The sequence below is a fragment of the Cavia porcellus genome, unplaced genomic scaffold (assembly GCF_034190915.1).
Source record: "Cavia porcellus strain 051 isolate PalLab524CR breed Dunkin Hartley unplaced genomic scaffold, mCavPor4.1 scaffold_5, whole genome shotgun sequence".
Taxonomy (NCBI): Eukaryota; Metazoa; Chordata; class Mammalia; order Rodentia; family Caviidae; genus Cavia; species Cavia porcellus.
In genome coordinates, this window is record NW_026947488.1 from 47,995,313 (window position 1) to 48,130,803 (window position 135,491).

The 135,491-nt window shown below is 46.5% G+C and overlaps 1 protein-coding gene across 5 annotated transcripts; it reads left to right on the forward strand.

Moving 5' to 3' along the window:
- Positions 1–2,250: 2,250 nt before the first annotated feature.
- Positions 2,251–110,458, forward strand: Slc23a2 (solute carrier family 23 member 2). Of its 5 annotated transcripts, none has more exons than XM_063248736.1 (16): positions 2,251–2,270; positions 50,916–51,179; positions 61,746–61,844; positions 64,488–64,604; positions 68,042–68,199; positions 76,963–77,051; positions 78,051–78,121; positions 79,223–79,404; positions 92,277–92,397; positions 92,774–92,930; positions 95,884–96,031; positions 97,323–97,428; positions 102,174–102,303; positions 102,885–103,022; positions 104,608–104,703; positions 106,133–110,458. In XM_063248736.1, the coding sequence occupies exons 2-16, from the start codon at positions 51,072–51,074 to the stop codon at positions 106,363–106,365; spliced, it is 1,953 nt and encodes a 650-aa protein (XP_063104806.1). In that variant the 5' UTR covers positions 2,251–2,270; positions 50,916–51,071; the 3' UTR covers positions 106,366–110,458. The 5 variants fall into 5 exon arrangements, with proteins under 5 accessions (XP_063104806.1, XP_063104805.1, XP_003476648.1 ...); XM_063248735.1 differs by lacking the exon at positions 2,251–2,270 and adding an exon at positions 2,391–2,521; XM_003476600.5 differs by lacking the exon at positions 2,251–2,270 and adding an exon at positions 2,960–3,603.
- The last annotated feature ends 25,033 nt before the right edge of the window (positions 110,459–135,491 follow it).

Sequence of the window (135,491 nt, forward strand, 5' to 3'; positions counted from 1 at the left end):
CTGTGAGTAGCGCCCACTCTCCGTACAACCCCAGCGGTCATCCAGGCAGAGCAGACAGGTTTGTGCATCTGGTTTGGAGAGAGAAGTGTGGAAAGCATGAAAGTCACCAGAGTGGACTCTTAGGGTGAAAGTCCCAGCCCCAGGGGTCCCAGAAGATGGCCATCAATAAATGGAGCTGGGGCCTAGGGCAGGATGGCAGCTCTGATCAGTGAGGCTTTGTGAGGGGATCGGGTGTTTCGTCTGTCTTCGTAGGATGACAAAACCTCTGAGGTTTTATGGAAAAAGAAAACAAGGCAAGGGCAGATGTGGCGGGTCCAGCCTGGGGAGGCTGTGTCTGTGACCGGCACAGGTAACTGTTCCTACTTGGGGGTGTCCTGTGACTTTCTGCTTTTCTTGGAAACTGAGGTGGCTACAGGTTTAGAACCATGGGTCAAGAATTGTAAGCATCACTCCAGGGGACCTGGAACCAGACAACTTGCAGATGCTCTGTAAATTCTGTAAATGGCTTAGTTATTCCTTTCTCGGAGACCTGGATCTTGAGAGGACGGAGGCAGAGTAGGTAAACTTCAGGCTCATAAACCCTGTGACACAGATATTCCTCGAGAGTCACACACCTACATGCACAACTGAGCAGGGACACGTCACAGTTTTAAGATAATGAAGGAGAGAGAGCCCAGCATGGTGGTGCGCACTTATAATTCCAGCATTAGGGAGCCTGAGGCAGGAGGATCCAGGAGAGATCAAGTCAGCCTGGGCTACGTAGCAAGCCCTGTCTTAACAATGAAAAAGGAGATGCATAAAATATAGGCAAAGAGTGCAGCAAGCTTTCTCCTATTTTTAGTTACTCATTGGGCATCCTCAGTCCCAACCTCTAGGACCCTGTCACAAGAGGCAATGACTGAGTTTTGGAGAGGGTAGGGGAAAGATGGGGAAGAGGAGGCATCAGGGAAAACCAGCCTTCTAGAGGGGAGCCAGAGCTAGAACACTCAAGGGACTCAGTGATATTATCACAAGAAAAGAATTTCTAGGAGCCACAGGTCAATGGAATGTTACTGAACCATTGAGAAAGAAAAGAACTGTAAACAGACAAAGGGATGTGGCAATTGAAAGGTCACAGATGACATTGGAGGGGGCCTGGGTCACCCTGTTTGAGGATCAGTGTGAAGGGGTGGCAGAGACAGAGGCTGGAGAGTCTGGGAAAGGTTTTATTTTAGAGAAAAATAGGACATGCCTGGGAAGGCAAAGGGAGGCAATGAACAGGCCAGGGTTAATGCCACTCACGGGGAAGGGGTAGGCTGAACAGCTCAGGGAGTCTGCCTTAGCCCTGCCCTTCTAATCTGGAAGATCCACAGTTGTGCTGAACATAGTATTTTTTTTTTTTGTTTGTTTTGTTTTTTTAAACTGGCTAGAAAATGTTCTCACTGGAGTAGCAAAGGATGGTTATTGAGTGGTATGTGAGTTTTTCTCCACTTAGCGGTCACAGACTCATAGTTTCTTATTTTCTCCATCTGCAGTGAAGGCCAAACACTTGGCCTGCCAGTGTATCCAGGTACTTGTTCTTATTTTATAGTTTTGGTTTTTGAGACAAGGTCTCACTATGTAGCCACGGCTGGCCTTGAACTCATGGCCACCCTGCTGCCACCTCTGCCTCCACCGGAGGGCTAGGATCATAGGTGTGCACCACCATATGCCGCTTTTTTTCACCCTTGTGTCCTTTATAACATTCCCCCTAGGTGCTGGTTATCTCCCCATCCACCCCACTGATAAGCCTGACAGCCCCAGTTCCAAGGGTAAAATCTGTTTCCTGTCGCTTGATGGAGTCCACAATTCTTTATGGCTCTTAAGAGTTGCGGGGAAGCCAGTGATGTGTCACTAGGTCTGTAAAGCAATTATGATAATGTCAGGTTGGAAGGTGCAAGGCTGAGGACCAGCCTCGCAGGCCTCCAGCCTCAGCACCTCTCGGTGGGGTCCGTCTCTGAGTTCCACCGAAGCCCTTCAAGGCTGGGCTTGCCCCGCGCCAGCCGCGAGTGAGTCCGCCGAGCTCGTGGACAGCCCCGGGGGACGCTTTGGAAACGCACGAATCCTTCTTCCCCGGGATGCCCCAAGCCCAGGGGACCCGAGTCTGAGCAGCGTGACTTCTGCAGCGGCGTGCGTACCGAGGACCCCTTCTCTCCGAGGAAGGAAACTCGGCGTCAGTGGGGACGCGGCGGGATCAAGCCGCGACAGCCCCGCTCCCGGCGCAGCGGCAGCGGCGGACGAGCGCGGCCCAGGTGGGTCCGGCAGGTGAGGTGGGGCGGCCCCTCCCGCGCGCGGGCGGGGGTCGCGGCGCGGCGGGGCGGGGCCGGGGTGGGCCGGGCGGTGCGGGGGCGGGCGGCTCGGCGGCTCCCCGCCCCAGGCCCGCCCCTCCGCGGCGCCATTTTGCAGGCGGCTGTCGCGGGGACAGGAGGCGGCGGCGGCAGCGGCCTTGGGGACGGCAGGGCCGCTGTGCGGCGCAGGACGGAGCCCCGCGAGCCGCAGCCAGGTGAGAGCCGAGGCCGCCGCGCCCCGCGCCCACCCCGCACCTGCCGCCCCCGCGCCGGACTCGCGCTGCCGCCGCGCCCACGAGGCCGGCCTGGCACGGCCCCGCGCGCTGTCACCGGCCCGCGCCGCGGCCTGCGCGCTCCCGCCGTGCCCGGCCCCGCGGCCCCGGGATGCGCGGCGGCCTCGGCCGCTCCGCTAAGCGCCGCCTCGAGCCGGGCCCGGCGCCCGCCGCGCGCTCCAGCCCCAGCCACGGGGTCGGGCGGACAGGGCTCCCCGGAGCGGGGCCGCGTCCGCCCCACGTCCGCGCGCCCCGGGTCGCGCCCGCCGGCCCTCTCGGCCCCACGGGTGGTGCGCGCCGCGTCGGAGTCGGGGGCCGTGTTCGGGGCGCCGGCGGCGAGGGTGCCCTAAGACCCGCGTTATTCCCTCCCACAGAGCCTGCGCCGAGTAATTTTAGAAGCGGCTTCCGCGACCTCAAGGCCTTTCTTTCGGGCTTGGACCCCTTTGGGGGGGTCCGGATCCCCACTGTGGCCGCCTTTACAGAGGAGAGGAATTGTGACTACTTAAAGGGCGCAGCGCTTTCTCCTCGGCTTGGCCCTGGCTGTCCCGGATGGATAGGTGGTGGGAACTCTGTCCGCAGGTTGGGGCGTTCTGAGTGTGACTGATGGAAATTATCTGCTGTCACGCGAACGCTCTCAGTGAGGGCAACTGCAGGTGGAAGAAAGTTCCCCACGGGGCTTCTGGGGCCGGCGCCTTTGCAGTGGCTGTTTTATTTTTGCAAGGCTGGGAGACGGGAGATGGAAGATGCTGTCCCCGCTGACGTTTGGGTTCTCCTTGCGCAGTGGAGACCGGGGATGCGCGGGGACACGCGACCAGAGTCCTAAGACAGTCTGGTTTGAGCTGTCATGAAGGGGCCATGTGACCTCCCGCCGCTAGCTTCCTCCTCGCCACGGCGAAAGGCTAGCACTAGGGCTGGCGGAACGTTTTCTTTTTATGCTTTGTGTGTTGAGTGCTGTGGAGCTGCTGTCTATGTCTGCCTCTTCCTAGGACTCTGCCACCTGGCCCCCGGAGGTGTGTGCTGATCTGGTGAGCTATGCAAAGGTTCCTTTCAATTCAGAAATTGAGTATTTTGCACAGAGTTATGGCTGACCTGCCAGCGGCCCTAATGAATGCAGGATGACTGTTCACTCCTCATTCGTCCGAAATTTAATAGCTTTTGGGCACCCGTGTATCTGAACGCCACACCTACTAGTTGAAAGGGTGGCAGGTGTGCCTAGCAGCCGCCCATTCCACCTGACCTCCTCTGGTGAGGTATCTAGTCTATTGCCTTTGCCCGAGTGGCAACTGTCTGCTTTTGATATCAGGGCAGGTGTTTTTTTTTTGTTTTGTTCTTTTCTCTCTCCTCCTTCCTTTCCTTGCTTCCTTCCTTCTTTTTCCCTCCTTCTCTCCATGCATATCCTGGGAATTGAACCCAGGACTTTGGCACTGAGGTATGCCCTCAGCTCCTTTAATTTTGTAAATTTTGAAATAGTGTTTCCCTAAATTGTGATCCTCCTGCTCCAGCCTTCCTGAGGACTGGAATTACAGATGTGCACTACCACACTCTACCGATTTCTTCACATGGAGTAGGGACTAATTTTTTTGAGAAAACATGTATTTCAGGAAGTTTTTGTGTCTGCAGTTTCAAATGGTTGCATGGCATTGTGTTTTCTGACTGGCCCATTAGGCCGAGAATAAACAGCTGTTGAAATGTTTGAAAGATGCTTATGAAAATACCTGGCTAGAATTTGGTAGGAGTTGCCAGATTTCTTGCTACACTGCATGCTGCATTTGTGGAACAAAATGTGGTAGGCTTCACCTTGCAGCAATGAGATGCGTGTCACAGGGACAGTCTCAAGCAGCCTGCCGCCATCCCTGTCACCATCCATGTGTCTCCATCCATTTACTTGTGCATCCCTCATTAACTTAGTGCCAGGTGGTTATTGTGAACCCTGAGTTACCCACTGCAACTTGGCAGTCTCTGAACAGAAGCCCAGGCTCAGTGGGGGACCCATATCTGGTACCACTGGCAGCTTAAGGAATTTTCTCATTTTAGCTAAGGAAATTAAAAGGCAGCAGTAACAATTTGCAATTATGTGGTGCTTTGTACCTGTAAAGGGAAGCTTTCTAAAAACTTCATTTTATTTAATCTTCTTAGGCTTTTAAAATGTAAACATATTATAGCCCCCCCTGACCTCTTTCCAGGCCTTGCCCATAAAAACGTCCACATGCCAGTCAGTTGCTTTTCTGAGCTGATAACCACATTAATTCATTTTCACATCCTGCTGTTCCTGCAGTTGTTCTCTGCTCCGGGGCGATGCCCCAGTGGGCTTGCTTTTGCTCTTTTATTCTCTCATTTCTGCTCCAGGTTAAGCTATGCATTGTGGCCTCTGGGTTGAAAGGATCCCTTTGTGCACAAAGTGGCACTCTGTTCGTTTGTTTTCGGGTTTGCTATTTCTGACCTATTTGGTCACAGGTTTTAGGTTGTCGACTCTCCTGTAATTGAGGTCTGCTCTTGATTTGTACCTTTCATAGACATTTCAGTTTATTTTTCTCATTTATCTTTTGAGATGAGGTCTTGCTGTGTTGTCCAGACTGCCTTCATTAGTCCTGGCCTCAAGCCATCCTCCTGCCTCAGCTTTCTTGCCTTTTCTTCAGTGTATTTAATGCGTTTTTCAGTGCCTATTTTGAACAGGAACGTATTGCTGGTGGGCAGAGGCTGCATGGAGATAAATGGAGCTCCCGAGGGAGGAACTTGAGTTGGGAGGCAGATAAATCTCCTGAATGGGGCAGGCTCCAGGGATGGTAGGTGTTGGGGTGGGAGCTGAAACTCCTCAAGACTGCTCACGCTGCCGCAACCCTACCAAGGGCAGAGGGGCTTAAACAAGAGAAGTTAGTTTTTACAGTTCTTTTTTTTTTTGGTACCAGGGATTGAAATCATGACCTCCCACTTGCCAAGCAGGCATTTATGCTGCTGAGCTAAATCCTCAATCCCTAGTTTTTACAGTTCTGGAGGGAAGTTGGGCAATCCAGGATCTAGGTTCTGACCTATTTAGTGTCTGTCCGTCGTCTTTTGTGGTTTTTGGAGACAGTCTGGTTGCGTAGTTCAGGTTGACCTCAAACTCATGTGGCCCAGAATGGTGTCAATTCACAGCAATTCTCCTGCCTCAGCCTTCCGAGCCCTGGGATTACAGAGGTAGATAACACGCCCTGCTAGAAGTCACCAACTCTGTCAGATTATGGCCTCTTCCCACCCAAAATCTTACTTAACCTTAATTACTCTCTCAAGGCTCTGTCTTTAAATATAGTCATAAGACAGGTGTGATGGTGCATACCTATGATACAGCACTAGGGAGGCTGAGGGAGGAGGAGCTACATAATGAGTTCAGGGCAGCCTAAACTACGGCCCTGCCTCCAAAAACCAAGGGAAGAAGGTCATGTTGTAGGGGGTATGAATTTTGGGTGGGGCGGGTACAATTCACAGCAGAGTTGTCTGACTGAAGATGGGAGGGTATGAGGCCTGTAGACACAGTGGAGGAGCCTTGGGAGTGGAGGAAACAGCAGTTGCAAAGGTCCAAGGCTGAGGTCTGCCCCAAAGGCCATGTGGATGTCTCTTACCAGGCCTACAGGTCTCATGCTGAGGAGGTGGAAGCCAGCCGACTGTTTTGAGTAAAGGAGGGGTGAAGACAGATTTAACCTATTTGCTGAGTGTGTTCTGGCGGTTGACACAAGGGCCCTGGCGTGCTAAGCATAGACTGTGCCACTGAGCTCTTTCACCAGTTCTGACTTAGCTTTTTCTGGGTTTTTCCTCCATTTGGGGTTGTACCCAGGGCTTCACACTGAGTTACACCCCCACTCTTATTTTTTATTCTGAGACAGGGTCTCTCTAAATTGCCTACGTTGACCTTCATCTTGTGACTGACCTGCCCCAGCTTCTCAGGTATTGGGACTCCAGGTGTGCACCACCAGAGCTGACTGAGCGGGTGGGCGCTGAGGTTGGGCTGAGGAGTTACGCTGATGGACAAGTGCTTGGACAGAATGTGACCATGGCCAAGGTGCCTGAGTAGGCTCTGGGTGCAGGAGCTGGTGATAGCAGCCTGATACTGGCGACAAGGTTCTTCCTTGTCAAGGAGGCAGTCTCCCTGGGAGCCCCTTCTGGCCCTTGTCTAGATTCTGTCGCAGCAGCTCTGAGTGGGCTCTAATGCCCTTCGTGGGGGTCACTCCCGGGAGGACAGTGGGTTTCTGTGGTCCAGGAAAGCTATCTCCGCTCGGCTCCTTCTGGTGCTTTGATGCAGGGTGGTCTCCCAGGTCAGTCACTCTCCTCGTTACACAGATGTACTGCTCCATAGCAGCCTCTCCGAGCAGGATGGGGAGCCCTGTGAAAAGGCCAGCAGGGTACTGGGGTGCTGCTTGTGCATGTGGGATTGTGTCGTGATGGTCCCGATGTGAACAGGCAGGGACTTCTGATCCTTGTCTCCTCCGTGAAGGAACTGGAGCTTGGTGACTTCTCAAACTCTGCTGCTGGGTCCGAAGTCTTTTTTTTTTTTTTTTGTCTTTTTTCGTTTTTATCGGTACCAGGGATCGAACTCACGACTGCCTGCTTGCAAGGCAGGCGCCTATGCCGCTGAGCTAAATCCCCAGCCCCCGGGTCCGAAGTCTTAAGTGAGCCCTCTAGGAGAGCCCCTGCTTCCCAGTCTGCCAAGCTTGGGTTCCACAGTCCCACTGGCAGAGACACAGTCCCACTGACTGGGGTCAGCTGGGTGTGCCTGCTCTGCCGAGCTGTCCCTGAGTTTGCATCATGGCAGCCAGCGGATGGGTGTGAGTGAAGCCCACTCACAGGGAGGCCGAGACATGGGTTAGGCAGCTCCCAGGAGGTCAGAGTGCAGGTGATGCAGAGGGATTGGACTCTGCCTGGTGAATGGTGAGCTCCAGCTTGGCTCCGAGTCATAGTGAGCCACAAGGATGCTTTTAAGGCCTTCGTGGAAGCCAGGACATTCCAGGTGGAGGGCACCTTTGGCCGGGCACAAGGCCAGGGTGAAAGAGTGGACGAACACAGCGAGTAATCAGCATGAGTGGAGGGATGTGGGCTTGTACATGTGTGTGATGGGCTGTGCTGATGGAGGAGAGCCCGGAGATTGTCAGGGGCCCAGGGCAATGGGATGCTATAGGGACCACATGCCCTGCTCCTGTCTTCTTTGGCCTGGGGCTCATTCCTGAGTGCAATGTTTTCCTTTATGCATGCCACCTTGGACTCTCTTGTGATTGCTCCTGCAGAACTCCTAGGAACACAATTTTATTATTAAATTCTGGCTTCACTTTGCTCAACTAAATATATAGATATCAGCAGCTTACCCTGCTCCGTGTTTATTTGAATAAACTAGGAGGGATGGTGTACACCTGTGTTCCCAGTCTGTGTGTAATCCCTGTGTTCTAAGGCTGGGGTGGAGGATTTTGAGGTCAAGGCCAACTTGGATTCCTTAGCAAGACCTTGTTTCAAAAAACAACAAAAAACCCCAAGTTATTTTATTCCCTGGGCCTTCATTCCTCATGGACATCTTGGTTTTGTGACTCCGAGCGCAGGCTCCACCTTGCCTTGAACTTGAAAGCGCAGCTGCATCCTTGGCCTGCTGTGCTCTGCATTAGCTGGCATTTCAGCTTCCAGCTCCTTTGTCCTCATCACCTTTCTGCTGCCCCGGTTCTGGTCCTTTGCTGTCTGCAAAGGCCAATCCTCCGGCTGGATACAGTGCCCTCGGCGGGCTGTAGCATCTGCCTTCCTAGGGTCCCTGTTCTCCTGAGGCGGCTCTGATACAGCGCACTCACTTGGGAGGCTGCCCTTCCAGGGTCTCCTGCTGCAGTTACTGTGTGGTCCACAGGTGCCGTCCATGCTGACACTCGGCTCCATGTCACATACTTTTCTTCAGTGGCTCTTCATTATTTAAGACATCACTTCACATAATCTTCAAGCGATGTGTGGTGTGGGGTCTGTGAATACTGCAGTGTTCAGGACTGTAACCAGCATGACAGCACTTATAAGTCTTGTGTTTTATCTGAAATTAATGTGAAATTTTTATGCTACTCCAGGGCTTGTTTTAATATGGACATTTTCTTCCTTAATCTTTTTTTTTTTCTCTCTTAATCTGTGAGCAAAGTTGATGCTACTAGGCATGTTATATTTGGCTCTGATCTCAATGCAGTTTGAAAAATATACTGTTAAAGATTTATGGAAAGCTGGGTATGGTGGCACATGGCTATACGCAGGAGGCCGAGGCGGGAGGATTGCTTCAAGTTCTAGGCCGAGCTGTGCTATGGAGTGAGTTGAAGGCCATCCTGAACTACATCGAGAGAAGAGACCTTATCTCAAAAAACAAAAGGTTTGTGGATTTTTTTTGCCTTAAGTGGCATATTTTTTTAGACTTTTAATTAAAATCACATTTGTTTCTTTTTCATACTTTCTGTACCCCAGGATTTTATATATACATTGTAATCACAAAATGCAGTAAATGTATAAATATTTAAAAATTTATTACAGTAAGATACATTGCCATTAATCTCCTTGTACTTTCCTTGCTTCAAACATGCTTATCCCATCATTCTTGCCCTTCCTCCCCTCCCCTCCCCTCCCCTCCCCTCCTCTTCTTTTTCTTCTTCTTCTTCTCTCTCTCTCTCTCTCTCTCTCTTCACAAGGTCTCTCTCTGTAGCCCAGGCTGGCCTTGAATTCCTGGTAATCCTCCTACCTCAGCCTCCTAGTGCTGGAATTACAGGTGTGTGCCACCACACCTGATCTAATTTTTATTTTTATTAATACATGCTTGCTTTACGTAGTGGTCACATTCATGTTGGGAATTGGCAGAAGTGTAAAACACATCTTAATTACTCCCCCAATCTCTTGGTCCTCTTTCTATTTGCAAAAGTTCCAGATCCTTACACGGATTTTGTGATCTGGGTATGAAATACCTGGCTCTGAAGTATGGCATTTGAGTTGGAAGGGTTTATTTCTGCTATCCTGTGGGAAAGAAACCACATGAGATTCTATGGGAACAGCAGAGTAGGGAGAGGTGGTTCTGGCATTCAGGATAAACTAAAAAAAGGCTTCATTGAGATGACTCATTTACCATAAAATTCGCTTTTTTAGAAAGACATTTCAGGAGCTGGATGTGGTGGCGCACACCTATAATTCCAGCAGTGGGAGTCTGAGGCAGGAGGATCACTTTGAGTTCCAAGCTTGGGCTACGAAGTGAGTGCGAGGCCAACCTGAACTGCATAGCAAAAATGCTAAGACAACAAAACAAAACAAACTATCCATTGAGTTTTAAAGCCAGGAGTTCCTAATTTCAGGGTGTTTTTGTCACTCCAAGGAGAAACTGGTGCCCACTGATGGTCTCGTTCTGCCTCTTCCCACCCTGGCAGTCTCTCCTGTATGTCTGTTCTGGATGCAGAAGTAAGAGTCACTGATACTCTACTGCATTTTGTTTGTGCATTACTCAGTAGGTGGACATTGGATAATTTTCACATTTTGGCTAGTATAAATAATGCTCCCACGAACATTTGTAGACAAGTGTTTGTGTGATCAAGTCATCTGGTAATTTTATGTCTTAACATTTTAAAGCAGACCATGGCAGTGCATGCCTGTAATCTCAGCACTCTGGAGGCTGAGGCAGGAGGGTTGCATGAGTTTAGGGCCAGCCTGGACTACAAAACAACAACAACAACAACAAAAAACCCAGAACTAGGAGAAAATAAATTTCCTTGGTAAAACACCAAAGCATTTTGAAGAACTACCAAATTATCTTCCAGCGTAGGTACATCAGCGAATATGAGGTCTCCAGTTTTCCCAGCGCTTGTTACTGTCTGATTTTTCATTCTTACCATCCTGAGGGTGCAGAGGGGCTTGATTTATGTCCCTTAATGACTGATGATATTCTGTACCTGATTTTCATGTGCTTTTGGCCATTTGTATACAGTCTTTGGAGAAATATCTCTTCAAATCCTGTGCCCATTTTAAACCTGGTTTTATCTTTTTATTGCTGAGTCATTAGAGCTCTTAGTAGAATGAAGAACTCAGTGTTTTGCTTATGAGTCTCTTACGTGACATGTGGTTATAAATATTTTCTGTCATTCTGGGAGTTGTCTTTTCTGTTTCTTTCTGGTGTCCTTTGAAACAGAAATATTTTTAAATTTTGATAAACTCACATTTGTCTATTTCTTCTTTGTGGCTTGTGCCTTTGGTGTCATGTATAAGAAGCCAAACTTCGCCCAACATCTACAAGACTTAGCTCCTGTTTTCTTCTGAGAGTTTTGTACTTTTTAGCTCTTAGATTGCTGTAATCCATTTTGAATTACTTCGTATTGTGAGGTGGAGGTCCAGCTTCTCTGTTTTATAATTATCTCAGCACCACTTGTTGCAAAGACTTTTCTTTTTCCTATGTAATTGTTCTTACCCTTTTGTTGAAATCTGATTCAGGATTATTTCAGGATGCTCAGTTGCATTCCAGATTAATCTACCTGTCTCTCCTTAGGCCAGTGTATACATTTTATCTTTATACTACAGTCTTAAATACCATAGCTGTGATTTAAAGTTTTGAAACTCAGATAAACGAGTCCTCCAGTTCTATTTTTTCAGGATCATTTGGGTCCTATTTCCGTATTAATTTCTGGGTCAGTTTGTCAATTTTTGCCAAAAAGGCAGATGGGATTTTGATAATGATTGCATTGAATTGGTAGATCACTTTGGGTAATACAGTATTGCCAAGCATTACATTGTTTGTGTTTTGTTTTTTGCGACAGGGTCTTGGTAAGTAGTTTAGGCTGGCCCTGAGCTCATGGCAATCCTCCTGCCTCAGCTTTTCCTTAGTGCTGAGACTGTCAATGCATGCCTCCATGCCTCCCTTTATGTTTGCTGTGCATGCTGGAAACCGAGCCTAAGGTCTTGGGCATACTAGGCAGATGCTCTACCACTGAGCTATACCATCAGTCCCAAGAATCACCATTTTGTTTGTTTTTTAAGCCCAGATCTTGCTGGTAGCCCAGGGTGGCGTTAAACTCACAGCAATCCTTAGCCTCAGCCTCCAGAGTGCTGGGAATGCAGGTGGGGGGCATCATGTCCAGTTTACCAGCTGTTGTTTGGATTTGGTGGTCCTCAGTCTTGATGGCAAATTGGAATCATCTGGGGAACTACAGATGCCAGACTTCATCCCTGAGAGTGATGTGAGATTGATGAAGAGTTTGACCTCATGTTGGAGTTTTAAAAAATTTTGAGGGGAATTGAGCGTTCAGCTGGTGTTGGGAACTCTTAAGTGAGCTAAAGTTGAGCTACTTACCACCTTTAAGCTTGCGCATAGTTGGCTGAACATCTATCTGATCTGATGGGGTGGAAATGTCTGGATTGCTGTGCAGCGCCTCACTGGTGACTGTGATAGTGGTTGTCAGTGTCGGTGCAGTCTGTCTGTCAGCCTCTTGATTTCACTGGACTGCTGTCTCCTGAGAAACTAAGCTATCTTACAGTTGACCTCCTGTGGCTGTGTATGTGTCCCTGGTCCTGCTGGTAGAGATGAGAGTACCTAGACAGTGTCATCTCTCAGGAAGTTTTGTCCTTTTGCTTTTTTTTTTTGCAGTTTGAAATGGATTGAGAAAAGCATACAGGAAACTCCCAGCTTGCGGGGAGGAGAGCACTGAACGTGCTGATTGGAATGACTGTAGAAGTGCAGGAAGCTATGGGCCAGAATTCAGATCAGAATTACCAGAAAAATATCTGGAAGTGGGACTGATACCCTGCTTGGAGATACCAAGAAATAATTAAGATTTTGGTGGTACGTTTCACATAAAGTAACCTATTTTACTCAGTGAATATTTTCTTTTTCTTTTCTTTTTGAGACAGAGTCTCTCACTATGCATTCAGGCCGGCCTTGGGTTCACTTTATAGCCAGGGGGTCTTGAACTTGCAATGATCCTCCTGCCTCAGCCTCCTGAGTGCTGGGGTTACAGGTATATGCCACCATGCCTGGCTAAGTTTAACATTTTAAATGTACAATTCAGTGCCATTTAGTACATTCACAGTATTGCACAGTGACTGCCACTAAGTTTCTGAATGTTTTCACCACCTCAAAAGCAAACCTGTACAGAACTCTGTGTTCCTCTCTGCGCCCCAGCCCCAGTCGGCTGTCTCTGTCAACTCACCTGTCACGGAGATGGAATCAGAATGTGCAGCTCTCTAGTCTGGCTCCTTTCACAGAGGTCTCCAGAGCTCCTCCTGGTTAGCCTGTGATAGCCATGTGTCTCTGGATGGTGGGCTGACAGTGCAATGTGCATACTGGTGTGTCCCACCTTTCAGCTGTGGCGAGAAGCCCTGTTTGGACACTTAACAAACTATAGGTGAACATACATTTTCAGTTGTTCTGAATGTATACCTAGCAGTATAGTTCTAGGCCATTTATTCAATCTTTTTGTTCTCTTTTTAATTATGCACATAAAGTGGTATCTTCTCTTGCTTTTGCTTTGCATGTCTGTAATAACTAATGATCTTGAGCGTCTTGGCATGCCTCTAGGTCCATTTGTAATCATCTTGTAGAAACGTTTGCTCAAGGGCTTTGCCTATTTGTGTTTTGTCTTGCTTGTAGCCCGGGATGGTCTCAGACTTGCAGTCCTCCTGCCTCTGCCTCCCATGTGTGGAGGTTCCAGGCATACCTGGCATACCTGTTTTATAATTGAGATATCCTTTTATTGTTGAGCCATGAGAGAGCTCCTATGTGTCCTGGACATTAGATACTTATCAGATACGATTTGAGGCCGTTTTCTCTCACTGTGCATGTTGTCTTTTCACTTCCTGATAGTGCCTTTGAGGTATACCACATTTTAGATTTTGGTGAAGTCGAATTCATCTTTTTCTCCAATAAGCTTTCGCTAACAAGCTTGTGCTTTTGGTGTCATATGTAAGAATCCATTGCCAATTAAAAGTCATTTATTCGGCTGGGGATATAGCTCAGTGGCACAGTGTCTACCTGGTGTGTAGTGAGTTCAATCCCTGGTCTCCCAAACCCCCCCAAAAGTAATTTACTCATGTCTTCTAAGAGTTCTATATAGTATCTTTTTTTTTTTTAACCAGGAATCAAACTCAGGACCTCACACTTGCCAGGCAGGGCCTTATGCCACTATGCCATATCCCTGGCCCTTCTGTCGTCTTAATAGTTTTTGCATTTAGGGATTTGAACCATTTTGAATTATTTTTGTATTTGCTATATATAATAAGCACCTTCATTCTTTTGCCTGTGGTTGTTAAAGAGTCTTTCCTGCGTGAGTGGTTTTGCTGGCCACAGATGCACATCTCCACTTACAGTATTCACGACGGCATAAACTGGTGGCTTTGTAGTAAACTTCTTACAGTGTTTTGGAATCTGGAAGTCTGAAATGTCAAAGTCTGTTCTTTTCTCTCCAGATCATTCTGGCTATTTGGCATCCCTATAGTTTTGAAAGAATTTGAGGATCAGTGTTTCTGCTTCTTGAAATATATATATAATGTATATATTCACTAAAATAATGTATATGCACTTCAGCAGTTCACCATACTAATAAATATCTGGAAGTTAATGGTCACCACTTAGAATAGCTCTTGTAATTATAGAGGCCAAAGGTAACCTGTATTAATCTCATGGTGTCTCAGTACATTTAGTACTAACATATTTATTTATTTATTTTTGAGGTAGGGTCTAACTATGTAGTTCAGGTTGGCCTTCAGTTCATTTATTTAGCCCAGGTGGTCTCCACCTCATGGTGATCCTCCTGCCTCTGCCTCTCAAGAGCTGGGATTATAGGCATGTGCCGTCACTACTCCCAGCTATGCAAGTTTATCTTTTCCTGATGTGGACATTTTTTTGGTGGACTCTGTGTGCATGTGCTACTCTGCCTGGCAACTTCTTGAAATGCTTAGATGTGTGCTCACAGTGTTTTTTTTTGAAGAGAATAAAACCAAATGAGAGAAAACAAAACAAAAGGATGGACAAAAAAAGTACCTAACTTAAAATCAAAATACAAAGTGATCAACAGTGGGTTACCTTCTTGTTTTCTTCAATAGAATTGCCCATATCATCAGGCATAATAAAATTGAACGTAACAGTATAGAACAAAATCAATAAAAACAAAACATTGAGGACATTATAGGACTTCAAAAGAAGATAATAAACCAGAATGGGTATCATAATAATGAATCTTATTGTCTTGAAAATAGTTGCCTATACCCTATCAAACTCAGTACCTTGTACTTGCCAGGCAGGGCCTGTGCCACTGAACTGTAGCCCCAGGTCCGCTCACAGTCTTTTTACCACTCCACAAAAAAAGTAGGCTTTAGAAAAATGTAGTCCTTTCTAATCAAATTCACTTAGTTCTGAGTATTCTTTGGGCTCCATTATTATGCTGAGGTCATAGTCCGTATTTCTAGAATCTGAAATTCAAGTTCAAATGTAATATGTGACAACTTCCTGATAATGTGTCTTTGTAGAATTTCCTTTATACTATTTTCTGTCATCTCAGTGCTTGTTAGACCCTCACTTATCTTGGAGGAGTCTGATGTGTGTCTCTGTGTGTGTTTTGCTTTTTGAGACAGGGCGTGCAGGCTGGCCTTGAACTCAGTGGCAATCCTCCTGCTTCAGCTCCCCAAGTGTTGGGACTCCAGGCTTTGCATTGCCATGCCCAGCTAGGAATCTGTTTTATTGAGGCCAGTAAGCATACTTGGGAATGAAAGTTCTGCATCTAAATGTCCAGGCTGACCCCTTAGGTCTTTGGAGGACTCCCCTTCCCTGAAACACCCCCCGGCGCTATAGTTTCCTCATTGTGTGTTGTGGTCATTAGATCTTTAAACCATGTTTTGAGCAACTCATGCTGAGTAAGTTGTGTTTCACTTGACAAATCTATTCTCTGTTGCTTGTGAGTACCCCGTTTTGCCGTGGGTATAATACGTGGTCATCAGCCTTGCTTTGTGCTCTTTTTCTGATTATTTCTTTAAATTTTGAGAGGGACCTCACTTGCATGTTAAAGTCTTTGACATGAAAGGGGCATGCCAGGTACCTCCAGCATTTAGGTTAATACACTGAGAACCACTGCTATCCTTAAATTTTTTTCCCATTTTTTGTTCCTCTACATAAAGAATAGGATCATCATATTTTGTTTTTCTTTCAGAACTAGAGATTGGAACACCTCACTGATTTTCTTTTTGTCCATTTGCATGTTTTATTTGGTTTATTCTTTTCCTTTATAGGTTTTCCTAGTCTTCTTGTCTTTTCTGGTAATGATGGCAGCTTTTTTTTTTTCCTCTTGAAACAGGGTGTTTAGGCTGTGTTAGGCTGTCTTGAACTCATGAATTCCCTAGACTGGCCTCAAACTCATGATAATCTTCCTGCCTCAGCCTTCTGACTGCTGATGTGTGCTGCCACGCCCAGCCTATAACTGCTTTTTATGTGAAAGCTCTTATCACTTTAATAAACACTATAAATATTTTTCCCATTTAGTCTTACAAGTTTTTAATGTTACATTGGAGAACTTAGTTATACTCAAATAGTTTTAGGTTTAGCTTTCTGTTAGAAATTTTGCTTTTCGAACTTTAAAGTTTTGAAGGAAGCATTTTTCTTAAGGATGACTAGAAGTCTTTGGGAGTGTGATTTTATTTAAAGACGTTTTGGGGCTGGGGATTTAGCTTAGCAGCATAAGCACCTGCCTTGCAAGCAGGCGGTCGTGAGTTCGATCCCCAGTACCGATTAAAAAAAAAAAGAAAAAGTTTTTAGATTTCGTTATTTGCTTGTCTACTCAGATTTGTTTGGAATAACCAGCAGCCCTCCTAGATTGGGGAGGGGACAAAAGCCAAAAATGAAGATTTTTCAGAGTCTACTTAATGTGAACTCCAGCCACGCAGTTTGGAGGATAAAGCTGTTACTCTAGATAACTAGAAAGGACCACTAGGTTGTATTTGCAGGCTTTTTATTTTAAAACGAACTTCCTTTTGTATTTATCTCCCTGGAAACATGTCCTGACGAGGTTTTAGGGCACATCAGTCTTTCTGACTCTTTGGGTTGGAGACAGGAAGCTACTGTTTGCAGCTGTCATCTCTCAGGGTTCAGCACCCCCTACTGGTTTCCACCTCAAAGAGAATGAAGGCTTTAGGCTCTGTGTCTCCAACTGCCCTGAGAGGCCAGGCCCAAGATTCCTAAGCCCCCTCTCCCTGTTCGTTAGGTCCCCACACTTTGGCGCTGTGCTGGGCAGGGTGCTAGGACCTGCAGTTGGGAGAGCAGTGTGCCCAGGACCTGGGCAAGACTATTTCCAGGTCTTGCTGGCTTTAAGTTCAAAATTCTGACCCTGAGTCAGTTTAATTTGGCTATTATCTAATCATGGTCACTCCAAGACCTTTTGGGAGAGGTTTTGTAAGTATTGGAGTTAGTCAGCAGTGTATTTAAATAGCCTTTTAGTGTAGTTGAAGGTTGATAGTGCTTATTCACATGCAGAGGCCCCTTTACATTAACAGAAGAGCAACCATGTGTCATCGAGTTTGATTTATTGTCCCAGATTATTATTGGACTGTGTGTGTGTGTACGCGGATGTGTGCATATGGCTGTGTTTGAGTTAGGGTCTTGCTGTACAGTTCCGACTGGCCTTGAACTTGCTGTAGCCCATGCTAACCTTGGACTTGTGGCAGGTCTCTTGCCTCAGCCTCCCCAGTGCAGAGATTACAGGCATGCACTGGTTTTATCATTTTCTTAGGAATATAAGTCAAAGCATTACTGCCATACTTAGATCTTCACAAAATTAAGACTGACAGCCTCCTTTCCGTCCCCCAGCTCTGTTTTTCTGGAATTGAATTTATCCCATTTGTAATGTGGGATTAACCCTTGCAAGGGAAAAGTGTCTTTAGTTTTTTTGAAGATAGTTATGACAGCATTGACAGTGTTTCTTAGTTACTCGTTTTACATTCATGTTTATGGATTTTAAATGTTTAAAAACATCACAAACCCAGTGTGTGTTCTTCAGTGACATCAGGCAGCAGTGCAGAGGCAGGGCAGCATTCAAACTGTGACGCAGCATTGGGACGACTGCAGTTAGGGCTTGTGGGGGCTGCGCCAGTCTGCTGGGCTCTGCAGGCCAGAGTGGTTCTATAAAAGCGGGCTGTTCCCTGTCTCATCAGATAGTATACTGCAGGGTGGCTTTATGTTATTTACTATAGAATAATTTACTGTCATTCAAGCAGTGCTAAAATACAATATTGTACATTTATTTGTCCGACAGCTAAAGTGAGCACAATTAAACTTATCTAATTATTTTCCTAAAACTGATTTTGTTGAATATGATTTTTAAGGGATAGGTATTAAACTTTTTTTTTTTTTTTTTTTTTTAACCAGAAACATCTGGCTGGAAATACTAACAAATATATTTCTCAGATTTTTTATTATTATTATTTTTTTTCCAGTACTGGGAATTGAACTTACAACCTCATGCTTGCCAAGTAGGCGCTTATGCTGTCAAGCGAAACCCCCAGCCCTATTTCTCAGATTTTGGAATGGACAGGAACTTTTGGTGGGGTGGACTTCTGGGGTTGAATGCCTGTGTGCTGTGTATCCCCATCCCATCTTTTATTTTGAGATCTAGTGTCACTGAATCTTGAACTTGCTTGCCTCCTGTCTCAGTCTCCCTGAGTGCTAGGCTTACAGGTGTGCCCCACCGTGTGCATCTTATTTTTTAATGTAAATTGGGAATGGCAAGCAAGGTTGACTCAAATGTTCTTTTGTGCTTTGTCAGTGTGTTAATTTTCTCAGGGGGGGAGTTGGGATGCCTTCACCTTTACCCTGTCGTACTTACTGGAAAAATTGGGAAATACCCAGTTTGTGAATTTGCCTGGGCTTGTATGTTTGTGGAACATTTTATCAAGATTTCCAACTAGTCATTTGCGCTACTTTTGTAAGTCCTTTAGAAAATGCAGTCTCAATGTAATAACAATATTTTGAGTTTGTATTCAGAAGATTTACTTTGATGTATGAGGAAATACTTTTTTTTTTGTCTTTTTCATTTTTACCAGTACCAGGGATCGAACTCGATGACCGCCTGCTTACAAGGCAGGTGTTTATGCCGCTGAGCTAAATCCCCAGCCCCTGAGGAAATACTTTTAATTTGCACTTAATAGGGTGTTTTGGATTTTTTTTTGGTTTTTTTTGGGGGGGGGGTGTTTTTGAGATATGGTCTTGCTGTGCATGGTCTCGAGCTCATATTGTAACCAGGATGGTCTTGAACTTGCATTGATCCTTCTGTGTCAGCCTCCTGAGTGGTGGGATTATGGACGGATATGTGCCACCCCGCCCAGCTAGGTTTTAATGTTTATTTTTTAAAATTAGAAAGTGGTGTTGGTAAGCATTTTTGGCCTCTCCTGAATCAATACAGCGATCAGATAGGTCAGAGACGCTGGCCTGTGGAGGGTACTGGCCCTGAGGTTTTTTCCTATCTTTGCTGTTTTTAATAGCTAATTTTCTTTACTTTATACATTTTGAAATAATTTTGTATGTTAAACAAAGTTTCTTGATGTAGATTTTTCCACTCATAGCATCATGTTGTTGTTCAAAAGGTGTCAGATTTCTGGTTTTTTTTTTTTTCCTGGTACTGGGTATTGGGCCCTGGCCCGCGGCCATTAGACCGGGCTATATCTTTGGCTCTTTTTCCACTTCTTATTTTGAGATAGGGTCCTCCTAACTTGCTAGTCCAGGCTAGGCTCCAGCTTGAGATCTTTCTGTTTCAGCTTCCTAGGCTGTTAGGATTACAGACATCTACCACCATGTTTGGCCAGGGTTTTGGTTAGAGATGCTTAGTTTTATGGTTACTTTTGCAAAATACCTATTGAGAAGCAACAGGAACCCTGAACTATTTCCTGTGAGTTCAGCGTGGCTTTTCTGGGGTAAAGTTGGTGGCTGACCCTCGTTCTCTCAGTCATGTTCCCCTGCTGTCTCAGGGGCCTGGCACTGCTGTCTTAGCCCAAGGCTTCTGTGTGAAGGGCAGGTCTCTGTGATTTTGTGATGTTCAGTGCTGGCTAGGAGAGGGCATTCGCTTGCTGAAGGATGCTAGCTGAAGGTGTGTTCTGGTGTGTGTTTGTAGAGTGGCTCCTCTTGCTTGCTTACTTTCTCAAGGGTGCATTTATATTTTCCAGTAATAGAGCTTCTGGCCCAGTTCTGTAGCTGGTCCTGGATACTTGTCCAGTGCAGCAGAAAGCCAGGTCCTCTAAGTGCTCTTCTGGCCGAATGGCGCAGGAAGACGTTTTCCAAAAATAAATCTGTCGAGAGCCACAGAATTCACAGCTTGCCCTTAGAACAGCAGACTTCACCTGAGGTGAGCGATTCCTCTCACATGTTTCTTTTATGTGTTTTTCATGTTCATTTCTTTATTCTTCTCTCTTTTTTTTTTGTACCAGGGGTCGAACTCATGACCTCACACTTACAGGAAGGGACTTAGGCTGCTGAGCTAAACCCCCAGCCCTATTCTTCTTGACTAATCATCAATGATCTCACCTTGGTGCCTCCCTTTTCTGAATGTACATTTTTAGTTAACACAGTGAAAATAGGCTCATGGTTATGAAGATTTTATTTTGAGAGGCTATCAGTTACCCGTTTTTCTTTTTTCTTCCTCTTTTCTGCCTTACATGCAAAATGTGTTTAGAAGGGGAAAAAACATCACTTTCTTCATTTATATTCTGATCACTTAAAATGAGTAGATATTTTTGGTTCCAAATAGTAAAGGGCTGGCCAGAATTTCTGAAATTAGAAAATGGAAAGCAACAAAAAATGAGGCTCATTGTCTGCTCCTGCGGGGCCAGAGTAGGATTGGTCCCTGGCATTGTGTGCTTAGCGGTCACTGGGCCTGGCGATGCCTGCCATGTGCTCAGCAGCACATTAGGGTTGGAGAGGTCTTGTGAGTGCCATTTCCTCAGGACTTGGCTGACTTGTTGGTGGCCTCATGTCTACCTCTTTCCTTTTGAGGACCAGGCTCGTGGTTGAGTGGCTGAGACAGTACTTGCATACTGTGTTGGGTGGTTTTGTTGGGAAATGATGGATGCACCAGGGTGTGTAAGATGTGTTCATTATGGACCTACTGACACCCGGTTTTCAGGAATAGGATGTGACTAGCTTTTTGAGAAGCTCTGTCCTACCTGTATTTTAAATCTTTCTCACCTGTAATTGCAGTACTCAGGAAGCAGAGGCAGGAGAATTGTGGCAAGTTAGTGGCCAGCCTGAACCCCCTAACTACATAGCCAGACTTTGTCTCAAAAAACCCTGTGTCAATCAGGGTTTACCAGAGAATCAGATGCAATATTAAGATGTATAGATGTATGAGAAATTACAAGTCGGATGAGGAAGTGTGCAGAGAGTGTGTGCACGCTGGAGGCTGAGGGGTGCAGCCTAAGGTCTAGAGCTCACTGCAGTGTTCTGTGCAAGTCCATATCAGGAGGCCAATAGGTCTGTGATGCAACACTGAAGAGTCTGTGATGGAAGACCAAGGATCTGTGCTGGAAATGTTTCCGATGAGTCCCAAGTGGAAGCCAGAGGGTCTGTGCCAGAAGCCAGGAGATGACTCTTAAGATGAAGGTGAAGACTGGAGCTCCTCTGAAGAAGCAGCAAGCTGGTCCTCCTCCTTTGCCTTGGATTGTGTGCAGACTGCTCCCCTGGGGTGGGTGCAGCACTCAGGCCGTCAGCCTGTCCTCTGCTTGCATAGGCTGAGGATGTTACAACTAAGGCCCCTGGCACCCTGCTAAGTCACTTCAGCTTCTGACCACCTCAAGCTGACACAGTGTAACCAGCCATTACTACAGTTTTCCTGCCAGTACAGTACTTTGGTTTTATTTTGGTTGGCTGATTGTACTGGGGATCAAACTCAGGTCCCAACTCTTTTTAATTTTTGATACAAGGTCTCCCTAAGTACTAAATTGCCCAGGCTGTGCTTGAACTCACCATTTTCCTGCCTCTGAAGCCCAGACTCATGGGATCACAGGTGTGTGTCTCCTCACTTTGCCTCTGCGGTTTATTGTTGTGATATTTAAGGCTCCACAGTTGTCAGAGTCAGAGGCAAAGGTTTTGACTCCTGTGTGTCCCTGCTAGGCTCTGTGACCCTGCCTGGGAAACCGAGCCCCCTTGGGTTTTCTTACCTGTCAGGTGTGAACATGAGGCACCTGTGATACACAGCACCAAGTTTGGCCCTCAGGACTAGGAGCAGCTGTTTTTCCTTTAAGTCGGAACCCTGTGGTAGAGAATATGAAGTAAAGAAATTATCCACAGAGGAAGCCCCATTGAGTGTGAAATCGCATTTTTATAGGTGTAAAATACTTGTTGCAAAGGAGGAGTTATATTTTAAGGACAGGAGAGTGCAGCTTATCAGCTGACCCAGAAGGTGTCCTGTGAGCACAGAAGGGCTGGGCATGGCTGGGCATGGCTCAGTAGGCAGAGCCTTTCTCACAGAGCCTCCTGCGAAGCTTAAGCTGGTTGCTTGCTTTTTGCTTTCCTCTAGCTAGGACTCGGCCCCATTAACCAGGGCTTCAGAGTACTTTGAGCCTGGACAAGGAAGTGTAGCTCAGCAGCTCCTCAGCAGGCGTACGTGGGCACCGGCAGGACAGGCCTCTGTACTGGGGCCCTGAGGCGCCAGAGACAGCGCAGCCAGCTCTGCCTCTTGGGACATGAATTGCTGACAGCCCTTTATCCTCACCACCCTTTTGTACTTGACCTCACCCTTTGTGCATGCCCAGAATGGTCTAGCAGCTCAGCAGCTAGGAATAATGAATTGTTAGGTTAACGCTAATGACAAGGTAATGGGCTTCTTTAGGCCAATTTCTGTGTAAGTAGATTAAACTAGGGAGGGGACAGGCACAGTCTTGCCACTTACATTAGTTATATTAATTAGCAGGTAGGAGGTAAATATTTTCCTTTTTCTTTCCATGCTTTGACTTTCTTTTAAATCTCCAGCCAGTGTTTGTGGAGTGCCTGTTGTATTGGCTGGCGATCGGGGTCACACGTGAGCACCCCAGAGTAGGCACGTTCTGCAGGTTAATTAATGAGCCTGAGCACCCTCCAGAACCCAGAAGCTTCCCCATGCCCATGCCCCTGCCCCTGCCCCGGATTGCTGAACAGTCTCCATCACTCCTTAATTCTGTGCTGTTGTAAACTGTGTTGCAGTGTCAATTCTTGGTTAGAATAACCTGGTGGTTAGATTGTTAGGCACAGGATATAGAAGTCTTTTTATTTTTTATTTTTTTTTGGTACCAGGATTCAAACTCAGGACTTTCTGCTTGCCAGGCAGGTGCTCGTGCTGCTGAGCTGTATCTCTGGCCCTATTGAAGTTTTTGAAATTTTTGAATTTTGATATTGGTGAGTTGTTCTGTAGAGAACCTATGAGAAATGACAGTCCTTTCAATACAGTCTCTGATACTTTGTCTTGTTAAAACCAATCTATGCAGTATGCTACATTCAGCATAATGCTGTGTCAAGATTATTTTTACTTGTTTACTTTTATTATGCAATGAAATTTACTAATTCACTGTACAGTTAAAGTGCTTTCATAAGTAGGTAGAGTCAGCACCCCTATCAAGCCAGTTTTCTCACTTCTCTTTCTGACCACAGGCCAAACATCAAACAAGAGCTCCACCACTGAGTTACGTCCCCAGGCCTCACTTTCTTAAAGGTTGTCTTTTTTCTTTTCTCTCTTTTTCTTGGCTTTGCTTGTTTTTTCATTTGTTACATTATTGTTTTGAGTTTTTTGAAGTAGGGTCTTACATAGCACAGGCTGGCCTTGAACTTGCTGTGATCTTCCTGCCTCAGTTTCCCACATGTTTGGATTACAGGTGTGAACCCTTTGCTAGACCTTATGATTTTTTTAGTCATCTTTGAACACCAGGTCTTCAGTTATTTTCTTTGCAATTATTCCCTTTGCTCATCTTCTTTTAGTGCTTCCGATACCCCAGTGGCCAGATGGTCACACCAGTTCCACTAGGTCATGTGTCTGTAGCTTTACCAGCAAAGCTATCTGTCCATTCAGTATGGGGTGAGGTGCATAGACCTGACCTGACTTTTCCTTTCCCCTTCCTTCCCCCTTCTCCCTTTCTCCATGTCTCTATCTCTGTTCCCTGCTCCCCCATGCTGGTGGGGCTTTTACACTGATCTACATCCCCAGCCCTTTTCATTTTTTTTAAAAGACAGACTCTTCTTAAGTTGCCCAGGGTGGGCTTAAATTTCTGATCCTCCTGCCTCAGCCTCCCAGAGTGCTGAGATTACAGGTAGGTACCACCACAAATGACTTTTTGTCATTATTTCTTTTTTTGTTTTGTTTTGGTTTTTTGGTACCAGGAATCAAACTCAGGACTTTGAGCTTGCCAGGCAGGTGCTATGCTGCTGAGCTGTATACTCCTGGCCAGTCATAATTTCTTTCCTTTCTTTTTTTTTTTTAATTGGTACTGGGGATTGAACTCACGACCGCCTGCTTGCAAGGCAGGTGCTTATGCCACTGAGCTAAATCCCCAGCCCCGAGTCATTATTTCTTGAGCAATACAGTATAACTGTTAACATTCAGCATGTATGTTGTATTAGGTAAGTAATTAGAGATGTAAGTAAACTAGATATGATTTAAAATTATATGGGCAAGGTGCACAGGTTGTGCAAATCCTGCACCACTGCAGGCCCTTGTCCCTCAGGTGTGTTGTGCAGGGTCCTGGAAGCCATCCCATGCAGAGGTGAAGGGCTTACTGTGCTTGGGTCAATGCAATTGCTTCTTGGCCTTCTACCTTGACAGGACCTTACAGTTGATTGTCTGCTGCCACCGCCGGCCCTGGACCCCAGTGTCCTAAAGCTGATTCAGATCTAACTTTGGAGGCGCTTTTGACCCTTTGAGGGGTTTTCTTCCTCCTCTTCTGCTGGGCACTGTGGTGAGGCTGGTGTTTTTCATGACTTACGGGATGCCTGCTTCTACCTTCATGGTGAGGTTCCCACTGAGGACTCCCTGTCACTTTCCAAAATAATCTCTGATGAGTTTGAGCCTGGAGTTTTAATCCCCAGAGCCCTGACACGCAGTTCCCTAGTTCCTGTTTCTTCTGGGTTCTCTGGGCGTAGCTGTCTGATTGGATGGCAGATTGCGCCTGGTGTGGTCCACGTGCATCTTGTGCTTAGACTATTGTCAGGAAGCTCATGGGGTGGTTGGTTTCACTTCCAGATGTCACTACAGATCTTAGAATATCCAGCTCTTACTAACTGGGAGGAGAGAAGCTCTTTTTTATCTTTGTCATCAAGAACATATCTGTGACAGTGGGGGCCTGGCTCTCCTGACTGAGGACTCCTGTTCTCTTCCATGTCTGTCTGACCGAGGTACAGTTTAGAAGTTGCTGCAGCTGCTAGATAAGTGGAGGGACTTGGATGGAAATGTGATTGAAACTGTTGAACAGTGAGGAGAAAGGCTTATGTTTCTTATCGCCTGACCTCCAAGAGGCTTCACATTTTCTGTAATTCTGATGTTTTTGGTTTACAGACTCTGCATGCTATTGACGTCAACATCTTACTTTCTCATTACCAAATACGTTATATAAAATTGTTGGATTGTTTATAGTTTGATTTGTAGTAACAAGAGAATTAAATATTTACCCGAGAAACTAAGCAGTTTCAAAAACCCGTGTAAACATGGTTGGTGACTACAGAGCTTACACAAGAGGAAAGGAAAGAAGATGAGGTGGTTGTATAATGGTTACCACGAAGAGATTCCAAGCAGATTAGAAAAACTTTTCAGTTGGATATTTTTTAAATCAGCAAGTTACTGTTAGACTAAGACCAACTAAATTATTTAAGTTTTTGCTGTCTTTCTGCATGATACTGAAAATGCCACCAATGCATTTGTCTCCTTCTTTCTAATGATAACCCCCTCCCCTTTTTTGTACTGGGAATCGAACTCAGGATCTCATGCTTGCCAGGCAGGTGCTGAGCTGTGGTGCTAAATCCCGGGCTGGATAATCCTTTTTAAATACAGGTGTTACTGTGTTTCAGGGTTACCATGCAAAACTGGAACCTGTAATCTGGTAGTTACAAAGCCCTTCTGGATTTGAGTACTCTGTGAGTCTGTTGTTTATTCAGTTTTCTTATGTTATTTCCAGGCTTCTAGCAGAGACCCCCTGTCTCCAGCCCTTTTGTCTTTTCAGCTTAAAGCCTGTTAGCACATGGATTTCTGCCTTGGCCTCTCTCGGATTCATCTCCTTCTCTCCTCCTCTCTGTTCTGTGTGGCAAACTTAGGTTATGACACCGGTTCCCAGTACACAGCTGCCGAGCTGCTCGGCTTAGCATTTCAGTTGGGGGGTTTTTGTTTTGATAACTGCTGTATTTTTCACACTATATATGTGTGATCTGAGTTTGTACACGACTACTGTGCTTGTGTGCTCTGAAATAGCATTTTCTTTTCTCATTTCATGGTACCCACTTTGTTGAGACCAGTGCTGTCCAGTAGAATTATGATGGGAGTCACACTTGTAATTTTTTAGTAAGTGACATTAACTATAGTAGAAAGAAGCAGATAAAATTAATTGTAGTAACAGTGACAAACTTTCCACCAAGTAATGTTTTCCACCTCTTGGACTTGGAATTTTAAGTATTTTGTGATGCACACCACTTCTGTTTCAGGAGCTACGTAATTCTGCATTGGTCGTAGTCATTTGTTGCCTTTGCTTCTCTCCTTTCCTTGCTTTTTTCCTGTCACATTCTTTCCTGTGACCTGGGAAATGCAAACCAGTTCAATAAATAATTGATTCATCCCCTTTCCCTCTTCCTGTCTCCCCTCAAGAAGAAGAAAAACTCTTAACATATTGTAAATTAATGTATGTGTATGTCTTGGTAAATTTCTTCCTCTTTTCTTTTTTGTCACCTTGAGTCAGGGTCTCGTGGGGGTCAGGGATATAGCTCAGTGGCACAGAGCTTGTCTAGCAAGCGGGAGGTCCTGAGTTCAATTTCTGGTACTCCCCTACCCTACCCCTCCAAAAAAAAAAAAAAAAAAAAAAAAAGAAAATAAAAAAGAAAAAGAAGAGACAGGGTCTCACTATGTAGTTCAGGCTGACCTTGAGCTCACTTTGTAGCCCAGGCTGGTCTTGAACTTGCAACAATCCTCTTGTGTCAGCCTCCCCTGTGCTAGGACTATAGGTGTGTACCACCATGACTGCAGCTTTGGTAATTTTCTATAATTAAGACTCACAGATACGTTCTGTATCTTAAAATGTTCGACATGTTAATGCTTCGGGTCCAGCGAATAGGTTGCATTTCTTTTCAGATAACAAGATTGCAAAGAGCTAGGGACCATGAAGTAATGCTGAAGGAAACGGCCTCTAGAAGACTTGAGATCTGAGACTGAAAGGATTTAAGGAAGTGGAGGAAAATCAGGACTACTTTGGTTTCCTTAGCTGGCCAAGGTGCTGTCACCAGGCCCAGAGAGGAAGAATCTGTGTAGCATCTTGTTCCTGGGAGACACAGTCCACGCACTGCCTGCTGTCGTGGGGAGCATGTCACCCAGTTGGCAGGGTGTGTTCCTCAGCACTGGTCTTCAGTGCCTCAGTGTCTTGACTCGTTTCCTCCCTGAGCACTTCAGTTTTGTCCTTAGAGAGTGACTTGGGGTTCTAAAAATTGTGAAAGATTATGCATACGCATTGTAGAAAGATAACATAGGAATGAAACACTCCAGTCCTGTCATCTGGTGATAAGCTGTGTTGTTTGGTGCTCTTCCTGTTCTCTGTGGGTGTGTTTACAGTGGTGCCTTGGTTCACAAGCTCATTTCTTCCCACTATCCTGGTCACAAACTGAGTTAGATGAGAAGTAAATCCAGTTCAAAGGTTAGGTTCAGTGTTGATCTTTATGGAGAAATTTGATTCGGTACTCATCCAGTTGGGTTTGTGACCAGAATTGTGGAAAGAATTTGAGTTTGTGAACTGAGGCACCACTGTATAGATACAAGGTCATTAAAACATACAGTGAATGTTTAAAGCATTTATTGTAATACAAGACACATGGCATTAATTCCCTCACTCAAAATTCCCTCCCTCACTTCAGACACACTTACCCATTCTTCTTGCTGCCTCCTGAAGCAGTTCTGGAACTCCTCTTTTCTGAGTGTCTTTAGTCTGTGCTGTCCCGGCTGCCTTGATGTCCAGAGTAGATTCAAAGTGCTGGCTTGTCATGGTCATTTTGACTTTGGGGAAGTGCCAGAAGTCAGATGGTGCCAAATCCAATGAATAAGGTGGATGAGGCCATACCATCATGTTTTAAATTACCATACAGAAGTGCTACATGACATGGAAGGTTGTCTTGATGGAGGGTGGGACTGTCTCAGGCCATTTTCTGCAGGCTTCATTTCTTGTTTTTTTTTGGGTCTTTTTCCTTTTTATCGGTACCAGGAATTGAACTCACGACTGCCTGCTTGCAAGGCAGACGCTTATGCCGCTGAGCTAAATCCCCAGGCCCCAGGCTTCAATTCTTTGACAGTCAAATAAGCTCTAATATGCAGAGTCCTCTTTGGTGCTCCTGAACTCCCATAGTTCATTCAGGGCCAAGAAATACAGTCAACGTCAGCTTGACGTTGGGTTTTGATTGAAGCCTTGTTTGTATGAGGAGAACCAAGTGATTTCCATTGAGAACTCTGAAACTTGGTCTCAGGGTCATAGCCATAGACCCACATTTCATCTTCCAGGATGACATTTCCTAAAAGTTCGGAATCACCATAGGATTATACAGCTCCAGTGACACTTACAGTTTCGTGTCAGTACATGGTTCATGATCAACATGGCACACTCTAAAGCACACCTCTTAACTGCAGCTCGTGGCCCACTCATGCACCTAACAAGTTGGGACTTGTCACACACAAAGTTCAGTGTATCACTTCTTGTACTGAAGACCCCTGCCTTTCCATTGGATGTAGCCACAGCATTTGCTTTAATTTTTGATCATGCGTGTATAATTGAACAGAAATAGGATTACTGTATCTGGTGTTTCTGGGAAGGGTGGTGATTTTTTGAGACAGGGTTTCCACTGTAGTTCAGGCTTCCTTGAACTCATAGCAGCCCTCCTGCCGTAGCCTTCTAAGTACTGGGATTACAGGCCTGTACCAACATGCCCAGTGTTTTATAACCTGCCTTTTGCTACACTCAGTGACCCATAACTTGTTGCCATGAGTTCCTATGATGTGTGAATCTAAGGGCTGGGGATATAGTTTAGTGATAGAGCACTCGCCTAGTGTCAAGAGAGTATAGGCTTCATCTTTAGCACTGAAAAGAATACAACCTTGATTTAACCAATAGTTCTCTATCTTAAGGCATTAATGTTTTCCTGTCTAGTTTTCTTTGAGACACGGTCATTTTGTGTAGCTCAGGCTGGCCTTGAAATCACAGCAGTTCTCTTGCCTCAGCCTCTCCCAAGTGCTGGGATTGCAGGTGTCTGCTACCACGTTCCACAGCCCGTCTGGTTTTGTATTACTCTCAGCAGTATTTTAGTGAACACACTCAAAATGAAAGATTTGAGTGTTTTGTAATTATTTTATTAGGATAAATTTCTTTAAAGTTGTTGGGTTAACGCCCCTGTATTTTTAGAGCTTTTGATTAAAGGACCATCTAGGAATGTAATGCCAGTTATTCCTCCCACTGGCTAATACTGTTTCCAAATACTTCTTTGCTACAGTGATTTGTTGAGCGAATTATAAATGATAGTTTAATCTTTTGCTTTATTTATTTATTTATTTTTTGGTACCAGGGATCAAACTCACAGCCTCATGTTTGCCAGACAGGCATTTGTGCTCCTGAGCTGTGTCCCTGGCTCCTCTTTTGCTCTTTCTATGATTTTCTTCTTCTTCTTTTTTTTTTTTTTTTTTTATCAGAAGCCTCTCATATCAGGTTCCACTAGCAATTCAGTGAGAATCCCATTAAAATGAATTAAGCACCTTGATGGACTTAGCAGTTCTTCTAGCCAAGTGGACTTCTGGGTACTCGAGGCCCAGGCAGGCATCCTTGTCAGGTACTGAAAGCCTCCACTAGCCTTGACTGACAAATAAGGTCTTTTTAGCTGTGGCGCAGGCACCATGTGGACTCAGATTCCACCCTCCATGAGCTCCAGACGAGCAGAGCTTTGGACAGAGAAGCACAGTTTGTATGAATCACACTCACTGCTGAGGGGGAACCGCAGAGGGTGCCATGAGTGATTTGGATTTTAAGGAGGCTGGAAAGCAATTGCAGAGGATGCAGTACTAAAAAGGTAGACTATAGGACCAGGAATTCCCAAGGCTTGCTACGTTTCCAAATAGAGCGGCCAGATGGTTGAGTCCCCAAGCCTCTCTTCAGCCACCACTCCTCTGTAACCTGGGAGCCCACACCACCAGCCTGTTGACCTGTGTTGTCCTCATCTGCTTACTTCCTGGCCATTCTTTCCAGCTCATCTGGCTGACACTGGGATCCGAAACTTCCCCCAGGTTCACTCCAGCTCTCCCTCCTGGTCTCTCCCAGGCTGCACTTGGGGGTTTGGGCCTGGAGGCGCCCATCTGCACACTTGCTGCTCGCCTTCAGCGCTTCTACTCCCGTGGCCTTACGTGGCCTCTGGCTGTCTTCCTCTCTGGCCCCTTTGACCTGCTGTCAGCCTAGGTGGTGATGTGACTGTCCTCCTACCCGCCTCGGACTTTCTTTACTCTGGGCCATCCTGTAATTGTTAGCTCTCAGGCATTCAGGTCTGCTTGGGTTTTTTTTTTTTTTTAATTGATGTGCTTCTTGTTGGTTGAACTCTGTAACATGACAAGTTTCTCTATTAAACATTCATGAGTCCCGGGCTCACCTAAACCTTGATTTCTTCTTTTTTTTAGTATCCTTTTACTCCTCTCACAGATGCTCCCACCCAGCCCATTCTCAACCTCCTTGTTCTCATATGTGACCTCCACTTCTTAGTTCATTGAGAAAAGAAGTCATCAGATAAGAGCTCCCCACTTCCTGCCCTCCCACTGCTGGTGACCCGTCTGTCTGTCTGTGCCACTGCAGCTTAGTGCTCTGAGGACCATGTGAGGCAATCACTGTGGAGCTGTTGTAACAATTTCTGGAAGTTGCTTATCTCAACATGCGGTATAATGAGAGCTCTTGACCTCAGGCTTTTGGGGACATGCTTGTGTTTTCATTGAGGATGGGATTATAGAGGTGGTGATGTTAGGGGAGGTTAATTCACCCCAGGGTAGGTGGGACCCTGTGCTATTGCCAGTGGCCCTTTCTTATCTTAAATGAGAATACTTCGGGGCCTGAGGGTAAAGAGGACATCACATTTATGTAAAACTAAGATAACAAAAGAATACCCAGGGAGCAGTGTTCAGATTCCTGGAGAGTAGCCTTCCTCCCCTGTGATCCCAGCTCCCTCCCCTGCAGGGGCCACTCTGCGAGTTTTGTGGATCCTTAGAGCCTGGGGTTAAACGTGTTGTTTTTGATTGTGATGTTTCAAATAAAAACAACCTGAAAGACTGATCATACCAGATACCCAGTTCTAGGAAGCCTAAGCATGCTGTCAATTTTGCCTCAAGTGTTCTTTTCTTTTTAACGAAAACATTTCAGGTACTTTATATCCTTTGCTAATAGTTTGTGTATGCGTGTGTTACTAGGGATTGAACCCAAGGGTGCTGTGACACTGAGCTGCAATCCTTAGCCCTGTTTTTCTTTCATTTTGAGACAGGATATTGCTAAGCTGTCCAGACTGGGCTTGAGCTTTCAATTCTCCTTCCTCAGACAGAGAAGGTGGGATGCTGCTGGGCCAGCATGCCCTGCTCCCTTTGCTCATCTTATCTCTCTTCCTTTCTCCTCTCAGAGGTAACTTTGTAGTCTGTTATTCCTTGTATGTATGTGTTTATTATTTATTTTTGGAGAAAATGTTTATTCCGCTCCCACTCTGTAGAGGTTTTAGTCCATCCATAATTGACTGGCTCAAAGGCAGGGCGGCACATGGCAGAGGGACAATAGTTACGTCAGCAGAAGGGAGTAAATCAACAAGAGTGAGAAGGGGTGTCTTACTCCTTTTATGTTACATGTTTATTCATAAACCAATGGACAGTATTTTAATTAATTCATTTTTTGCAACACTGTGAATTGAAGCTAAGACCTTCATACTGAGTTACACCCTCAGCTCTTTTTTTTTTTTTTTTTTTAAACTTGAGACAAGCCCTAAATCCCAAATTTTGCTAAATTGCCTGTGCTCCCCAAGTGCTGAGATTATGGGCGGGTGCCACCCTGCCCAGTGCAGTGTACAGGGTGCAGTGCACTGCACAGTAAAGCCATAAATACAGACAGGACCTCACAGGATGTGTGCTCTGCAGCCTACCTAACCTGTGAAATAGGTTCACAGGACAGTCCGCCCAGGTGGCTGGAGCTGCTCACTGTAACTGCTTCCCGATCTTCAGCTGTTTCAGTGTCTGGTGACTTGGGGCTTCTCTTGGGGTGCTGGTTGTGTCCCATTAGAGTGTGAATGTGGCGACTGTCCTTAATTGAGGGCACTCACAGAGGGCAGAGCAGACCTAAACCAGGCCTTGCTGGGTCACAGCACACACCTTGCTGCCCTATTGTGCGTTAGCACATCTTTCTCTCAGGTACTGAGCCAGTTTACACTCTGGCAAGCAGCAAGAACTCCTGTCTACCCACAGCCCTCGGGATGTTGAACTTTTACGCTACCTTTATCTCGTAAACGTGAACTAGTACCCTGTTTCAGGGATGTGTTTGTTTATCCATTCACTAGCTGCAGGTAGATGTGTTTCAAGTTTTGGCTGTTGTAAACAGAGCGACCATAAGCATTTGTAGGATTTTGTTTGAATATGTTTTCATTTTGCTAAGTAGATAGCCACAAGTCATATTACTGGGTCTTACATATATTTAACTACATAAGAACCAAATCAGGGGACCCCGTGTGGTGGTGCATGCCTCTAACCCCTGACCAGAGAGAGTGAGAATGTTTTGCACCAACAAAACACCAGGTTAAGGCAAAGGTGTGTTTTAGGTAAGAAACAACCAGTTTTTGGAGAGTTTTGCACCATTTTATATGCCCACATGGAGTGATTTAGAGTCCATAATGTGTGTTCTTATCAGCACCTGGCCTTGTGTTAGCAGTTGTTCTTAAAAAACTGTTCTATGATTTCTTTAATTCAAAGAATGGAATTTATTGACTTAGATTTTTAAATGATCTAAGGTAACTGATTTTTGCCCTCCTTCCTCCTGAAGATGTATAGTATTGCATAATCTCTGCAGGCTAGAAAATTTCATCAGTGTACTTTCTCACTGAGAGTAAGTTCAAGAATCACTGAGTGTTTGATTTTCCAGTTGAGCCTTTTGATTTTATTTCTGGAAAGTACCGGTGAATTAATATTTTACAACGAAGATATAAAGTCATTTTAATGACACCATCCCCCTACCTGTGGTTACCTCCTTCCAGGCTTCCTGGATTCAGTTCAGGGTGCTCTGTCCACTCCTGAGTGAACCCCTAGGCAGAGGATGTGCTTCATCTCTGAGGAGCAGGAGCCCAGCCATCTGTGGGTGCGAGCTTTGCTGTGACCCGCCCTGTGAGGGGCCCAGAGCCTGCCGTGTGCAGCCAGTCTTGAGGTGTCTGCCAGGAGCCCTGTGGGAGTCTGATCGAAAGCTGGGGGACAGTGGCTCTGTCTGGCCCAGCTGCTTGTCCTGCCGTGGGAACCTTCCCCTGGGTCCCTGGGCGGGAGAATCCTCCTGCCGCCCTGCGCCCGCAGCCTCTGCTTCCTCCCACAGGTTGGAACCAGGCTTCTTCCAAACCGGCTGCTTCTCTGCCTGCGAGGCTGTGCTCACCTGTGCTTACACCGCTTTTGAAAAGGTCACATTTATTTTTGAAATGTGCACATTATAATTACTTAAATACAAAGTGTTTTCGTTTTGTTCAGATACCAGACTTCTCCCTTCCGCTTTTCTGCCTGCTCCTCTCTTGCCCCTCATTGTCTTTCCTTTCTCTTCTCTTCTTCCCTTTCCTCTCTCCTCACTCGCCTCACTCTTCTCTCCTATCTGGGCTTTCTTTTCTCTATTCTCCCTCTGCCTTTCCTCTCTCCCTGGCTGCATCTGTGGTTCTGGAGACCAAACCCAGGGTCTCAAAGGTACCAGACACATGCTCTGCTCTTGGCTACAGCACCTGTCAAGTTTCCTTATTTTTAATATGTGTGTGTGTGTGTATGTGGGTGTGGTTCTGGCTGCTTTAACAACCCTAATTAGTGGCGCTGAAACCTCTTTCTCATCTGCATGTTCTGGGCCCTTTTTTTAACCCCCGGCGTATTTTATTCTTCGTCTGGGTCCAGTGTGGCTCCTGCAGCCTGCGGGATGAGGGACACAGGCTGGGAGGCATGCTTGCTGCCTCTCACCCCGTCCGCTGGTCTGACCTGACTGCCCAGCTTTAGGGCTGAGAAATATTGCTGTGTTTAGTTTTGAAAAAGCAAGGGTTTCATTAGCTGAGTAATAAATAAAAGAGAAGGGCTCATCTCTATTAATGCTGGTACACACCTGTAATCCCAGCACCTGAGAGACTGAGGCAGGAGGATTTCCAGTGTAAGACCACCCTGTGTTGTTACATGATGAGTTTAAAGCCAGCCTGGACAAAATATCAAGACCCTATTTAAAAAAAAAAAAGTTGTCATACAAGCCACAGTAAATTGGATGTAAACTGAAAATGTGTTTTAATTTTGTCCACTTTTCTGTATGTTTGAAATTTTCTAAAATAGATTTTAACTTTTGTTGTATTTTGGCTTACCAAGAGCCCATTAAATATTATAACACTAGAGGGCACTGTTAATATAGGCCTTTCCTTGTCTTGTTACAGACTCAGTAGTTTTTGTTTAACTTTGAATCTAAATTCAATTACATGTTTTATTCAGGTTTAAGAATAGCAGGAACACTGAGATGTGAGCATGTAACATTTGTTTGGAAAAGTAATCACCAAATGTGTGAGGATTTTTGTTTTTGCCATTTTTCTTTTTCGAGGCAAAGTCTTCTGTGTTCAGGCTGGTCTCAGACCTGCTATGTGGTACAGGCTGGCTTTGAGTTTGTGGCCCAATCCTCAGTACTGGGATTATAGACATGTGCCACCATACCTGGTTTAAAATTTATTCTTAAAAAGAGAAAATAAATCAGAGATTACATTAATAACATTAGATATTTTTCAGTGCAGTTATACCTGAAGAACTAAATTCCTTTTTTCTATCTTTACAAATGTGAGCCTTTTTGTCGTTTTAACTTATGTCCTGATTTATTAACGCTCATGTTACCTCCTGATTTATTAAGCATGCTCACGTCACCTAATAAAGTGCTTGACTAGAATTTAGAACATGTAGATGAACACATAGCCCCCATCCAGAGACACGCACCTGGGCAGCTTGGTGCAGAGCTCCTGACTCCTTCACAGCGGTGCATTCAAGCCATACCACCCTTTGCAGAGGGGGACTGGGCAGATCACGCAGTGTTTAGTGTTTCTGCGTTCATTTTGTCACCTTCTGCCTTTTTGAACTACCTTCCTCTAGTGTTGCTTTTTTAAGTAAACTCATTTTCTCGGTAATTGTTGTCTTAGATAGGTGCTGTCCATTTTCCTTGTATTGTCTGATTCTGTTTATTTTTAATATCAACTTTAAAAAATACTTTTCCTCATCCAGTTGGGGCGTGTGTGCACCCACGCAAGTGTACAATGCTGGACTCAAACTTGGCCTTGTGCACACACAAGCACACTACTGCCGAGTCACACCCCCCAGTCCATCAGAAACTTCTGGTGCATCTGTAGTATGTCCCCAAGGTCAGGGTCTTCATGGAGCACCTTGAATGCAGCCCCCAGCTCCCTAGGGGTGCTGATCTAGGGTTGGGTGGTCGCTGGGAACCTTTGGGCACTTGTGGTGGGTCTCCCAGAGTGTGGGGCTCCCAGCTCTCCAGTGTCTCTGACAGCTTCTCCAGTCAGAGCCATCTTCTCCCGTGTTCCCAAGGCTGCCATGAAGGAACCACACCTGCAGCTGCCCTAGATTCTCTTCAGCTTTATCCCAGGGGCCCCATCTCCTAGGATGTGCAGAACCTCGTGGTCCCTGTCTGGACTGGGAATCCAAGGCAGAATCCTGTACAAGAGTACAGGGGTACAGGTGAGGTGGGGGTACAGGGTGTCCTTTGCCCAGGCTCCTGGCAGGCTGTGGCTTGGTGCCAGGACTCAGAAGGACCTCCATGTACAGGGACAGGCTCGCTCTGTTACTGATGTCAGTGCAGCATGGCCTTCTTAGTGACTTTGAGAGTCTTTCTCTGTTCAGAGGGACCATCTGGCTGGGAACCTGCATGGCAGATACCAGGTGTATCTGGGCTTCGTTACTTGTTGGCTTTGTCTATCTTTAATGAGAAGCTCCTACTCTGAGATCTCTGAAACTCTGAGCTTTGAAAACAATTGTCACTCGACTCTTGATTGGGGAAATAAAAAATTACCAAGGAGTAAATTAATCTTTTTTTCCATTGAGCTGACAGCTGCGTGGGTGGACTTGTTCATCTGAAACCACAGGGCTGGAAAGATGGCTTTGAGTTTCCCTTCTTTGTGTGGGTTTTGAGACGTGTAATTCCCAGCTCCTGGGCTTGTACAATAGACTGCAGACTGCCGTGCAGAAACCTGCTACTGGCTGGTGTGGAGACCGAAATAGATAGAGGCTTGCAGTAACCATTTGTAACCAGGCGGTGGCTGTTGTGAAATATGAATAGCATTTCTGATGAGGTGGTGCCGTTATACAATTTTGGCCAGCCCATATGGGTTATAAAAGCCGGAATTGCCTCAGCACCTGAGGGCCTCTCCTGCTGAGCAACTGGACAGTCAGAGTGTTGCTAGACAGGGTGGGGAGGCACTGGTGAAGGACACCTTTGTAACTGCAAAGGTAAGGCTGCTTCTTAGTGCAGAAGCCCTGCTTTGGGAGATGAGTGCTGAGGTTGCTGCAATAGACTCGGGTCTGTGCGTCTGTCTGCCTGCCTCTGTGTCCATGTGTGTTCGTATCTGTGACCTCATCTGATTTTCTGATATGTGTGTCTGTTTCTGCCTTGCGTGTCTGGGGGAGAAGAATCTGAGTCAAGTTTGCCCAGCTGGATTAGTAGAAAATCGAAAGACCTTCTTAGAGCTGTCAGGTGCTAAATATTAATAACTCAATGCTAACATTTATGCAGCTCTTACAAGGTAGTGCCCTTCATTAAACATGTGAGAAAGAGTAACAATAAAATCCTTACCTGGAACAACAAAAATGTCAGATTGCATGATTTTCAAATGCTTATTTGTTTTCATTTTCTTAGGTCCAGTCTTGGGACTGCTACTGCTCTCTGTTCTGTTTTTCTGTGTTTCCTTTTATGTAGAATTTCAGAAGTACACAGCAAAAAATGAAAACAGCTGAGATAAACTTAATGGAAAGCTGGGGTCTCATATAAAGCTGAGTACATATCTTTAATGCATTTAAGGTTTTTGGGATGATAAGAATGTTAGGTTGATATAGAAGAGAAAAGCAGTGCATGGTGGGGTACAATTATAAATGATTGCTATCTCTGTACAGTAGTTAGTATACATGCTTTTTATGGATTTCTTTGCAGGAACAAAACACACTCACTTTCATAAAAAGAAAATGAGTGATACAGATGCGGAATGTTTGGAGGCTCCCGGAAAACCATTCCCTTCGATCTCTGTGTACTTAGCTTGAGCCTGGGGATAATTACAGTGACCCTGCCCAGGTCCTTGTTACAGTACAGGCTGGGGGGACTGCTCAGCGCCAGACTGCCTGTGAGTGGGTGCTCTGTTCCTTATCTTTGGAGAGTTGGTCTGACTGCAGGGAGGAGGAGTAACTGCTGGCGCCAAAGGGCTTTAGAGTGGTGGGCAGAAAAAGGGTTTTGTAAGACGTGCAAAGAGAAGTAGAACAAAGCCAAGCAAAACTGAGTGGATATAATGGATAATTAGGAACCAGGGGAAGGTGGAGCTAGGCTTCTTTGCAGGTGTGGGAGGGAGAGTTGGCTTTGGCACCTGAAGTACAAGGAAAGGGCAAAGATGTTCCCAAGTGGAATAGTGGGGGGAGGGGGGAGAGAGCACGAGCGGTGAGCTGGTTATTAACTAGTACATTGAGCTTGAGGCAGAGAGTGGATGGTTTATTGAAACGTTTCTCCAGCACTTGTATCTTCTTCCAGTAGGGCAGCAGCAGCTGGAGGTGACCTGGTTACCCTGCCCCTGGCCTCCTCTTCAGGAGGGGTATCAGTCCTTGGCAGTACTGGAAAGGGAGGAAGGGCCAAGAGCCCAGGTCCCTGCAGCAGGGCTGAGTGAGCTCCTTGCAGGTACCGTGTCTTCCAAGGCCCTCTTCAAGGGAGGCGGGTGGTGGGGTGACAGAGGGTGTTAGGAGAGGTGGAAGAGAAGCTTTTTGGTAACTGGGTTGTCCTTGGCTTCTTCCAAAATGACCTTCAGATGTAATCTCTCAGTCCTTGTCACAATTGTCTGCAGCCACTTTCACCTCCAGCTTCTATCCAAGGGTGAACTCCTGTGCCTCATTTGCTCAGCTGTGAGTGGGCATAGCAATTCCCCAGAACTCCCAGAGTTTTTGTTAAGAGTTAAGAGCAAAATGATGTTTGTCCCTGGGTCAAAAGAAGCAGTGAAGGAGAGATGTGCATGTGACTGGAATAACCTTGATAGTCTATTATGAACTTGTTTTTACCTTGTTAGTTTCAGCTAGAATTAGTTTTCTAGTGGCTCGCATGATGACTGGTTATTACTAAATTTTATTTATTTATGTAACTTTTTGGATGTTGGATATAAAATCTAGGGCCTTGCATATGCCAGGCAAGTACTCTACCACTCAACTGCATTTCTAGTCCTATGAATACATGCTAAATAGTGTTTAATTTTAAAAAAGCCCATTTGTATGACACTGATATGTTAAATCATACAATAGAAATGCATGCAGTAAAATCCATCTTAATTCAGTTTTCATGTATCTATGTTCATATAAATATATGAAATATGTATGTATAATTATTACTTCTGGTGCTAGGATTGAGCCTAGGGAGTGGTGGTAAATCTGCAGGATGCATATGGTTTCCTTTTAAGACAAAAGATGATAATGAGAGTCATTTTTTTCTAGTAAAAGCTCGGTATTCAGGTTTCATTGCCATGTTAGCACTTTTGTGATAAATAACTGGGCTTTGGGTTGTAGTTTGGGCATTCAGTCTCTTAGGTTCACTGTCACTGGCCTAAGTATACATGCTAGCCAACTTCACTACCACTGAGCTGTGTCCCATACATTTATATTTTGTTTGCTTGTTTTTGGGGGGCAGAATCTCACTGTACCCCAGGCTGGCCTTGAATTCTCTAACTTAGGGTCTCCTCAAGTTTGTGGCAATCCCTCTGCCTCAGCCTTCTAACGGCTGGCATTACAGATACATACCATGGTGCTTGGCTCTGTATTTACATTTTAACCTGCCCTGAAGGCCACTTCTTTTGCTACCTTAGCTCTCCCTCTCCCATTTAGTGCTCCAGCCGGAAGATTTCCCTGAATGAGTCTAGAGTATCTCTCTGGATGTATGATCAACAGGACGTGGAAAAATGCCTATGTTTTCCTCAAGGGTGTGAGTGCCTTTTACATACAAGACACTGTCTCTGCCCCTGTACCTACCTCTGCCTGATATAGAAACTGTGCCAGCAGCCCTATGTGAAGAGAGACAGCTGATGCTTTTTGGAAGAGGAGACCTTATGAGCCCAGACTAGAGATGCAAGATGAGTGTGGGCAGCACGGCGGGCATCTGGGCCTGGGGAGGAGTGATCAGGACTGTGAGGCTCAACATGGTCTTGCTACAGTTTTGTTTAAGTAGCACCTGGGGAAGGCATTGCTGTAGGTCTGTCCCAGGCAAGGCCAGTGTCTCATTCTTAATGGTCAGGAAAATGGAGGCTGCTGCTTAACTTTTAGGTTAAAGCTCCCAGTGAGCAAAACATGCCTGCTTAGATATTTTACTGTACATAGATTCCACCTTTCCCCTCACCGATGATCAGCATGGCCATCACTTGTCATAGCTCAGGTGTGCATGTAAACGGATGTCAGCAAAACCACACACCTCAGGCTAGACTGGAACTTAAATTTAAGACTTCGGTTTGGGACTGGAGTTTGTTCTCTTTCCGCAGGCAGAGTCTCTGAGACAGATGGAGGGGTTTCCTGGAGGCAGCACCTGTTTTCTTGTTTCCTAAGCCAGTTGCCCACTTTGGGTTACGTGCTGTAAATGAATGGTCTCTCCACCTCCCGCACCCTTGGATGCTCCAGGAGCATCCCCATGTTAGCAGTGTCTTGTCTGGCTCACTGCTAAGGACCCACAACTGTATCTCAAGGGGTTCCCCAGTGAGCCCTACTGAGAAAGGGGCTCTTTGCAGGTGGAACCGGGGTTCTGAAATGGAACCTGGGTTCCCTTTCACAGGTCCAGGTTGTGTCCTGTCCCTGGGTTTTGAAATTACCCCTGCCACCCCCAAGAATAAGTCCACAAACCAAGACAGTGACAAAGGCTGAGGCACTTGGGGCACAAAGGAGATCTTCTATTTGCAGCCATGGGGTGTTTCCCATAAACTTCATAGATTATTGTCCTTAATTGTGGAAAGGAAGCCACCCTGATGCTGTGATCACAGGTCCGTCCATCTGGGTAGAGGGAGGTAGTATTTTGTTATCAGTGTTGTCACTTGGACCTATCATGCACGTTATTCCTACCAGAATATTGGTGTAAGCACAGCTTAGGACCCTGTTTGAACTATGGATGTGGATCATGCCTGTGCCACCATGCAGAAGTTCAGTCACTTCAATGATTTTTAGACTCATTTTAACTAACCCACAGCACAGGTTTCTATCTGGTAACTGGATATTTTGGTCAGTTTGCCTTTGCTATAATGAGATGCCTGAGGCAGGGTAGTTTATAAAGAAAAGAGTTCTATTTGTCTTACAGTTTTGGGGTCTGAAAGTCTAGACAGTATGGTGCCGGCTCTGCCCAGAACTCTGGCAAGGGCTCGGCTGACTGCATCACCACACATTATGAACAAGAGGAAGAGATCTCAGTCAACAAGAGACAGAAAGTGAGGGTAGGGCTCACGGTTCAGCTCACTCCTCTATACAGCCCCCATTTAGGTAACTAACTAGGGTCCTGTGAGAGCTACTTAATCCTTTCCAAAGTCACCCTAAGGGCTTTTCCAGTAGGCTTCACCTCTTCCCCACACTGAAGGACCAAGCTTCCAGTGCCAGAACCCCCAAGGAACCCGGTCTAACCATATCCAAATTGAAGCCCTGGGTCACCCTTATCTGTGAAACAAAGCTCTCTTTGTTCTGCTCAATTTCATTGTTTTCTTTTCCTTTTAAAAACGTTTTTTTAGTAGTGAACTACATTCCCAGCTCTGAATTTCACTGTTTTAAAAAATTCTCTTCAAGATTCACCAGTGGGGTTCTGACCTGCAGCATGAAAAATAAGAACAAAAGTTCTGGCAGTGCTTTGAGATTTTTTTTTTTTTTTTGTATCCGGGATGGAACTCATGACCATGTGCTTGCCAGGCAGGCGCTTGCACCACTGAGCTAAATCCTGGGCTCTTCTTGCAGTGCTTTGGAGGAGGCGGTGGTAGACAGATTTTTAGTCACACCCTGTGAGCATAGCTGTCATCACAGGACCTAATAACAACCATTACTTGCAGGTTCATTTGTAGCTGCTCAGAGCTTTATAAGGAACTAGGTAATTATAGCTAGGATTAGCACCAGAGAAGTCCTAAAGCAGGACTCTGTATTAGGTAATATTTAAAGGCAGTAGATCTTACATAAGTTGAGAATATTTGTTTTAATAATCCTTTTTTAAAAACTTGGATTAAGAGTGTTTAGGTCAAATGTTTAGCATCTACAGAATTTAGTGGAGAAGGCACAGTTCAGCTATAATCCCTTAATGATGGGATTTAAGCAGAGAACCACAGGTCGGCTTTAAACATGCATCATCATTAAAGTTGGCAGCTCCAAAACACTTAATTTCTGGCTTGGTAAGGACAAAAGGTCCAGCTGGCAGGTTGAGATTTGATGTCCTCACCCCCAAAGTTGCCCTTCTTAGCCATGCTCCTCTTCCTTGTCTGCCTAAGTTTGTCCAGGTGCAGAACATACCTTGCCCGAGCCTGGGGGGGTGGGGGTGGTGATCTGAGGATTGCCCAGGACCCAGGGCAGCACTCAATGGAGTCAGAATTGAGATTATAAGAGTTTTCAAATGACAGTAGTTTTTCTTCTAAAATCAACTTTATTGGCCTCTGGTAAGTTCTATCCTCAGCAAAGAGAGCCCCTAGAATCACCATCACAATATAGTGTTCCTCTCACTTCTGAGACTCCCCCTTTTGGGCTCCCTCGACGCAGCAGCCTTGGGTTCCTGGTCCTGTGCATCACTTTATGTTTTTACTGCACTGTCTGTGTCTGGCTTCTTTCTCTCAAAATGCATCTCCGGGGAGTGCTTGGCTCCTTTCCACTGCTGAGAAGTATTCCTTTGGTTTGTTTGTTTATTCACCTGTCTGGATCTTTGAGTATTTGGAATTTGGGACTAGAACAGGTTTGCACTTTTGCTTACATTCACAGAAGACCTTTGCATTTTAAATACGCCTCCCAGGAGGTCTTAAGCACTGATTCTTCTTCCCTCCAGTCCCCCTGTTCTCCCAGTCTTCCTCTCTTTCGCCTTCCTTCCCTCTGCATGTTTTGCAGTGCTAGGGATTGAACCTAGGGCCTCATACATCCTAGGCAAGCACTTTACCACTGAGTGACGTCTTCTACCCTTTTAATTTTTTTGAGACAGCTCTTGCTAAGTTGCCCAGGTTGGCTTTGTTTTCCTGCTTCAGCCTCCTGAGTAGCTGGTATTGCATGCATACACCACCACCCTCAGGCAATCTTTCTCTTAATTTTTCTTGTATTTGAGGGAGCTGTAGGTTTGTGTGTCTAGGTCACATGGTGGATTTGCAGTATATTTATGAAGCAGTATTCAGTCAGCACCCTTAATCTAGGGGTAAATGTATATTTTGTTGGCATTCGTTGGGCACGTTTTGTGTGCTGAGAGGTGGGAATGTAAATCAGAACTGCACATAGGGTTCTGCCCTTGGGCACAACCCTCAGTGACAGATTCAGCCATTAGGGGCTTTGTATGTTATGGACTGTTAAGGTTGGTACATTGTGTCAACTTAAGTTTAGAAGTTTAAGGGAGAGACTCAGGAAGGAGCCAGGGTTCTTACTTCGTAAACATCCTAGTCCTGTGCAAAGGAGGGCAAGGAGATTTTGTGAGTGCTACATCACTGTGGAAGGGGTGGGTGGCTCCTGTACAATATTAGCCAGGAGAAAAAGTTCATTCTTTCCCTTTGCCTCTGGCTGCTGTTGCTGGCTGCTGCCTTGAAGTGTTGCCCCAGTGCCATGCCATCCTGCCTTGGAGCCAGCTGATCACAACTAAAACTTCCATAAACTGTTGAAATAAACCTTTTCTTCCTTTATTTTGGGTGTGAGGTGTTTTGTCCCAGCAATGAGAGAAAACTAACCAAGGCATGGATTCTGGTAGGTGCTGACCATAGAGGAAACATTCTTCTTCCAAGAAGCACCAGGCTTTGGTGTTGGGAGTGGCTCCAGGTCTCTCTTTGGATGATCCTGTCAGACCTCTAACCCTAACCCTAACCCTAACCCTGCTGAGCCTCAGTGAAGGGGTCAACGTTGATTCTTGGGTGGGTGAGAAGTGACCAGGTGACAGACATGGCGCTCCAAAGAAACCATTGCCTGGCTTAGCTGATAAACTAAGCACACATTAAAAAGTTCTTGCTCTTCTGCATTTGTGCATAATACAGGTTGCTGGAGAGTGAATGACTTGGTCCTTAAGGAACTGAAAGATATGGTAAAGATACAAATATTTCATTTTTCTTCCTCATAACTGAGTTTCCCCTGCTTCTATTCTAGTTGGTCAGTCTCATTTCTGTTTCTTTTGGGATGACTTTTACTTTGAGACTGATTTCCTGGTTGCTGAATGATAGTGGTTTTTAACCCTGGCTGTCAGGATGTTAGCAGTCTGTGGAGGAGCTGTTGCTGCTTTGTACTGATGTTCCCTGAGCTCTGGATACAAGGCTCTGGCTAGTCTGTGGCACTGGGGAGAGGATGTTGAGAGCGATGGGACGAACACTGGCTGGCCCTTCATGGAGGGGGTGACTTGCATTTGTGTTCCTGTTGTTCAGCAGCTTGTGTCACTTTTTGCCATGTACACATCTGTACACTTTACACAGACACAGCCAGTTGGTGTAATACATACTGTTCTTAAATTCACATTGGAGAGCCCTCCCCTTCCCCAGAACTGGTGATTGAATGCAGGGCCTTCACACTGGGCCACATTCCCACCCCTTTTAAATACATTCTTTTTCTTTTTTTCCTCTTTGAGACAGGATCTTACTAAGTTGCTCAGGCTAGGCTCTACCTTGTGACCTGCCTTGGTCTCCCAGATTTTGGAATTGCAGGCATAACCATCACACCCAGCTGTAATGTTATCTTTAAATCCAGTTAGTCATGGCCTATTAAAAAAAAATCAGTACTTTCTACTCTTCTTTTTTCTTTTTCCCTTTCTGTTTTTTGGTACTGGGCATTGAACTCATGACCTCAGGCTTGCCAGGCAGGCACTTGTGCCGAGCTAAATCCCCAGCCCTGTACTTTTCTTTTTATGGGGTGAGAAAAGTCAACACGAGATACAACTTTGAAACAGATTTCTAAATGCATAGTGTAGTATTGCTCACCATGTGCAGTGTTTTACAGCAGATCTCTGAAATATCTGTGAAATAGTGGCCCTGAATTTCCTGATCCCCAGCCTCTGGCAGCACCACCCTCCTTAGGCTCCTAAGCCTCCCTCAGTACGGAGATCATTGGTGTGCACTGCTTCACCCAGCCACTTTGTGGATTTGTTGGCCTTTTTAATTTTTGTCTGTTTTTATGCCTCTGTTAAACTCTTTCTGCTTATTGTAGCCTGGTATTTGAGTTTCTAGCTGAGAGATCTGATCCTTTCTCTTATTTTTTTTCAAATACTTGTGACTTTATAACTTCAACTCTCGGAGACTTTTTTGGTCTTCTTGAGACAGGGTCTCACTATGTGGTTCAGGCTGGCCTTGAGTTCACTTGGTAGTCCAGGCTGGTCTCAAACTTGCAACAATCCTCCTGCCTCAGGCTCTAGGATTACAGGTCAGAGCCATCATGTCTGGCTATTCATAGAGGCATTTTTAGCAGCCTTTCCTGTCCACTTTTGGGGTACTTGATATTTATTAAATCTTTACAGGTTACAGTTATTGGAATGAATGCCCTGGCAGTTATTTTCCTATGCAGGAGTATTGATGATTTCTCTGGTTACTCAAATCTCTTTTATGACTCCCAGTAGTGTTTAATAGTTTTCTTCCTGAAGGCCACAGACACATTTTTGAAATTTTATTTGTAAGCATTTAGCATTATTGCCACTTTGAACAGAATTTCTTCCCCCCATTGTCACCTGAGTTGGTGGACTTCTCTGTAAACTCCTTAGAGCCTTTCTGTGGGCCCAGCGGTCCCTATCATGTTTCTCCCCGTCACAGATTCTTTTTGTCATTCACCATCCTTTAAAAATGTAAACTTTTTTTAATTGTTGAAAATTCTATAATTATTAAATACAATTGGTAATAGTTTACAATTATATATATATCATTTTATATTTTCCAAAGCCATTAAATATACATTTACGTTGATGCCCTGGAAAAAAACAGACTTCACTTTTTTTGCCCTTCCATCTCTCCTCTGTCACACAGTGCTCAGGAACACCTAACCAGGAGAGGTACTGTAAGTGCATAGACCTGTACAGGACCGCAGGGTCGAGGGGAGCGAGGCAGGCCTCTTTGAAGGAAGGAGAAAAGCCCGTTGTGGCACCAGGAATTTCGCTCAGTGGCACAAGCATCTGCCTGGCAAGCATAAGGTCATGAGTTCAATCTCTAGTGCGGAAAAGAAAGAAAAGCCTTGTAAAACCTCAGGAAAGCCCAAAGGTCTCAGGAGAGCCAGGCCACACCCAGACAGGTCCCACTCACTGCAGAAGAGGGCATGCAGCAGTGGGCTGCATTCTAATATGAGACCGCATGTAAAGAGATGGAGTTGAACTTTTGAATTCAGGTTTCTCAGAACATAAGCATCTGACTGTTAGGCGTGGTTTCTGAATGAGCTGGGTTCAAAATGCAGCTGGGTGCCAGGCAAGACTCCTAAATCCCTCCTATTGGAAGTTTCACAAAGATCATTGAGAAGCTGCAGTTTTTTTACACAGTGGTGCTATCCCAGGGAGCATCTATTCCATCAACCTAGTTTAATGCCCTACAACTGTGGAAAGGAGTTTTCGAACAGGGACAGGCACTAGTGAAGGGAAGCCGATGCTTGGACCATCGTGGAGAGTCCTGCTAAAGTACTGCAGATACCCTTGAGAAAGTGTGTGTGCAGTGTGACTCAGCGCGGGGCAGGAGTTCACACAGTGGGTCTGGGTGGCAGGAGGGAGGAGAAGTGTGCCCTGTGAGACCACGTTCCCGTGATTCTTGGACATCACTTCTCTGTAGAGGGCCCTCTACACAGGGTCCAGGCATCCCCACTCTTGGGTAAGGTACAGCCACATCCTCCAATGTCACAAACTCCCCCAGTGTCCTTCCTTCCCATCAGTGTCCTGCATGAACCAAGGTTCTGGGGAAGACACTCAGACAGTCTCTGTAAAGACAGAGACTGGACCTGCATGATCCTGAGACCCACAGCTCTGCTCTCCCTGTTCTGGCTGCGGAGCCCACAATCCATGGGCTTTGGGTGAACCAGGGCTGAAGACAGACAGGCTCCGGAGTCCAGAGCTCTGCGCTTTCCAGAAGACAAAAGGCTTCAGCTAAGGCTGGGTGCCTCTCCATGGGGAGATGAAACAGAATCCCTCCCATAGTGACTCTTGAACCATAAACTCCTCTTCAGCAGGAGACCTTGTATTCAAAAGGGGCTGGGTTGTCATTTGCCAACTTGTAATGTGGGCGCTGTTTGATCCACTTATGTTGAGAATGTCTCTTGTCATTTGAAACCGGGTGTCTAATTGTAGGATTTTCATATCTCTTGATACACTTAGGATTTCTTTCTTTCGTTATTTATTTATTTATTTATTTATTTTGTCATTTTGAGATAAGGTTTCACTATGCAGTTCAGGTTGGCCTTGACCTCACCTTGTATCCCAAGCTGGCCTCCAACTCACAGTGATCTTCCTGCCTCGGCCTCTCCAGTGCTGGGATTACAGACATGCACCACCATGCTCAGTTTACAGTTAGTATTTGATCTTTTCAAATTTTCTGTTTTCTTCCATAATTGTCCAGTGACTGTGGTAATCTTGCTGTGTGCCCAATCATGGGTAGGTTAGGTAAAGGTATTTGATAAAATTATTAAACAAGAGTGATCGTTACAAGACAGCTGTGGTAGCACATGTGTGTAATTTCAGCACTCAGGAGGCTGAGACATGTGGATCACTGCAAGTAGGCCACCTGGACTACATAGCAGGACTATCTCAAAAAAATATTCCATATTAGGGATATATCATTCTATAAATTGTATAAATGGTGTTGGGGTGGGTCCTCTGGTCCCTGCAGCTGTTTGGCTGGGTCACAGGTGGGTTTGCTGTGTTGTGGCCATCTTCACGGTGCTCAGATACCGCGGTGAGGTATCGGGCCAGAGGAAATGTAGATGTGGTGAGGTGGCACAGGGTGGACAGCATGTGCAAGATGCAGAGCTAGTAGGGGCCAGGTGAGACAGGGCAGGAGACTGAGGAGGGTGTGACAGGGTTGCCCTTCAGCCAGGGGGGATGGGATCTGGGCTGCTTAGGATGCCATCCAGGAGCACATAGAATGCCTGGACAAATGTTTAGTGCTGTCAGGGTGGAACAAGAAGCCATGGCAGTACCTGCAGTCTGGGAGGCTTGAGACAGGAGAATTGGGAATTTGAGCCTGGTCCGGACAACCTAGCAACCTCAAAATTAAAGAAGAACTGGGATATAGAGTGAAGGCCCTGGGTTCAAACCCTGGCACTGCTAAAAACAAAAGAATTTCAGTGGCCATCAGAATAGTGCCTCGGTGGCACATGCTGCAGAAAGGCTGTGCTGGGGAGACACCAGCCAGGGGTTCTTGGTGCCTGGAGGGCCAGTACCCCCTCATCTCACCTGTCCCATTGTGACAGCCCCATCAGTGCTCATCACAGGGTCTGAGGACTATGACAGCTACTGTCTAGCAGGGGACAGGGGATAGCCACCTGATGTCCAGTAGGCAGCTGCTGGGGACAGAGCAGCACCCCTGGAAAAGACCCTCAGCCGTGTACACTGCGCCTTGCATCTCCAGCCTCGCTGTGGCCATGCTCAGGGGCCAGCCAGAGTGGGTGGCCGAAGCCAAGCTTTATGTCTCACTGCATGAGCAGTTAGGGGGGATCAGGAATACTCATTAGGGTTTGAATCCTGTTCACTGCTGATGGCTGTGTGTCTTTTGTTGAGATACTTTTTTGAGGCTCAGTTTGTAGAGTTAATGGCACATCGAGTGGTATTTCAGTCATTGGCCAGAAATAATTACGATTTCTATGATGAGTTCCTGCCACAGGCAGACACTTGGCAGGAGAAAACTGCTGTTATTACTGATGTTGTCATCATTGTGCTCTTTCATCCTTTACTGCCTCCTTCCCTTCTCTTTCTCAGGAGGTCTATGTGGCTTGCTCGTGGTTTCCTGTGTGTTTTTTGTTTTTACAGTTTTTTTGAGGCAGGGTCTCCCTGTGTAGTCCAGGCTGGCCTCAGCTTGCCAAGTGCTGGGATTCCAGCGCTTTCTGTTTCTGCAGGCAGAAGGAAGAGGGCAGGGCAGAGGAGGGAGGGAGTCCCTCTGGTTGGAGGCCCTGGGAGATTTTCCTTCTTTAACACAAATTCAAATGCAGACCCTCAACTCTGCTCTGCCCTGGCTGCCTTCCTTTCATCTTTTGCATTCTGCCTCAGGACCTTGGCATTTACCCCCCCTGACTTCATGCAGTGTGGACAAACCCTCTGATCTCAGGCTTGTGCGAGGTTCCTGGCCTTGAGGCCCGCTGCCTCAGCCTTGGTACTTGGGGTGGCCTGCTCTGTGTCCTGGGGACTTAGCCTGTAACAGTTCAAGGATATATTTCTGTATCAGCATTTGCTGTCCTCTTCTTTCTCTCCCTGTTTGCTGCCCTGCTGTCCTTGCCTGAGCCTCTGTCTTCTGCACAAGGGGAGGTGCAGTGGCCCCACCCCCACCGTCTGTGCTGCTGGCTCACCGCCAGCTGTGAGGCCCTGGGGAGGCCTCCAGACCTTGCCATTCCTCCCCTGGAGATTGGAGGGATCCCTCTGGCTTGAGAACAGCTGGTTTAAACAGCTGTGATGGAAACATAACCCAGCATGCCGCTTCAAGAGTGTGCCAGGTACACCCAGCTCTCTCTCTTTCTCTGATGCAGCTTGATGTCTGGGCAGCTATTTATTTCCTTTCCTCCCTTCAACTACAGGAATCAACTTTTGCATAATCCTCTCTCTTATTTGTGTACATTTCACTGTTCACCAGCTCATTCAAAGTATTTGTGAGCAGAGTCTGTGGCAGTTCTTGATCAGTATTTCCTGTCAGCATTCCCACCCTCTCCATAGCTGGCTGCAGGGCAGCGGGCTAGGTAATTCTCCAGGTAATTCTCTGGGTAATTTGCTCTCAGTGGGAAACTAACTTGTGATTAAGATCTGCTGTCACTGGAATCAGGCCAGCAAACTTGCTGCGCCCTCCCCACCTTGGCTGCTTGCGGGACACCTTTCTTTTTAGAAATCCAGGCATTTTGAGGCATGTTGTGTGGTGTGTGTGTACTGGTAGTTGTAGGGATCCCGTGCACCCTCAGCTTTGAAGCCAAATTCAGCAAATGCTTGTTTATTTTGGTGCTTTTATTGTTCAGCTTCACCAAAATCTGAACTGCCTAGATGTTCCAGAAACTTCCTGACTTTGACTTTCTCTTAGATTTTTTTCTTTTTTTGAGACAGGGTTTCCGTCTGTCTTTAAACTTGTACTCCTCCTGCCTCAGCCTCTAGAGTATTGAGTTATAGTCTTGTACCAGGCCAGGCTTAGATTTTTCTCTTGTTCTGGAACGTTAGGATGGTGGATTAATTAATGAGCATCTTGTAACGCCTAGCTGAACTCAATCAGCATGGTGCTGGGTGGGGAGGGCCCACTTGAGGAACAGCATAAAAGCAGAACTGGCAGGAAAGATGATGTGCTGTTGATTCTCCTGGAGAAGCTTGTTGCACTGGTTTTCCTGACATGAACTCAGCTGTTGTCATTATCAGAGAAGTTTGGGTCCTTACTCTCACTGAGGATGGCTGCGGTTCTGTTCGGGGAACCCTGGTCACTTCCTAGCTCCAGTGTAGAGCCCTCAGCTTACTGGCCCAGATCCTTTCCCCCACTGGCGCAGACTTTCCAGTTTCCACCATGATCTCTGGGCCTTCCTGGGGCAGATCCTTGACACAGAATTGCACGAGATGTTGCTGTGGGCTCACGTTCCCCAGGTAGACCCATGGGGGACATTGTCATGGGCACTAGGTCTTCAGATTGACTCATGAAGGACATTACCTTGGGATCCAGGCCCTCGGCTGGGTTCTTCATGTCTCCACTGTGTGGACGGATCTTCCACACTCTTTTGCATTTGACTGTTTTAATGAATATTATACAATAATTGTATAAATGGTGTGTCCTGTATTAAATCTTTTCCCTTGTAAGCCCTAACTACAACAGTTAGGTTATTTCTTTCTTGAATGGTGTTAGAGTTGGTGAGATTTTTCTAGGTTGGTCAGGTCTATCTTGGATCTAGTGGTACCAACTCCTCTTCTAGCTCTCTTCTTGTTTCCTTTTGAGGGGCTTGGGGAAGGGTACGAATTTCTTTTTAGTTTGTGTTGTCATTCAATCGATAATGTTTTGGCCTCTTTTAAGTCAACACTCCATTTCTCTCTTCATTTGCACCAGCCGTGTTTCAAGCACATTGTAGCCACACGTGATCAGGGGTGACTGTTGGACTGAGCATTTCCATCATGGCAGACAGTTGTTAGATTGTGAGGTGTGTACGCCACATTGCACATCACAGGCATACTAGTGCAGTGCTTTCTCCCTACTATCGTGATACTTGAGGCAATCCACTTTATGGCATTCAGGGACAATGGCTTAAAGGGTAGATCCTTGAAAATTGTAGGTGTTTAGGCATAATGTACACTGGCTTTGTTCTGTGCAGGGAACTTAGTGCCCCCTGGTCCTATGCTGTGCTTTGATGTCATTTGGCTTTTCTGTCTCTTGTAGGTGCTGAGAGATGGCGCTCACAGGTTTCATCTCCATCTGAGCATTGGGTGCTCCAGACACCGGAAGCCAGGTCTCATCCTGTGCTCCTGGCTTGAATAAGCCTTCACTCCACCCACTCCAGGCCAGCAGCAGCACAACACTGCCTGACTTCTCTTAATGATGGGTATTGGCAAGAACACCACTTCTAAGTCAATGGAGGCCGGGAGCTCCACGGAAGGCAAATACGAAGATGAAGCAAAACACCCTGCCTTCTTCACTCTGCCGGTAATAGCATGGCACTTTGCCATTCTTATGTCCCTTTCAGGGTTTTTGTATGGGCTTGTTGTGGGATGGGCTCTAACACTTTTGTTTCCAGTGGTGGGTACCGAGATTGCAGCTCTGAGCCGAGCTCCCCTGAGTACTGGGTTATCTGCGGGAAGGGAGCCCACATAGCTGGTGACTTGGTAAATCAGCCCAGTGTTCACTGTGCACTGGAAGACACTGAAGGCTTATAATTTTCTCTCCAAAAATATGCCTTTATGTAGTGAACTGCTCCAGCTTCTGCTCATGCTACCATCACAACACCAAGCACAGACACGGGTTCCAAACGTGCATGTGCTGTGTCTGTGCTTGGTGTTGTGATGGTAGCTTATGGGGTAGAGCAGGCATTTCTCAGGCAGCCGAGGAGGCTGATTGCACCCGTCCGTGACGTTCAGCACCAGTATTTCTCCCCAAATGTAGGATTATGCTTTATATCTATCAAATTATCAATGGAGTGTTGATTTAAAAAGGGAAAAAAAGTCTTTAGAGAGAGCATACTTCAAAGTGCTTTTCTCTTAGGATTGGAAATGTGACTAGTGGCAAGAATACCATTCTAGGGCTGCCTGAGTTGTGTTTCTGGAATTTGCCTCTTTAAGACAACGTAACTTAGTGAAAAAGACATGCACGTGGCATGTTTAAGTACTTTGGTTGATGATTTGCATTCACATTTTGACTTTTACCTTTAGCTCACAGAAGAGTTCTGATGTTACAGCTGGCATTAGTATTGTCTTTGCCTGTAAAGCAAAAGCTTTGAAGCTGGAGTTTGTGTCCTGTTTATGGCTTAGGTTGACGCATGTTTTCTAGGGGAGAAGCAGCGCAGTTTATTCATTAGTTGTTGTTAGGGTGAAGTAGACCAGCTTTGAAGAGCAAGCAGGAACTCCCTGTGTAGGGATTGATGTGTATAGAGAGCTCCTCCCAGTCTTCGTTGTAGTCCGGAAGTTTATATTTGTAATCCCATGGAAGAGTTATTGGCATTCTAATCAGTTAATTCCCAGTGCAATCCACATGAGAATCAAGACACTAAGACATATTTATAGTTATAGAGAACCAAAGGAGTCCTAAGTCCAGCCAAGATGGTGGTTCACTGGAACAAAGGCCTCTCCCCAGGGCCCGGCCTGGATTTTATTAATCTGTGAAGAGGGGAGCAACTTGAGGGTGAGTGACTGTGAGAAAGGCGAGAAGTGCATGAGTGCTGTGAGCTGAGCTAGAAGAGAGGCTGGAGTTCACCTCTGTGATGTGCAGAGAAGAGTATGTAGAAAGAGTAATCTGCATAACACAGCTGAGGTGACATCTGATGTCTTAAGGGTGGAGCTTCAGTCCAGATTCGGAAACTTTTCTGCCCTGGGAAGTGTTAGCCTCTTATCTCATGGCTCATTACAGTTGACAGAGTGAAGTGGAGCATGGCGTGGCCCTTCATCCTGCCCCAAGGGCCGAGAAAGGCAGCAGTGCCTCCCCGCCAGCTCTATTTACATTCTTTAAAGCCACTTGTTGGAATGAAGAAGTAACCTAGCCAGCTCTGTATGTATCAGTATGTGGAGAGAGGGCCAGGTTTAGCGAAGTGGGGATAATTGCTCCTCATTCAAGGAGAGTCGTCCACGTGAGTCACTCAGTACTGCCACCTCCCTTCAATTTGAAAGAGCTTGATTGTGTTTTAACTGCCCACTTGCCTTGCCATAGTTTTATTTTTATTTAACTCGTTTTGTCTTCTTTTTCTTTCCCTCTCTGTCTCTGTCTCTCTGTCGCCCTATAGTTCAGGCTGGCCTTGAGCTCACCGTGTAAGCCCAGGTGGCTGGCAGTCCTGCTTCAGCCTTTCCAGCTGGGATTACAGTTGTGTGCCACTGTGCCCAGCCAAGGTTTCCTTACTTTAGCAGTGAAGCTGTGATGTTTGCGGTTGGCACTGAATCCACTGGTGCATGTGCACATCAGCAGCTTCACTGTCCCTGTTGATTCGCATATCCTTCTCCTGCCAGTCTGTCCCCTGTTCTGTAAAATGCACTGTGGCTCTGCAAAAAGTCTTTGTGCTCTGAAAATTGTTGTGCTTTGCTCTGGTCTCTTTCTTTCGTTGCTTCCTTCTGGTTTGAGTAACCTTCCCCAGTGCTTCCTCAGGATTTCCAGTTCCTCTGCTTGCGTACAGCCCTGTCTTTCCATGGACCCCACCCCATCCCGCCTCCACTCTGGTACTGAGTTTAAACCTAGGACCTCCACACTGAGTTCCATCCTGTCATTTTTCTGTTTTTTTATTTTGAGGCAACATCTCACTTATGTATCCATTTCTCAGACTGAGCTAAAACTCCTGATGTTCCTCTCAGAGTAATGTGATTATATGTGTGCACCACCATACCAGCTTTTATTGAATTTTTATTGTTGTAATTGTACATTGTATTTCTATAATTTCTGTTTATTTTTATTTCTTAACTTCTCATACACATGTGTTTTTATTTTATTCTTTGTTGCATGTGTTTTTATTTTATTCTTTGTTGCATGTGTTTTTATTTTTGAGACAGGGTCTCACTATGTAGTTCAGGCTACCCTTGAACTTACTACGTAGCCCAAGCTGGCCTCAAACACACAGCGATCCTCCTGCCCCAATCTCCCAAGTGTTGAGATTACAGGTGTGCACTACCATACCCCCTGTTGCGTGTGTTTTTCATTTAAACCACAAAGACATTAACATCCTTATTTTAAAGTCTCTTCTGCAGTTCTTCTCTTTCCCTCTGCAGTGTTTGGAATTTTCTTGTTTCTCTGTGCACCTACAGGGTCACATTTTCCTGGCCTGGCCAGTCTAGAACCAGGTCTCAAAGGGAGACCTGGTTGTCACCACCTGAGATTTCAGCCCGGCAGGAATGGGGGAGGGAGGGACCTGCCTGGCTCCGGCCCCACCAGGGCAGGCCGAGTCTCTGGTGTTCCTGTCTCCTGCCAGAGAAAACAGTGTTGTATGGCTGTGGCCTCCCAAGGCCTTCTCTGTGAGGCTTCGAGAAGGCTCTAATTACTGCTTTCTATTTCTTGTATGAGGAAATGTTTGTCTTTTCAACCTGCTGAATTGTGAGTTTTTCCTCTTGTTATGTTTTCTAAAGATGGTGGCAGGATGAAACAGATTTTAAATAAATATGTAAATGTGTCAATTTTAGAGCTGATTCTATCAAGAGAAATAAATCTGGGAATTGAGGGGGAATAGCAAGGAATAAAATATGAGGCCAGGCGGGGATCATACAGTACCTGCAGGCCACTCGTTAATTTTTTTTAATGCATTAGAGTTTCATTGGTTCTAGGCTTTAGAAAATTCTGTGGCCATAAATAGGCAGACACAATTCCCTGTCTCCTACCTCACAGTACTTAGCTTCTATACAGATAAGTTACATGTGCAGACGATGTTAGATCTCAATAAGTACCAAGGAAAAGCCACAGAATGCGGTCACTTCAGCAGCATCTACACTGAAACAGGAAAAACTGGGAAGGTTAGAGGAGTTCAGGAAAAACTGCAATACAGGCTGATTTGATAAGGACAGGCCTAGAGGAAGCTGGGCATGACTCTGGGGAGTAGGTGCAAAGGCCCAGTGGCAGGCAGCAGGATGTATGGTATGGGATCCTGAAGGTGGAGTGGGGCCAACTGGAGAATTTGTAGGCCCCAGGGTCTGGTCAGGATTTTGGTTCTTCTAAGTTGTGGAAAAGAATTGGAAGGCTTTGATCAAAGCAGATAGGGACATACTCTACCTAGTTTTGAAAAGGTCCCTCTGGCTGCAGAGTGAGAAACGACCACAGGCCAGGCAGGGGCAGCCCTGCTGAGCGAGGGGTGTGGCTGGTGCCAGAGGAGAACTGGCTGCTAGGCCAGGTAGAAGCAGGGAGGAGGCAGGGCAACTTCCTACTGCTTCCTTGAGGGTCTAGAAGGCCAGCTGGCCCACATATATGGAGATAAGGGTTGATACCAGGGTGGGTATGGGGGTTGTCAAGAATGTGTGTTGATTCTGAGAATCAGTCGGGGTAGAACATAGAGTTAGAGACTGTGATGCTCAGAGCAGAAGGGGATGGGGCTTCTCCCTGGGAGAGAGCAGTGTGGTCCTGGTATTTAATTAGGCCAGGGTACTGGAGGGCGAGGTGCCACAGAGTAGATAGGTAAGGGGGGTGTGAGGTCAGAGGGACCCAGGAAGGCCGTGTCCTGGAAGCTGGGGGAGGAAGCCGGCTGCTGGAATGGCCTAGTTTGGGGAGCTGTGGGTGTTTACTGAAGCAGCAGTGGGGACCCGGGCCCTCGAGAGGCGGAGGAGAGAAGTGAGGGCAGTGGCAGGGCTCAGGGCCTTGACATGCATTAGGTTCCTTTCTGGTGCTACAGCTTACTTTAAATGTGTGTAGAGGTGTGTGATAGCTGTAAATGAAATGAGGGATGTGAGGTGCGGATTGGGATAGCAGTCTCTGTCACTCTGCTTTTTTCCCCTACTAATATGTTGTAGATACATTCTGCATGAATGAACCCATGTCAGTATACAGAGCGACTCATTCTTTTTTATAACTGCAGAGCAGTCTGTGGGATGGATATACTGTGACCTGACTTTGTTGCTGGATGTCCAGGTCGTTTCTAATTTGCTGTTACAAAGGGCCCTGGACTGAATAGTCCTTCACATTAGTAATTTCACTCAGATGTTGTCAAAGAATAAATCTCCCAGAGTGGGTTGTGGGCTCAAGGGGAGAGCCCTGGGAAGCGGAAGGGGAGGCTCCCACCTGTTTGGGGGCAGTGCCTATTTCCCGCAACTGTGGTCTCAGCCAGTGTGGCATCTCAGTCACTGTGGCAGGTGGGAAAAGTTTCTCTGCATGGTTTTAATTTGCATCTTACGATAGAGGTGGGACCTCTTTTTGAATGTTGAGGGGCTATTTATATTTCCCTGGTGGTTTTCCTGTTGGGATGTTGACTTCTTAGTGGTTTCTGTCACTTCTGCATTCTTTACATATTGGAGTCTGTAGTTTGCTGCCTGCAGTGTGTCCCTTCCTGGTGGGTGCTGATACCAGCTGGGCACGCTTAGGATCTGTGCAGTACCTGAGAAGTAGGCCCACAGGGTCATTGTCTTAGCTTGTTTTCTGTTGCTGGTATTTCCATACCACAGACTGGTTCATTTAAGAAGGAAACAAGTTCATTTTTTGTTTTGTTTTGTGTTTTGAGACAAGGTCTTATGTAGCCCAGGCTACCCTCGAACTTGCGGCAGTCCTCCTGCCTCAGCCTCCAGAGTGCTAGGATCACAGATGTGCACTACCAGGCTCAGCGGTGAGGTCATTCTGGCTCACACAGATCCTCACTTGACAGGGACCAGGAATGTGTTAGAGCCTGGCTTTTCTAGCATACCACTGCAAGACAGTTCTTAATCTGCTAATCCCATGATTGGATTATCCTTTCACAAGACTGGGTCTCTAATCCCTGCTTAAAGGGCCCGCCTGATCTTGTGCCTTAATAGTTCATAATGTGGATTATGTTTCTGCGGGTTTTGGGGCAAACAGACTGTACTCACACTGTCGCAGATGTCCCTAGTTCCCTGCCTAGTGCCTCACCTTGGAGAGATGTTGGTGAGGTGCTGGACCCAGTGCCTGGCTTGAGTATGTTCCAGGCAAACATTCGCTGCCCACCCCAGGTCGGACATGGGAGCAGGAACACGACATATACAGGTTTCAGTGTGGGCTAGGATCACGGAAGTGAGGCATCTTCCCGGGTCCTCTTGAAGGACAGGTGGTCTGTGGACACACCTGAACCCTGAGGCTGCCCTGGGTACTGCATTTCCGGAGCTCCCGGAGAAGACCAGGGCTGAGCCCTGGGGGTCTTCCTGCTTTGGCTGCAGTGTCAGTTGCTGCAGATGGGCATCACAGGCCATCCTGTCTGCAGAGGCAGCGAGAGCAAGATGAGAGGCTTTCTGTACCCACAGCGACAGTGTAGCCTGGTGCGCTAGATCTGTGTGCTGCGTGTTCCAGTTTGGGACTGACAAACTGCAGCTTTAGCATATGCTGTCTTATAATCACTTTCTGATTTATTATTCTAGTGGGAGGTTTTATGTTCCATTTAAAAAAGGTTGGGGGCCGGCTTGGCATATATTTTGGGGAAACTCCCATCTTGATATCTTTTTTCATTCAGAACACCTTTTAATTGTAGATTTGGATGCCAGAGGAAATGATCTTTTGCGTGTGTCTGTTGAGAATTGTGTTATCTTTTATTCAGAGAACTGAAAGCAGTTAATGTGGACCACCTTGTTACTGCTCTCCAAGTGCCTGATTTAGTGTGCAGTGGTGTACCAGGCTGCCAGACTCGTTAGCTTGGTGGATGAGTGTAACAGGCCCTGAAAGATGAAGAACTGACTTTTGGACCTTTAGGTGCCTGTGTCCTTGCCTCACAGTGTCACCTGTGATGGACTGGTGTGACTGCTGTTGGAGATGTCAGTTTAAACCCAGCACTACATCGGTGTGACACTCAGACACCAGGCTGTGGCTCCAGCCCCACCCCTCTGCTTGATCAGAGGTGAAGCAGGTCTTGGAAAAGCTTTGAGTTGCGTGGGGACAGGTGGGACAGATCTTTGGGTGCTCCAGCAGCATCAGGAGTCCGCCTGCGTCTGCTGTCATCCTCCCCCTGTGCTTAGGAGCTGACTGTGGCACTGTTGGCTTGGCTTGGTAGAAATGAGGCTCATGAATACAAGACACACTTTTTGATCTGTAGACACACCCCCACATGCAGTCAGAATAGCCTTGCATTGTGGGACAGACAGAGTCACCAGATGCATTTAAACAGAGGAACCTGACTTACATACAGCAACAGTGCGGGAGACAAAATGTAAAACCACAAGCTTGGTTTCAAATAGTGGAGTGAGGTGGGGTGGAGAAAGGACATCTTATTCCCAAAGTGATTATAAATAAAGTGATATTTTTATAAAAACTCAATCAATTTCCTGAGGTCCCGGGAAGATGCCAAGATTCTACTCTGTTATCAGTGGTGCTATTAATAGCACAAAAGAAAACCAGGGTTTATTATAAGCTTTCCAAAACATGTTTTATTTCCCAATAAAAATAAGTCAAGGTTCAGAAATGTGAAGCTTTGATATTATCAGCAATATTTTTATCCTTTTCCCTTAAAAAACAAAGCTTCATTGCCTTTTCTGAAAAAAACTGATCTGTGTTTTCAATGCTGGGGATCAAACCCAGAGCCTGAAGTATGCTAAGTGTGTGCTTTGTCACTGAGCTGTACCCGCAGCTCCAGCATTTGAATTTTAAAATTAAAATTTGTGTGCTCTTAAAAAAAAGTGGACCCTCAGTGTAGCTAATTTAATCAGCCAAAAGAAACAGCGCTGTGAAATAGATCAGTGCTTAGGGTAGAACTCTTTGTTTCTGAGCACTTCTCTCTGCACAGAAACACACCTGAAAGGGGGGTCAGATGACCAGCCTGCATGTGCCCACTCCTCACAGACTCAGCCCCTACCCGTGCCCAGTCTCGCTCTCTTTGGGAAGATCTTGCTTTATTTCCTCCTCCTCTTCAGAATCTCCCACCTTCCCAGTTTGTCCCCCACCCTTCCTTCCCCCACTGGAGCCATGATGGAGTATGAGGTTGTAGAGTAGCAGAGCAGGGCTGGAGCGAGTGGGTGGCTGCAGCTCAGCTTGGCCCAGAGGTCCACAGGGTGAAGTGGGCCCTTGAGAGCCCTGGCCAGCTTGACCTTGCTGTTAGAAATCACATTACTTAGGTCAGGAAGGTTTAGGGTTCAGGAAACATCTGGACCAGCCTAGGAACATGAAGCCCCTTCCAGGGCTGTGCCTGTGCTCCTTGGGACCTGCCCAGCTCCTCATATTCTGGCCTGCCTTCCTTTCCTCCCTCTGGGCCGTGCTCCGTGCTCCTGCAGCAGGGGCATCTGATCTCAGACCCTGCTAGGTGTCGCCACATGGCCTCTCCACAGTCTTCTGCATGAAGTCTGAATTCCTTAGTCCGAGTCCTGCTCAGGACAGCTCCTGGGAGCTGTAACCTGTATCCTCTTTTGCTGGAACACAGCCAGGATAGTTGGTTTTATTTGGCCACGAGACAGAACCACGTGTGGCAGGCAGGGTGGCCTAGGCACTGTTGGACATGGTCCTGTGGGCCTACCCCTCGGGGAGCAAGGCTTTTGCCAGCAAGACGTCTGACAGCGGCTGTCCAGCCCCATGAGGCTGGAGATGACTCCATCACCTCATCTATCTTGGGTAGCCAGGCCATATTCTGGCCTCAGTGTGGCCACCCTGGATAGTTGTTAAATGAGTGTGTGAGCCTTTATCTGGGCTGAGGCATGTGTGTGAGTGTGAGAGAGGAGACTCAGGAGAGCAGAGGGAATTGCTTGCTGCCTTTTGGCTGAATCTGTTGTCTTTGCTGCTACATTAATTAAAAAATTATTAAATTAAAAAATTACTGAGGCAAGGTTTTCATAACAAAATTAACCATTTGAAAATGAACAATTCATTGACATTTAACACATTCACAATGTTCTGCAGTCACCAACTCCATCTGGTTCGAAAACATTTGAATCACCCCCAAAGGTGTCATATACCCGGGAAGCAGTTGTTGCTGCAGCAACTGAGACCGTGGAGGGGAGGGCAGTGTGAGCCGGGTAGCTCTGTGCCAGACCTGTGTGCACCGAGCGCCATTCCGGGGATTCATCCTGAGCATGTGCTGCCCTTGGCCTCGCAGTGGTTTGAGTGCTGCTATGAGAGGGTGTGGAGTATACCACCCATTATAGGAATTTTACTTAGCTGGAAATAGGTAGCATCTAGTTTTACGAAGTGCTGTCACAAACCAATCGGTTTGTGTAAAAAGTAGAAAGCCCACAGCTTAGCTGGGTGTAGTGGCATTATCACAGCAATGGGAAGACTGAGGCAGGAGAACCACTGGGGGTTCTAGGCCAGCCTGGCTACATAGTAAGAATCCTGTCTCAAACCCTCTGCTGCCACCAATAAAAAAGCAGAATGTTACTCTCTGAATGGGGTACTATAATATAACGGTCTCTGTCTCTTTTTCCATTTGGCAGCCTGGAGATAAAGCTAGGACCTCATGCACGCCAGGCCAGCACCTTGTCACTGGGCCACGTTCCCATCCTTTTGATGAACATTTAGGTTGTCCCTAGGTAATCAGGGTTTCATGTAGCACTGGCGATCACTGGCTGAGTGTGTATGCAGTGGGCACGCGTGGGTGTGGAGGACACAGCTCTGTGCAGAGTGCTGTGGGGCCCAGGAAGACTCAACCCCACACCGTGCTCCCTGTGGCTCCTTCACCAGGGATGGCCCCATGTGCTGGTCCCCGCCAGACCCATCTTCTAAAGCCCCCGTCTCTGCCAAAAAATGTTTGTATTTTAATTGTTATGTCGGTAATTTTAAATGATGTGAGGCAGCATTTCACGTGTTCATTGTGTATTTTCATTTTTCTTTTGTGAATTGCCTATTCTTGGCCTGGGTACATTTCCTTGAGCTTCTTTATCTTTATTATTGATTTGCGGTGCACTTTGTGAATTATTGGTACAGACCTTTTTTCTGTATTTTTCTAATTTTTAGTGTATCTCACAGTGCTGGAATTTAAACCTTTTCAGTATGCTTTGTTTTTGCCTGTGTTTTTGACACGTAGCTGTGTTGCCATTGTGTACGGTTAACTAAATATTACATATGCAATTTTTACATTACAAATTCCCTGTAAAAAACATTCTTCTTACAGTATTTTGGGCATAAGTAGTCTGTAGTTAGGTACTTGTGGTTATACTTAATCAGTGATGACTTTATTTGGGTTAAAGTCCTTCCCATTCTTGAGGACAGATTCCTGGGAATGGAAGCATTTGGTGAGAGTAAAAATATTTTGAAGTTCTTGCTCTAACCTTGTGGAAGCCAAGACGATTCTGCTGTCCCTTGCTAAGGACAGGCGTGGAAAGCAAAGGACCAAGACTGCTGCTGGGTGTCATGTGTTTCCTTTGAATCTGTCTCTAGATCAGTTCTGGGATACCTGGTGGACACAGAAGCTAGATTTTATGGGTGTGGACACCTGTGCCCCACCATCACCTCCCCCCTCCCCCCCCATGCTTGCACACGCCTCCTAGTGCCCTGAGCAGGTACACACAGTGATGGTCTGGTCTGCTTCGCTGTAGTGAGAAACGGACAGCTACTAACAAGGGAGGTGAGCCACAGCAGTGCTGCAGCTCCCAGCATGTCCCCCTGCTAGGTGCCGTGGTAGGAGTTCCAGTCGAGTTTTGCGGGAGAGATCTTGCCTGCCCAGCACTGCCCCCTGAGCACCCTGGAGGGTCCTGGGGTCCTGTAGTCTGAGGTTCCAGTTCCTGTCTCCCCCAAGGAGCTCACTCTGGCTCACTGTTCCCTTCCTCCAGTGGGATACGGTGTGTTCCTCCCTCCATCAGAAGTCACACTCGTGTCCCTGTGCAGCAACACCCGTCGGGTGTCACGTAGGGCCGTGATAGTCAGTGCAGATCTAAGCTCCCGTGGGAACCTTGGAAGAAGCATGTTCTCTCCAGCAGAGTGGTCAGTGCTGAAGCAGCCTCTTCATGGAGCGTTTCTCTTCAGGTGGTGATCAACGGAGGAGCTACGTCCAGTGGGGAGCAGGACAACGAAGACACAGAGCTCATGGCCATCTACACCACGGAAAACGGCATTGCGGAAAAGGTATTCAGCCAGTCCCAGGCCACTGGGGCATGGTGTCTGTGCCCTGGGATGTGCGAGGGGTGTGCCTGTGGTGTGTTCCCTTTGCAGTGGAGGTCAGAGTCGTTGTTCCTACTCCATTTGTCTGAATGACAAGATGTGACCCTGATCAGGGATAGTCTAGACTTATTTTTGTCTTTTTCTTTTTTTATCGGTACCGGGGATCGAACTCGCAACTGCCTGCTTGCAAGGCAGGCACTTATGCCGCTGAGCTAAATCCCCAGCCCCGGTCTAGACTTATTTTTAAGGCAGGCTCTCAACATGTAGTCCAGAACTTGAAGGTAAGAGTCAGGCCTGGGTAGGCTTGACTGAGAGACCCTAAGGGGATTGCTACAGCTTGGTGGGCACCAGCTTCTTGTTCTTTAAAGTGGAGTACGAGTACAAGCTGAGCATGCTTAATCTGGCAATCCAAAACTTTTTAGTACCAGTGAGAGTTTCAGGGTTTGGAGCCATTTTGATTTCAGATTTTCAGGTGTCCAACTGGTCAACACTTAAAAAATCTGAAAACCCCTGACGTGTGAAAGACTTTTGGTCATTTGGTATTAACATCTATCATGGCTCATTATAAAGACTGAGTGAAATGATTTATAATGTTTATGTTAAAAGAAAGGTATTAGCACTATGCTTGCTGTTATTCTAACACTGTAGCAAGTAAGAAAGACCAGAAAATGAATTTGATGAAGCTGTTCAGCCAGAGCAATGAAAGCTGCATTGCATTATCTAGCACTGTAGCATGTAGTGAAATACCTGACACAGATCAGAGGTCTGGAGGTTCGAGACCAGGCAGCCTTGATGGATCGGGCTGCTGTTGGACAGGGTTCATCATGATAGGAAAGTGTGGGAGTGAGTGCTTTAGGTGTGTGTGCATGTGTCCCAGGGTCTTGGGACTTCCCACTAGATCCTCTCTCTTAAAAGCCCCTTTCAATAGTGCCGCCTTGGCGACCAAGCCTTTAAGCAAAATTCTAGCATGTACTGCGTTGGGGAAATGTTTCTTTGCTCATACTTTGTTATTAGTGGTGCTGTCCTGCAGGGCTGTGGGTAGTGGGCTGGTGTTGAGTGGACCTTTATGTGATGAGCCTAGTACCATGACTGCATCAAGGTAGCAGGCTGGCTGGCTCAGTGTGGGCTTCCTCGTTAGGGTCAGTGATGTTCTAGGATTCACAGGACTCAGCCACCTTGTAATCCTCGTGGTTCATTGTTGTCTTGTTTTCAAACAAAGAAAGCATAGAGATTAAAGTGATGGGAAAAGGTACATGAGCAAGTCTGGGAGTCACCAAGTGCTGGCTCCCAGTTACTGTTTCCCATCAAGCTTTCAGTTTCCCAGCAGTAAATGTGGTTAGTGCTCATCCCAACCTGGTGTGTGGGGCGCACACTGGGGGACAGTCACATAGGCCTGCACTGCCAACTTCAGTTGTCTCCAGGGGTCCTGAAATAACTCAACACAAAACCTGCAGCTTCCTGTCATATACCAACTTTAAGGAGGCAGGGTGTCAGAGGTGGCTCCCAGGCACAGCACAGGATTTAGACAGCGGCAGTCTATGGAGCTGATCTTTCTGCATGCAGATCTTCTCTTTCTCTCTGTCTGTCTGTCTCTCTCTCTCTTTTGTTCTTGCTTGCTCTATTGCGCGCGCGCGCACACACACACACACACACACACACACACACACACACACGAGTTTTTCTGCCATTTCTACCAGGCTTTCAAAAGACGCACCCCAATCAAACCTGTTCAACAGTGCAAATCTGTTAGAAGGAAATATTCTCCCTGAAAGGGCATGTTCGATTACGGTTAGATTAGATCAAATGTCAGCTTACTTCAGACATTTACCTTTAGGCAGAGGTGCGTCACTTCTTGTATTTAAAGGATTTGGCTCCCAGCCTGCAGTTCTCCTCTTCTTGGATCTGCAGTTTGGAGACTCCCTGGGGAAGACAGGGTTACTTTGAGTGTCCTGTGTGGTCCAATGCTGAGTGAGCTTGGAACTGTGGCCCAAGCTGACTGAAAATGCTTTGTCTGTAACCTTGAGTGTCACAACATTGTGGTGATTTGGGCTTCAAAAGCATTCAGCACTTTATTTCTTTTAAAAGTTCTTACTATTGGTGATTAGGAGAGAAGAAAATTTGTCATCCAAACTATAAATGCATTTTTAGTGCCTTTGAGTTTTTAAATTGATAGACTTGGGAGTTTTGCATGTCAGCATCTTTGCGTAACTGTTTTGGTAGGGCGAGTTAGGCTTTATTTTTAGGTACAAAAATGGACAGGAGTGGTTAGAGTTGGAGGGATATCAGTTGGAAAGTGACTAAAGGTTTTACAACATGTCTTCCTTTGGATCTCACTCAAGCTGCCACTTTGTGTTCTTCATGATCTCCGTCCTCGTGGGAGGGTTGAGGTTAGGGGAGCAACTCTGAACAAGCTGGGTGCTCTTGGAGGTGATTTAATGCCAAGGGACACACAGGGTCCTGAATTCTGAGGATGGTCCATCTCACTGAGCAAGTGCACTTGGCTGCCTTGGAGCAGCAGGAGGGGCGCTTGTCCTCAGCAGTGGGCTGTGCTGGGCTGACGGTTTTCTGGCATTCACTAAGTCCCACCTTGTTCTCACTTGCCCGCAGAGCTCTCTCGCAGAGACCCTGGACAGTACTGGCAGTCTGGACCCTCAGCGGTCAGATATGATCTACACCATCGAAGATGTTCCTCCCTGGTACCTGTGCATATTTCTGGGACTGCAGGTAAGATGCTCCCTGTGGGATGTGTAACTGCTGGCAGCTTGCATTGCCTACCATCTGGAGTTTCAGAAAATTCAAGTTTGGTTTTTATTTATTAATGATTTTCTTATAAAATCACTCTTTTAAGAATAATTAGGAGTAATAATGTGCAGATGTGCAGTAGTGTGCAGTAATAATGTGGTAGCACATGCCTGTAATCCTATCCCTCTTTTTGGAGGCTGAGGCAGGAGGATTGCCACAGGGGAAGGTCAGGGCTGCATAGTGAGACTTTCTTAAAACATAAAAATAAAAAATAGAATTTTTAACATCAATTTCATAGTAGGATAAAGAAAACTAGGAAAAGAAAGAAGGAAAAATCTTCAGAGAAAAGCAAGAGAAATGACATAGATGAGGAAAGAAGATGATAGAAACAGAAAAAAAAAAAGGAGTTAGAGGGAAGGATGCAGAGAGTGAAAAGGAATTAATTTCCATCTCCCATACTTGGCCACACGAACCTGGCCACACGCATGGCAGGGTGTGTTGTGAAACACGGGCAACCTCCTAAGTGTCCCTGCAGCAGACATGTAGAGGATGGGAACCTGGCCATGGAGCAGCTGTTCCACCCATTATGTCTTCCGGGGTGCATGAATGGGTTGGGGCCAGTGGGGAGACACAAGCCAGCGGTGGCCGCTTGTGCCCTTGGGACATCCCCTCCTGGCTGGCAGCACCATTTCCCTGCTCGTAGGGTTATAGTAGCTTTTTCTGGAGTAGGAGGATGAGTGAGGACACTCGCTTGCTGGCTTGCTTGCTTTCTTCACATCCAGAGATTTATTTACCTTTATGAAATATAAAGTGATATTACTATGAACAAAGAACCCTGCTGATTTGAGAAGTCTAAAGCTTACTATTATTATTGCCTGTTTTGGAAAGGGTTTCACAGTGCAGTTCAGGCTAGCTTTGAATTCACTTTGTAGTCCAGACTAGCCTTGAATTCAGTGATCCTTGGCCTCCGCCACCAGCGTGCTGGGATTGCAGGTGTGCACCACACCTGGCTAGTTAATACACTTTTATTTCTTTCTTTCTTTTTTTTTTTTTCACGGTACTGGGGATTGAACTCAGGACCTTGCACTTGCCAGGCAGGCGCTTACGCCACTGAGCTAAATCCCCAGCCCTATACTTTTATTTTTATCTGTCTGTCTGTCTGTCTATTGGGTATTTATTTATTTTGGTACTAGGAATCAAGCTCGTGACCTTGTCATGCTTGCCAGGAAGTTGCTATACTGCTGAACTGTATCTTCAACACATTTACATACTTTTAAGAACCTGTTGAATACTATAAATATCAGCAAACAGAAATGCACTGTGGAAATCAGTGTGGAGGTTCCTCAAAAAGCTAGGATTAGAGGTCCCATTTGACCCAGCTATTCCACTTCTGGGCATATTCCCAGAAGAACTGAAAACATACCACAGTGATGTATGTGCACCCATGTTTATAGCAGCGCAATTTGTAATAGCCAGATCTTGGAAATGATCCAAATGCCCAGCAACTGAGGAATGAATAAAAAAGATAGAGTATTTTTATACAATGGAGTACTACTCACCTATAAAGAAAGATTGCATTGATGCTTTTTATAGGTAAATGGATGAGACTTGATTCCATACTCATAAGTGGAATAAATTTGACTTAAATGTGTAGATACTGTATTGTCTCCTTAGTGTAAGAAACTTAGAGTAAATATGGTCCAAAACTTATAGTAGATGTTGTGAAAAGGTAAGAAAAACTGCTTAAAGGGAAAAAGTAACTAGGATTGGGGAAAGGAGAAAAGAAAGGGCAAAGAAAAAGACATAAAACAGCTAAGATGACTATTCTACTAAATGTATTAATTCTTGGAAAAGAGCACTTAATAGTCATGATTAGATCATATGATTCTACATGTCTATATCTGGTAATCTAACCAACTTTTTTGAATATAGCAATGTGCAATATTACAACCACTGTTAAATTCCTGTCTTATTTTGAAAGCTTATATTGTTACTGTTTTGAGTTTGTTGTTTTGGTAGTTGTTTTTTTGTCGCTTATTTTTTGTTTTTCTTTCCTGCGGTTTTTTCTCTTTAAAAAAACTGCAGACATAAAATTACACTGGCTTAATAAACCAAGAACTCCTCTAGGAAGCATTTTTTTTTCCTATTGCCTATCTTACTTTGTTCCTTCCTTACATTTGTGTTTCTGACATAAGACCCAAGCTCTCCTCCTGGTAGCTCGGTGGCACTCTGTGGTATAAACATCACCCTTTCTGTAGCCGCTCCTGATCTGACTGGGCACAGAGGCTGCTCCTAAGGTTTCCCTGCACCACTGTAGTACAATGTCTTTCACTCTTTTGGGAAGACTCCCCAAAGGGGAGTACCTGGGTCTAATGTTATTTCTAGTTTTAGTTTTTTTTTTTTTTTTTTGTAGTTTTAGTTTTAGTTTTTTGAGGTGCCAGTGCACCTCTGTGGGTGTCTTTCCTCAGTGCTACCTCCTGGCTGGCACTGCTCTGTGTTTCAGCTTTGACTTTTAAGTCTGACTTTCTACTCTTGCTTCTTGGAGCATGTGCAGTGGGTTCTTCTGAGCTTTCTCAGAAGCCGTAAAGATGGTCTCAGGGGCCAAGCTGTTGTCAGCTTGGGAGTGGGGCCACTTGTGCTTCCCTCCACGCCATGGCTGGGTTTGTAGAGCTCAGGCCCCCTGGAGGCAGGGCAGGGGGTAGTCCTGGGAAGGATGGCTGGGGCCACAGAAGCTGTGTGCCTTGGCAAACAACTTACCCTGGCTGACAGTTCCAAAATAGGTGCAAGGGAAGTGCTTTCTGCTGTTGATGGCTGTGGAAGTCTCCATTAGTTTAATTAGAGTGAGAGCCCCATCTGCGTCCCATTTCTCTTGGCACACATACTCGTGCACGCTGAGCAGTCCAGTCTGTGCCCAGAAGCACCTGGGCTCTGAGCTGCAAGCAGTGCGTGTGAGAAACGTGGGCAGGAGTAGAGGAAATGCAGGATGTTTGCAGGACAGAAATAACCCCAGAGCCCCAGGGAAGGAGTGTGCTCTGCCAGGGCCACAGGGAGTGGGGAGGAGTCCCCAAAGGAGGAGCTGAGCATGGTTTCTCCTGGATGAGTCCTACACTCACTGCGCCCTGAACCTCTCCTGACCTCAAAACACCCTGCCAGACCACAGGAAAGATGGAAAGCACTGTGCCCACAAACAGAAAAACCACAGAATATTGATCCTGAAGATGTAGTTATAAAATACTAGTAAATCAGAAATACAGTGTGGGTAACTTCAGTTTATTTCCATAATATAAGAGTACTTGCGTGCGTTCATAGGGCAGAGGAGAAAAGGCCTTGTGGGTGCCATAGGAAGCTTTGGAGAAGGTGAAGGTGGGAGAAGCAGGAGGCCTCACCCTGTCCCTCTCTGTCTCTCCTCCCTCCCGCAGCACTATCTGACCTGCTTCAGTGGCACCATCGCGGTGCCCTTTCTGCTGGCGGATGCCATGTGTGTGGGGTATGACCAGTGGGCCACCAGCCAGCTCATTGGGACCATTTTCTTCTGCGTGGGAATCACGACTTTGCTACAGACCACGTTTGGATGCAGGTGAGACTGGGATGCTGACACGCCGTGAGCCTTCAGCTCAGGGCGGCTGGCATGGGAGTGTCCTGGTGGCCATTGGTGTCTTCCCCACCCCACAGGGCTCCTCTCATATTTCTTTTCTTGCTGAAAGGCACCGCCCACTCCCAGTTACACAATGTGGAAACTCAGCCTCTCTCTGACCCCTGTCCCCTGCTGGTCCTCCTTGCCCCCTCCCGGGCTGTCCCCCCAGGTCCACAGCCTCCAGGACTCCTCTCTGTCCCACGCTGCACTCCACCCTGCTGCCCACATCTTCCTGGGCTGGCCAGGCTGTGTAGTTCCATTCCTGGTTCAAACCAAGATGGGCCTGGTGTTCAGTCTGTCCTTTGTTTGCTCTCTGTCCCTCCACAATTCCAGCTGCACTGCTGAGCCCTGTTCCCACTGCTCTGCACGTCCTGCCATCTCAGCTTCCTACCCAGCAGTCCTCATGCATCCTCCATTCCTGGCCTGTGCTCCCTCCTGTGGCACATGCCCAGTTGCCCCCTGCATTCCCATGAGTACATCTTGTGTTCATTCTTGAACCATGGCTTACTCCCATGCGCCCTTCTCTGAGTTTGCATCTTTTCTCTCTGCTGGCTGGGGCAGCCTCCTTGATGTTGGGCTCTGGCTTGTTTCCCTGTGCGTCCCTGTGAGAGTGGAGCAGCCAGGAAGGGCTAGGGGATCCTCCCCTGCCTCCCTCGAGCTTGCCCTCTCCGCTGTCCCTTAGCTTTTGCCTTCTTCCTATCCTGCAGCTGTGCTGTGCTAGGGTGGAGTGGGGACCTGCACTGGCAGAACTATCCTAGCATGAGCTCTCTTGTTTTCTCTCTTGCTTGTTAAGAGACCATGCGAGTCAGGCTTCAGCGTCCTTGCTGGGGAGGTGGCAGTGAGAGGCACACAGCTCTTAGCCTTGGAGCCATGGCCTCCGTTTTCATCAGCTGGAGTCCCACCCTTGTGGGTGGTAGTGAGTGGTGCTGGGGTTTCCTCTTACAGTGTAGGTGATGTCCCGAGAGGGCTTCCCACAGCCCCTGTACATGCCACTGATGGAGAGCCATAGGGCTTACAAGTCCTTGGGCTTCTCAGGCTCTCAGCCCTGCTAGGCTGCTGACCATCACGATGCTGGGCAGAGGGGCTGTCATTTACCTGCTGGTGACTGAGGAGGTCCAAGCCTTCCGTGGAGTACTTTAGCCAAGCAATTAAATGTGTGGTAGCATCTCTGTGCTTTACTATATTCAAGGCTCTCCATTGCAAGGCCAGCATGAGAGCTTCACTTTGAGCACAGGGCACTGGCCTCTGGGGAAGTGGTTCTTTCCCTGAACCGCCAGTTTGCCAGTGAACTGGGAGTTTAGTCCATGTGGCAGTGCAGACAGTGCCTCTGGCTGGGAGTAGCTGCTGACCTAAAGAGCAGCCTGGAGATACCTCAGCTGCAGTGATGTCTGGCCTGTGCACAGCTCTGCACTGACACCATGCCCATGCCTGGGCCCACCCATACTGGAGCCTCTTGGACAAAGTTGTCCAAGGTTACATAGCAGAGGGACCTAAGAGGACTCTGGGTATGTCCTTTGGGTCCTGGCAGGACAGTCCCTTTTCCATTCTCAAGGCAGTAAGCTGACGTAGCAAAGGTCAAGGAGCTAGCACCCTGCCGGTTGGTTTGGGACCAGAAATGTGGAGCCTGGGGGTGAGGGGGTGCACCCTGTGCCAGCAAGGCATGACTGTGTCCCCTGTGGCACAGAGAGCAGCAGGGCCTCTGCTTCCCCTCACTGCAGCCATGGGCTTGGTCATGCAGCAGGCAGTGGCTGACCATGCATGCACAGGGGAGGGCGTCTGTGGTAGGTCCATGAAATGCTGGTCTGGGGATGTTGGGATTTCTGTGGCTGTTGGACCATGGTGTCCTCACCCAGGTAACCTCACTCTTGGCCTAGGAAGAGAGAGAATTCTGACTTGGTGCCACGGATACCTAGTCTGTCTGTGCCGCAGGTAGTGAGCAGAAGTATCAGTGTGTGTGGTGAAGTGCGTGGCCCGTACTGTATCGGAGCAGCACTGTCATGAAGGCCTTGTTGCCCTGCTGGAGACTAACAGGTCACAAGCAGGTGGCGGTAGAGACAGGCCCTGAAGACTTAGCGGGTGCTCAGCCTCAAAGGGCCGAGGGAGCATTTTCCACCCTGGCATAGTGGCAGGAAGTGACAGTGAGTCATGGGACTTCTCCATTGGACAGATGGGCTGGAATTTGGCGGGGACCCGCTAGCTAAGCCTGCGCCTCAAAGACTTTGGTTTCAGCAGTGGCAGAGGAGAAGCGAGGAGACCCAGCTACTCAGCATTGAGGGGAGCAGGTGACCTCGTCATCTCGGCCGGAGGCATCCCTATTATTTTAACAACCTGCTGTATTATTGTAGGTTATTATAATCTTCCCCAAATAGCCTAAGAGGTTGTAGGCTTTCATTCAACTTCCATTTGTTCCACTAAATGTGTGTAGCATGGGCTGTCATAAGGCGTGAATTTTGACAGGCCTGTGGATTTATTTTCTGCTCAAAACAGGATCAGTGGGGGCTGAGGATTTAGCTCAGTGGCATAAGTGCCTGCCTTGCAAGCGCGTGGTCGTGAGTTCAATCCCGGTAAAAAAAAGAAACAGGATCAAGTGAACAGAGAGTGAGGGGTGCAAGGGTGGCTCCCTGTAGGAGGCGAGGGCAGAGGGAGCCGAGAGGGGATTCATCCCCAGTGTCCCCACTGAGGTTGACAGGCGAACTGTGTGGGTTTGCTGGGGTTTCTCAGGCTCAGAGCAGCAGCAGGAGTTGTTTCAGCTTTCATGATTTCTGGGCAGGTTCACAGATGACACGGTTCCTGCTGTGAGTAAATTCTGTGTGTTTGTGTATCTCTCTGCTGCTTGCTGTCATCACAGTCATTGCGCTGGGTGCCTTGGGTAAGTGGGCCCCGAGCACCGACTGTCACCCCTGCTTCTGAGGGAGCCTGAGAACTCTGAGCTGGGAGAACCTTGTGCTGGACCAGGTCTTCCTGTCCCATGGGCTCTGGGCTGGCCTGGAAACTGTTGTGCCATGAAGGCAGCCAGAATCGGTGGGGGAACTGCAGCAAGGTCGCAGACGTGTGACTTTGCAGACGTCACCCTGTGTGCTGCCCTCCGCCCTCCCCTCTTTGCTCCGGAGTCACCGCCATCTTTTTATAAGTGGTGTTCATGAATCTCAGCACCGTTTGTGGGACTTGGGTGGCGTGATTACTCACTTCCCAGAGCCCCTGTCTGCTGGGCTGGGGCCTTCTCAGGTAGTTGCTTTTCCTTCTCTCTGCCTCCTCACTCCTGCTTCTTCCTTCTCCTTTGACCTTGCTTCCTTGCACTTTGCCTGCAGCACCTTCCCTGCCGAGCTCACTTGTAGGAGGTTGGGAGAGTTGTCCTCGTCCTTGTTGATGCGTGCTGTCCCTCCCAGCAGTCATTTGGCTTGTTCTGGAAATTAGTGCAAAACTTTCCAACACTTTGCAGTCAGGGCAGGGTCGTTCAGAGACCCCCTTCCCCAGGCTCAGTCAGCCTGCAACCGTCCTGCCCAGGAGAGACACGGTTACCTTCTTCAATCTTAGCAGGTCCTAAATCTGGTCCTAAATTGAGCTCCTGTCTGGTGAAGGAAGGAGGTAGACACACGTATCTGTGTGGGGCCCATACACACTTACCTTGGAATGAGGGCCCCCTGCATCACCAGGATGCTGTCGTTGGTATCTGAGAAGCTGTTCTCTGCTAGTGTCTCCTGTGCATTCTACGCTTAGCTACCACTTGTCCTAAGGTGTGTTGGTAGCTGTCCCTGTGGGCTCTCCAGGCCAGCATTCAGTTGGGCTCCTGTGGAGCCTTAGCTTACAGTGTCTCTTCAGTCTTGAAGCAGTCACAGGGAGGCTGGTCACAGAGCGTCCCACCCTCTGGGTTTGTCCCAGTGAGTCCTCATAGTGTTTGATCTGCTTCTAGTTTCCCTTATGTGTTGGAACCTGGAAAGGGAGCGAGGCCTATAGATGACTCAGGGTGAGCGTTTTTGCCAGAGTCCCTGAGTAGATGGTATCAAGCAGGCACATAATAGCAGGTTGCCTGGTATTTTTTTCCCCATCAAATAAAAAATTTACCAGCTACTTCCCTAAGAAAGAATGCTTAAGTAGTACATTACAGTGAGAGGCCAGGGAGCTCCCAGGGAGAATGACCTTGAACAGCAGCACTGCCCTAGCCAGCCACATCAGACCTTTGCGCTCAGGTCTGCCTTACCTGCCCTGGGACTTTGGCATTGGCCGAGCTGCCTCTCTCTCATAGCTCTTTTCCTGCTGGTGTAAAGTGATGACGGTGTATTGAGTGTCAGTGCACCCTGCAGACTGTTGGCCCTCATCGACACTCAAGCCCTCCAGAAGGAAGGAGGCAGGTGAGGTGGCGGGGTTCAGCCTGGTGGAACTGTTTGACCCTTACCTGTGTGGCAGGGAGTGGGTGTGAGCCGTGGCCACACAGCTAGCACCCTGACCCCTGAACCTGTCGCAGAGCCCATCAGACGCTGATAGTGGCATTTGATGCAGCTCCTTTGAGTCCCTAGTGCCTCCTAGATCACCCACTTGTTATCTAGGGGTGCTGGGCTCCCCGAGGCTACTGTCCACCCTCCCTTCTGGGCTGTCTCCTTTCATGTCACACTGTGAGCAGTCCTGGTGTTCGTGGGACTAGGAGAGTGACTGGGTTCTTTTGAAAGATACAGATACAGATATGTATGATCTTGACTCTCATGTCCCACTGCCTGGCACATCCCATGCTCTGAACTACTCGTCCTCCTTGCACCCCGTCATCGCCTCTGCACTCTCCTCTTTAGGCAGGCAGCTGGCAGAAGCAGCACAAAACAGGAGTGGAGGACAGAGTAGTCCCCAGTACGAGGAGAGAGGAAGTGCTTTTCCTTTCTTTCTGTTAAGTATTGGGACTGTCAGGCACACCTGACATCTTCAGGAATATGTCATTTCTTCCTCTGCACATGCTGAAGATTCTTAGCAGCCAGGATTTTGTAAAGTGCTTTCTACATTAAAATGTACCCTTGCCAACATGTACAGTCTGGTGAATTTCCATCCATGTGGGCAGTCACTTGCACCTGCTGTGATCAACACATGACCTTGTCATACTCCGGACTCTCGTGCCCTTTGTACCTGGTCAGATCTTAAAGTAGGAAAGGTCTGGTATGCTAAGAAACCCTCAGCCTGGAGTAGTTACTACCGTGTTTAACAAGGAGATTACCCAAAGGAAAGAGAGAGAAAATACAGAAAGGAAGGAAGGACCAGTGATATTAGGTTGAATCATTAATGTCATTATGATCCCCATTTTTTTTAAAAAAAAGGCATTGTTAAGAAACAGTGGTTCCAGGGCTGGGGACTTAGCTCAGCAGCATAAGCACCTGCCTTGCAAGCAGGCAGTTGTGAGTTTGATCCCTGGTACCGGAAAAAAGAAAGAAAGAAACAGTGGTTCCTCCGTGGCAGCAGATCTACCTGGAGCCCAGGACTTGGTTGCTAACCACCGCTGTCCGTTGTAACGAACCAAGGTTCCCTGGTGGAGCAGTCTGTCACGGTATGGATTGAGGAGAGGCCACACTGGACCTGGACCATCTCAGGCTAGAAAGCTAGAGACTTGCCTAAAGAATGAGGGATAGAGGAAGGAAGAGGGTGGGGACAGCAGTTACCACCCGAAGCAAGCATCCCCACCTAGGGAGACATTCAGAGTGTCCAGATGTGTCACAGTAACGGCGTGAAACACCTATGCCTGATACATTGTGTAGGCCATCAAATTGCATTGGTTAAAATGAGAGAAATTCCAGTGTGCTTGGATATTAGATTATATTATTAGCCTTCTTTTCTTAGATGTGGTAAGGGAGAAGATGCAGAAGCATGTGCCTATCCTTTTTTTTTTTTTTTTTTTTTTTTAAGGTCAGAGTCTCATTGTGTAGCCCACGCTGGCCTTGAACTCATGGAGATCCTCCTGCCTCAGTCTCCTGAGTGCTGGGATTACAGGCATGTGCCACCATGCCTGGCTAGGATGTGCTTATTCTTAAGAGAGGCCTGCTAAAGTGTGACATGCACTTCAGGTGTGCAAGCTACTTTCAGACAGTCCAGCTGAGAGTTGGGCAGAGGAATGGATAGATACACCATAAATAACAGGAAAATGCTACCAATTAAGAAAGGTTTCTTTGACATATGGTGCTTTGCTTTTTTTAAAAAGCACTAAGAACACACACTCCTTGTGGTTGTTGATAGAATGGTAAAAACTACATTTCCTCAAAGCTAGACATACTTACATTTCTTAGCACTTACTGTTTGGTCCAGGCTCAAGTGTGCATTTGCAAAGAAGGCTGTGTGCTGGCTTTGGTAGCTCATGACAGATTGAGGAGGCCAGATGCAGAGGGCTGTCTGTGACGAGTTTTGTTCCTGTCTTCCATTAAACAGTTTAGTTTCTGGACAGATATGTGTTGTACCTGCTCATTGCTTCCTGTAGCACTTACGACCTTTTCAGTTTCTTTGACTTCTCTCTGATGGTACCAGAGGAGGCTTTGCATCTGGATTGGCTGTGAAATTCACATGCATATCGTCTGATCTCTGTATGAAGTGCTTTCATTTAAATGGTGTCCTCTCCCGGATTTGCACTTACAAATCAGCAGATCAGATCGGGAAGGCTTTGCCCTCTTATTTCTAGTTGACAAAATTCCTTTCTAGGTGCGTTTGTGACAGTGCCTTCGGTTCATTGTTGTTTGGTTCTGAATGTGCAGCGGTAGTAAACAAGTCTCCCTGCCCGTGTGGAACCCCAGCCTCAAGGGCACCAGGCTAGCCTTGGACAGTGGCCAAGTCAGTGGGTGCAGAGGAGGAGCTGAGGACTGACGGGCTTCTGGATGCTGTGCGTCCACCGGAAAAGAGCGCTCCTGCCTGTGATGTAGGAAAGCGCCACTGAACGCTCATGTGATCTGGCCATAACTTATCTGGGATCACTTCATTCAGGCTGCCTGAAAGGCATTGCCACAGCCTGTGCAGGCCCAGCAGTGAGTGTGTGATGCAAGCCAGGCAACTCCTGCCCAGCTCATCCTAGGAGTCTTTTCCTGGTGCCACCCACTCTTAGCAGCTCAGGATCTCCAGCCAGCGTGGGAGGCTCTTTGAGCAGTGTTCTCCTGGCATTTTGTCCTGGATAAGCCATAAAATACTTGCCCTGAAAGGTGCTGAGATCAGCTTCAGATTGAAGTTGACTGAGGCGTGCAACTCAGAGCCAGTCCTGACTTCTTCCACTTCCAGGGACTCACTGGTACAGTGTGATGGTGGTGTCTCTAAGTACAAGCTCTCCAAATGTGGCTCACTGCTCACATGTTCCCCAAGGACACCTTGCTTGCAGTCTGAAACTGATGAAACAGGTGTGCTTTGGACCATGTCTAAGGATGTGCCACCCCCTTCACCCCTGCAGTGTGTTCCTAAAGATTTGTGCCTGCGGGATTGCATAAGGCACAAGCTGTTTCCCCTTTGACCTGTTTCACTCTGATAGCTCTATGCTGGGGCTCCTAGGCAGGTAATTATAACTGGATGGTTGGTGGCAGCCCTGTGAATGGCTGCCCCCAGTGAGTCTGGTTTGTGTTGTGTGGCTCACCTCTGTCCTAAAGCCCATCCTGCCTGCTCAGTTCATTTCATTGCATGACTGAATCTGCCAAGAGGGCATCGTGACAAAGGAGTCTTGACTCATCGGGCTCAGGAGGGGTTGTGGGCTCTGGCCTTGCAAAAACAGCCACTGTCCTTTGGCCAGAGCCACTTCTGCTTTTCCATCCAGGTCTGTTTTGCTGGCGGCAGGTCTTGCTGGCCCAGCCGAGGGAAGGAGGCTGGGTCTCTGTCACTGGTGAGGTCTCGGGGCAGTTAAAGAACTGGGCACCTTGCAGTTCCTTTCCCTGCAAATAGCAGGAACCAGTTTGATACCTTCCCACCAAGCAGTATGAAGAAAGTAAGTGAGTTCTTATGCTAAGCAACAAAGCCACTCCAGTACAGCTTAGCTGAAGTGATGTGTATATTTCCAATAAAAAATGGCAAAGTCTTTGGGGGCTAAGTTATTCATAAAGTCAATATAAATTACCTAAAATGTAACTGAATGGTGGCGTTTGAGGGTCTCAGCTTTTAACTTGAGGATACAGATAGGAAGTTTAATGGAGTCTGCCTGTTTTGTCAGCCCTCTGAAATACGTTAGGAAACTTAAGTGTTTTTATGATACTAGCGTATTTATGATACATACTGTCACTTTGTAACTTACAGCTTTCCTTCTTGATACTTCTCAATCACTAACATGATTTTATTACTTAAATGACTTTAATACTTTTATGACGAGAGTGGTTTTTGACCCATAAAATGACACACCAGAAGGAGATAGTCATTTTCCGGTGTAACTGATAAGAGCTTGAAGCGGGGAGGGAGACACAGCAGATGTGCACTGATGTTTCCTAGGGATGGCCCCCATCCTCAAGGGGAAAGGTGGCGATGGCAGGGACTGGCCACGGCAGGGGCTGGTGTTGGGGTGCTGGCACTGATCACAGGGTTCCCCTGAGCTGCTTGGGGGCAGAGTGGCCGGAGGGGAGGATGGAGCAAGCGCCCGTAGATCGGTGCAGAGTGGGGCTCTCTTCCAGGTGTGCCTGCATTACGATGTGCTGTGTGTCTATGGAAGACTGTTAAGCTGCAAATAGTGAACTACCTCGGTAGTTCCTGATGCTGTGATCATGGTTTTGGTCTCGTTTCTTTTAGGTTACCCCTGTTTCAGGCCAGTGCTTTTGCATTTTTGGCCCCTGCTCGAGCCATCCTGTCTTTAGATAAATGGAAATGTAACACCACAGGTAATTGCAGTTATTTCCACATATGTCATTGGGGTCCTTTAATGCAGGTGACAAAAGGGAAGCCTGGACACACTGCCCTGAGCGGTGTTTGCTCATTCTGAGGTTAGGCAGAGCACACCAACCCATAAACAGCTTAGAATGCTCCAATCTGTGGACCGTGTCTGTCTCTCTCTTTCTATCCACTCGTTCATCCCTAACCCTAGAGCAAGTGAGGGCCAGAAATGACCTCATTCCTCTATGCTAATGAAAGGGATAAGTATGGGAAAGGGGTAGAAAAACATTTGTGCTATTTTCCTGCCTCTCTCTTTCAGTGGATTTTATGACCCCCGTAATCACTCTCTTGGCTGCGTCAGCATCCCTTCTGTGAATCATCTTTGCCTTTTAAGATCTGGCTACTGTGGTTTTCTGCAAATGACTTTCATTCCCCTTCCTTAGGGATTGCAGAGATCCTTAAGGAATCTGATAAGGTCAGGAAAAGATAAGAAATTTGGGACAATCAGAGTCAGACCTGTCGTACTCTGAAAACACAGTTATATTTTGAGGTTCTAGGAGCCAAACTTTCCAGCCTTCATTTCCTTCCTTGCTCCTAGGAGTTACTTTGTGACCATTAATTTGATTTAGGAATTGCAAAGAACCCTCTGTTTTATCTAAGGTTTTACACCTCAGCCCAGCAACCTTGCTGTCGGACATTGCAGTTAGCTGCTTGCAGAGGTTGGTTCCTGTGTGAAGCTGGTACTAGTAAAGGGCAGCACCACTTCCGTCAGCTTTTGCCACGTTGGGGAGCACTAGTGGATGAGGACATTTGGTTAAATTAGTGCTGGGGACCCACCTTGCAGTACAACAAGCCCAACTGTTGCAGATTCCATTTTACGGATAGGTACTGACACCAATGTACTTGTAACAGGGGGGAAATCAGTTCTTCTAAAAGAGTAAAAGATGAGTGTGTCCTGAAACAGCAGCATCACTCCAAGGAAACCTTTGTCTGTTTTTGTTTTCAAGATGTTTCAGTTGCCAATGGAACAGCAGAGCTGTTGCACACAGAACACATCTGGTATCCACGGATCCGAGAGGTAAAGGACAATTGCTGTCCATCTGCAGCTTCTTTGTGTTTTTTCTCTGCTTCAAGTCTGTTGTGCCTGAGGAATTGCAGTTGTTTTTACTACGGCCTTCACATTTCCAGCCATGAAATGTGTATTTTCATTATGAAACGAAACATATTGTGGCTGTGTAGCTGCAGCCTGCCTTGCCCCCTTCTTCCTGCAGACCCCGAGCTCTGCCGGCCCAGGCCCTCGTTCAGGAGCTGTCTGTGCTGTCGAGGGACAACAGAACAGGTCCTGCTGGCCCCAACAGTAGCCTGTATTTGTTGAAACACCACAGATACTTGTCTGCCAAAGCGCACATAAACAAGAGCAGTGCCTGGCAGCCGCCAGCCACAAAGAAAAACTAACTGTATGCTTGTATTTTCCGGGCCCCTGAGATTGGTAGAGGTTAGCACAGGTTCTGTACGGCAGAGACATTCCTTCAGAAATTTTATCTATATTTATTTTTAGACTGTCTTGCTACATAGCTCAGGCTGACTTTGAACTCACTGTGTAGCTCAAACTGAACTTGTGGCAATCCTTTTACCTCAGTCTTCCAAGTGCTGGCTACAGGTATGTGCCACACACCTGGCAAAATTTTATCTTTTTTTTTTTTATTTTGTCTTTTTCCTTTTTATCGATACCAGGAATCAAACTCACGACCGCCTGCTTGCAAGGCAGGCGCTTATGCCGCTGAGCTAAATCCCCAACCCCAAAATTTTATCTTTTAAATGTGCTCTAGGAGCTCACTCTTTAAAGCCAAGAGTCCAAGTACTGTCATTTTCCTGGAAGACTGGTTTTGAACTGTGTTTCAAATGGGAATTTTTCTGTCTCACTTATCAGTGGAAAAAGGCCTTGTGTCCAGTGCCCCTTTCTGTCATTCTTCCCTCACGGATGTCACAAACAAGTTTGCTTGGGCTCCTTTATTCCACTGAAACTTCAGTGTGGTCCCAGTGGACTTGCCAGCTGTCATGCCTGACCTGTGGTGGACTAATTTGCTGGCCTGAAGAATCGTTAGTCATGGTTGCAGATGATGTGCGGAGTGTTTCACATCCACATAGCTCACTCCTGTGTCTGTTTCATCTCTTTCAGATCCAGGGTGCCATCATCATGTCTTCATTGATAGAAGTGGTCATCGGGCTCCTTGGCCTACCTGGGGCTCTGCTGCGATACATAGGGCCACTGACCATAACGCCCACTGTGGCCCTCATCGGCCTTTCCGGTTTCCAGGCAGCTGGAGAGAGGGCAGGGAAGCACTGGGGCATCGCCATGCTGTGAGTGTTCTCAGACTCCTGGCAGAATCTGGAGGAGCCTGGTCTCCCCACCACTGCCGAGCGACAGACTGCTTGCTTTTCAGCAGTACTGGGAATTGAATCCAGGGCTAGGCAAGTGCTATACCACTGAGTCACGTCCCCTGCCTGGAACAGTCATGTTAGAAAGAAAAGGAATCTTTCTCTCTCTGAATGTTGTGATGCTTTAAACTTTATTCAGTTCATATTAGGGAATAGCTCAAGGGTTTTTTTAGACCCAGAGGCTGGACAGTGATGTGCAGTTTGAGCAGATTTAGGGAGACTTAAATAGTTTTAAGCTTTGGTAAGGAAGTAAGATGGTGGTGGTGCAAATAAAATACATGAAGAAGTTGTCACCAGTAACTAGAAAAATAAGATTAAAAATTAGCCTGCTGAAAGTGGGGGAAGGAATTAGGAAAACATGTAAGACATTTGAAGCAAATAGAAATGATAAACGCCAAAGCTGGTCCTTTGAGGTCACATCAGCAGAGCGCAGCTTCTGGCAAGGCTATTTAGGATGAGAAGAAGAAAATGGGGGCGTAGAGAGAGGCTGCACCTGCCGTCCAGAGAGCACCACCTCGCCTCACCCAGATTGAGAACAGCACACAACCCAAAAGCATAGGTAATCTTCCCAAGAAACCTAAACAGCCAACACAGACTTCCCCCCGGCCTCCCCTTGGGGCCGACCTGTCAGAGCTGAACCCTCAGTGTTCTTCTTCCTCACTGCCTTCGCCTTGGCTGGCCTCCTCTCACGGTGCCCTGGGCAGACAGCTGATGCCGCGGCCTCTGCCGCTCGCTCAGACCTGGGAGTTCCAGGCCTGCCCTTTCCACATGCTGTTCCACAGATTTTAAATAAAGGACTCCATGCTTTGGATTCCCTCCCCACTTCCCCAAACCCATTTCCTTCTCTTGTCCACCTCCTTTTACAGGTGACCCACTGCACTCAGCTGCATAAGCCAAAAACCCAAGTCAGTCACCCTCTGTGCCAGCCTTGCCTCACTCCCCACTCACAGCTTCTAGCTCCAGAGCAAGCCCTGGAGCTTTTTTCCTCTGAGTCTTTGCTGCCCATCCTCAGCCAGCAGCTCACCAGGGTCTCCCAGTTACCTCCTCTTCCAACCTGACTGTTGCTGGTTCTGTGATGTGTGCAGCCTTCTCCTTGTGAGGCTCCAGTTAGACACAAGCTAGACTTCCCGGAAGCCTTTACGCTGTGTAACGGTTGTGACACTCCAAGTCTCCCCTGCTGGCTCTTGGTGCGGTGAGGCTGTTCGCATCTCTTGGCCTTACACTTGAGCTCTTTCCATCTGGACTCCGAGGCAGGTGAGGTGGGGAATGAGTCACTTTGCAGCTGCCTCCCTTCCCTCCATTCCTGCCTGGACTTTCTGAACTCTTCCCTTCTTTCCTGTCTTGGCATCTCTTTGCACCAGTTTCCTCAGCTTTATTTGTTAATCTTTCTGTGGAGCTTTTCCATTTCTGCTCTTGTGAGTTTCGGTTTCTGAAGCTTTTTGTGCCATGTAACCGCTGTGAGGGCAGGCACTTGGCCCCTAAATTGCTTACCATACTGGCCCCAGCTCCTGGTACGTCTTCTGTTGCATTGTGGATAAGCGAGGAAAGCCCAGAGAATGGTCACCCGAGGACCATGAAACAGTCAAGAACCTTGTCAGAGGCCATTGTGCTCTCCCCCAGATGGTTAGACAATGAGTGCATTGAAACTTCAGTGCTGAGTGTGGTGATGCATGCAAGCTCTGCTCTCTGGGATGTGGAAGAGAGACAAGTTCAAATCCAGCCTGGACAATTTACTGACTTAGTGAGAACCTGTCTCACGATAAAAAAAGGCTGGGAGTGTAGCTCAGCGTGAAGACTTTGGGTTTAATCCTTAGCACCACCAAAACAGCGACTTTTTATGGGGGTAGGTGTTACTGTTTTGTCTTAGCACATGTTTGTAGCACATGATGATCACATTCCTCATGAGGAGCTGGCACCTACATAGAACATGGTTTAAATTCTTTTTTTAAGTCCTTTCCTCTCCTTCCTTTTCCCCCTCCCTCCATCTCAATATTTTCTGTTGTCTCTTACTTTGCTCTTTATTTCTATTTTGAGTTTCACATAAAAGAAACAATGCAGTATTTGTTTGTATGTCTGACTTATTTCACTTAACATTATGGTCTCAATGTGCATCCATTTTCCTGCAGATAATTCAAGTTTATCCCTGTTTATATTAGAGTTGTACTCCATTGTTTGTATATCATTGGCTGCTCAGGATTTAGCTATTGTGAATTGCGCTGCTATTTGGTATGCGTGAATCATTGTAAAATGATGTCTTGAATTCTTTTGGGAAAATTGCTAGAAGGGGAATAGCTGGGTCAAATGGAATTTCTAGTTTTAGCCTTTGGAGGAATCTCCATTCAGATTTTCATAGTGGTGCTGTTAGTTTATATTCCTACCCATAATATAGAAGGGTTCTTTTTCTCTTGTACTGTGCCATCTTTCATTTGATTATCTTAATCAGATTCATTCTTTTCTGGAGTTACAATATCACACTTTTTAATATGCGTTTCTGTAATGGCCAGAGATATTGAACATTTTTTTTAATGTTTTTTTTGGCCATTTGTATTTCTTCTGAGAAGCCTGTTCATCTCAGTTGCCCATTTTTTGATTGGGTCTTTCATTTTAGAAAGAATCTAATTTTTCTAGAATTTTCATATATTCTTGATTCTAGTCTTCTAGAATGAGTCCTTTAGAATAGTTGACAAGTTTCTTTAGGTTGTCTCTTCACTCTATTGGTTGTTTCCTTTGCGGTACAGAAGCTTTTTAACTTTACTATGATTGCATTGTTGATTCTTGGTATTATTTCTTATACAACTGTTTATAAAATCCTTACCTATTTATACATATATCTTCAAGAGTTTTTCCTATTCTGTCTTCTAGCATAGTGTTTATTTTAATATTTAGCTTTTTAATCCATTTTGATTTTAAATTAGTAGATGATGAGATATCTTCTAAAAAGACAAAAAAAAAAAAAAAAAAAGAGAGAGATATCTTCTGCAGCTGGATATTGAACTTTCCCCACCAGCAATATTTGTTAGAAGGCCATCTTTCTTGCAGCATATGTTTTTGGCTCAGATCAGGCAGCTGAATGTGCATCCTCTATTCTCTTTCATCGGTCTACAAGTCTGTTTTTGTTTTGTTTTGCCTGCCATACTGATTTTGTCAGTGTTGCTTTATAGTATAACTCAAAGCTCAGGATTCTGATGCCTTCTGCCTTAGTCTTGTTGCTCAAGATTACTTTTGCTATTCTAGGTCTCATCTGGTTCTGTATGAATGTTAGGATGATTTTTCTGTAGTTTGGTGGGGAATGCTATTGGTATTTTGATTGGGATTGTATTACAAATCTGTATGTCAGTTTTCAAAGTACGACCATTTGGGCTATATTCATTATGCTTATCCAAAAGGGAATCTCTTTCTCTCTGTGTTTGTCTGTTGGTCTGTCTCTCTCTTTTTGAGACAGAGTCTCACTATGTATTGCAGGCTGGCCTTAAACTCATGGAGATCCTCCTGCCTCAACTTCCCCAAGTGCTGGGATTACAGACAGTCCCCACTGCACCTGGCACTCTCATTTTCTGATTTTCTCTTTTATCTCCTTTTTTAGAGTACTATAGTTTTTGTGGTACAAGTCTTTTACTGCCTTGGCTAGTTTAATTCCTCAGTATTTAACCTTTCTTAATGTTATTTTGAAAATTATTGTTTCCCTAATTTCTCAGAGAATTTATTATTGCTGTATAGAAATATATACTAATATATATAGATTTTTGTGGGTTGATTATGTGTTCTGTTATGTTACTGAATTTGAGCATTAATTCTAGGACTCTTAGTGGAATTTTTTGGGTTTTCTATGTAGAGGATCATGTCATCTGCAAATAATGATCATTTGACTTCTTACATTCCTGTACATATCCCTTTTATTTCTTTCTCTTGCCTGATTGCTCTGGCTAATGTTTCAAGACTTGTATTGAACTGTAGTAGCGAGAGCACACACCCTTGTCTTGTTCCTGATTATAGAGGGAAAGCTTTCAGCCTCTCCCCATGTCATATGCTGTTGGCTGTTAGTTTATTGTAAATGATTTATATCGGATTAAGATATAAAGTCCTTCTATATCTATTTTCTTGAAAGATTTTGTTCTTTTTTTTTTCTTTTTTGAGACAGTCTTGGTGTACAGTTCAGGCTGGTCTTAAGCTCACGGCAGTCCTCCTGCCTTAGCCTCTCAAGTGCTGGTGTTACAGGCGTGTGCTACCACACTCAACTTTCTGAAAGTTTTTAGTGTGAATGAATGTTGGATTTTGTCAGAGGCTTTTTCTGCATTAATTGAAGTAATCATGTGATTTTTGTCTTTGCTTCTGTTGATGTACTTTTATTGACTTGTCATATAGTCTTAGTTTTTTTGGATCTTGTTGCTGCTAAGAAAATACCCAACACTCAAAGGAGTAAGGGTTTAATATAGCTCACAGTTTATAGAGATTTCCGTTCAGAATTGGCGGTTCCAAGGTGAAGGGGGCGTGGCAGAGGAGAAACAGTTCATGACCGGCAGAAGGCAGGCAGCAAAGCAGTGAGGTAGTGCAGCAGCAAGTGACTGCAGAAGCCTTCTTTCTGCCTCTGTTATTCCATCCAGGATGCAGGATTCTCAGCCCAGGTGGGGCTTCCCATTGTCTGTACCTAGAACTGTGCCAAACTAATCAGCCCACTAATTCGGTAACCACACACCCTTAGCCTCAGCCACCACCTCTGAAAGCCCCACCTGTGACCACATGAGGCTTTGAGGGGACATCTAGACACAGGCCTAACACAGCCATCCCTGTTTCCCTGGGGTGAATCCTGCTTGGTCGTAATGACTCATTGCACTCTGTTTGCTAGTATCTATCCTAGTGAGGATTTTTATGTCTATGTTCTTTAGAGAAATTGTCCTGTAGTTAGTTTTCTTTTTTGGTCGGGTACTTTTTTGGAATAAGGATAATGACTTTGGGAATCTTCCATCACCTTTGATTTCAAGAAAAGTTTGAGGTCAGGAGTTACAGGCATCAGACCTTCTCTAAAACTCCTGTAGAATTTGGCAGTGAATCCACTGGAGCCTGGGCTTGGCTTGGTTTGACTTGCCTTCTTTTTCTCCCTTCCCTCCCTCCTTCCCTTCTTTTCTTTCTTGGCTTGGTTTGACTTTTTCCTTCTTCCCTCCCTCCCTCCCTCCTCCCTTCTCCCTTCTCCCTTCTTTCCTTCCTTCCTTCCTTCCTTCCTAGACAGATCTTACTGTGTGGTTCAGACTGGTTTTGAAGTTACAGTGATCCTCCTGCCTCAGCCATGCCCACACTAAGCTCTTCCTAGCTGGTAGTTTATTACTTCTTCAGTATTACTGCCTGATACTAGATTATTAAAGAGTCTTGTATCTTCTTGGTTCAGCTTTGGTAGTTCATATATACCTAGGAATCTATCCGTTTCTTCCTAATTCTCCATTTTGTTATCATTTTGTTAGATTACATGATCTCAAAATACTTGCTAATAATACAAATTTTGGCACAGAGCATTGCTATTTCTCCTTTTTGATTTGTAATTGTATTGCTTTGGATCTGGTCTTTCCTTTTTGCATAGGATTGGCTAAGTCTTTATCTATTTTGTTTATTCTTTCAAAAAAAAAAAAAACCAGCTCTCTGATTCACTGATTTTTTTTTTTGTCTTCATTTCATTAATTTCTGTTCTGATCTGTATAATTTCTTTCCTTTAGTAGCTTTGGATATGGGTTGTTTTTGTTTTCCTAGGATTTCGAAGTGCATCATTAGGTAATTTCTTTAGACCTGCTCTGATTTTCCTATGTAGACTATTCACAAGTACTCACTTACCTCCTAAGACTGCTTTCATTGTGTCCCAGAGGTTCTAGTACATTGTGCTGGCATTATCGTTTGATTCTTATCTAATTTATTCCTTGATTTCTTTTGAGAACCATTGATTATTCAAGAAGGTGTTGTTTAATTTTCATGTGTTTGCATAATTTCTGTGGCTTTTTTGCCATTGATTTTTATTTTTATTGTACTATATGTAATATGTATAGAATAGTTATGATTCTTTTGCATTTGCTTAAGCATACTTTATGGAATACCATGTGGTGTGTTTTGGAGAAATTCTCATGTGCTATTGAGAATGTGTATTTTGTGCTGGTTTGGTTCAGCTCAGTTTTTGTATTTTTTTCCCTCCGTTTGGTCTGGTTCATCTGGCTATTTGTGTCAGTACATTATTGAGGTTCCCCATTATAATTATGTTGACATTGTCTGGTAGTGTTGGTTTCATGAAGTTGTGTGCCCTCATATTTGGTGTACATGTTTTTGTTTATGTTTTTTGATCGGTACCGGGGATCGAACTCATGACCACATGCTTTCAAGGTAGGCACTTATGCTGCTGAGTTAAATCCCAAGCTATGTGTATGTTTATAATTGTTACTGCTTCCTGTTGAATTGTTCCATTAACTAATATGTAGTGACTTTGTCTTCTGGTTGTCACTTGAAATCCACTTTTTCTGAAATTAGGTTAGCTCCTCCTGCTTTTCTTCTGGGTTCCCATTGCATGGAATATTGTTCTCCATCCTCTGATTTTTAATCGGTGCATTTCTTTTTGTACTAAATAAATTTGTTATGTACTTTATATTGTTGGGTTTTATTAATCACTCTGCCAACCTGCATCTTTGATTGGAGAGTCAAAACCATTCACACTGAGATTTATCACTGAAAGGTATCGACTTAATTGCATTTTTTTCCTGTTGCTTTTTCTCCTTTCTACTCAACTGCTCACCTTGCCAGGTGTATTAATTGATTAGAATTTTTGGCATTGTTGGTTTCATTGTCTCTGTCTAGGATATTCTTTAGAATGTTTTGGAGGATGGGTTTGGTGGTCATCAATTTCTTGAGGTGCTTTATGTCATAGATCTTACTTCTCCATCAATTTGCAAGAAAGTTTAGCAAGATCTATGTCTGGATTGGAAGCTGTTACCTTTTAGAGCTTGAAACACTTCACTACAAGTTTCCTGTCTTCTAAGTTTGTGTTGAGATGTCTGGTGTAATTCTCATAGGTTTGTTGCTTTTCTCTAACAGACTTTAAAATTCTGTCCCCATGTTGGCTTCTGGCATTTCGATTATGATATGATGTGGGGAGGTTCTGTTTTGATTGTGATTATTTGGGGTTTTATATGCCTCATTTATCTGTATATTTAACTCCTGCCCTGTATTTGGAAAGCTTTCCCCTATTATTTCTGTAAACAGAATTTTTTTAAAGCCCTCATTTTAAAAAATTTATTTAGGTTAATCTTTTTTCTGTCATTTAGCAGCCATTGGATCCACTTTTCATGGTTTTTTATTGTTGTTTATTTTTTCCTTTGGTACTGAGGATTGAACCCACAACCTTGTACTTGCCAGGCAGGTGCTTGTGCTGCTGAGCTAACCCCCTGCCCCTCTTACTGTTTTAAGATATCTCTGAGTTCATAGTTTTTCCTCCAAGATATCCCTAACTTCTAATTTTGACATTCTGTCCTTAGACTAGCCACTTCTATTGCCCATACTTTCAATCTTGTTTTTACCTACTTACTAGTCCAATTATTTAAATACAGGACGACCACAACTTGCATATTTTTTATTAGTTTTATAAGATAATACAGCAGGAAATAAAAAATGACAATTTTATCCAGTTGATTCAATCTAAGAATCCACTGGTTGAAATGACATCTACCTGCGCGGCATCGGAATAGTGCTGAACAGATGCCCTGCCAGGTGCTGAGTGAGGTTGACTGTAAAGTGGTTAATGCCCTGGATTTCTGTGTGAAGCCTTTGCATGGATTCTAGTTCTTTACTAATAAACTGGTTTAGCAAATCACATTTTGTAAGGTTTAGCTCAGCTATCTTTCTATTGGTGTCTTCTGTAAGCTCTGACTGTTTATTACTGCCGTTATCTGATTGATTAGTTCTGTCTTCTGAGCCCATCAAGTACCTTAGCGATCTGTATGTTAATGCTAGTATAGAAATCTTATAGTTTGGCTGCTTCTAAGTGATGCACTGAGTGCGTGGCTAACTACAATCCATTGCCTGTCTCAGTACCCGGCTACTACTGTTAATATGGGAGGAGTGGACACCTTGTAATTGGCTGAGCATCCAATTCTCCAGAAGTGAGCCACAGTATTGTTACTGTCACAGCAGTGATCTAGGTATTGGCATAGAGAAAGCCTGTTATAGCAACAGCTTTGTGGCAGTATCAAGTAAATCAGCAACAGTAATATCATCTGAGACAAGCTGGATATTGATGTACCATAAGAACCTGTAATGTGCCACCCATTACCTTAGAAAGGAAATCTGTAATCATAGTGTAAATGCTTAAGACAAGCCAAATGTTAATATACAGCAATTAGCTACTTAGTGGGATACCTTTACTTCCACTTAAGATAGAAAAGAATTCAACAGTAGTACTAGAGTTATCTACCTAAAAATTAATAAAGCTTAATGGTTAAACTATTAAAATATAGGACTGGAAGCTGGGGATTTAGCTCAGCAGCATAAGTTCCTGCCTGGCAAGTACAAGGTCTTGAGTTCGAGTCCCAGTACATACATACATACATACATAAATAAATAACAGATAGTGGAGATCATTCCCCCCAAAAAAGAATAAGAATAGAAGAATGCAAGAAGAAAAATTTAAAAATAAAGCTTGGAAAATGAGAAGGAGGAAAGAAAATAGAGACAAAGGGTCCTATTAAGTAGTTGCAAGATATTTGTAGAATTAAATAAAGATGGCAGGGAAAAAAAATAGAACACAAAATAAAAGGGATAAAGTGAATCACACAGAATAAAATCGGAAAATTAGAAAGAAAAAGAGAAAAAGGGAATAAAAAAAGAAAACCAAAAATGGAGAAAAAATGATTTTCTCTGTATTTTTGCATGAGTGGTTCCCTCTAGGAGCTGCAGTTTCAGAGTCCAGCAGGTCATGGTTCTCTCTGTCACTTCATGGCCTGTGGGTTTGTGAGTTGCACCCCTTATTGCAGAGGCCCTTCTGTCACCCTAGGCTGTGACAGGGCCCAGGCTGAGCTGTGTCCTTGCTCACATTGGTGGACAGGGAATGTAGTCAGACCTCAGATCTAACATGGATGTAGGCCACAGGACAAGGGTTCAAGTTGTCAGTGTCAGCAGGCACTTCGAGCCCCAGGGATTTCTGAGCACAACTCAGTGGCCTGGTTTTGGGAAGGGCAGTGGCAATGGACTGTCCTTCCTGCCAGAATCTAAACTTCTCAGGTGTACATTCTCTAGCCTGTGTTATGTCCACAGCTGTCTTCCCCGGCTATCTCTTAGCCAGTCACTGTGGGAGGCAACCCTGGGAGCCCTGAAGTGAAGTTGATTTTAGTTGTTTTGGGTCCTAGGTTTAAATATTAACCCTTTCCCAAAATGACACCTGATCGCACCCTGGTGACATGGTGGGTGCCCACAGTGAAGTCCCTCTCTGGGTGGAGAGAGTCACCCTAGAACAAAACCTGGCACTGGTTTTGCAGTTCACATCAGCTGTGGGCTCTGCCCCATTTCTCTCTGTCTTCCTGCACTGGTGCTTTCCTTGATTCTGGTGAGCCAGGAGCCTGGAAGAGAGTCTAGATTGTTCCCTTGTTTTCTTCTCTGTATTGTGGACTGTCTCTCCAGCATCCCTGTAGCTTTTATTTTTCCTGTCCATTCCTTTCTGATTCCCTGCAGTCTCCTCACTTGCGAAACTCTCCAGCATCATTCCAGTAACTCAGGGACTCTCTTGATTAACCAGCTTCAGCCAGGTTTCTCAGTCCTCTACTGGAGTAGGCCTGACGTTGGGCTTCACCTGTTCGTTGATTTGTTTTGGGTCTCACTAGGTAGTTTAGGCTGGCCTTGGACTCATATAGCCCAAGCTGGTCTTGAACTTGCTGCTGTTCTGCCTCAGCCTCTTGAGTGCTAGGATTTTAGGCCTGTGCTACTATGTCTGGTTGAGGCGACATTTTGAAAAATATATTTAGTATAAGATGGTAGTCATATTTAAAGTCCGCAGGAACTAGAAAAATTAAGTGTGAAAAATTAGTCACTTTAAGGGGTAAGGGATTTAACTCAGCGGCATAAGTGCCTGCCTGGCAAGCACAAGGTTGTGAGTTCAATTTCAGGTACCAATGTTGAATTTCAGTTGAATTAAATACTTGAGTAGGACACTAAAAGTACTAGAAGAAAACCTGCATGAATATTTAATCTTAAAGTGGGAAAGATCTTAAGTAGATGGTGAAATGGAAGATTGGTAGCTTGTACTATTGCTACATTTAAAACACATCAAAAGCCACAGAAACCAAATTAAAAATGGGTCTAGGAAAAACACTTGCCTCATGTTCCATAAGAAAGGCTGATGTCTGTAATTCATAGAGCATAAGAGAGAGAATCTTGATATCTTGAACAAAGTATGTAATACGAGCATCTGCAAAAGCACAAAGCACAAAGGGAGATGCAACTCATCAGTGTGTACGCGGCCTATCCTCCCCAGTCTCAGAATGAATGTGTTTCAGCCACGCCAGCGTTGTGAGGAGTGGGAGTGCTGGACCATGCTGTAGGAACTGCTGTTTCAGGGGCCTCGAGATTACTGGGACGGAATGGCTGACACCTGCAGTGTGAAGAGGAAGGGTTAATTTTTGGCTCACAGTTTCTGCTGTGGGGGTTCCTGCCTCTCTGCCCTCCTGGTGCATTTGAGGCTAAAACTAATCTCACAGTAGATGCTTTTGGAGTGAGAGAGTGTGAAGAAATGTGGGTTATCTCCCCAGTCTTCTGTATTTATTCGAGTTGCCACTTGTGGGCCTGCGACCTTGATGAGTGTCCTTCTGAGATTCCACGTGTGTCCCTCTCCCCTTAGATATGATTTGAAAAGTGAACACCACAGTGTAAGTGGCTGTTTCCTGAAATAATAATGGCAGACGTGGGCTTTGCACTTTGATATAACTAAGCAGCATTCTTTTTTTTTTTTTGTACTAGGGATGCAACTCATGACCTTGTGCTTGCCAGGCAGGTACTTATGCTGCTGAGCTAAATCCCCAGCCCACAGCATTCTTTAAAACCTGAAAATTTTATGTACTGTAGTTGTAGATTTAATTCCAGTTGTAATGCTCCTTGTTGCGGGTTGCTGTCAAACTCACTGAGGAGTACAAATTCTGTGGGCACCTTTGTGTTTTCAGCTTGAGCCCCAGTGAGTGCCAGTTCATCAGAGCCTCCAGTGATCAGGGAGGCACATGCCTGCCCTCCAGTTGAGCTTTGGTCTGCGCCTCATTAGGATGTGATAAGGATGTGTGTCATTAGGAGTGCACTTTGCCTGGCTGCTGATGGAGCTGATAATTCCATCTCAGCAATTGGAACTGTGGCCAGGAGTAATTAAACTTAGCTTTGAGCTCCCACTCTTCTTGCCAGCTCTACCTCGAGTTGTAAGGGCAGAGTGAGGCCAGGGGGAAGATTAGCCTCATCCTTAGGGGATTAGGCGTGTCATCATGTGCCTCTGTCATCTTAACGATTACATCCACCCAGAAGTACCCCTGCTCACCAGCTACATGGGGGATCCCGCTGATGAGGGAGGTCACCACCTGTCACTGCCTCTTGTTTCACGCTCAGCACAGCTCGGATAGGGATGTGAGACTCAGGGACAAGGGATTTCTGCAGCCCACCAGGCTTCCCGGACCCCATGACCCCATCCTCCATCCCCACCAGCTCCAGACCTAGCTGTGCGATCTTGGACCACTGGCTTTGTGTTTTGTGAAAAGAGAATCCTCCTAAAAGCTGCCCTGTAAGAACAGTCTTGTTGTAGCATGGGGCATACAGAGACCTTTCAATACTCAGTCCTACTGTGTGCCTTAAACGTTGTTTTGGCTTTTGCTTTGTTGTTTTTATTGTTGGTTTTTTTCCCATTTGTTTGTTTGTTTGGAGACAGCTACATAATTCCAACTAGCCTTAAACTTACTGTGTAGTCCAAGCTGGTCTCACCGTGATCCTCCTGCCTCAGCCTTCCAAATGCTGGGATTATGGGCATATGCCCCACACCCAGCCTGATCTTTGCTTTTGAAAAGTAATTTGTGCCTTCTGTAAATAAATCAGAAAATATAGAAAAGCAGAAAAAACCTACAAATCATATGGCTGAAAGCTTATTCCCTTGAGCGTTTTAGATCACACCCTTCTGATCCTCATGTCAGCATGCCTGTAAGTGTACAAGCAAGGATTTCTTTGTTTGGTTTTTAGTTAATTCATAGTTGTAAATACACTGTGTGGTATGGTATGTACTGTATGGTATCTGACCTTTTCACCCCTTACACAGCATCAGCTCTTCCCATCAGCATGTATATTAATTAGGTTTCTTACTCTAGTTAGAAAAGTTTAGCCAAAGTATTAACTCTGGTATCAAGAAATGCTAGTGAGGTACAGCATCTTCCTCCAAATGCTGGTGCCAAAAGATGATTTCAGATTGTAGGAAAGAGGGCCAGCAATGATCAGATTAATGAATGAACACACATAATCAGCTTTGACAGTGAAGCTTTATTGTTTTGAAATGCAGGTAAAAAGCCAAGTGTGGTGATGCACATACCTTTAACCCCAACACTCTAGTAAACTGAGGCAGGAAGGTTGAAAGTTGTAGCCCAACTGAGCAGGTTAGCAACTTAGCAAAACCCTGTTTCAAAATTTTAATAATAGAATTTTTAAGACGTTCTGGACATTTAGCTGAGTATAGAGGCCCTGGATTCATTCTTCAGTACCACAAAACAAAAACCATATATAGATATGACATTGTTTAACCTCATTTATTTTCTTTCTCTTTTCAGGACAATTTTCCTAGTATTACTATTTTCTCAATATGCCAGAAATGTTAAATTTCCTCTCCCGATTTACAAATCCAAGAAAGGATGGACTGCGTATAAGTTGCAGCTTTTCAAAATGTTCCCTGTGAGTAGTTGGCTTTTGCACCTAACAATACTGCCATCATTTCTTGCATCAGGTGGTTATGTCTGCGTGAGGACATTAGGGTGCTGGTTACCACCTCATCATTCTGAAGTTTAGATATTGTGCAGAGGAGACATTTTTACACCAGTGCCAATGAAAGGGGACACCACCCTTGGACTGAGACTTGGTGTTGTGTGTGTCTGCAGAAATGACGTCCATTGATTCACTCAGCAGGCAGGGAGGGCCAGGGAGCGGGCATGGTGCTGCTTGTGGGGTGGCCTGCAGTTCTGGGCGCCCTGATCAGACTGAAGGAAGGGTGCATTCCCCCGACCCTGGTGGTTCTGCTTACTGACAGGGCCTCTCCTCTTGGCCTCCCCAGATAATCCTGGCCATCCTTGTGTCCTGGCTGCTCTGCTTCATCTTCACAGTGACCGACGTCTTCCCTCCTGACAGTACCAAGTATGGCTTCTATGCACGCACGGATGCCAGACAGGGTGTGCTTCTGGTTGCCCCCTGGTTTAAGGTTCCATACCCGTGTAAGTATCCCCACAGTCAAAGGGGCCAGGAGTCTGTGACCCCAGTGTGGAAGGGTCAGTAGCAAGCAAAGGCTCTATGGCCTGGAAAGCCCTTATCTCCTGAAGGTCTGGTCACTAAAGGGTTGGATGGCCCTGTCCCCTGTCTACAGGCAGCATGGGAAGCCTAGCCAGCCCCCTTCCCAGATTAACAGCTCATCTCTTAGGGATCTTCGCCAGGCCTCACCCTGGTGGCCAGCATTTGCAGGCAGCGGCTGAGAAGGGCAGGTACGGAGCTGCTTGGCACCAGAGATGCCAAAATGAGAAGGCCGAGTGGGCAGGCCTCGAGATTAATGAGCAGGCCACTCAAGCATGATGGAATTTACATAATCTTTTAATGGATGGCTCTAATTGTTATAATTTGGTCACATCTGCAGAGGTAAACTGATAACAGTCTGCCGGAAGACAGATCTTAAGTTATAATTCGGGGATGGCATGGGGCAGAGAATACGATCTCTAGGTATCTCTTGGAGTCACACACAATGTCTTCCTGGACCTCAGACCCCAAAGGAACTTGTGTGAGCATGTGTTTGGTTCTTCTATTGTGAAGCCCCTATTCCTGGAATTCGGGGTTGTTGTTAAAGTACAAGCCCCTGCTTAGTCAGGTTGAGCCAGTTTATTCCTCTGTCCGGCTGTCTTTGTTTTCATATTTTGTGATGCTGTGGAGAAGAAGCAAGACCAGCCAGACGTACAGAGGTTAGAGGCGAATATTCCACGAGAGTTGAACCATTAATGCTGCTTCTACATTCACAGGAACTTTACAAAGTTTAGTCTTTCTAAAATAACATTCCCATCAGCTCACATGGGGCCTTGATACGTATTTATATACACCTATCCCATTTCCCAAAAAGAATGCATCCCTCTAATCCAAGATAAAATGAGATTAAAATCTCTTGGCAAAGCAGTCAGGAGATGACGCAGGTGGGCAGGGGGTGGGGTGGCCTCCCCCGCACCTGGCACAGGCAGCTGCCAAGGTGAGCGGCAAGGTGGGGTCACTCAGCGGGCGGCCCCAGATCAGTTCTTCTTCAGTACAGCCCGAAGTGTCTGGGAGCAGGTGCCTGACCTGAGCTCCTCGATGAGAAGCCACCTCCAGTGGTCTAGTCGTGTGTGCTACTGTAGTTTGGATCAATCCAGGAACAGGGTTTTAAGCATTAGGAGCCATGGCTCTGAGCTGCTGATAAATAATTACCTGAGTTGACATTAATATACAGATTTCCGACCCAAAATGTCAGGAGTATCAAAGCTGAAAAATATCTGCTATAAGATAACAGCAAATTATAAAGAGAGAGAAAATAACAGCTTTAAGATAGAGGCTGGGGTATTGGGGGAGAGTGTAAGTTTAAATGTTGATGTGGATGGAATAAAGATTTTAACAATGAGATTTAAGGACTTCATCTTAAAAAGGGGAATAATATGAACGCTGAAAGCATAGAGAGGCTGACAAAATAAAACACACTTTCTGAATTTATAGGATCCTCTGCTTCAGAAAAACTTGGGCCAGAAGTGTTCTGGATTTCAGAGCTTTATTCTGTTTGTTTTTGGGGTTTTAGAATATTTGCATGTGCATAGTGAAGTGTTTTGAGGAAAGGACATAACTGGCTACACAGGCAGTTTGACAAATGACACATTTGTCATTTATGTGTCACATACACCTTACAACAGTTGGAAGGTAGTTTTACATGGTGGTTTTAGTCCCCGGTGTATCATGTGGAGGTGCAGTGTGGAATTTTCCACTGTGCGGTATCAAGTTGATCCTATCAAGTATCAGATTTGAACCGGGCTTCCTGGCAGATGCCTGTAATCCTAACTTCCTGGGAAGCTGAGGCAGGGGGACTGCAAGTGTGAGCCACCCTGGGCAAGACCCCGTCTCAAAATTGTTTTAAAAAGGGGATGGGAGTAGAGTACCTAGGTTTAAGCCCTATTTAATGATGGGGTGTATTAGGAATATTCTCTGTAAGGCAAGATAAAATGAACATCTCCTCTTCGAAATCAGGACACCAAAATGAAATCACAGTGCCTCAACAGCAACAGTCACATATATAAAAAGCCGAAGCATTGTGACTGGATGACGCTCTAACGCAGCCCCAGCCGGAAGTGTGAGCCTAGAGTGTGGCTGGTGGGCAGCGTCTGCCTCTGCCTTTCCCTGTGTGATGACTGCATTTTGTCCCTGGGACCCCAGCTACTTGTGACAATTCCCATAGTGGGGCAGGTCTGGGCGAAAACGGTTCACCCTCACCCTACAGGCATATTCCAGGTACCTGCAGCACAAATGCCAGGCCCTCCAGGTGGCTCTTTGACCCTTTCTGTGCCCTGTGTGTCCTCCTCTGCTGAGGAGCAGCCGTTCCTGTGCTGCACAAGTCCATTTGCCTGTGCTTCTCATCTCCTTCCTTGGATGGGAACCCTGAGCCCTCACAGACACTTGGCTGCTTCATTTGAGCTGGAGTCTCGCATTGTGTCTAAGCCTCTGGGTGTCCTGGGCCCTGACTAGAGGACTGCACTCTGCCCACCACACCAAGTTTTACCCATCTGTCTTTGTCCACTTTATCCCCAGTGGGTGTAGAATTTATACCTAGTTGTTCTAGAAACTAGGGCCAGTAACTTCATTGTCTGTTCATACTAACAGTGATAGGGGGTGTTGTCTTGTTAGGTTTTGAGGCAGAATTTGACTGTAGAGTTCTGGCTGGCCTTTAACCCTGTGTAGCTCAGGTTGGCCTCAAACTCACAGCAATCTTCCTGTCTCAGCCTGCTGAGTGCTGGGATAACAGGTACACACTGCCATGCCCAGCCAGTGATTAAGATTTAAAACTTCAAGAGTTTAGAATCCCAGCGGCCCTTGCAGTCTCACGAGGTCCTGGCGACGTCTGCTGCCTGCGCCCTGTGAAAGCGTGCACCTCTCACAGTTGTCTTCCATCCTCAGTTCAGTGGGGGCTGCCCACCGTCTCCGCGGCCGGCGTCATCGGCATGCTCAGCGCCGTCGTGGCCAGCATCATTGAGTCCATCGGTGACTACTATGCCTGTGCCAGGCTCTCCTGTGCCCCGCCACCTCCCATCCATGCAATAAACAGGTAAGCCCGAGCAGGCTCACACCTCATCCAGCGCAGTGGCTTAGGTGGGCGCTGTTCTGGGGAAACCAAGACTGTCCACAGCCACACAGAGGGATTGTGGGCCAAGTACTGCCCCCATTTGGTGTCATTTTCCCCCAGTGACAAGCAGGCAGGCTCTGTGAGTCTCCTTCAGACCTGACACTTAAGCAGGTGTGGCGGCGCACACATGTAATCCAAGTTCTCAAGCTGAGGCAGGAGGATCACTGTGAATTTGAGGCCAGCCTGGGCTCAAAAAAATAAATGTCAAAAATAAACTTGAAACTCACCAAAATAAATGCCAGGCATTACCCTTATTCTTTGCTTGGTTTTATGTCATTTTAGTATATGACTACTTTGATTTTCTTTTTTCCCCAACTGTTTTTGCTTCCCCATGTAAGCTCAAGTTTTAGACCATTTGGAGTAAATCAGGCTTTTATTGTATCTGAGTTGTGCAAATTCTGTTTGCCCCATTCCTTCCTGGCTGCCACAGTTGGACTGACAGAAGGTAAATGGATGTGGTTTTCTCGCATTCATAGTAAAAACCTTAGCAGCAGACAGTACCTGTTCCAGATGTTTTAGGTGCATTCCAGCTATTTTTGAGGGTTACTAGTCATGTAGCCAAGGGCAGGAAGAGATGAGGTTTATGGGATTGAGCTGTATGCCCTTGGTCTTTAGCTTTTGGAAGCCAATAGAAAGTTTAGGCAAGGAGACTGCAGCAAAGACAGAGCAGCCTGCATCAGCCTCAGCTCCCAGCCGTTGGGTGCCGCTCGGGAAGGGATTACTTGGCAGGCGTCATCGGACTGCTGCTTAGCGTGACGCACATGTGTTGTGCACGAGCATTTTCAGTTTTAGTTTTCATATCTTTTTGAATGGAGGTATTGCAGATGATGAAACTACTCATACTTTTTTTTTTTTTTTTTTTTTTTTTTTAAGTTTCAGTATTTATAAGATTATAAGACTTTCCTCTCGGGATGAAATTGTATTTTAACAGTAACAAATGGAATTAGTATGTGTTAACTTCATCGGACAGCTAATCACCAGATGCCTTTATTGTGTGACCAGAGTACTTTGTTCTCATTTGGAATCATTTCAGGTTACTTGGTCTGCTGTGGGATTTGGAGAGGGGCTTCTTGAAATTGATGAGCATTCGGGGTTCCGCTGGGCTCAGGCCACAGCCGGCTAGCGCACACTTGTGGCTTGACACATTGAGAGCCCATGTCAGTGTCCCCCTCTGAGTGAACATTTCTCTTTCCCCTGCTCCTTTACATTTTAGGGGGATTTTCGTGGAGGGTCTCTCCTGTGTTCTTGATGGCATATTTGGTACCGGGAACGGCTCTACTTCATCCAGTCCCAACATTGGCGTTCTGGGAATTACGAAGGTACAGATATTTTTCTAATTATCATGGTCAGGCCTATACGTATGTCCACTCACTGACCGGTCTGACCTCTGTGCAGTCTAGCGGGAAGTCTGAGGTCATCTTCTCCTCACCCCTTTTTTCCTTTCAGTGAGATTTTGGGATGCCTTTGGAAGCCTTCACCTGCTTGGCCAGCCTGGGGAGAGTGGCACTCTGGTGCTGTCTTTCCTGTATGCAGCTGCAGATGTTATTGAGTGCCCACCTGTGGCAGGCTCAGTGTGAGGCCACTGGGGTATGAAAGTGAGAAGTAGGAGTTTGCTTTCCAGCAGGGAAAGGCATGTAACAGTCAGCGTAGCAGGTCAGTGAATGGCAGTGCCAGCCAGGGGTGAGGATGACAGGAACGGGGCTGGATGGTGGGGGGGCCAGAGGAGGGTGACTCAGGGTTAAGTGGGGTGTTCAGACTAGGCCTCACTGGAAGGGTAGAGGAAGGAGCTGCAAGTAACAGCCAAAAAACATCCGGGCATCGATGTGGCCATTGGAGACCACTGTGTGAAGTCAGCTAGCCAGCCAAGCCGGTGGGGCAGAGGGGCCCAAAAGTAGAAATAGCAAGTCCGTAGATGGCCCACAGCAGGTCACAAGGGTGCTGTTGATGGCCGTGGACTGTGTGGAAGTAGATGCTGCAGGAGTAGCTTGACCTGTTGTGTAAGGGTCACTTTAACTACTGTGGTGAAACTAGACAGGAGTAGAAGCAAGAGGCATTGGGAGGTGTTGGAAGTTCTGGATGAGAGAGGATGACAGAAAAAAATCCGTCTCCTGTTAAAGGGATGGTGCAGTTTTTCCAGCCTCTGGGGCAGAGTCTTCCTTCCATTGTTTCTGATGTGGAGGCCCAGTGAGGTAGCAGGTGGAGCAGGGCCTGGTCTGTGTCCTCCCTGTTTGCCCGTCCCCACCCTACTCCACCAGACACAGACTTGTGAATCTGGAAGGGGCCCGGTCCCAAGCCTCCTACTTTATTACCAGCCAGTAATTACATCCCAGTTGCCCTAGGCTGGAGAGCCCTGGGTCTGTAGGATGTTGAGGACCCATGGCCACTGAACACTGTGCAAACAGATTCAGAACTGGTTGCCCACCTTTGCCCATGTGAGTCACAAGCTCCTCACCTGAGGACTGGGGGCTGAGCCCGCCCACAAGCCTCCCCGACCTGTTTGACCTCTTGAGATTAGGTGGGGGTAGGGGTGGATTTTGAAAGAAACCTTCCCCTAGCTCCATGCAACATTCTATAATCTGATAAAAAGTAACCAAACACTAAGATTGGTTCATCTTAAATTACAAATCCGTGTGAGAGGGAGCAGTGTATCAGGCTGTGTGCCGACATAGCAGACACCTCGTATTTGCCAGGCTGGCCCAGGGCTCAATGTCACATACACCACTGGTCCTATCTGCTGCCTGCTGCTTGCTCCCTGTGCGTGGCACAGGAGGGAGGGAGGGCCACCTGGTGGCCACTTCCTCCAGTACCTTCTCTCTGGTCCTGTCGCTGCTGAGCCATTCCTAAACCAGCTGGCTGCCCTAACCCCACTGGCGTACAAGGGGATGCCAAGATAATATAGTCATAAAATTGCAGGCATATCCGGGACTCATGGAAAAGTTATTTAATAACCCAGCTCCCTTTTGTGCCCTTTTAAAATGTGGCATCACTTATCAGGGTCACTGAGGGAGTAAGCAAAATCATCTACCTTATTACTGATGTAGTTTGAGGGGAATAATTATCTTCATGAAAATTTGAATGACTCCAGTCTATTCTGAAAAGATAATTTACCAGCATTTTTTAAAAAAATTTTTTTGAAGAGACAAGATTTCACTAGCATTTGTCTGGTCTTGAACTTGCTATATAGCTGAGACTGGCCTTGAGCTCTCAGTGATCCTCTTTCTCCTATTTGCTGGGATCAAAGTTGTGTGCCTAGCACACAACTAGCATGCCAGCACTCTTCAGTGAGCTACTTGATGTTGTCCCAAATCCCTTTGGACCCAGCTGTTATAGCTGCTTTCCCAGGCACAGGTGTCATCCAGTGCAGGGCAGAGTGTCAGCCCTGGAATCAGGTTTGCTTCACTCCAATCACAAGACTTGATCCACAAGAGAAAGGGTCTAGGCCACACATGGAATGGGGAGTGGGGCTGAGCGTAGAGACGTCTGTATGACCCAAGCCCTGTGGGCTATGGGGAGACTGTCCAAGAGAAGGAGGTGGAGCTCTGCACCATGTTGCACCCCTTGTCCAGCTGAGACTCTTGACAAGCTGCTTCTCTGAGTAGAACTTGCTCTGAAGTCTCCTGCTGGAGAGCTGTGCTACAGAGTATGGTAATCAGTGCCCACAGGAAACCATTAAATTTAAGTTAGAAACTCACTTCGCAGGGAGACCGGCCCCACTGCCAGTGTCAGGGGTCCATATAGCTCAGTGGCTACCAGTGGACCACAAGGGAAGGACTTGCCACTATCAAAGAGAGTTCTGCCAGCCAGCGCTGCTCAGAGCCGTTGCCCAGACTCCCAGGGCATTTTAGAGGAGAGCAGTCTGTGTCTCTGCATAGGATCTGCCTCACTCTGGGTCCAGCTGTTGCATTCTGCATGTTTCCAGAGATGGGGTCACCTTCCCTGCCTCCTCTGCTGAGTGGGTTCCAAGAGGGCCCACAGCACGGTATGAGAGGAGTGGCTTTGGGTTCCAGCTGTCTGCAGCGCCATATCTTCGTGTGGCCATGGACAAGTATGTTGCCTGTCTGGTTCCCAGGACGGAGTCCATGAAAGGTGCCTTGCAAGTGTCTCAGCCAATCGCTTCCCATAAGGCATTCAGCCTCTGGGTGCAGCAGGTGCATAGGAAGCTGTGGGTATTGCTGTTAAAGCTGGTGGGCCCTTGGCTTAATTTAAGGGAGGGAGAGTACACACTGTCCCTGCAGTGTCTCGGGTGGTGTCCAAGAGAGGTCTTCTCTTTCCTGCCTTCCACACTGGTGAAGTCAGCAATGAAGGGTCAGCTCTCTGATGGTCCTCAATGCAGAGGCACCACAGTCCAGTAGGAGCTGCAGACTAGGCTACCAGAGTGGGAGGATGGACAGAGACACAGAAGGCCCACATGACCGCTTGGAGGGCCAGGCCACTGCTGTTCAACAAAAAGTGAGCTAGGCGGTCAGGTGGTGTCACTGAGTGACTTAGTTGCTGCTGTGGTTTGGCAAAGGCAGACCCGTTTTCATCTAGCTCCAGCATTGCAGGCATCCTGGGGCCAGCCTGGTCCCGCCCATCTCCTGCCTGGTGGGGCTGCCCAGCCTGGCATGCAGCTGCTTTCTCTGCTGGCAGCCCTTCCTCCCCAACCCATCCCTCACTGCAGTAACCCTTCCCAAATCAGACAGTCTCCCTGCAACCGAGCTCTCACGCAGCGGAGTGACACGGTTATTTGACCTTAGGGTTGGGACTTACTCATCTTTGTACCTGCCTGTCTGCAAGTCTAACACATGCTTGTCACATGGTAGCTCCTCATCACATTTGCTGACAGCTGATCCATCTGTAGGTGAAAGGCATCTTTACTATAAGTTTTGCTCAGCTCATCTGTTGGTGTGGTCTTTCCCGTTGCTTGCTCTCCCTGTGTGGCGTGGGGAGAGACTGGTTCAGCATGGAGCCAGCTAAGCTAGACAGGCATTGTTTCATCTGCATGGTCCAGCTGGGCTTCTGATGCTTCCTTAGCTGGCTCCTTTTGGGTCCTGGAGAGCAGTACAGTCCAGAACTGTGCAGCAGGGGAATAAGAATAGTGAGCCACCAGTGAAGATGGAACTAATTTTAAATTTTGTCTCATTTCAATTTATTTAAATAGCCATCTTCTCACTGTAAGTAAAGTCCTAACACCATCCCCCCATCCCTCCAATATTTCTGGAACCTTCTATGCCTGGCTTATACACTCAGGGTTTAGTCCATAGGAGACACCAAATGATAGGCACCAACTGTGCCAGTTCCTCAAGTCAGGTCAGTTCCTCCTCCATGTGGGTGACAGCAGGGGAGATGGAACCTTCCAGAAGGCTGAGATCAGGTCTAAGCCCTACCATGCCTGGGACCCAGACATGGCTGAAGGAACGTGTTGGCAGGTATAGCTTTGTTGGGAAGACCAGAAGATGGAGACTCGACTTCCTAAGCACCAGAGGGTTTAAATCAAGAGCTGAACCTCCACCCAATCAGGGTGTTAGAAGAGTTACCCACGATGGTGTTCAGCACAGTGGAGCAGGAAGGGCCATGTGGTGGGGCACAGTCAGACCCCATCAGTTCCATTGTGTCTGTCACTCTGTTAAGCAGCACAGTACGCACGGTAGGGAGGAGACAGCTCCTCCATGCTGGGGCGGGCTCTGTTCTGCCCCCTGAGCCCTAAGCTACAGCACCTCTGGTGGGCAGGATGCCGTGTGTGAAGAGACGGGGCTCTGGGATGGGGGTTGGGGTTGTCTGACTGGGCAGGGGTGTGGGGACGGTGGAATTGGGGCTGACAGCAGGAGTGGACCCAGAAGAGGAGCAGGGACGATGGTGCACACCTGACTCCACCAGGAGCTGCTCCCTGATGCTCCCCACAGTCTGGACACTGAGTGAGCCACGTAGAGGAGTTGGTCATCATGTACTGAGAGTATCTTGTTCCTGAAGGTCAAGGTCAAGGGACTCATGAACAAGGATGGTCGCATTGGCCCAGGAGGCCAGGCTGGCAGTGGGCACTGCTGGCGGGCGGCATCTGAGTGGTCCATCCCCGATATGTCCACAGGTGGGCAGCCGCCGCGTGATCCAATATGGCGCGGTGCTCATGCTGGGGCTGGGCATGATCGGCAAGTTCAGCGCCCTTTTCGCGTCCCTGCCGGACCCAGTGCTCGGAGCGCTCTTCTGCACGCTCTTCGGTAAGGTCCTGGCTCCTTCCCTCACCTCCCTAATGTTTAGCAGGCTCCCCGAGTTTCTGCCATCTCCCTTCAGTAAAACTAAAGCTATCAGTAAATTTCTGTTTTAAAACCAAGTTTAACTCTTCAAAAAATAAAGACCTACACTATTTTCTCGGTCTAGCTGAAAGATCCAGCAGGATGAAAACTGAGCTGAAATGTAGTCTCAGTGGGATTTCTAATCGATTTAATTCAAATACCTTCTGTAAATAGGCCATGAAAACCGACTGTCTTTACAGTGGGATACTGGATTTGATGGCCGTGCCATTTAGTTACAGTAACTGGGGACAAGTGTCAGGTAGTTGAGCGAGCTCCCAGTATAATCAGAGCTGCACAGGGAGAGGCCTTGTCCCGTGTGCTGTGTCCTGTGCTGCTGTCATGGGGACAGCACAATGCTCTGCTGGATTGGACCAGACCCCTTGGGCACAGTCCAACCCCACCCCAGCCTGTTCAGAGCCAGGTGCCCAGGTGTCTGCGCCCACATGCTAACTCTGTCACTTGCCTTGGGGAGCTCATTGGGGCTGAGCCTACTGTTTCTCCTGCAGGGATGATCACTGCTGTCGGCCTGTCCAACCTGCAGTTCATCGACCTGAACTCCTCCCGGAACCTTTTTGTGCTTGGATTTTCCATCTTCTTTGGGCTCGTCCTTCCAAGTTACCTCAGACAGAATCCGCTGGTCACAGGTAGGGAGAAGAGGTGCTGGGTCTCCACGGAGTCTCACAGCCCTGAGCCTTCACTGTGTCTCCTTAAGGCGTGCTCCACAGCGGTCTCCTGGGAAGCCTTCGCCTCACATTAGCCAGGGCACTACTGATGAGGGAGCCGAAGTCCCTCTCTGTAGCAGTCTTCTCCCGGGAGACCACCTGTCTATGAAACCCTGTTCTCAGGCTACGCCTATAAAGCTGTGTACTATTGGGACTGGAGTTTAGCTTAGCGGCACAAGCACCTGCCTTGCAATTGTGAGTCATGAGTTCAATCCCTGGTACCCCCTCACAACCACCCCCAAAAACAGACATGTGGTATCTTATGAGGTTTTATATGTTTTGCTTTTGTTTCTGTTTTTTGAGACAGGATCTTGCTGTGTTGTCCAGGCTGTCCTTGAACTCACTATGGAGATCAGGCCGGCCCTGAAACTTACAGCAGTGCTCCTGTTGCAGCCTCCCAGTTGCTGGGATTATAGGCCTGAACCACCATGCGTGGCTAAGATGTGTGATTTTCTACCACTTCATACACTTGGAAATACATGTTTCATTTTCTTGCTCTTTATCCACACACCCACACCCTGCACTGGGAATTAAATCCAGGATCTTTGCACTGAGCTACATCGTAACCCTTTTTTAAATTTTTGAGACGAGGCCTTTCTAAGTTGCCCAGGCTGCAGTTGAACTGTGATCCTCCTGCATCAGCCTCCCAGAGTGCTGGGATTATAGGCATGCGGCACCACACACAGCCGAAATACATGTGTTTTACTTCATTATAGCTATTTTTAACTCCAGAACAACCTTCTTAACTCCTCTTTGTTATGCTCATTCCCTGTTGTCATAAAGAATGAACAGGAGGAATCATTTTGAGAAAGAAATAGCTAGCTGTGCCACTAAATAAATAGATAACTGCACCAGGGACACGAGGCAGCTTTTTTTTTTTTTTTTTTTTTTTTGGCACCAGGACCGAACTCATGACCGCACACTTGCAAGGCAGGTGCTTATGTTGCTGAGCTAAATCCCTAGCCTCAAGGCAGTTTCTTTTCTTCTTTTTTGGTGCTGGAGCTTGAGCCCAGAGCTTTGTACACACCAGGCAAGCACTTATTTTATGTTTTGAAAGCACTCACACTTCTAACCACGAGCAGGTTCTTGCTGCTTTTTACATTTTAATCCGTTGCACTCATGGGAGGACATTGTCGTAAATCAGTTGCTCTTGGTTGAGAGCAGCCATGCTCGAATTAGGAATCTAGGATGCTGAACACACTTACTTGTTTAGGGATGCACAGATATTTTTTTCTGAGTCAGTGTGTAATTTTTTTCTACCTTGTAACATCCGTATTTTATTTGAAAATACTTCCATCTGCGGATAACACTCAAATGGCTATTCAGTTCGTGAAGAACAAATGTCACTTTATTAGATTCACTTGACCATCCTCCGGATGCTTTGGGTGGTTGTTGAAAGTATTCGGCAGTGTAGTTTTAAACATTGCTGGCAGGAATTTGTGCCCACAGTTCGCATTGACTGGCAGGGCTGTGGCAGTGGTGCTCATGGTCTCTGCTCTGTTTCTAGGCATAACAGGAATTGATCAAGTCTTAAACGTTCTTCTCACCACTGCTATGTTTGTAGGAGGCTGTGTGGCTTTTATTTTGGACAACACCATCCCAGGTATGTGGTGTATATCAAACGTGGTACTACACATGTGCATTGGTTTTTCTAAGTGAACAGAAAAATGAGAAGCAAAAGCTAGGCCTGGTTGTACTTGCCTTTAGTCCCAGCTGCTTGGGAGGTTGAGGCAAGATGGTCTCTTAAGTCTGGGAGTTCAGACTAGGCAGCATAGTGAGGGAACTTCCCCATCTTAGACAGAAACGGAGGGAGAGGGTGGGGAAGAGAGAAGAAGAGAAGGGGAGAGGAGGAGTAAAGAGTTTAAAGCCATCGTTGGTTTTAAAGCTCTTCTACTAAGGTGGCTGAGACAACATTCCACTTACGAATGGATCTTGTTAATAAGCTGTTCACTTTGGGTGTCTGTGAGTGGCCTCCAGAGATGGCAGTGCCTGGCAGCGCAAGGTTGTAGGTCCAAGGCTCTGCCCCCCACAGAGTGAATAAAGAGACAGCAGGAGGCCCTGTGTGGTATGATGGCAGCACCTGCCTCAGGCCCTCCCCAGACTCCTGCTGTCCTCTCACACAGCCAAAGGCCTGCAGTGTGGCCCTGGGGCTAGTCCCGCATTCCCGAGCTGCTGCTAACAGTCTCTGGCACTTCTCCCTGGGACTCTGTCCTTTAAGTGGGTCATTCATAAGGTGACCCTGCAGCCAACTGTGGGGCTAAAGGATAGTGGCTGTGATCAGCGAGGCCAGGACCAAGGCAAGGCATTTGGAGCTGCCCATGTAGCACCCCGAACTCTAGTGGGTGATTCCATGCTGAGCCCTGGGTGGCAGCCTAGGCAGGGATGTGGCCCAGCTTGGACCCTTCCCAGCCTCCCGGAGCCAGCGCTGTGCACCGTTGAGCTACCTCAGGGAAAGCTGCTGCCTGGGGTGTGTGTCTACGCTTGGGCTCCCCAGCAGTCTTGGTTGAGTTTTTTGGAATAGGTTGTCTTAAGTGAAAAATCTCAGTAAAACCTTCAAGTTCAGAAACAAGCCAGTGTCCCTACACACACACACACACACACACACACACACACACACACACACACACACACACACACACACAAAGTCTAGGCCTGTTTTGCAAACTCAGAATTGCATTTTAGACATGTTGCGGTTGACAGCAGATGTAGGAGCGGGTAGTAAGAGGGAAGATGCAAAGAGAGAGCAGTTAAGAGACTGATACAGTGACAGAAAGCCGTCAGGAGGCCACACGCACGTGGAACTCTTAAGAGAGCCAAGAAAAGCTGCGTGATTGCTGGACTTCCGGGTGGCTATCTGGAGACCGGAGACTTTTGGCTTCTCGGGCTGTTGGGTCGCTGGGGCTGAGCTTGGGAACAGCAGTGTTGTTCCTGATAGAATTGCTAAAACTAAGCATTCCTTTGTTTTTGTTTCATTGTGTTTTGTTTTGTGTGTATGTACGTGTGCATGCATGTGTGTCCTTTGTGTGTATCAGGTACCCCAGAGGAAAGAGGGATCAGGAAATGGAAGAAAGGTGTGAGCAAAGGGAACAAGTCGCTTGATGGCATGGAATCCTACAACTTGCCGTTCGGCATGAACATTATTAAAAAGTACAGATGCTTCAGCTACCTGCCCATCAGCCCAACCTTTGCAGGCTACACGTGGAAAGGCTTTGGGAAGAGCGAAAGCGGCCGGAGTTCAGATGAGGACTCACAGGCCACTGTATAGCCTTCGCTGTGCCCTGTGGCCTGGCCACAGTGAGGCGTGTACCTGTCCTTCCTTGCCGAGTAACAAGAAGTCACACGTATGTTTGTATATCTGCATCTACATCCTGCGTCCCAGAGCGAAGACGGGTTGCTGCGCAGTGCTTTTCTGTTTTGGGTGGTAATTGTGTCCAACATGGTGTCTCACTTGGCTCCTGTTTTAAGCCCTTGGCCTCGTGTCCTTTGAAAGTGTCCACTGCTGGTCTTGGTCACTGAACTTGAAACGCCAGCGTGTTCCCACGGGGCCGGGTATTCGGCAGTCGCTTCCGTTCAGTCCCCTCCCGCTGCCCCCTGCTAGCTTTCCCACAGGCCTCCTCCACTCGGGGGCTTTCTCTCTCAGAGCACCTGGGCCCACTTTCTCTTTGTGTGACCTCAGCCTGCACCTGGGCCGGGCCACCATGTCCTCGCATTGTCACAGCAGCTTTTGTTGTCCTTGTCCTCCCCAGGAGGCTGTTGACCAGCATAAGAGCAGTGGCCTGCTCCCCCGGCCCCGATAGGGCACCCAGAGGTCTGTGTAGGCGTGAAGTTCAGGGGGTGAAAGGGCAAGAACCCCAAAGCCAGTGGGATTGACTGCTCCTCCCCTGCCACCCTGGCCCCCACCAAGCCAGCACATTTCACCCTGACCCTGCAGTGACCGAGACACCTTGTTGGGCATTTATCGCTCCTGGCTGGTGTGATGGCTACTGACTGCCCCCAGCCAGATAAGCTATGAGTCCTAGCTCTGCTGTCATGTGGATGTGACTATTGTGCGCGTCTGTAATTATAAGATTCTATTCCTATTTAATGTTATTGACTATAGCAGATTTTCCAAATCAGTGTTTTTCCATGTGACTTTCTTCCCTCTCGTTCCTGTACTCCTCGTCCTCCCAATAAGAAAAGTACCAGCATCTGTAAAGCTGTGGGTACCACCAGGGAAGTGTGCTGGAACAGCTGTTGAAGGCCAGTAACCATTGCTGTGGTTGTGTTTTGTATTGCCTGATGCCATGAAAGTGTAAATACTGTAACCCTAATCTATTTATCAAAACTGACTACTGGACCAGAGCCCAGAAACCCTGGGTCAAGTTACACATGAGTTTGTTTTGTGAAGAAGGGAGTCTGGGTAGGTCAGCAGACAGTGTGCGTGGCGCGGCCTGCCCCCCACAGGCCTTCCTCCCGGTCCTCTGCCACCCGTCATTTCCAGCTGCCTGGCTTAGAGACGCTTTCTGGGCATTGTCGTGTTGCGTGTCCACTGAACCTTGATTTGACAGAAGGAAAGGTGAGTCTCTTAGCCTTATTTGCTGAGCCGTTAGAGAAGGTGATGAGAAAGCAGCTAACACCCCACCCCCACCCCCGCGAGGAGCTCTAATTTATGACACTAAATTATTTTTGACAAAGTGGCTTCTGTTGAATTTGAAGTTTTCCAGCCAAAGGAAAAGCCTGAGACATGAAGAGTGGCCATGCTTTATGGGCTGACCTGCCTGAGCTTTGGACAGCCTTGGCCGCCCATCCCTTCACAGGGCTGGCTCTTGTGACCCCATGTCCACACCACCTTGGCTCTGTCCCTTTGCCAGGTCGGCAGCTGTGCCACTGCAGCTCCATGGATTCCTAGCAGTTTGGGCTTCAAGAGCACTTCAGAACCACTGCGTTGTTTTGCCAAAATCTTACTGCATTCTATATGAAGATCTTAGATTCTAAGTTGTTTCATTTTTTTGTGTCCAAAATGTGTGTACAGTGGAGAGTGACCTTAGAGGCACACCGGTTCCTGGTGCCCAGCTGGATACTGACCGCTCTCCGGCCCTGCATTGTTCTCTGCTCCTTCTTTGCTTTATAGTTTGCTTAGCATCTCAAATCTCTCTGTTCTGGAAAATGGGAAAAACTGTTAAATATCCCAAAGATTTGAAGAATTCCAGCTCTTAAAAGTGAGCAGGAGCAAGCATGAGGCCCAAGTTTCCTTCGGCTCAACTTGACAGGCTGCCTTCCCTCCCTGCGAGGCCCCCAGAGTGCAGCCTCAGCTGTCTGTAAGCCCTCTCCCTGGGGACCCCTCTCCTCGGGGACCCCTCTGCATACCAATTTTAGCATGAGGCCTCAACTCCAGTAGACAAGAGATTTCCAGCAAGTGTTCACCAGGGAAGCCTGCACCCACCTGTCAGTAGAGATAGGTGTCCTCCTTCCTTTGGGGCCAGCTTTGGATACTCCGTTTGGGAGGGGAGAGGAGATGGAGGTGGGAGAGAAGGAGCATCCTGACAGGATGCCCTCAGTGGGTGTGGCACTTCCTGCGTAGCCTTGAGTTGTTTGAGTCACACACAGGCCATTTGAGGAAGTTGTCCTGCTGGCACGTGTGCTTTGGACTGAAAGTCTGTAACTGGAAGCAAAACGATGTGTATCCAGTGTCGGAGCTGCAACATTACACCCGAAGGGAGAGGTGTGGCGGGCAAGTGGCCCATGCCTCTCGGGCATGGTGCTGGCCTGTGCACTGCTGCTCAGTAGGACATCGTAGCATTCTGGACAGGGCATTCTCTGTCCAAATTTCAGTGCCCACCACTTTAACCAGTCTGGTCGCAAGAAGAAAGCGGTCATGTTGGCCCCACAGAGCAGAAAGTATAGAAAGCATGTGGGAGCGGCTGCCGGGTTCGTGCCAGGGGACCCGCTATAGGCTCATAGTCACGGGACCTGTGTGTTTCACAAGCTGTGAGCGTTGTTAGTATGAACCTTCAGTTTGTTTAGACTGACAAAGGCAGGAAAAATGGCTTTCCTGGGCCAGCCAGAGCAAAGCAGACAGGGCCCAGATGGCTCCCCATTTTCATGATAACATCCACACACAGGATTTGCTCTATACTGTAGAATACTGACTCGCAATGGCAACTTGTGTATGCATGAATATTGCAGTATTTTCCATATAGTAAAAGAACATTTCTGCCCAGGATAAGTCAGTTTTCCAGGGAGGGAATGATATAATTTCATGACAATGTCATGTGCTGATAGAATTTCTCCATTGATGAATCTCTAGTATGTGTGTATACTTTATTTACCCATGCATATATTCTGTGACCATGAGCTAAGCTGTTACAACTTTCATTCATGTCCCTGCTGAGATATTGGATTCAGAGCTGACAAGTCTAATCTTCAGTAAAATCTGTGCTACGGGTGTGGCCCAGCCTAGCCACACAGAAGGTAAAGAGCTGGCAGAGGAGAGGCCGCACCCTGAGGTGGACCCGGCTGTAGACACTGGGCCTGGCACGGTTTCCCACAGGCTCACTTTGCCCAGCCCCCATCCGCTGCCAGCCGCCAGCTTGGCCTGGGTGAGCGTGCAGCTCCTGAGTGCTCATGGGGCCCCAGTTCTAGGAGAACTGGCCATGGCCGAGGTTCATGGGCTGTGCGTTGTCCTCTGTCCCTTATGATTTGGATGCAGAGAATAGGACATTTCCCATCTTCCACTCTTGTAGCCGGAACCTGCAGACCCCAAGAAGGCTGCCCAAGTTGGCCAGTGGTTAGATCGGCTTCCGCTCCTTGGCACCGGGGACCCCCTCTCAGCAGCCTCATGAGCATTCCCATCCTGCAGGGTGTTGTCGACTGTGCCTCCCCGTTGCGCCAACATTCGGCGTCCATAGAGTTGCTGTGTGGTCCCCGGCACGTGGGACACCTTCCTGGCGTCGCCCCAACTCACCATTCTCACACACACTCTTTCTGTTCACCCCGTCAATCTTTGTCTAAGTCCTTAATAAATTTCTGACTGTTCTTAAAGCAGTGGAGATGCCTCTATTTTTCTTGCATTTGTGAGTGACTTTGCCTGTATACTTTTCTGGGGTTTTTTGTTTTGTTTTGTTTTTGTTTTTTTTTTTTTTTTTTGCATACTGAAGGTATTTGGGGTGGGATTGTTTTTTGAGATGTGTAATTCTTTTATGGAGTTTTTAAAAAGAATTTTCATATTGTTTTTTCTAACATGGCTTCATTAAGCGTTTAAGTATTTTAAAAAATATGTAATATTTGGACCAGATGTTGTGAATAATAGTAGAGATAAAGCTATTTTATTCTGTATTTTTAAAACTGTTCCATAAAAATAAAAGCTCTCCTGGACGCCGTTTTGTTGTTCGAGGGCCTCTTCCTTTGGTCTTTGAGAAAATCATGATTTAGTAGAGGTCATCGCTTAGGAGAAGAAACTTGGCTGACAAAAATTTTTGTCAGGTGCCAGAAGCTGAACTGTGAGGGGTGGAGGAGCAGTGCTCTGGGGACTGAGGGGATGCATTCCTGCTAGATTGGGGTGCCGGTGACATCAGGAGTCCATCATTACAGCAAAAACACCTCCAGGCCGAGCCTGGGTGGCAGAATCAGGAGCAGCGTCTAAGTGAACAAGGCCCCACTAGGTCATTGTGGCTCCTGGGCAGGATGGAAGGACCAAGGCGAGGTGCTGGGTTTTTTTGTCTTTGTGGTACAGGGGATTGAATCCAAGGCCTCACACATGCTGGGTAAGTGCTCGGCATTCACCTGCACCCCTAGCCCTGTGTTGGTCCCTAGCAAACCTAAAACCTCTCACTCCATCTCCATCCCTGGCCCCTTGGCATTTAAGGTCATGAGTGCTGGTCCCAGCACCCTGACTCAGCCCCTTCTGGGCGGTCTGGTAATAAGCTCCATGTGTGCGAAAATAGCCGTACGGTATTTTTAATGATAATGAAAGGAGAACTCACGTCACTGTCCTGTCGCATGTCTGCAGTAGCTTTAGCACCCTGGTCCTCTCTCCTAGATCAGCTGTGTCCCTCACCAAGAAAGAATCACTGCTTCCAGAAAGTATGAGCAGACCCCAAGCCCAGAGAGCTGGGGGTCCAGTGGACATTAGATTCCCCAGCAGTACCTTTGTAGAGCTGCACTTTTTAAGGGCTGAAGTGAGTATAGAATTGTATGTATAAACACATTTAAATACTTGTACATGAAGAGAAGCCACCTCAGATGTGCTGCCCAAGGTAGCTGAGGTCCAGGTGAATGACTGAAAAGCTTGGGAGGCTTCTTGTGGCACATGCTCATAATCGCAACACTCAGGAGGCTGAGGAAGGAGGATGCCAGAGTCCCACTTGGGCAATTCTGTGAGACCCTGTCTTAAAACTAAAAAGGGCAGGGGATGTAGCTGGAGGTGAAGGACCTGCATTTAATTCTTAGTACTGTTTAGGGAAAAAAAGGGACCTAGAGGAGAAAAAGGAATATACCTAAAAATGACCTCAAATTCCAACTCAGTGTCATGCACACCAGCAAAGAGGCATGTTTAGCTAGAAACAGAGCCAGGTGTACCAGTATTTACAAATGAATACGCTGCTGGTGGAATGGCGATCAGAGTAGATAACATCAGAACCCAGCCGAACACGGTCTGAGCCCTGGTGTTGGTGAATGGGAGTCGGGTGCCACAGCAGATCTGCGGATACTGACAGTCGTTTTGTGTGTGTTTTGAGTCTAATACTAAGATATCTGAGCTAGCTTGTATTTTGTATGTCTTTAATTCCAGAATTTTATTTTTAAAATATTTCATAGAAGTCACGGGCCATGGTACATTAGGAAAAGTAAAAAATAGCTGCTCATTCACAGATATGTTGAGAAGCACCATTTACACAAGCCCTGGCTTATATAAAGACTTCGGCAATAGGGAGGGGGGTGTGTGTAGCCATGCAGTGGGACACTTAGCTCGCACAAGGGCCTGAGTTCTATTTCCAGCATCACATACAAGATCACATGGGTACTGACCACCTGTTACATTACCTCAGACACAGAAAACATGGAGGTAGCAAAGATCACAATGGAGTGATGGAGGGAGGAGTAACCTTTAAACATGAAATGGGGTGGCCTCAAAATTCATGCAGTACAGGCAGATGCATCTCGAAGGGATTGACAGTCTGGAGAGCCCAACACTGCCCGGGCACTCAGGCAGGGACTGAGCCGGGCTTTTATTGTTTTTGGTATCGGAGATCGAACTCAGGACCTCACTCTTGCTAGGCAGGTGATCATGCCGCTGAGCTAAATCCCTGGCCTTGGGGATGTTTCTAACCTGTTTTATTCCAGGTATTACAGTCTCAAAACATTTCCAAACCGGGTAGTGTACTACAAGTGTTTCCATAACTGCACACAATTAGGTCCAAATCCCTGAGCGTATGGGTGTGGAAAGTTACCACATGGTTTACTGGTCAAAGTGAGCGGACAGTGGGAATGGTGGGAACGTTCGTTCTATTATTACCATTTGGTGTCTGCGGTATATAATGATCACATTCCACGCACGTGGGGAGTTGGTACATGACACATCCGAATTCTTTCATCCCCTTCTCCACCCTCCCCAGGAATGTTAGGAAGTGTGTGGCTTTGCCTTTGCATTTCTAGTCATGCTTCCCTGTTAAGTTTGTACTGGGGAGTGAACCCAGCAAGTCTCTCAGTATTGGGGCGCTTGCCTAGGATGTGTGACACCCTGGCTTCAGTCCCCAGCACTGCAAATAAACAGACTGCATCTCTTGGGCCTCTGTTGCATTTAGGTTCACCCATTTTTTTTTTAATCTCCTTTTCCTCAAAATGTTTGGGAGAATTTCCTGAGCAACTATCTAAACAACTGGGCTTTGCAGAGTTACACTCTCTTGTGGTCTCTTTGGTGTAGTTTTAAAATACTGTATGTTTACCATTTTCAAACTTACACAAAAAGGGAGAGAGCAGCATAATAAGCCCCCTTGTGGGGCTGACAGTTTAGCTCAGTGGTAGAGTACTGGCCTGGCTCAGATCCCCAGCACCACCAAAACGAAGAAAGAAACAAAACTGCATATGTGCATTACCCAGCGGTGGACCCTCAGCCAGTCGTATTTCCCATACAGCCCTATCTTTCCCTTCCTTACTTCTTTGATACAATTTGCAGACACACAACTTTATATAACTGAAAGGCAGTTCTTAAAAATAATCAAATACAGAGCTAGGTGTGGTGGTACATGCCCATAATCCCAGCACTTGGGAGGTCGAGGCAGGAATATTGCATGAACCTGAGCTCAAGGTCTGCCTGAGCTATATAGCAAGACCCTGTCTAAAAAAAAAAAAAAAATACAGTGAGTATACCTTTAAAAATTAATAGTGTTCAGGCCAGAATACAGGTCAGTGGCACAGTGCCTGCCTGGCAAGCACAAAGTTGTAAGTTCGATTCCCGGTACAAAAAAATTAACAATATTTCCATCATGCAATCAAACATTTATCCAGGTTTCAGATTGCCAGTCCTCCTGTAAATATTTGAGATAGTATCCAGTGAGGTCCACATTTCCTCTCTGACTGATAATTATCTTGTCCACCTGTCCATCTATATGTCTCTGCCTTGCCCTCTTGTACTGTCTTCCTTGCAACTGGCTGAACGGTGCTTTCCCCCTTTACTGTGTCCCTCTGCTCTGCACCTCCTGGATCCATTTTGCATCCATGGGGACGGGAGGGACACGGCTTTAACAGCAGCTCTGCCCTTCACTAGGAAGCCACCAAGGACCCAGGGCGCTCCTTTCTGATGCCGCAGCTGCTCCTATGAGTGCTAGGACCCAGCACTTTGTCAGGGGCCATACAGTTTCAGATCAGTCTCCTGCTGTGTTGTAAATGAAACAGTTTTCCACAATGAGATCTTTTCATACGTGTCTTGTTCTCTCAAGTTCTACTACAAATTAAAAAGCAAAAACAAAAACCTAAACCAAACAAAATCTTTAGCGATTTCTTTTAGAAGTTTTCTTCCATTTCATGTAAATTGGTTTCGGAGAGAAGCATTTCTTCTAGCTCTTAGAGTAGATCCTTCTCTTGGGCTGTTATATCTGGTGGTTTTCCAGTCAGTTTTACTGGAGCAGGAAGCCACTGTTCAGCATTGGTATTTACAGTGGGTTTCAGTGAACTTTGGTTGGTCATTTATTTATTTTATTTATATATTTTATTTATTTTTTTAGGTAGATATAATAGATACATTCAGAGAAAAAAGTAAATCACTAGTTGATGTTTACATATTGTCGTTCTACAAATAGTTGTTCAAGATACAAAAATGGAACATGTAAGTGGGAATTCAAACAGTGAGACTGCAAACAGTTCTGTTCAACTGTCCAACAAACATACATGCAGTTATCCATATCTTCATTTATGTTTAGATTAAATAAACTGAAGCAGGTTAAAATCATTCTGAACAAAGAATAATAGTATTGCTGGATTTCACATCATGACACTTCATGATCAGCACTGTGTACTGTAGTGTCTTTTTTTTTAAATTTAATTTAAAGAGGGGCTGGGGATTTAGCTCAGCGGCATAAGCGCCTGCCTTGCAAGCAGGCAGTCGTGAGTTCGATCCCTGTTACCGGTAAAAATGAAAAAGAAAAAAAAATTTAAAGAAAGACTAAATAAACAAAACAGAAAATGGGTAGAAATAATATATAATTTCTTTTTTTGTGTGTGTCTTTTTCTTTTTTTATCGATACTGGGATCGAACTCAGGACTGCCTGCTTGCAAGGCAGGTGCTTATGCCACTGAGCTAAATCCCCAGCCCCAAAAATATATAACTTCAAAGAAAAAAATAAACAGTAAGAAATCACTAGTTGATGATTACAGATTGTCTTCTTAAAAATAGTTATTTAAGATAAGTGGAGCATATAAAGTGGGGATTCAAACAGTGAGATTGCAACCAGTTCAACACCAGTTCTGTTCAACTATCCAACAAAAACTTAGAAATATGGTTATCAATCCTATACACTTAAACATACATGCAATTATCCATATCTTCAATTATGTTGAGATTGAATAAACCTAAGCAGGCTAATATCCCTCTGAACAAAGAATAATACTTTTGCTGGGTTTCACATTATGAGACTTCAGGATCAGCCCTGGGTATTTTAGTGTCTCTTTTTTTCTTCAAAGTATCTGTTCATTTCATCATGTGTCGTAAGATCAGTTCTCATAAATTGTTTATAGATTCTACACATGCATGAGTCTTAACATGTATTTCTATCCTTTCTGTATTAGAGGGAGAAACAAAACAAAGCAAGGCAAAACAAAACATATTCCTATAAACACATGAAACGAACATATAAGACCATTGTACAAAGAGTTCTACCATGGTTCCTGTGTTGTCTCTTGTTGCCTCCAATAGAATTGGCTATATCATCAGGCATAGTATAATTAATATATCAGTACATAACAGTATTAATAAAAACACAACTTTGTATATAGTATAGACTTCAAAAACTGGCAGTTATCAAACCAGAATGTATATTATAGTCTTGTCATCTTCGGTGTAGTTGCCTATACTTTCAGACTTGATACTATCAATCATATCAGTTTTGAATAAAATCTCTGCCTCATTTGTTATGCTCTTTTTTTGCCGTCAGTTGTCTGCTTATCTTCTTCATTCTGTTTTCTGCTCCATTCATTAAGGCCTCTCTGCCATTGTTCCTGGAATCCTAGTACTTTTCTTTCTCTCTCTCTAGAATGCCCTGCAGTATTCTCTGTAGAGTTGGATTGGTGGTTGCAAATTTCCCAAGTTCCTCTTTGTCTTGGAAGCATCTTGTTTCTCCATTAATTTCTAGAGATAATTTAGCAGGGTATATCAATCTGGGATGGAGGTTATTTTCTTTCAGGGCTTGGAATATTTTTCTCCAGTCTCTTCTTGACTTGATGATTTATGTCGAGAAGTCTGCCGTTATTCTGATGAGCCTTCCTCTATAGGTTACCTGTTTCTTGTCTCTAACAGCTTTTAATATTCTGTTCTTATATTGAATTTCTGGGATCTTGATTACTATATGCCTGGGCATAGCCCTGTTTTGGTTGTAAGTGGCTGGAGTTCTGTATGCCTCATATATCAGAATATCATTTCCTTTTCCTAGCTTGGGAAGTTTTCCTTAATTATTTCTGTGAATAGCCTTTGCAGTTCCCTTGTTTGTACCCCTGCTTCTTCATTCACATTCTTTATTCTCAAGTTATAGATCCTTTTGTCATCTTCTAGCCTTTGTATTGTTACTGCTTGTTTCCTTGTTATTTTTAAAAGGTTTTCCCTTTTGTACTCCCACATTGCAAAATTGTCCTCCAGTTTGGATAATCTCTTAATTTCTTTCAAGCTGATTTGCCATCTTTACATAGAGTTTTTAATTTCCTGGTGATCTCTTTGAATCTGCTTCATGTATTCTATATTTTTTTATATATATTTTTCACCAAATGGTTCTCTCCTTTGTTTGAGTTCCTCCCTTCTTCTGTCTGTGTCTGTTTGAGGGGTGCTTAGTATCTCTTTTATTAATCTTCTTACATCTTACTTTATCCGGCTAAATATTTCACTTTTGAACTCATCTATGAGTTCCCAAATATATCTCTTTATGTACACTGATGCTGTGTCTGATATTGCATGTTTGCTGTTCTCATTTGCCTTTGTATTTATCTGTTCTGGGTCCATATTCTCAGGGTTGGGACCTGGGGACTTTTTGTTGTTGCTTCCTCTTCCCATCTTTTTGCTTTTTCCAGGAGGCCCCAGTTTCTTTCTTTGTTAGTTACAATTCTTCTGAAGCGTGCTGGCTAGATGACCCTTCACACTGCCTTGTGCTAGTAAGTTGCAGACAGGGCATTGCATGCTGGCCCCTCCCCTCCAAGTCAGTCAGCCTGCTGTGGCCTGCACTGTATTACTTTGTGCCATCTCCTCTCCAGATCAGTGAAACTTCTGAGGCTTCACTGAGTTAGTGTGGTTAGTGTGCGCCACCGCTGTAGGGACTTGATTTTGGATAACCTATTGGGTCTCAGCCAGGTTGCGTGACCCAGGCCTAGCTCACTACACCAATCCCGTTTGGGAAGGGAACAAGTGACTGAAGTCACTGCTGCCCCTTGTACTTGCCAGTCCTGCCCGGTCCCTGAATGTCATCTGCTGGAGCCCCCCTTTCTGTGGAATGTCTCCACTCCAGTCACTCATTTTAGGTCGATGTAGGCACCCTACCAACTCAGCTCTCCCTTAGGCTCGCCGATCCCCAAACTCAATGTAACTGCGCCTCCAGAGAGTCGAAGCTGCAGGAGGCTCAGCAAGTCGGGGCGGGACCTCCGCAAGTCGCAGTGGGACCTTGGCAAGTCTCAGCAGGACCAAAAGAGGGAAACACTCAGTTTTCCATATTCCCTGATCCTTCAGGCCCTTGTTGACAAATGGCACAAATGCTATTATTGCACTGCCTCGTTTAAATTGATTGTTGGTCATTTTTTTAAAGGTAGTAAAATACAACAGAACAAGACAGAACAAAGCCAGTGGGGACAGTACAGTGAAATTGGTACAGAACTTCACAGCAGGATACCAGTAATAGTACATAGTATATCTCGTTATCTTCACATAGTTGTTCAGTCAATCAAGTATAGCAAAGTCAAACCAAAAACAGAACATTATAAAACCAATCAAAAGAGAATACTGAATAGAGCAAACAATCATAACAAAGTATAACAGTAAAAACAACATTTGCCTTCAAAGAGAAGACAGAAGGAAATGCCTGTATGCTATACTGCATAAAGGTCATCCTCCCAAGAGATGCTCATACTTGGCTCCTGGTTGCTAATGGGGGGATGGGATGTTTGATTCTCAGCCCAAGCTCAGGGAGACGCTGACTGGTTCTCTTTGAGGCTCACCCACTGCTTGCTTGGTTTGTCATTTTTTTCTCTAAAGCTCATTTACGAGTTGAAAATAAAATTCTTTAGACCTTTGTCATGGGACTTGCTTCCGTTGGGTTCCATCTGCATCCACTTACCACACACTTGTATATCCGGCAGCCACTCATCGCAGACATTCTAGTGTCTCAGTCCTTGCACCACTAAGGCAGCCCTTGCCTGAATAATCCAGTGTCACCCGGATTCATTCCTGGTAGAGCAAGAAATGCTCTTCTGTTGCACCTGGGAGCTTCAAATCCTTTGGAGACACCAAGAGGCTTACACTCTTCATCTGTGCTGTCAGCACCCAGCTGGAGACAAAGACGTTGGCAGGCCTGGGGCATGGGGCGGGGACACAGGTTTATTCACATACACAGTGTATTTGTTTTGTTGTTTCTTCACACCAGGAAGCAAGCGACTTACTGTGGCCTCAGGAAAGCTCTGAGAAGTTTGAATCAGGAGGAATGACCCCAGGGAAGCTCCTGGGAATGGGCTGCTTTTCCAACAGCCTTTTAGGAAAAGGAAAAGATTTCTAGTAGGAGCCCAACCATTCTTGTAGATCTGTGATCAGACGCTGAACTTCGCTGGTAGACATCCATTTCGGTCTCAGGAAGACTTCTTCTCAAAGGACCTAGAGTACCAAGTGTCTGCTGGGACTGGGTCTCCCATTCATGTTCATGGGGTTTTGGAAAAATATGCAGTTATGCTTCCCAGCCCTGCTGTGGTTGAGTGTGACTGGATTGCGTGGAGGGGATCTCACCAGTAGGGTCTACTCACAGCTGGGTTGTGTTCCTAAATAGCAGATGTTTGCCCCCATCTTTGTCTTTGCCCCCACTGCTAACAGTAGAGGTGTTGGTCCAACATCTGACAAGGACGTCACCCCAGAGCACAGGAAAGTGTGAAAGGTAGAACCTGAACTTCTAAACAGCTTCTTCTGATGACATCAGCCCAAAGTTTGGCAGGAGAGAAATAAACACATTTAAACCTTTATTATTTGGGCCTCTGTTGTATCACCTAAAACTCTGTCTTAACTATTAGAGATTTGGTAAATAAAAACCAATCTGCACAGGTGTGGTAGTGCATGCCTGTAATTCCAGCACTTGAAAGGCTGAGGCAGGAGGATGGCTATGAGTTTGAGGCCACCCTGAGCTACACAGTGAGTTTAAATCTAGCTTGAACTCGGGGCTGGGGATTTAGCTCAGCGGCATAAGCACCTGCTTTGGAAGCAGGCAGTCGTGAGTTTGATTCCCGGTACCGATTAAAAAAAAACAAAAAAATCTAGCCTGAACTGCGTAGTGAGGCTTTGTGTCAAAACAAAAAAGCTAATCTAAAATTAGACTAGCAATTTATAAGATTCAGTCTTAAAATTCACGGCTATGTTGCTCAGAACATGTAACTTAAACTCTGGTCCCCTGTTTTCTTCTCTATAAAATGGGTCTGATTGCTGATAGTCATTAAGGACTTTTATATCGATATTTTTGAGGACAGTTATTAATAGTTTCTTATTTCTGTACTTCCATGTTCAACTTGAATTTCACAGTATTGCAGCTTCATAAGTAGAAAACGTGACTCCCTTGTCCATGGTCTGACATACATTTAGGAGCTTTGAGACTGCACCTCCTTTGGCCGAGTGTCCTGGGCTCCCAGAGACCCCAGCAGTGGTGTGTCTCCCACTGTCATCTCTCCTGGTGACCCCTGTAGCACTGGACATCACACTGTCTCCATGGTGGACAAAATCACAGTCTTTGTGTGCCGTGTGGTCACTGCTTCCTCCTGGCCCGTGTGTTAAAGCTTGGTCCAGGCCTGTGGTTCTGCTGGAGGGGGTGGACTCCTTTGTGGGAGGAAGTTGGTCACTAAGGCTGTGTCCTTGAAGTGGGTATTGAACCTTAGTGCCACCTGCAGCTCTTTTGTGTCCCAGCTTCCAACATGGTGAGCAGTTTTGCTCTACTGCCTGATCCTGTGTGATGCTCTGTTTCCCAGAGGCCCAAAGCAACAGGCCAACTAGCTATGGACTGAAACCTGGGGACCTGTGAGCTGAAAGTAACCTTTCCGCTGTTAAATTGGTACGGCTCAGGTATTTGTTAGTGACGGAAACTCTGGTCATAGATTGCATCACTTTTTAAAATTTTTGACCCTCCCTGGAGCCGTGGCCTTTGCCATGTGACTTGGCAACTCCTCCCACTGGATAGGCTGAGTACTTCCAAGCACTGGGACCTTGGGCTTTGCAATGTGCCTTACTTCACCAGCAGAGTCACAAAGCCGTGCCATCCCCTGCATGGGGCTTGCTCACTTGCAACTCGGACATCACCATGAACAGTTCCCAGCTTTCCCAGTCGTTAGGGATGGTGACAGACAGAGAGATACAGGGGGGCCAAGCCGAGCTCCCCACCAGTGATTATCGTTTGAAACACCGAGCTCTGATGTTTCTTAAATAGCGATATGGTGGCAATTACTGACTGAGAAACTTACACATTCCAAATGATCAAAGTTTTGTTCCTCCTAATAACCTTTTAACCAATTTACATTTTTAATCTTGCCCCTTGTTACTCTAGGCTCAAAAGAGTAGCACTCAGAATTTTATTTACAAATCAAATAGAATCTTTTCCTCATTTTGAAGCCTTCAATATCACCCGGTGCAGTTTTTTCAAAGATGAATTAATGCACTTTGTGGGGAGTTGGTGCTGGGGGTTGACCTGTGCGTACCAGGCAAGTTCCACCACTGAGCTACATTCCAGCCCAGTGAAAGCACTTTAAACCAGAGGGTCTGTCATTAACTTGGGAACCACACCTTGGATCCCAGCTACTTGGGAGACTGGGTCAGGAGAAGACAAAGTTTGAGGCCACCCTGTGCAGTTTAGCAAGACCCCGTTTCAAAACATAAGGGCTGAGGGTGTGGCGCAGTGGTCAAGCACTGGCCTAGCATGCCTGAGATCCTGGTTTCCATTTCTGCTACGACAAAAGGAGAAGGAGAAAGAAAGAGGAAGAGGAGAATACTCAGTCATTAGTGTGTAGGCTTCAAGATGAAACCAACAAGCAGTGCCCGCGTCATGTAAAAGATGGCGTAAAAACAATTGAGAGTAAAGAAATTGTACTTTGTAACCTCTGTCATTTCTCAAAACAGCATTGCCAGTCTGCCCATTCTCTGTTGGGTCCACACATCTGCTTCCACACATCTCCCAGCCTCTCCTGGGGCCCGGGTGTGGGGAGGAAGAGGTTAAGCTTGCTGGAAGGGCGGGAGGGCTCAGGCCTGTTCTCAATCAGAGCCCAGCGGGAAGGCTCACCAGCAATGCGCTCAGGAGGAGCGTGGGAGAGAACACCCTGCCCTGCCGTCATCTCCGTGCAGGAGCAGGGCTGGCAGACCCCGGCCAGCAAGAAGGGTGTTCAGAGTCTCAAAGCAGCAAAGCCCTGAAAGTTGGCTTTGCAACTGTAGAGGTTTGGCCAGGTCTGGGCAGAGTGTCAGCATCCCAGGGCGAGCTGGAAGAGGCCCCTGGACCCGCCCGCTGGCTGGGCTGCCCAGCCTGCGCTCCTTGGCTTCTGCCTGAGGTTTCTTGGCCCGGGAAGCGCATCTGTTCTCCAAGAGACTTCCTCCAGCTGGCTCTGCTCACAGCGCTGCTTCTCCCCGGCCAGCCCAGCAGCTTGACCACGGTCATACACAGCGGAAGGTGCACGGCCCTGAAACGCCATGGGAAACGGGAAATTCAGCCCCTCTCAGGTTTTGTTTCTTGGCTGCATGAGAGGAACATAAAACACCTCTCATTTCCCACCTTTTGTTCCAGCCACGCTCAACCTCATGCTGCTCGCGTGGCTTTGAACTTGCTGCTGTCTCTGTGTGGAATGCCCTGCCCCATCTCAGGAACTCTTGATTCCCTTAGACTCAAACCAGATGTCACCTCCTTCACCAGGCCACTCCTCGTATGCATCATCCTGTCCTGCTAGGCGCTTCTGTGTGGCACCTGGCTCTGTGTTGCAGTGGGGACTCTACCTTTAACTCAAGCATCTGCCTGATGCCTGCTTTGGTATTAGTGACCAACTCCACTGGGATGCATGGACCACACTCTGGGTGGCAAAGACCTCAAGCATCCATCTCATCCTCAAGCCACGTCAATCCTCAGGCCAAACACCGTGAGGTGTTATATGTCAAACGAAAGACATTTAACCCCTGCTACGAACCCCCATTTAGCTAGTGGCAAAAAGCACACTTGTCTATTTCTTATGAATATGGTCACTGCAGGTGAAAATTCAGTTAATTCTAAAAATTTCCTGTCTGCTTCCCCACCCTCCAGGTCTCATCTCCATTTGGGGGTGATTATGGTCTTATATAATACCATGGGAGTTGGGGATTAGTGAGCAGGGGCATCCAGTTGTGGGTGGGTGGGTGGCTTGTTCTGGCTACAGCATCCTTCCACCCAAGTCTCCCCAAGATTCAAAGTGTCTGTGTGACCCCTCATGCAGCCCAGTCATCATCTTTGTACGGATCTTGTCCCAACTTTGAGGTGCCCACTGCTCCCCCACCCTGCTTTCCCTCTCTGGCTTCCATGCCCTTCTCCAGGGTAGAGGGGGTTAGCTGCTCCCCCACAACCCCCTGCAGCCCCAGGAGTTGCCCCGGTCAGCCTGGCCCCCTCTGCTGCTGAGATGCCCTCGGCACCCCCATGCATAGGGACTGATAGAACTGGGGACAGTTCTTCTCTGCTTCCATGTCTCACACTGGTCTGAACCCGAGGATCTTGTCCACTGCCCCCTCTGGGGTGTCGCCCTGGAGAGAATGCGGTACGCTGGACACCTTCCCTGACCCCTGGGCCGGGCTTTATGCTGACCATCTTCACACCCTGCTCGTCTCCTGCTGTCTCTCTTCCCCGTTTCCACCCCACAGAATCTTCTTCAGTTTTAAATTACTTTTGACTAATTAACACATACACATGGACGCAATAAGCCAACCAGTACAAAGGAGGATTCATACTTTACATAACTTACTTAACCCTCTATTTCTTATTCAACCAGTTGAATCTCCCCTCAACCCCGACAGAATCAGTTTGCTTCCACTTCCTGTTGCCTCTTTCCTGCCCTCTGTCCGGTTTGGGTTGGTTATTGCAATTACTAGCTCCATGCTGTATTTCTCCTTAGAGACCCTGTGTGCTTGCATGAGACAAATCTCTCTAAGACAGCCAAGCGCTTTGCTGTTCTCACTTTGTCTTGGTCCAAGGCACTGGATGAAGTCAGTGCCGGCCGAGCCTGAGATCACCAAGGGCGCGGGGCTGCCCTGGCTGCAGTCTCTGTCTGCAGCAATTTGTGTAACTCAGCTTTCTTCATGTTCCCAGCAGCTGGGCCACTTACTTAAACAAATCTTTATGTTTCTTTCTAGAAAACGTGAGGAGATTAGGATGCTTAACAAGTTCTTACTTCCTTCACTTTTTGGTTCTACATCCCACGGCTTAGAACATATAAGCTTTGTTTAGAAACCATCAGTGAGGGGGCTGGGGATTTAGCTCAGCGGCATAAGCGCCTGCCTTGCAAGCAGGCAGTCGTGAATTCGATCCCTGGTACCGGTAAAAACGAAAAAGACAAAAAAAAAAAAAAACAAAAAAACCAAAAAAGAAACCATCAGTACAATAGTTTTAAAACATCAGTCTCAAACATTAATGTGTTCAGTGCTTATTCTGGGTGTCTGCCTCTGTTTGTCTCTTTACTTACCAAACTGGGTCTTTTTAGTATTTTCTTGGAGAGGACAGAGTTTTTTAAAATACATGCATGATCGCTGGGTGTGGTGGTGTATGGCTGTAATCTTAGCACTCAGGAGCCTGAGGCAGGAGGGTTGCTGCAAGTTTGAGGCCAGCCAGGGCTACAGAGCAAGTGCTTCCTTGGTGTCTCTGTCTCTGTCTCTCTGTCTCTGTCTGTCTGTCTGTCTATCTCTCTCTCTCTCTCTCTCTCTCTCTATATATATATATATATATATATATATACATTTGCATGAGTTATATTTGGGCTACAGATGGGTAGGTTTAAAGTTACTGAGTTATACCTTTGTTTTCTGAGGATACCATGTATGGCAGTTATGTTTGATTGGCCAGGGAATTAGTAAAGCCCATTGCGGGTGGAGCTGGTGGACCATGGTGGTGAGGCCTTGGATTATATACATGGCCCTTCCCCCCTTCTTCTCTGGCACAGCTCTTCCCTGCTCTGCTTCCAGCCATCGTGAACTACAGAGCCTGGCTGCCCCAGGTACTTCCATCATGATGCTCCTGCCTCGGAGCCAGCCAACCATGGACTGAATCTCCTGAAACCATGAGCCAAATTAAACCTCTTCTCCTTTAAATTGCGAGTGTTGGACACTGTATCCCACTAACAGGCAGTTTATATTGCGAGAGCATATGACAGACAAGGTTACTCTCTGTGTTCCAGCTTAGAACACTGCTGTGCTGAAGTTAATAGCCAGCCTGAAACTTGGACATTCCTGCTAGGTAACCAAATAATCTTTTCGAAGTATGATAATTAGCAGAATACATTGCTCTTGGTGTTCTGTTCCTTAGCAACTCATTCAATGAACATTCAGTGAGGGCTTCTATCTGTTGGGCATTCTATGACTATTGGAAACATGGCAGTAACAGAAAGGGCAAGCATCTCTGTCCTACAGCTGTCACCTGAATCTGGAGTGTCCTCCAAATGTTGACAAGTCAAGGGCTTAGTCTTCAGCTTGGTGCTGCTGGAAGATGGTAAAGAATTTAAGAGGTAGAGCCTCATGGGGAGGGTGACAGGTCGTTGGTGATGTAGTCTCATGGCGACAGTGGGACCTCATCCTGTCCCTGTTCTCTTCCTTTGTTTTCTGGCTCCCATGAACTGAGTGCCTTTGCCCTGCCACATGCTGCCCACCATGATATGCTGCTCCTCATAAGTCCAAAAGTCACAGGGCCAAGTGGCTTGGGACTGAACCATCTGGACACATGAGCCAAAAGAAAATTTTTCTCCTTCTAAATTTATCATCTCTGGTATTTTGTCACAGTGATGGAAAGCTGACTGACATATCACACTTCATACAACATACATGTTGATGAAAAACTAAAAAGGAAAATAAAAACTGTGTCTATTTTCTCAGAACAATGCAATTCCTTTCAATTTATAAAATCAAATTGGTTTGGGAAAGTTTTTTTTTCTTTTTTTCTTTTTTTTTTTGGTACTGGTGATCAAACTCATGACCTCATGCTTGCCATGCAGGTGCTTATGCCACTGAGCTAAATCCCCAGCCCATGGAGAAGTTTTTTTGATTTATGTACTTGAGGACCAATTATACTTTGTTAGATTTCCTTTGTCTTTGTTCTATACTTATCATTTCTTCTCTCATCTTTTAAAATTCATTTATTCTTGATATTACTGTGTTTATTTTTCCATTGGATACCTTTCATGTTTTGTGCCTTAATTTGGTCCTGTGCTTCTATGATGGTTTTATTTTTCTCTCTTCTTGTTTTCCTGAGTCCTGGAAGCTTATGTTTCTCCTCTTACCCTTCCTTGTCTTATAATCTTTCTTCTATACTTAAATGTTTAAATTTGAACTATTGTTTATTGGGTTTTTCATTATGTTATTGAATTCATAAGAAAATCCTCAGTCATAGTTTTTATCTCTTCAAGACCGAGTCTCTCAAATGTCAACAAGTGTCTCTCTGATTTATGGGAAAGCTCTGAACAATAAAGGTGTGTGTGTGTGTGTGTGTGTGTGTGTGTGTGATATCTGTTACACACTGAACTTACATAAATATGTGTTATTAATGTAAGTATATATCTATATTATATATATATATATATATCTATATTAACTTCTTTCATTACATGCAATGACTCAGCTGGGCTCTGGCTTCCAAATTCTGTGAGTAATTCTAGCATGGTAGATTTACTTATCACTTTTCTGTCTCTGGGACAAAAATATCTGACACCTGAACTTTGGGTTTTTGTTTTTTGTTTTTTTGAAACAGGGTCTCTACTATGCAGTTCAGGCTGGCCTTGGGCTCCCAGGGATCCTCTTGCCTCAGCCTCCCAAGTGGAGGAGTGGTAGGCTTGCACCACCACATCCAGCCAACACCTACAACTTCGAGGAGGAGAGATTTATTCTGGCTTCTAGACTCAGGATTTGATCCGTGGTTGACAGGCTTGAAGGCAGACATCGATGGTGAAAAGCCATGATGGGGGAAAGCTGCTCATGTTATGGTACCCAATAAGCAGAGAACTAGGGTAGGAGCCACGGACAAGAATCCACCCTTCCAGACTAGGCCCCTCCTCCAACAGCGCGTTGAACCACTAAACTATCAGTGGACGAATTCCATGACTCAGTCACCCTCCGAACACATGAGACTTTGGGGGACACTTTGGATCTAAACTGTAACAGCAGATATTCATTTAATGTTTATTGAATGAATCAATGAATGACACAAGCTTCCATATCGTGATGAGTGATAAATAGGGTGTGAGTAGGAGGGTCCAGGGCAGGTACTTCAAGGCCTCCTCGGTCCTCACAGCTTGGTCCAGGGTGGTGGGCACTGTGCTCTCACTTGCTCCTGCTGCTCCCAGCGGCCAGCTCCAGGAAGCTGCCCAGAAGCTGGACCTGGCGCTCTCTACCACCCATTCTAGGACTGGGTCCCTCAGCTGGTCCTGGATGTCCAGGAGGTGGAAAGCGCTCGGTTGAAAGAGAGACTGAGGTAAGCAATGAGCGTTCATGTTGCAGCTCCGGTGCCTTCTGTCTGTGATCTCAGCAAGTCCCCTGACACTCATGCTCCTTGTGTGTGAAGTGACAGTAACAACAGCAAAGGGCTGGCAGGGAGCTTCCCCAGGACAGGTGACCCTGCAGCCAAGTTTTAGAGGGCGAGAAGCTTGAGGAGCAGCTCCACATGGCGGGAAAGGCTTTGGGAACTGTTCTAAGTGGATTGGGGAGCTCGGCGGTGCACCAGGCGCCATGTTGGATTGAGTTTGTACCGAAATTGTGGGTTCACAGTGAGAGGCTGAAGGTTATGATACACAAGTGGAGCTTGTATCACCGGGTAAAGCCTTCCCAGACCAGCCTTGGCACTGCCATGGGAGAAACAGCTCAGCAAAAAGGGGTGATAAGGGCTTCTCAGGAAAAGGAAAATGCTGGGCACAGGGATTATGACAAAAGCATGCTTTCGAGAAGCCACTGTTCTGGTTCTCTCAGGGATGATCAGGGTCGGGGGATACGGCCTCCAGCGTAGCCAGACAGCTGTGTACAAGGGCCAGCAGGTAAGATACAAAGGGCCACAGAGCCTCAGGCAGAGACTGCAAACATTTTCCCTGCCTGTGGAGGACCTCCTGGTCAGCCGCCTTGAATTAGAAGCAACTGTCTCCACTTTAGCTAAACCTGGCCCCATCTCCATGTACTGATATGTACAGAGCTGGCCAAGCTATTTCCTTTTCCCTAAGCAATGTAAACAGGGCTGGCTGAGGCAGTGGTGTGTGATCTTTGAAGCTAGGTGACAGTCCCTGTTTCCCCGCCTCATAACTCCCACCAAATCATGGTTGGGCCAGGCAGGATGAAGAACCATGGCTCCAGGGCTGTCAGCTGGGATCCAGGGCTGTGATGAACCTTCATTCTGGCCTGATTTAGGACTCCCCTGGCTCCCCATAACTATAAATATGTCTTAGAGTCTCTATTCTCACCATGGGCTGCACTGGAAGTGGTAGATTGGAATCAACTTCCTGGAATTTCAAGAACTTTACCATGGGATTACAAATATAAACTTCCTGGACTGGTCGAGGACGGATGTTTGTCTACCTATCTCTCACCTTTCTGAGAACACCAGTGTTCTAGTCCTCAGTTCCCTGCTGACCACCCCTGATGGCACCCAAGACCGAGTGAGTTGCTGGTGGATGTAGGGTCTTTCAGTGTATGCAAACGGGGCCACGGCTACCTTCTGGGATGAGCTGGAGCAGAGAAGAGAGGAGGTGATCCAAGAAGCAGAGAGAGGCCAGGAGACATAGAGAGAGGGAAAGCAAGACAGGACTCTAGGACACTAGGGTATAGTTGTAGTCCCTCTTGGACCTGGCCCGCTTCTTTCTGAGTTCTGCAAGGTTGGATAACCTTTCTTTACTAAGGCTGGCTCAGATGGCTTTTGTTTTTTGCAACCAAGTGACATGACTTGATTTCTCTAAGTCCTAATTTCTGAGCCTGCATCCAATGCATTGTTGGCCAAGATGATGCCTAAAATACTTGGTTTGGCTGCATGAATCTTCTTTTTCTTTCACCATACCTAGGAGGCCGTCTATCAATGTCTTATGCATATTGATATAATTCTGATTAAGTATTCAGTTGCTACCATGATGGTGTGTGTGGATTCACACCACGTAACTGAATTTCCTTCCAAAAATGGAAAAGAGTTTTGATGGAATGTAACCCTGGGGTTAAGGGAACTTGAATGGATTCCTAGGAAAATTCTGCAAAATATTTCATTTAATTTGAAACAGTTCAGTTACCAAAGTGTTTGTAAGCACTTTGTTTAGCAGGGTGGCTGTGTAGCCTGAAGCTTACTACCAAATGCTTTTTGTGAAGACAGACATCCTCAGTGGAGTTGAGTAAGTCTAGACCATAGACTTTGGATTTTTTGCTTTCTGTGCTTCTTACCAATCTTTGTGTGTGTTTTAACTGGAAATCTGGCAAGAAAGGTCTTCTGACTGGGGTCTCCATGGGAGCTTTAATCTGCTTTCCTGCTCTAGATGCATCCGGGCACTGTCCCACATAAATATTTTAGGTACAATGGAAATTTTGTAGTGGTGGATAAGGTGGACTTTTAATTAAGATAGTCTTGCCTCATGAAAGATAAACTTGTAGAGCTCAGTGATAAATCTTTGCTACTCAAATTTCCCTGGGTGTCTCTGGTTTGTGAGGATGGATGGGATCATATTAACAGCCTCAAATCTAAATTTCACCACCTCATCAGACTGGAGCCATTTGAAAATACCTCTGTGCTGCTATAGTGGAATTCGAGGGCAATGAGCAGGGAAGGTGGAGGGGGTCCCCCAAGATGCTCTCATAAACAAATCCAGGGATGCCAGACATGTGTCCACTAAACACCTCCAATCATGGCAGCCTGTTAAGTCCTGTCAGTTCTAAGTCACGTGGCCCGTTAAGTTCTTTCACAGTCAGCTATTGGTAAGAAACAAACCACCAAATCCTTAGTACTTTAGAATGCAAACCATCTATTTATCTTGCATTTGTATTGGTTAGCTATGCCAGCTGAGCCCAGCTCCCTTATGTATCAGCGATCAGCTCTGGATTGGTGTTTACCCCATTTCCTGTGGCACAATAACTGAGACCAGGGAATTTGCAAAAAAAAAAAAAAGAGGTTTATTTCACCTCATAATTCTAGATGCTGGCAAGCCTGAGTTTGGGAATCACATCTGGTGAGAGCCATGCGTTTCTTCGACTCCTGGGCAATATGGAAGGGTAAGCAGGTGCCTTCAAGACAGACAAGACGGGGTGAGGGAATTCGGCTGAGAAACAACTATCTCTCTCTCTCTCTCTCTCTCTCTCTCTCTCTCTCTCTCTCTCTTTCTCTCTCTCTCTGTGACTGGTCAGGTCCCTTGAGAGAGAAAACTCACTAGGGAAAAGCAAAAAGTAAAGGTTAATCCATTCATGAGGGCTCAGCATCCCTGACCAAAACCCTGCCCATGATGCCACAGCTGAAAATTCCAGCCAATGAGCTTTTGGAGGAAACAAACCATTGCAGTTGAGGTGGGGGGAGTGGTTTATTGATCTTAGCTAATTAGGAAGCAGAGCCCCTAGGAAGTAGAAGGAAGGAGGGCTTCTCCAGTCTTAGGTTCTGAAGGGCACAACAACCTGGCTTCTGCCCTTTGGAGTCACAGCATCACCCAGGGTCCAGAGGAAGAAGTAGGCTCCACTCTTTCCTGGAGAATCTGCAGTCACGCTGTCAAGGGCGTCCATACTGGGAAAGCAGTCACCGTGACCACTCTAGCAATCCATCTACCTCTTTCAGGGTAATGTTGTCCACGCACCAAGCCCTTGAACTATGAAGTCACAGTGGCCCCTTGCTCGGCAGGAAGTCCCCAAAACACAGTTGACTTCCCAGCAGTCCCTCCCAAGTGTCCAGGGAACCACGGGGCAGAGTGGAGTGAAGTCCCACCTCCCGTTGCCACCTAAAGCTCTGTTTCTAGGCTTGATTTATGTATTTTTTTTTCTTTCCTTAGAGTGAAAAAATGGCATCCCAGGAGGAACTTTTTCACCACTGAAGCAAACACATTTCCCACTAGCCCCCTGCTAGCGTGCTACATCTCAAAGAGCTAGGTGCCAGAGACGGACTTACTTCCCTAGAACTCATTGGGGCTTCCTCTGTGGATTTCCACTTCCTGGATCACAAAGGCGAGGAAAAGCCCAGAATATTGTAACAGAAATTAGGCGAGACAAGAGTTAGGATCCAGTAAGGACGGAGGCTCCAAAATGGAGGCAGGAAGCTCAGAGGTCACCACTCTCCAGAAACTTTATGAGACACCTAGCAGGTGTCCAGTGGCTGTTAGGGACCTCCCCAGAGCATGATCGGTCAGCTGTTGGCTCAAGGATGCACGGGCCCTGCATGAGCACTGCATGAACACTGCAGAGATTGGACCTTAGAAAGTTATAGGCCCCTCTAGGGTAGAGATTACGTCACTTACACAATGACCTCAGCGCCCTTCTAAATTTCTTAAAAACCCTAGACAAAGGGGCTGGGGATTTAGCTCAGCGGCATAAGTGCCTTCCTTGGAAGCAGGCAGTCATGAGTTCGATTCCTGGTACCGATAAAAAGGAAAAAGACAAAAAAAAAAAAAAAAAAAAAAAACCCTAGACAAAGGAGACTGCTTGGGATCCTATTAAGAGACCCCTCCTGGCTAGTGGGAGCTTTACTGTTTTACTTTATATCTTTTAAATAAATCTGCGGGCACCTACCTCCTTCATCCCTTAGCATTCCAGTAACCATGTCCACCTGGGAAATGCAGTCTGATGCAACAAGTCAGGCAGTCCCCTGGGCCTCCTTAGATGACAAGCCTCAAGCTTTTCCTTCTGTCTTTCCCAGATCTCTCCAAGCCAGGTCTGCAGGACAGGCTGTGTTTTCCTCTCTTACATGGTGGCATAGGAGGCTGCCATTCAGATTCACCAGGGGGCCACTGCAGGTTCCCTGGGCCCCCTTGCAGGGTCTGCTCTGTCCATGCAGAGGGGTGAGTGCTTGGTTGGCAGCTCCAGCTGATGTCCACAGGCTGTGTAGCTCGTGTTCTGGGGTCTCCATGCTTCTCTAGGGCTCTGCACCCCACCTTCTGAGGTGCCCTCTGCTAGCTGCTGAGCCAGCCTCCGGGGGTCCCCTCCTCCCTTCAGGGTCCTAGAGCGGACAACCTCTGTGCGCTGCGTTACACCTCCCAGTCCCTTCTCATCCCATGTAGCTGTGGCTGACAATGCCATGGACGATGACCTCCCTCCCACAAGGCACAATGGCAGTGGCTTCTGCTTTTCTGCTCCAGATGTTTCTTCAGGCCAAAGTAGACAACACGAACCAGGAAGGAAGCTTGATCAGTAGAGACAAGAGTCAGCAGACAAATGTCCCAGTGCCTCACTTTCAGAGGGGACAATGCTGACGTGTACTTTGTTTAGTTACTTGGAGAGGCCCCCCAAGGAAATGAGCCTCAGTTGCCCATAGCAGTAAGTCCTCCATTAATGCACCCTTATTTCCAACTCCTACTCCGTCCTTCATTCCTGCTTTCTGGGTCCTTTTCCTGGGTTCTGCTTCTGAGTGAGCTCTGAGCCAGGCCTCATGAAAGGTAGGGGCAGGTGAGGCTCATGATTCAGCTGTGCTATGTCCTTCAGAGGCTGTGGGTGACCCTAGGCCTCTCTCTGTACAATCATCATGACCATCCCTAAATTAGTTCCTCAGAGGCAGCCAGTGTGGTAATCTTTTATCCTATTTCCCAGAATTCCCCTTAATCCATCCAGGAACCTCCTCTCAGGGTCAAAGGTCAAAGCTCAAATGATGAAGGGGAAGATGCAGCACCATGACTTCCTGTCACCCCACTACTTCCTCCCTCTTCCAGAACCCACTGGGCTCTGACAGAATGGTGGCTTTGGGTCTCCCAGTGCTCCTCTGCCGTCCTCTCCTCAGGCACTCAGCAGGGCCCTCAAGTAGAGGCCAGGCCTACTCTGCGCATGTTACAATGATCGAAGTTGTTTCCTGGGCTCTGCTCCACGTTTCCCCGACTGTTTCACTAAAGAAGAAAGTCAGCTTCGGGACAGTGGGCTCATCAGCAGCCCCTTGCTCCTTCTCTGGTCCTGTACTGACCCACTCTGGAAGCCATGAGTTATCTGTGGCTGCTGAGAACTTGAAATGTGGTTGGTGCCCCTGATGAGCTGCATTTTTAAATTTATTCATAACTAAAAATAAAATTTATAGCTGCACATGGAGGAACACACCTGTAATCCCAGCTCTCCGGAGACAGAGGCAGGGGAATTGCAATTCAAGTCCACATTTGGGAATACAGTGACTTAGCAAGACCATGTCTCAACATTTAGAGGATAAAAGAGCTGGGGTGCAGCTCAGTGCAGAAGCCCTGGGTTCAATCCCCACCACAGGGCTGGGGGTTTAGCTCAGCGGCATAAGCCTGGCAAGCACAAGAGGTCATGAGTTCAGTCCCCCATACCAAGAATAAACAAACAAACAATCCTTACCACAAACAAAACAAAATCAGAGAATACACTGGATGGGGATTTAGCTCAGCGGCATAAGCACCTGCCTTGCAAGCAGGCGGTCGTGAGTTCGATCCCTGGTACCGATAAAAATGAAAAAGACAAAAAAAAAAAAAAAAAAAAAAAAAAAAAAAAAAAAAGAATACACTTGAGCTGTTTTTAGGAAAATGGATGCACCACGGACCACAATCTTAAGTGAAATAAACCAGATACAGAAGTTTAAATGTCACATTGTTTCTCTTGTGTGAGAAGTCCAAAGTGTAAATAGGGAACAGAATGGAGGCTGGGCGAAGTAGGAAGACCACGCTCAAAAGGGAACAAGGGCTGGGGGCGGGGGAGGGAAGGCAGGGAAAAGGGATTTAAGGGGGGAAGAAAGGACTGAACAAAAAAATGGAAATAGAGCTTTTGTAAGTGGGGAGGGGAATGGGACAAAAAAAGAATTAAGATGTGTTATGGACAAGTCCAAGTCTCCCATGATGAATATGATTTTATAATGAGACCTGTCTCAATAGACCTGCTACATAGTCTAGGCTGATCTCTAACTCACAGGGATCCTCCTGCCCCAGCCTCCTGCCCCAGCCTCCTGGTGTGAGCTACCACGCCCAGCCTAAAGTGTATTTTTTTTTTTTCTTTTTCAGTACCAGGGATTGAACTCACGACCGCCTGTTTGCAAGGCAGGTGCTTATGCCGCTGAGCTAAACCTCCAGCCCCCTAAAATGTCTTTTTAAAATGTATACACTGATACTTGATTCAGTTGCTGAGAAACTTTTAGTATGTTTGGAATAACTTGCAGACATGAGCCTACTTTTTCACCTAGACATTTTATAAAATCTAACTACAGACTAAGTATTTGGATGAAAAGTTAATGGTCTGAGTTGAGGTGCAAAAAGAGAAATTATATACTGGAATTCAGTCTTCATATAAAAATAATGGTCTAAAGCCAAGCATGGTGGTGCACTCCTGTGCAGCATCCCTGCACTTGGGAGGCTGAGGCAGGAGGACTGTTGTAAGTTTGAGATCAGCCTGGGCTACAAAGTGAGCCCAAGGCCAGCCTCAACTGCATAGTGAGACCCTGTCTCAAAAAGACTAAATAAATAAAAAATAAAAATAACAGTCTGAGTTGAGGTGAAATTATATACCAGATTTCAGTCTTCATATAAAAATAGAATTAAAATACCTCACAAATAATTCCTTTATATTGATTACATGTTGAAATGTTAATACTTTTTACATACTGGATTAAATAAAAAGATTATTAAAATTAATTTCACCTGTTTCTTTTTACCATTTTTATTGTGGCTACTAGAAAGTTAAAACTTGTAACTGTGGCGGCTCCCATATGCAGGTTTGGAGGCGGCTGCTTTTCTTTTTTGCAGTGCTGGAGATCAAACCCTGGGGCTTTGGGAATGCTAGGCAAGACCTCCGGAGCAATGCGTACAGTCCTTTTTACTGATTGATGATTGACTGGTTGATTGTGAGGGGGTTTTGCTGTGTTACTCAGGTTGGTTTCACACTTTTGGCTCAAGGGATCATCCTACTTCCCCTCCCAAGTGGCGGGCTGCAGTGTACACTGCCGTGCTAGGCTTTTTCATTTTTTTCACCCAAGTACTTTCTTTAGCTAGTGTTCACCCAGCTGCGTTCTTAGGCTGTGAGCTGTTTTGGTCCATCCCTGAAGGTGGAAACCTGCTAGAAGACTCAGTTTAAGGGTAGACTTGAATGCATCTGTTTAGTTTTGTAAATATAATCTCCCTCTCAGATGTATTGTTCCCATTCTGCCTTGAAGGATGGGGATGGGGGGATTCCCTTTTCTCTTATGGTTTCTAAACAGAGAAGTGGATGAATGCTAAGGTATTTTCCAACGTCTTGCTTGATTCAGCGGGTCGAGCCAACAGTCAGTGTATTCACTAAGAGGGGAATACAAGAAAGGAGAACTGGGTTTGATTTTAAACAGGGCCTAGAATCAGTGTTCCTGTCATCCCAGCTTGAATGATGGGGCTCCTCTCTGCTGCTCTTTAAGGGTGGTCAGGGCATGGTCATGTGTCTTAAACTAAGCCCCTCAGCTGCTCTCCCGGGAGCCTGGGGCAGAGGGAATCTAGGGCAGCAGTTCCTGGCTGCCCTCCTACACAGCAGTTGAGAAAGCTCAAGGGCCTCTGTGCTGAGTGTGTGGGGCAGGGAAGGTCCGTTTAGAGGAGAAGACTTCCAGGGGTACCGGAAGCCCTGCAGGCTCTAGGTGGGCCACCCCTGAGCTCTCCCTGCAGTTCTGCCCCCAGGGAGGGAGGAAACAGCCTCCCTCCTGCCTAGGGTCTTCCTGTTACCTACCCCAGGCAGAAGCTTAAGGAATAAGAAACAGTGGCTCAGGATGGGGAAATTAACGGAAGACGTCTGTGTTTATATCATAAAAGGAAAGCACCAAATTTATTTCTTCATTCTCAATACCAAAAGCTGACTAGAGGCTTCCTTGTTTGTGTAGCTGACAGTTCTCAGCACCACTACAGCTGCATCTTCGGTTCAACAGACTTTTGAAGCAGGCCTGGGAGCAGATCCCCTTTTATAACATTGTTTCTAAGGGAGACACATTCCAAGATCCAAACAATGAATTTGGTAAAGAATGTTTGGCTTCCAGGCAGATGAGCTGGTCGGGCTGTATCTCCCGACGGCCGTGCAGACAGAGGCTGCTTTTCGTTTGGCGAGCAGACCCACTCTGCAGGGTGGGGTAAGTGGTGGGAGTGGGGAGTCCTAATTAAGAGGATCTGGAACCCCGCCGGGGTGCTCAAGCCTCCCCC

What these genes read in the sequence shown, in the direction of transcription:
- Slc23a2 (XM_063248736.1), top strand. Translation starts at nt 51,072, where the DNA reads ATGATGGGTATTGGCAAGAACACCACTTCTAAGTCAATGGAGGCCGGG. An exon ending in GTTTAAGGTTCCATACCCGT is followed by an intron (nt 92,931 to 95,883) that starts GTAAGTATCCCC and finishes TTCCATCCTCAG; the next exon opens with TTCAGTGGGGGCTGCCCACC. An exon ending in CCCATCCATGCAATAAACAG is followed by an intron (nt 96,032 to 97,322) that starts GTAAGCCCGAGC and finishes TTTACATTTTAG; the next exon opens with GGGGATTTTCGTGGAGGGTC.